This window comes from Lissotriton helveticus, chromosome 6 (assembly GCF_964261635.1).
Source record: "Lissotriton helveticus chromosome 6, aLisHel1.1, whole genome shotgun sequence".
Lineage (NCBI taxonomy): Eukaryota > Metazoa > Chordata > Amphibia > Caudata > Salamandridae > Lissotriton > Lissotriton helveticus.
The window spans coordinates 35,143,654-35,287,832 of record NC_136067.1 but is presented as its reverse complement, the minus strand read 5'-3'; the positions used below and the strand labels follow the sequence as shown (position 1 = coordinate 35,287,832).

General features: G+C 47.4%; 1 protein-coding gene across 1 annotated transcript; it reads left to right on the top strand.

Moving 5' to 3' along the window:
• The first annotated feature begins 24,144 nt into the window (after nucleotides 1–24,144).
• LOC144762161 (uncharacterized) lies at nucleotides 24,145–69,964 on the top strand. The gene is made up of 2 exons (XM_078647321.1): nucleotides 24,145–24,299; nucleotides 67,315–69,964. The coding sequence occupies exon 2, from the start codon at nucleotides 67,603–67,605 to the stop codon at nucleotides 69,829–69,831; it is 2,229 nt and encodes a 742-aa protein (XP_078503447.1). The 5' UTR covers nucleotides 24,145–24,299; nucleotides 67,315–67,602; the 3' UTR covers nucleotides 69,832–69,964.
• Nucleotides 69,965–144,179: the final 74,215 nt, after the last annotated feature.

Below are 144,179 nucleotides of genomic sequence, written 5' to 3'. Positions count from 1 at the left end.
GCCAGTCATCCTGCAGCTCCCGTTAAAGGGAACTGCAATTATTGTAAACAGCCAGGTCATTTCATAAATGAGTGTGCAGTTCTGAAACACAACATAGCTACTGGTAAGACTAAAGAAAGACCACGTCCGCCTAGACAAGGACAAGTTTCACAGATTCCTCAGCCACAGACTGCGCCACAGACAGTTACAGCTCCGCAGCCTATTGCTGCAACACAGCATGTTACATCGCAGATGTACCAGTATGCACAGTCTGAGTATCCAGAGTACCAGCAGTACTCATGAAACAGCCTAGAGAGGGAGGTAGGCTTGCCTCTCATCGAGATACCTGTAGATCAAGAAGGTCCCTATGTTCATAGTCAAGTATTAGGGAAAGACAGAAAGTTTTTGATTGATACAGGGGCAAGTAGGACCACAATTAGTCACGCCGAAGTTCCAGGGGCTCCGCTCTCAGGCTCAAGAAATGTTTCCCTTGGATTTTCAGGAAAACCTATCGTAAATGAGATTTCAAAGCCAGTTACTCTAGAAGTAGGTCCATTGTCCCGCACTACTGATCTGTTACTTACTAAGTCATGTCCAGAAAACCTATTAGGCATTAAAACACTGAAAGAGTTAGGTGCAGTTATATGCTGTTCCCCAGAGGGAATACGATTGTTCCTACGTGACTTCAAGGGTCACTATGTATTACGAGATTTTGATTCAAGACTGTCTAATGTTCCGCAGCACTTATGGGCGCAAGGTCCAACTGATGTAGGTTACATGCAAATCACACCCTATCGTGTGACTCTCAAGCCAGGTGTAGTGTTACCACGAATCAGACAGTACAGATTGCCACCTGAGGCTGTAGCAGCCTTATCCAAAATTATTGACGAGCTCATGGCTCAAGGAGTGGTTGTAGAAACTGACTCCAATGTATGTAATTCTCCGATCATTCCAGTCATGAAACGTACTGATCCAAATGCACCCCCAGTATATCGATTAGTGATTGACCTACGAGAGCTTAATAAATGTATTATTCCGCAGTACCCAGTTGTCCCAGACATCTCTTCCCTATTGACAGCCATTGATTCCGAAGCCACGTTCTTCACTGTCATAGACCTCAAGAACGCATTTTTCAGTGTTCCTATTCATCCAGACAGCCAGTTCCTTTTCGGATTTTGTTTAAATGGAAGGAGCTATATGTTTACACGAGCTCCTCAAGGTTTCACGGAAAGTCCTAGTATTTACAGTCAAGCACTCAAGAGACAACTAGACAACATTCATATGCCAACTGACACTGCCCTGCTCCAGTATGTCGATGATCTACTGATCACAGCCCGTTCTGAACGTGCTTGCGAGCGGGCATCCCTTACAGTTTTGTATTTCCTAGCCGGGATGGGGCACAAGGTGTCCCCTTCTAAGCTTCAATTCTGTGTCCAGCAAGTGGTCTACTTAGGACACTTACTGTCCAAGAGGGGTAGGCAGTTGACACCAGACCGTATCCAGTTAATAGCGAGTCTTCCTCAGCCCAAGACCCAGAAGGAGGTACGTGCTTTTATCGGCCTCACTTCTTACTGTAGACAATGGATTCCCCAGTATGCATTTCTAGCCAAACCACTGATACAGTTAACGACACAGGAGGCAGCCGTATCGACTGTCCTCCCTTGGACATCTGAACATACACTTAGTTTCAATGAGTTAAAGAAAGCCCTATGCCAAGCTCCAGTTCTAGCGACACCGAACTACAGTAAGCCTTTTACACTTTTCGTTACTGAACGTGAAGGTACAGCATTATCTGTTCTCACACAAGATCAAGCAGGACAATACAAGCCCTGTGCTTATTTTTCGAGCACATTAGATCCTGTAGCCCAGGCTCTGCCTGCGTGCCTCAAGTCAGTTGCAGCCACAGCCCTAGCTATCAGACAAAGTGATTCCATAGTCTTAGGACATACCTTGACAGTACAAGTTCCACACTCTGTGGAAGTTCTTTTAAACCGAACACAAACTCAGCACTTGACAATTGCACGTTTAACAGGTTATGAATTGACACTGTTCCAGCCTCACATAGAAATCAGACGCTGCAACATTTTAAATCCTGCTACACTGTTACCATCAGTTACTTCGAATCCTGACCCACATGACTGTGTGGAAGTAGTTAACATTACGACAAAGCCAAGACAAGATCTGACAGATATTCCGTTACCAGATCCCGACCTGACACTTTATGTGGATGGTTCATGTATGAGAACAAGTACAGGAGAACTAGTCGCCGCGTATGCAGTGACTACTGACACTAAAGTTATAGAGACACACCGTATTGATACCCTGTCCGCTCAAGCAGCAGAGCTAGTTGCTCTGACACAAGCCTGTATACATGCCAAGAACCAGAAAGTTAATGTTTACACAGATTCACGTTACGCATTCGGAGTTGTACACGACTTCGGAGTGCTCTGGCAGGAGAGAGGTTTCATGACTTCTCATGGAACCAAGATTCAGCATGGTCTCCTTATTCAAGCTCTGTTAGATGCCATACATTTGCCGACATCTATCGCTATCATGAAGTGCAAAGCACATACGAAAGTTACTGACATTATTTCCCAAGGTAATGATCTAGCAGATCGCACAGCCAAGCTTACAGCACAGACTCTAGACATTCCAGTTAATCAGACACATACTCCAGATCCGACCACATGTATGACAGTTAAGGACCCTACACAAGATGTCATAGATATCCAGTTACACGCTACTCCCGAAGAAATCAAGAAATGGTCCGAACAAGGAGGGGTCCAGACAGATCAAGGATGGTTAACGAAGGGTAGAGCCACATGGTTTCTCCCCGACTCTATGGTTCAAGTCATTATTAATACCGCACATAGTCCAGCACATTTAGGAGAAAAAGCTATGTTAGACAGTATCCAGAACATTTGGTTCAACAAGCATTTACGAGCTGCAGCCAAGCAGAAAGTCCGTACCTGTATGATATGTTGTCAGTTTAATCCAGGTAAAAGTGTCCCGGTGGAACAAGGTGGATTCCAGCCCCCTGACCACCCTTTTGAAGTCCTCCAGATGGATTATATTCAGATGGAGCGATGTCGAGGTTTCAAGTATGTTCTTGTAGTTGTATGCGCTTTGTCCAGGTGGACAGAAGCATATCCAGTCCCAGATTACACAGCCGCGACCACTGCCAAGCAGTTGGTTCGTGAGTTCTTCCCCCGTTATGGACTCCCTAGAGTCGTATATTCTGATAACGGCCAGCCATTCTCATCTGAACTCATGAAGCATGTTTCCCTGTTATTAGGGTACCAGTGGAAGTTTCATTGTGTACGCCATCCTGAAGCAGCCGGTCTCGTAGAGAGACATAACCAGACCCTGAAAATCCGTATTGCAAAAGTGTGTAAAGAAAAAGGTGTGGACTGGCTAGTAGCTCTGCCAGTCGCTTTGTTTTATATGCGCATGGTCGCACATTCCAGATCAGGTCTGTCCCCGTATGAGGTCGTATTCGGCCGCCCCCCTAATATGTGGGGTACTCCTAGACCCCGAAGTATTACCGATGTTTCAAGTAATATGCTGACAGATTACCTAGCTTCCTTGATGTCTGCCCTCAACTCATGTCGTTCACAGGTTGCTGCCGCATTTCCAGACAATACCGAGGTGGCACCGCATGAAATCGTTCCAGGATCCATGGTGATGGTCCGCAACTTTGACAGATCAAGTCCGCTGGAGCCTCGTTGGAAAGAGCCCCGACAGGTCCTCCTCACCACCCGTACAGCCGTGAAGTTGGAAGGACGCAAAGGCTGGGTGCACCTTTCTCATGTCAAACTTTTTAATGGACTGAAACCCGTCTTAAAGAACATTTCCCAGGATTTGAAGGATTGCCAAAATATTGTTCTCAAGGACTGTCCCGCAAAAGACATTGCTACAACCCCTCCCCTGTTAGAGAAAACTCCACAACAGGAGTACAAGCTAAAACTCCGGTCTAGTAAAATAAGTCAGTCAGTTTGATTGTCTAAGTCCTCCCCTAGGTGAAACGGTTAGACTGTTTCTGACATGTATAAAATAGACCCCCATAATGAGAGAGTTAGTCAAAACTCAATCCGATGTATCGTTTTTCTATGTTTCATATTGTTTTCCAGCCTTATGATTTCCTGCACCAGTTATGCATTTTACCTATGTTTCCCAGTTTCACATGTAAATAAGTCTGCTAATGTTACAGTAGAGCACACGTTTAGTGACCTGCCCCCTCATGAACTCTCTTACCGCCTCGCTATGCGAAATAACTCCTTTATCCGCATGTTACATTACTCACACCAGTCCAGCAATACCACTAATTGTTGGGTGTGTGGTCGACTCCCCCCTTTCCAGATACCGAAGGGAGTCCTGCCACTTTTTCCTTATCCATTTTCACATAATGGTTCGTGTGGAGCATGGTCCACGTTAACGTCATCCTCAACAGATATGTCTTTTCTTAACAGTACATGTTTTCCAGACAAGCAAGGTCTTCCCCACAGAACAGGTTTAGATCTAGAAAATGAAGTGTATAATTTAGGTAATTATTCGTCGAATTTTATGGTCCTGAATGTTCAGTCTGATAATACTCCAGACTTACCTGCTATTTCAGTACTACCAGTCAAAGGCGAATTATGTGTCCGAAATAATGGTTCCGTACATGTAGGACATAGTGATTGTACTACTATTGTCAAGTATAGTGACAGTGGGAAATCTATTTTCAAAGCTTCACGTCATTCTTATTTTATTTGTGGTCAAACCGCATATGTTCGTTTGCCCCTCGATTGGGAGGGAACCTGTTACATTGCCTTCCTACTGCCACCAGTTTTTCTAGCCCCACCTGATTATCATAGAAATACACATCTAGTACACATTAGACATAGAAGGGAGTCCCCAATTGTCGATTATACTGAAACTACTCTAGAACAATATACAGATTTCAATAAAGGTTTCTTCTTCTTTATAGGCCCTGTCCAGAATAGTAAGTTAATCCGTAGATTAACCAGAACCCTTGAAGCTGTAGTAAATGAGACTGCCTCTGCTCTAGGTAACTTAACCGAAGAGCAATCTGCTATGAGATTTGTCGTTTTACAGAATCGTCTCGTCCTTGACGTCATACTGGCCGATAGGGGCGGGGCCTGTAGAGTCATCGGATCTAGTTGCTGCATTTTCATTCCAAATAACGCGCCGTCTGTTTATTCAGCTATAACCAGACTCCATAAAATTGCCCATCTGATACACCAAGACCCAGGCACCTGGACATGGTCCGGTTGGTTCTGGAATATAATTTCCGCATGGGGATGGAAAGTCTTGTCCTTTCTAGGTATTGCAGTAGCGATCATATTCAGCTGCTGCCTCTGTATACAATGTGGCCCTGCGATTTGTGGCATTTGTGCTACCTCTTGTATTCCTAGTCCCAAGCCCCGTTCTAAATCCCGTTCGATTATAATTCGAGACGAGCAAATGATACTGTATGAAATGATAGACGGTATCATGAATATTGATGTTTCCTGATGGAAACGTAGTGACAAGGAGGGAATGTGGAAAAGTAAATTTTGCCATGTTCTGTGTCCCTACGTGTCATCCATCATATGTTATGTGTGCATGATTAAATATGCATATGTATTCCCCATGTTCGATTAATGACGCAATTACAGTTGTGTCCACCTCTAGTATGCCAGTTTCCAGTACTCGTGAATACTACGAATATCAGGCCTATGTAAAGCTACGTTGCCACGTTTCTCAGTGTGCACGTTATTCTATTATAAAGTCCCCGTTTCTAGGCCTCAAAAGGGCCTGGACACCAGATTCAGCTCCTGTCTCCTGACACTTCGCTGAGGAGCGATACAGCCCCCACCTGTATCCTCGACCCTTCACTTACTTCCTGCCTCGCAGTGCCCGGTCCAGCCTGGCTCAGTCTCTGAGTCTGCCAAGAATATGTTATGATTCCAGTTATCAGTTCAGTCCTCCTTCTCTGCATTCCTAAACTACTGAACTGCATCAATAGTTTCCGTCATTGTCTAGCCTTCACGCCTCCACGTTAGAGAAATACTGCATTTAATGGTCATTTAATATTCTTCATCACGCACTACATGTAGAATAATGCATGGTCCAGTCTTAGAATCAAGTTAGCCTTTCCCCTCCTAACTTCTAGTTTATATCAACATGTTCTCTAAACATCAGATACTAGATACTGTTTAGGTACATGTCGCCCTGACTCTCCAGACTTCAGTCTCTGCTCCTAGCACAGAGTTCATAGCCCCCAGTTTCTCCTAGTGATACGTCATTGCCAGTTTGCGCGCACCATCAGGTTAGAGGTCCCGGCTCCTTAGGTAGCCCCCTCCATGGTTTCCGCCCCATTCATGACATATTCTGTTACGTTTGCATCACATGTCTATGTATACGCCCAGTTACACCTACTTTCGCCCTTATCTTTCGCGACTGCTACGCGTCACGCCTTCTGCTCCACCCACTGCTACGCCTACTGCAATGTAATGCTATGTGTTTGCGTTATGTATATATGCTCATGTATTGTTATTAAAAGTCAGCGCGCTCATCCCAGACCCAGCCCCAGCAGCTGCTGGGCCCTGTCATCCTATTCCTATGCAGGTTGTCCTATTCCTGTCCTTATGCTGTAATAAACCTGCGAAACTCCTACTACCTCGAATCTTGACTCTTATTTATTGAGCTATCTGTTATGATATATGTCTAGTCAAAAAGAGAGGTATTATTTATTTATTTACCACACTTTAACCTCATCACTGCGGCGCGAATTCCGCCGCAGTGCTGAACATTCCGATCGCGGGCGTGGTCATGACTGCTCCCGGCCGTCATCAGCACACGCCCACCGTGACTCATGACGGCCGGGAGCCGTCATCAGCATCGAAGAGGTTGAACCAACCACAGGCTTGCACCCACCTCCATTCCTTAAAGATGAGAGGGGTTCTTCTGAGACACAAAGGGTGTCAAGCGGCTCCCAGTTCCTTCAGGCACTACAGAACATTCTAAAAAATGTAATGTAAATGCCAGCATTTGTAAAGCGCACATCTACCTCCGACGGAGGTGTCCCGGTGCTGGGGGCCGTCAGGAAGATTAAGCAAGCTATTGCCCAGAGTCACATGGTGCTGGGCTAATCTGCCACCAGAGCCGGGGATCAAACCGTGAACCCTGTGGTCCGGAGTCAGGCACCCTGGCCACTGCGCCATACCTCTTCCCGGACAGCACACTAGTGTACCTCTTCCTTTCACACCCACAAGCGTTAGAGAAGATTCGTCCGAGGGAAACGGTGGATGGTCCAATGATGTAACTTTGTGTAGTCACCTGGGTCACCAAAAACAAAGACAGCACCAGCCAGTGAATCAGTTAGTGGGGTAGGGGGCAGAGTACTTCCCGCCTTCAAGATCCTAGTAAATCTGTGCCCCTGATGCAACACCCAGATGTGTCACTGTCTTTCATCCCAGACCACAAGTCTGGAAAATCAACTGGTTACTCCCAAAATTCAAACCACTGGGGACGCAGACAAAATTGTTTTAGTGGCCATTACCTGACTTATGACCAGGCTGGAGCGACCCCTGACAATGACAAGTTTCAGGAAGATTTCTTCTCAACCGTCTGATGGGGATGAGCCTTAGATTTCAATGACTAACAAGCAGGGCACTGAAGCACCACAGTCAGTAGTTCCACTGCCAGAATAAACCATCATTGGCAGCGCTAATTTCCTCCGGAGGAACCTGGGGGCATATTACCAAAACTAGCGATATTTATCGCTAAATGGGCTTAGCGAGGTTTTTTTTATTGCCAAGCATCGCCGGATATTATCGCAGAGATAACGTGCTATTAGCAACGTTTATCTGTAAAGTGATAAAATATCCAGCGATAGCGGCGAAATGCCTGAATATCGCTGAGAATCCAGCGATATTCATGCATTAACGTCAATATTGTCTTAGCCATAATATCCACCTCCCATTGGATATAATGGCTAAGAACTGGTCTGAGCAGGAGTTAGCTTTTGGAGATATTCGCGCTTAGCGAATATTTCCATTGCTACGCCGGCGTTGATAATAGGCGATAGCGATGTTAGCGAGTGTTTTTAGTCACTAACAGGTTGGGTACGCCCACTTTGCATGTCATTAGCAATAAATAAATATCGCTGATATGCAAAGCGGGCCCCAAACCGCTCGCTATCACCTAAAAGCTGTCGCTAACTGATGTGACAGTTTGCTAATAGGACGATGAAATTATCGCCGCTTGGCATCCAAAAACGGACGCTAAAGTGGCGATAATTTCATTTTGCCCGCCTTGATAATATGCCCCTTGTGTCCAGAAAGAAAAAACCCAGACCAATTAAAGTAACCGTGAACTCTCTTGCAAGCCACACTGGAATTCTTATATTTGTCTAGAAGGACATGTGGCGATCACCTCTTATGCCAATAAGTGACCGCTTTGTTGAAGGGCTGGATAGAATCCCTGTGTTGGTCCATCCATTTAGTGCCCGTGGTGAGTATCTACATCTTGGGAGGATACCCTTAGATCAAACACTAACAAAGTTAATGAGCAAATTTCCTCTCAGCGGGAAACATCCTTTAAAACGCAATTTTTACCACACAGTGCCTTTACGACGCAACTTTTACAACGCAAACCATTACAACGCATTGCGCTGGGGGGCGCTCTAGGATAGGGAATAGATTTAATTTACTATCCAACACCTTCCCTACTATCCACGGGGACTGGAGTTGGAATAGTAAATTAAACTATTCACTATCCAGCGCCCCAAAGCACTATGCATTGTAAAGGCATGCGTTGTAATCCCTCTCAGCCAGTAGTGTTGTCACCTTTCCCAAAGGAAAATGCAAGCCATTTGCTCAAGTTTTAAGATCCAGTCATGGTGGACATATGATACTTAAATAGGATTTTTTTTTTTATTCAAATCTTTTTTATTAAGAAATGCAGGGGTTTACAAAAACAAAAACAAAGAAAGAAAGCAAGGAAATACAGTGAGAGACAATCATGAATAAAATGCAAACTGAATGACAAAGCCTGGGAAGAGTATAACAAAACCATATAAACGTAAGATTATCTATAGAAACATGGCTTTTGTGTCTTTTAATTTCTAATTACCAATTAGAGATCAAAGTTAAGTGTCCCTCCCTCCATTTGCTGTTTTAACTATGTACTGCGAAGGGGGAAAATACTGGTTTTAAGGTAATTTCCCTATTATATGTTACTAGTCTGAAAAGTAAAATAATGGCTACTATCAAAGGGGAGAACTGTGAATACATACTAGGGTACAATCCCTGCTGCAAATGAAATACACTAAATGTACTCCATGTACTAGAAGGCTGAGAACTGTTGGGCTATTATCCAACCTGATGCTATACAGGGGGAAATGATCCTCATAAGGGTGTTAGCCCTCACCCACAAATCTAGTGACATTCTTCTGTTCATATGTGTAAACATGTACCTAGGCATTCACGGTTGCTTGCTAACAATTATATGTGGCACAGAAGTAAATAATCTTGACGCGTGTTTCGGCGACCAGGGCCTTCTTCAGGACAAGCCACAGGTTAACCTAAATAATAAACAACATAATTTCTACATTAAAAACGAGCAAGATAACATATTCGTCAACAATGACAGTTCATGTTATATTAACATGAACTGTCATTGTTGACGAATATGTTATCATATAATTGTTATTTTGCACTGTGCCAGATATTTGTATTTTTTATTTGTTTACAATTGTTTTTTACATTGTGTCAGGTGCCTTCACCTTTGTTTGATGTATACTTATTTTCTCCCTTTATGTTGAGAATTTATGTATAGTCCCCGCTGGCTATTTTTATAATAACTTTTTGGATTAATTAAATCATTGTTTTTAACTAAATTCATTGATATGCTCTCAATAAAACTGTAATTTCATCTTTGAGAATGGTCTTTTGGTTTCATATTATTTCTTAGACAAGCAACCGTGAATGCCTGGGTACATGTTTACACATATGATTTTTCCCTGACCTAGGATTTGCATATAATTTTGTGCTCAGGGGGTCCTTGTTTTATTCACTATTCTTCTGCTCATCCCAGTTGGCATAGGCTACGACCCTGTGAAACAGGCGCTCAAGGATGTTTTTGCAGTTAGAGTCCTATGATAAATGGCTGATTGGAAACGGTTGTGAAGGGTAGGCTGCTCTGTAATGTTAACAAAGAGATTTGAAGCTGTTCAAAATACCAAACAGTGAACTCCAATTACTTTATTCCTGTCCCCAGGGAACATCAAAGAGCTTTGCAGAGTTGTAGCCCACACCGATTGGTGTGAAGGGGAGCCATGTGATGAAGCATGCTACCAGACTAGTGGGTCAGGACTACCGTCCTCAGAAGAAAAATGTCCTCCTGATTCACGTCAGATCGGTCGATAGCCCAACACCTCACAACATTCACATTCCATGGGTACCTTTGGTGGAATTCATATACAGTAAAATACTTGGTCAAGCCGGTAAAACAATAGCCACGTGGCACCCCCACTAGGCAGTGAAAATGCCCAGCAAGCTCATTATCGCGTGTCACGTTCTTATAATTCAAAGGGAATTGTGCTTTATTTGCTTTGCCAAGTACAAATGTACAAAATTAGACTGCTAACCATGCCAAACCTGAACTCCCACCTTTTTTAATTTAATTGAGGCCCTGAACCTGGGTTATGATACCTGGACGAGAATCACCACCTAGGGCCCTATTATGTAAAGGGCCCACTTTCCCTGTTTGCGTCTGACGCACCTTAAAACAGGTGCGCCTGGCGCACACGGGGAAAGTACACCCTATTACATACAATGCCCTACCTCCCCCCCAGCAGCTGCAAACTCGTGCCACCCTGGGGGCAGTGCAATCAAGTGAAATTTGCTCTGAAGCAGCCACTCTGTGTTTTACTGTGCAGGCGGCGACCCCCCTGCACTTTTAGAAGGGAATTAGAGATCCCCTTGATGGCAGGTGCAGTGAGTGACTGCATCCACCTGCAAGGGGATGTCTGGGGGAAGTTTGTAGGACCCCCTTTTCCCTCCCACAAGAGGGCTGCTATGAGGGAGCGCACTGTCAGTGCGCCTCTGAAGTGCTCCTTTGCCTCTGCACCTACGTCTATTACACACGTGGGCGCAGAGGCAAAGGGATTCCCTAATTTGCATGGAGCACGCCCCGAGCAAATGAGAAAACTCCCTATTGAGAAAGCACTGGCGCTGTATGTGTGCCAGCACTTTCAGTATTACAGAAGGGGCCACACAAGCATCTACGGTCCCTTCTGTAACACACAAACGCACGTTGCAACCCCGGAGCACTTAGCGTAATCCGGCCCTAGGTTTCCAAAGCAATATTGACCTGCTGAAATGTTGAGTAAGCCAGCTATCAATGGCAATGTTATTTCACTACTTCAATTGTGGTGTGGACAGAAACAAAGCGCCTTGGGACCCTCGCGGGTATGTATAAATTGTTTGATTGATTGATTGAAATCTGTACGACACAGATTAGACTTATGTCTCTTCCCAAATCTCTTTGCAAGCTAATGACACCAGGTCACCCGGAAAAAAAACATTAGGATGAACTGTACTGCAGATCTAGTTTGAAATTCTGAACGAAAGGGAGCAGGAGATTATTCTATCTATAGAATTTTAGAAACCCGTTGTAGGAAGGTGGCTACCTGACTATGGTTACCCCAGATTTTTTGCCTGTGTTTAGCTGGTTTTTTGACTTAGTTGACCTGGTTCCCTGCTAATCAGGGCCCCAGGCCATCTGCTCTCTCTGTAAAATGGATTCCATGTACCCTAGGTACATACCACAATTGGAAATGGACTCCTTGTCAGCCCCTGTATAATGCACTATAGGTGCACGGGGCATAGGGGCCACCAAGGCCTACCAGGGGCTGCAGCATATCTTTTGCCACCCCTGGCTGGTTCTTAAATTGACACAACTGGCTGTTCACTCAGCTGGGGTAAGGTGGTGTAAACACCCCTTGCTTAGGTATAGTATATCTATATCTAAACCTATATCTGGACACATGTAAACCTGTGAGCCACTCCTATAGTAGGCCTCATCAATCCTGGAGGCTGAGTGCGTGGTTTTATGTGAGATGGAGCTCTAGCATGAGCTGAGCCTGTCTGCAGCCGTCGGGAACAAGTCCCTAAGCTGTTTCAGGATAATGCCATACCATATACTATTAAGTGCCTTATAATCCTCGCGGTTATTTAGCAACTTTGGTTTGGCTTTATCAAAACATGTCGTGTAAGGTGTCATACGATTTGGAATACCATCCCCTCGCCAGTTCTGGCGACGGGGATGGCATTCCACCCCTCTAGAGGGGTAAGACATGTTACTTTGCTTTAATGCGGTTGATTTCTCCAAAGACCTTAAGATCCACAAAATGGATGCCTCTGCCACAGACAAATGTCTGGACCCCTGGAGCTGACCGAAACTCAGCCAAAGGGGTCCTGGACAAAGGGTTTCCTGTCACAGGAGGGTGTCACCGCCCTCCAGACAGGAGATAGTGTATTGTAGCAGGGAGGTTTGAAAGAAACCAGACAGTGCCTGGGGAGCACAAGGCTTCCCCTTGCATAATCCGGTCAAACCGGTTCTGGGGCAGCCCAGCCCCAGCTCCAGTGAGACCTGGACAAAGGAAAGGGGGTGTAACCACCCCCCTTCCTGGTCCCACCCATAGGGAGGGACCTAGCAGGAGATCCACCCCTCAGATTGGAATAAGAGTGGGAGCAGTGCCCTAGCACAGCAGATCATCCTGAAATCACCTTTAAACTAAGAAGACGACTGGACTTCGACATTCTGATGATAGAAGACTGAAGAGAATCTCCCTTGTGGCCTAGGAGGGGCCACCCTGTGAACACAGGCACCACCCAGCACCTCGACGTCTGCTTTGCCGCCGCCTCCCGCCGGAGCCCGAGTGCAGAGCCTGACAAGACCCAGCTTCCCAGACTTCTCCCAGCCCGATCCACAGTCCCTGCAAAGAAGGGACCCGTGGAGGCACCGAGAGACGTGGGAGCGGACATCTTGAAAGACCCCCGAGACGCTGACTGCGCAGCACCCGAGGCACCCTCGACTCTGTGCTTTGGGGTTTGAGAAGCCCCACAATCGAGCAGCATTTGCACCAAAGATCAGCCCTCCAGCATCTCCACGATCTGCGTGGGGCCCTTTTGCTTTGTGCCACTCGACTCGCCATCCCGGCCGCTTGTCACGTGGTCAGCGGCCATCTTGGCGACGAAACCTACGATTTACACTGTGGGTCTGGTTGCTCCAGACCTGCCCTCGCTCCTGTAGAAAGGAGTACCCGCTCTGACCTTGCTGGTCCGAGTAATAAGCCTTTTTCACTTTCCCCGTGGCTTGCATTAGCCAAGGCTTGTTTGCTTCAATCGAGTTGCCGACACCGCCATCAGCTAGAGCCTTCGAGGGACAGCTCGTGATCGACTCCTGGACGTCCTTGACCTCTTCGTGTCCACGTGGCTGCAGAGAGAAGCAACCTCTCATCACCTGTTTGCACCCGACTTTGCCTGGTTCCAATCTGGTTCCACGGTGGTCACTGGCCAGTGACTTTGAACACTGTCCCCTCTGCTTTCAGGTCTTCACCACTTCAGATCCACCCTTGGATCCACCGGACACTTCTCCTTCACATCGCCTGCAGCGTCTTCAGCTTCAAGCGCCAAGAACCTGCGTGTCAAAACCCGACGCCACTTCGACCCTGTGCACCCACTTCCTGTGGGTGAGGTAACTTTGCTCCGCCGGTGTTCCCACACTGGTGCACACCTCTAGGGTCTGTGTGTTAAGTTTTGTTCCTCTAGGTTCAGCGGAAGTGTCCTTAAACTTTAACTCTTTGACTTTTACGCACCATTGGTTAACATTGGTGCATGCGTGCGCTTTCCGCACATCTCCCGAATCCCGAGGGCCATTCCCGACTTCAGCATTGCTTGTCCTGACTGCTCCCAGCGATTCCCTAGGCCCTAGGCCTAACCACTGCTCGAGTGGCATCTCTTATACCACTTGTTTAGTATATGGTTTGAGTGGCCACCCGCCCTCATCCATAATTGTGCAACTTGTATGTTTAAACAGTGCTTTTGATTTAACGCTTGTGCCCCTTTATTCATAAAGAATACTGGGGATTGTTTTTAGTAATAAACACATATATTTTTATAATATATACTTGTGTGGTGTCCTTTCATTTGGTATTACAGGATTGTATGTGGTAAAACAGCTCGCTTAACACGACCTCTTAAGTTAAGCCTTTAGGCTGCTTAGTCCATGCTACCCCTAGGATAGCTTGTCTAATAAGGTTGACTTACAACCAGACACCATAAGGGATTGTTTGGTCAGGTAGTAGGTGGTTCCAGAATTGGAAACATCCCCTACCAGGCCAACTTCTCACATTGGTGAGCAGCGGTGCGGATTTGAGCTTGCTGTTGTTTTACCATTGCAATCTTTATATCAAATTGAAAGATCACATCAAGTACCTCTAGGTACATATAAAATCAAAAGCTTAGCATATTAAGTTCTACTGAACTTAGTAGTTGTAGGTTGAAGGGAGTAGCACACCCCTGACTACAACTCACTAGCAAGGTCCAGTAGGAAAACACTTAGTGTAGGTAAGTGCACCACTTACACCTCACTAGTAACCATGTCTGACACAGGAAAGGCCTCAGGGTCTAGTCCTGTGACAGTTGACCCTACCCAGGCAACTTTTGGATATGACAAACTAACCCGCAGAGACTTGATTGCCTTGTGCAAAGCAAGAGGGTTAAAAAGGGGCAGAAGCCCCACTTGCCTAATCCTGGTAGAAATCCTAGAACAGGATGACTTAGAGAAGGCAAAAGCAGCTTCCCTAGACACAGGGAACCCCTCTGTAGTTGATCCCCCTGAAGAGGAGGATGATGATGACTTGGATGAGGACTCAGATGTTGAGGACTTAGAAGTTCAGGATCAGGGTAGCCAGGTTCCAGTTGCCAGGCTTAGCCAGGCCAACTTGGACCTACTGGGGAATGGAGAGGGCCAGCACCTCCCCAGAACCCAACATGTTATTCTCCCAGGCAACAGAAGAGTGAGATCTCCCTCAGGGGACTCTCATGTTTCTAGTGCCTCCAGAGAATCACAGAGAGGCATGAGTGCTTCTCAAAAGCTAGAGCATAGGGCCAGAATGAGGGCTGTCAAACTCCAGATAGAGAGGGAGGAGGTAGCCTTGGCTCAAGCTAGACTTGCCTTGGCAAGAGAGCAAAAATTGTGTGGCTTAGATGCCACTGGTGGCAGCAATATTCCTAAAGAGAAACCCAGGTCCTATGATAGTAGAAACCTGACAAAGATTGTGCCCCCCTACAAGGAAGGGGATGATATCCACAAGTGGATAACTGCTCTTGAGAGAGCCTGCATGGTACAGCAGGTTCCTGAGGAACAGTGGGCAGCAATCTTATGGTACTCCTTTTCAGAGAAAGGGAGAGATAAGCTCCTCACTGTTAGACATGAGGATGCAAACAATTACAAAGTCCTGAAGAGTGTTCTGATAGATGGGTTTGGCTTAACCACTGAACAGTACAGGTTGAAGTTCAGAGACACCCAGAAGACACAGACACAGGACTGGACTGATTTTGTAGATTGTGCTACTAAGGCTCTGGAGGGTTGGCTACATGGCAGCAAAGTACATGACTTTACAGGATTGTATAATTTGATTATGAGGGAGCAGATCCTAAGTAATTGTCAGAACCAGCTCTTACACCAGCACCTGGTGGACTCTGATCTGACCTCTCCCCAAGAATTGGGAAAGAAGGCAGACAAGTGGGTCAGAACCAGGATTAGGCCTAAGAATCAGGACAGTAACCAGAAGAAGGAGTCTACCAAGCCTCAAGATAAGGGTGGGGATAAAAATAAAGAAAAGACTTCCCCAGGGCCCCAAAACTCCAAGAATGGGGGTGGGTCCCAAGACACTTCTTCAACTGAGAAAAAGCCTTATTGTTATGCCTGTAAACAGGTTGGGCATTACAAAACAGACAACTGTTGTCCCAAGAATAACAATAAAGAAAATATACCTCCAAAGCCAGCTTCCACACCTCCTGTTACTGTCAGCAGTAATCCCCCAGGAAGTGGAAGCACACCCAGGAATCTGGGTGGGTTTACTGTTGGAGCTCAGGTGGACCCTGGCCTATCCAGGTCCCCATCACCCAATGATCTTGTTTATGAGACTGGCATGGGGTTTGCCAACTTCTCTGCTTGCCCAAATACTTTGAGCAAGTATAGACAAGAACCCATCATCAATGGTTTAAGAGTTGAAGCTTTTAGAGACACAGGGGCTAGCATCACCATGGTGGCTGATGGCATAGTCCCCTCTAAGCAACTTTTACCTGGTGCCACATACCAGGTAATAAACATTGATGGCATCCAAACAAATCATCCCATGGCAGTAGTGAGTCTCAGCTGGGGAGGTGTCACTGGCCCAAAGAGAGTGGCAGTATCACCAAACTTGCCTGTGGACTGTCTACTGGGTAATGATTTAGAAATCTCAGCCTGGGCTGAGGTTGAACAGGAAACCCATTCTAGAATGGTGAATTCCCATGGAAAGGTTAGTGAGGCTGTGCTGGCTACAGCCCCAATCCAAGATGTCCTTCCTGAAAAGGTTGGTAGGGCTGGGAAACTCTCTGCCCCATCTTTAGTAAAAGCTCTTCCTGAACAGAATAGCAAAGCTGTTATGATAACAGCAGAAACCCAAACTGAGTCTCCTCCTGAAAAGGTTGGTGGGGCTGTGATGGCCACAGCCCAAACTCAAACTGACATGTGTGTTGTGAAACCTGAAATGATGGATAACTCCACACAAACTGAGAGCATGGAGGAGGAAGAGAAATCTCCCCCTCACCAGACTTTAGGACAGGATCAGCCTCCTCAGGGAACTGATCTTACCCCTGATGAAGGAGCTGCCCCAGAGGTGGTTGGGCCTAGCCTGACAGAACCTCTGATGTCAGTGGACCCTTCTCAGGTGGGACCCAGTCTGGTGCAGGTAACCTGCCCCTCTCTACCTTGCCTTAGCCAGCCCAGGGCTGCAGAGGACAAGAAGGACAGTGAGACCCAGAGGGCCCCCTGTCAAATAAAGCACCCCCATCAAAAGATTAGGTGCACCAAAACTAGTAGCCCTAGTAAGGTGAAAACTTTAAAAACTCCTGAGGGAGCCCCCTTAAAAACAGTTAGGGACCTCCCACAGATGGATTCTGTTGGGCACAGCCAAACCTGGGACCCAAGGGGCCCAAACCTGAACTGTCCCTCCAGCAAGCCAAACAGAGGGACCCAGCCTCCAGCTTTAGGTAGCCAGAGGTTGACCCTGAGAGCACAGTGCAACTCAGTTAAAGAGAGAAAGGCACACATGGTGGAAGATAATTGGAGGAAGCTAAGCCCTAAATTAGTAGAGCCTCGCTTCAATACTCCATATCCAAACCAGCCTTTAACTTTGCATAAACACACCCAAGGTAGTGATTCCCTATGGTGGAGACCCTCTAATACCCAAAGGGTGAGGGACTGCTTAGTGGACCATGAGACAGGGGGTACCCATGCTAGTGCAGGTACTTCCTTATATGGCCACTCAGGCAATATAGGCTTACCTGGCCAAGGATAGCCTTATCTCCTTTCGTTTGGGGGGGGGTTATGTAGGAAGGTGGCTACCTGACTATGGTTACCCCAGATTTTTTGCCTGTGTTTAGCTGGTTTTTTGACTTAGTTGACCTGGTTCCCTGCTAATCAGGGCCCCAGGCCATCTGCTCTCTCTGTAAAATGGATTCCATGTACCCTAGGTACATACCACAATTGGAAATGGACTCCTTGTCAGCCCCTGTATAATGCACTATAGGTGCACGGGGCATAGGGGCCACCAAGGCCTACCAGGGGCTGCAGCATATCTTTTGCCACCCCTGGCTGGTTCTTAAATTGACACAACTGGCTGTTCACTCAGCTGGGGTAAGGTGGTGTAAACACCCCTTGCTTAGGTATAGTATATCTATATCTAAACCTATATCTGGACACATGTAAACCTGTGAGCCACTCCTATAGTAGGCCTCATCAATCCTGGAGGCTGAGTGCGTGGTTTTATGTGAGATGGAGCTCTAGCATGAGCTGAGCCTGTCTGCAGCCGTCGGGAACAAGTCCCTAAGCTGTTTCAGGATAATGCCATACCATATACTATTAAGTGCCTTATAATCCTCGCGGTTATTTAGCAACTTTGGTTTGGCTTTATCAAAACATGTCGTGTAAGGTGTCATACGATTTGGAATACCATCCCCTCGCCAGTTCTGGCGACGGGGATGGCATTCCACCCCTCTAGAGGGGTAAGACATGTTACTTTGCTTTAATGCGGTTGATTTCTCCAAAGACCTTAAGATCCACAAAATGGATGCCTCTGCCACAGACAAATGTCTGGACCCCTGGAGCTGACCGAAACTCAGCCAAAGGGGTCCTGGACAAAGGGTTTCCTGTCACAGGAGGGTGTCACCGCCCTCCAGACAGGAGATAGTGTATTGTAGCAGGGAGGTTTGAAAGAAACCAGACAGTGCCTGGGGAGCACAAGGCTTCCCCTTGCATAATCCGGTCAAACCGGTTCTGGGGCAGCCCAGCCCCAGCTCCAGTGAGACCTGGACAAAGGAAAGGGGGTGTAACCACCCCCCTTCCTGGTCCCACCCATAGGGAGGGACCTAGCAGGAGATCCACCCCTCAGATTGGAATAAGAGTGGGAGCAGTGCCCTAGCACAGCAGATCATCCTGAAATCACCTTTAAACTAAGAAGACGACTGGACTTCGACATTCTGATGATAGAAGACTGAAGAGAATCTCCCTTGTGGCCTAGGAGGGGCCACCCTGTGAACACAGGCACCACCCAGCACCTCGACGTCTGCTTTGCCGCCGCCTCCCGCCGGAGCCCGAGTGCAGAGCCTGACAAGACCCAGCTTCCCAGACTTCTCCCAGCCCGATCCACAGTCCCTGCAAAGAAGGGACCCGTGGAGGCACCGAGAGACGTGGGAGCGGACATCTTGAAAGACCCCCGAGACGCTGACTGCGCAGCACCCGAGGCACCCTCGACTCTGTGCTTTGGGGTTTGAGAAGCCCCACAATCGAGCAGCATTTGCACCAAAGATCAGCCCTCCAGCATCTCCACGATCTGCGTGGGGCCCTTTTGCTTTGTGCCACTCGACTCGCCATCCCGGCCGCTTGTCACGTGGTCAGCGGCCATCTTGGCGACGAAACCTACGATTTACACTGTGGGTCTGGTTGCTCCAGACCTGCCCTCGCTCCTGTAGAAAGGAGTACCCGCTCTGACCTTGCTGGTCCGAGTAATAAGCCTTTTTCACTTTCCCCGTGGCTTGCATTAGCCAAGGCTTGTTTGCTTCAATCGAGTTGCCGACACCGCCATCAGCTAGAGCCTTCGAGGGACAGCTCGTGATCGACTCCTGGACGTCCTTGACCTCTTCGTGTCCACGTGGCTGCAGAGAGAAGCAACCTCTCATCACCTGTTTGCACCCGACTTTGCCTGGTTCCAATCTGGTTCCACGGTGGTCACTGGCCAGTGACTTTGAACACTGTCCCCTCTGCTTTCAGGTCTTCACCACTTCAGATCCACCCTTGGATCCACCGGACACTTCTCCTTCACATCGCCTGCAGCGTCTTCAGCTTCAAGCGCCAAGAACCTGCGTGTCAAAACCCGACGCCACTTCGACCCTGTGCACCCACTTCCTGTGGGTGAGGTAACTTTGCTCCGCCGGTGTTCCCACACTGGTGCACACCTCTAGGGTCTGTGTGTTAAGTTTTGTTCCTCTAGGTTCAGCGGAAGTGTCCTTAAACTTTAACTCTTTGACTTTTACGCACCATTGGTTAACATTGGTGCATGCGTGCGCTTTCCGCACATCTCCCGAATCCCGAGGGCCATTCCCGACTTCAGCATTGCTTGTCCTGACTGCTCCCAGCGATTCCCTAGGCCCTAGGCCTAACCACTGCTCGAGTGGCATCTCTTATACCACTTGTTTAGTATATGGTTTGAGTGGCCACCCGCCCTCATCCATAATTGTGCAACTTGTATGTTTAAACAGTGCTTTTGATTTAACGCTTGTGCCCCTTTATTCATAAAGAATACTGGGGATTGTTTTTAGTAATAAACACATATATTTTTATAATATATACTTGTGTGGTGTCCTTTCATTTGGTATTACAGGATTGTATGTGGTAAAACAGCTCGCTTAACACGACCTCTTAAGTTAAGCCTTTAGGCTGCTTAGTCCATGCTACCCCTAGGATAGCTTGTCTAATAAGGTTGACTTACAACCAGACACCATAAGGGATTGTTTGGTCAGGTAGTAGGTGGTTCCAGAATTGGAAACATCCCCTACCAGGCCAACTTCTCACACCCGTGAAGATTGTTAACATTGCATTCCTTTAGCAGTTAAGCTAATGGAAATGTAGATTTACAGGAAAAACTAAATGAAGAACCCAAAACCAGGATAGGACCCCAGGGAGTTTGGAGATGAAGAATCTGAAGAAAAATACTGGAATGACAAGCTACCAAAGAGAACTATCACCAGGTCTAAACAGGGAGAGCATGTCTAGCTTGTGGATTGAACAATGGAATGGAACCAAGCCAGTACACATGGTTGTATGTCATTACAACGCGGGCGTTTACCCCGCATGCCATTACAACGCGGGGATTAAAACAAAAGTCGTTTCAACGACTTTCGATGGAGGGCAATGGATAGTGGAATAGTTTTATTTTCTATTCCAACTCCAGCCCACGTTGACAGTAGGGAAGGTGTTGGATAGAAAATTAAACTATTCCCTATCCAACAGCGCCCTCCAGCGAAAGTCGTTGTAAAGCTTTCGTTGTAATCCCCGCATTGTAATGGCAGTGCGGGGTAATCCCCGTGTTGTTATGGCTGTTCTCCGTTGCGGAGTATTGAAATTATGGGGGCTGCAGTGCCCATGAATTCTGAAGTTGACATTTCGGCTTGTGGAACGAAGGTGGTCAAGATCTGAGTTGAACAATCTGTACATGAAAAAAACATGTAATAAATCACAACTTTTGTGGTGCTAAATTGTACTAGAAACGGGCCAGAACCATCAGAAACTGGAGTTGGATGCTCTGCATACCTGTCGACTCCCCAGGAGGGTGAAGTCAGGTGTTTAAGTCTCATTAAAGTTTACAGAGAATTAACCATTTTATTGCTGATGATGGTGGCGACGGGGGTTACACCATTGTGGGCATGTTGGTTATCAGAAGAATAAACTTGCCAAAAAAGAGGGTTACACTCACTAAATGAGTGTGAGTAAACAGGTAAGGCTCCATTACATTATTCTTTTGAAGTTAAAAACTCCCTGATACAAATGAGGCTTTTGTTTTAAGATTTAACATTGTTTTACTCTGAATCAGAGTGTTTATTAAATGAGAGCTCAAGTTGATAAATGTAGTCATTTTATAAGAGATTATTACTATTCTTGAGTCAAACAAGAAAAACAAGCGTATCTACTATGTGTGGGTATGGGATCTCACTGCCACCTCTCCAGCCTAACACCTTGAAGAGTGACATAAATGACTTGATTCACATGTAAGGTGTCTTCAGTTTGCTCAGTCCAACATGGGCAGCTACTGACCATTATCTTGGAACCAAAAGGGAGAAGAAGAAACTAAACGAGGGATGCCTGCAGGCATTATATATATTTTTTAATAAAGGTTTCAAGCTAAATGTCACTTCCAGCATCTCTAACTGCCTTTAATTAAATTACAGCTCATCCAGCATAAACCACAGGATGAGCGGCTCTGCGCATGCTCTGAGCTTTATATACCAGGAGATGCTCTGTACCAGCCCTGCCACGTACCACGCATCCTAACCACACATATTAGCGCATTCTTGTGCAGGTGTGCAATTCACCACACTAAAATGCATTAGTTATCTATTTATAGTGAAGTAAAGTAAAGTCCACATTTGTAAAGCGCACAATCACCCGTAAGGGTCTCTAGGCGCTGGGGGGCCGTCGGGAAGATTAAGCGAGCTATTGCCCAGAGTCACATGGTGCTGGGCTGACCTGCCGCCGGAGCCGGGGATCGAACCGTGGTCCCCAGATTCCAGCGTCAGTCGCCCTGGCCGCGGCGCCACACCTCTTCCACCCTTATTCCACCCTAATGCTTTGTGGAGAGTGTTGTGTGCACTGTCTGCCAAATGCGCATTGCAGTCATCACTACCCAAACTCATCAAGAGCCTTACTAAGTGTCTTCTGTGTCAGCACAGTGGTCATAATTTAAATATATTTATTCAGGACCGGCAGACCGTGCCTCCCACGTGGTTTAAGGGGGGGCCTCCTTGGCTTGCATCATGGTGCAGTGAACTGTCACTGGTGTGCTGGCGAGTCTAACCCACATGACCTAAAGCAGAGCTTGCTACCACTCATGTTTTGTCAGGCAATCAATGGATGCAGAAGGCACCGTGAGCTGGTGGAGGGTTGGGCCCCAGTTGGTTCCCTTACACTTTAACGCACTAAGCCGCTTAAGCAAGGTGACAGCCTTTATTATTTCTCACTTTGAATACAGTATTAGGTACCATGATAAAATAGAATGCCTGAATAATGGCACAGTGTTGGCAGCTTAACCAGCTTACCTACTACTGCAGCATCACAGTGAGGCCAGCAGGATTAAATTGAGCACAATTTAACAGAGCACTCAAACCAGCACTGCTAGAGACCCCTCCGGCAGCTCCCCCGGTACCTTGTGGTAAGGGGCCAAGGATTTAGGTGTGAAGGGGTGCAGTATTAGTAAAGGTTTTTTTCTTAAGAAGTCAAAGATGTGGCTGGTTGGAGTTCAGCCCTGGCATCAGCTTTTTATTATTTTGGTGGGAAGAGTGTGATATGTGTGAACAGACCACTATTGCTGTAGCATTTGGGCCAGGCAGGCCTGGTTACAGCTTCTTATTACTGTGGTGTGGAGGAAGGGTTGTTACAAAGCACGTGGCTAGCAAGTTGGTAGTGTAGTCAGTTAAGCCCTGGAGATTGTTACTCATAAGGAGACATTTGTGTGGAAGGGTGGCTTTGAATATCATATTGCACCAAGGACTGTAATAGTGTGATCTCCAGCTGCAGTCTGTTGTGCACTTTATATGATTAGTGTGTAAAAAGTCCTGACTTTTTAACAAAAACACTTTCCATGCTGGGATTTGTAGTTTTCTCTTTCCATTCATACAGTATGGACATACAAATCCCAGCATGCAAACTAAACCTGGTTAAAAAAAATACAGGACTTGTGATAATGTCCTGGCACATTTTTTTCTGAACCAGAAATTGGGCTGTTTTCTCACTGCACGTCTTGAGTTTTGGAAGCTGCAGGGCACGTTTCACCTTGATGACACCTCCGAAATCTCATAAGTGAATGCAATCACCAAAGAGGTCTGTGTCTGTGAAGAGAGAAATAATACAGGCTTAAGGGGGACAGTGACTTTGTAGTGCTATGTGGTCCCAGCCTCCTAACAGAAAGCACTGTCAATCTGCAAGTAGTATTCACAAGATAAGATAGGCTTCCAGAAAATGTGCAGATATAGTGTTTAGTATAAAACAAGTGCATTGAAAGTATATATTATCAGTAATATACGGCCAGACTGCAAATATTGCCAACCTCCAGGGTGTCTTTTAAAAGAAGGGACTCAAGAACTTGGCTGGAAACACACCCTCACATTAGCTTTCAAAAAATAAATATACATCACCAACATGAAGGTTCTAGTGTCTTAATCCGAAAATCACCAGAATGCAGTCTGATCAGCTAGCAAAGTGGCAGTATTTTATGACCTTGCATTTCCGCTCTAAATGTGCGGGTAAAGTCCGAACAGTCTGCGCATGCTCCAAGAGTGTTTTGGCTCTGTCTGACTATTCTGCGCATGCTCCAGGGGTTGTACGTTAAAGTCCGATCAGAGTGCGCATGCTCGGAATGTTCTTTGGTAACATCCGAACAGTCTGCGCATGCTCCGAGTGTTGTACGTAACAGTCGGATCAGTGTGCGCATGCTCGGAGTGGTCCTTTGGTAAAGTCAGAACAGTCTGCGCATGCTCCGAGTCTTGTACGTAACAGTCTGATAAGCGTGCGCATGCTCGGAGTGGTCTTTGGTACCGTCCGACCAGTCTGCGCATGCGCCGGGCGTCAGACACTGCTCGGATTTCATGATAGAGAAGAGGGGGCCTGCACCGCACGGCCCGATCCACCCTCAGCGATCTCCGGCAGACGCAGCGCTGTGACTCGGCCTGGAGGGACGGAGGCAGCGTTGAAGGGGCTGACCGTGCATCGTCCCGAGCTCACAGCAGGTCAGTGGTCGCTCGTAGTCCCGGGGGGGGGGGGGGGTTCTAGACTGGTCAAGACGAGTGGGGGTGCGGTATATGCTGTAGACGGTTGATATAAAAGGCAGTAAAGAAAAATAAATGGATAAAATGCTTTTGAGTGGTTGCGATGTTTGGTCTGCGTGTCATGTATGTGGCGTTGCCCATGGGTTGGGTGCAATCATGTTTTTTTTTTTTTACTGTGCTTTGCATGGAGAATTCACTGATGATGGTAAAGAGCTCAGTGGGGTGCAGATCAGCAGGTTATGCATGCAGGCCAGGGGGCACATAAAATTGTCCATTACTGGTAGTTGGTCACCTTATAAATGCTGGGTAGATGGCGGACTCTACAGCAGGTACCATGGCCTTCAGGGGGAAGTTGTACACACTGCCAGGTTCAGACCAAGTGGTTCAATAAAGCAGAATGGTTATCATTGGTGTAGGTTGCCAACATAACTTGCCAGGGTGGTTTGCTCCAACAAGTCCACACCCGGTTGACTGTAGTGAGGAGTATCCCATGGCTCTCTTCTGACTTGGGTGTGTGTGCAAGGCACCTCGCCGGGGGATGGGGGTGGAGGGATTTAGGGGATATTAAAATGTAAATTGATACTTGTATAACGCACTACTCACCCACAAGGGTCTCCAGGCGCTTGTACAAATACCGCTGTGGAACCCATCCTGGCTTTCCCTGTGAGGTGTCCACTCCTGGGCACCCCCAAGGTGAAGTTAGGCATCCTTAGCGTTGTGGGGGTAGGTGTGGAGATTAAGCAAGCTACTGCCCAGAGTTGCAGAGTGGGACTCCATGATTGGAATAGGTAAATGGGTGGGTGTGGTCGCTCTATTAGAAGTCACCCATTTAATACAGTACCCAGAGGAGCAGGGCCCCACACTAAACTGAGAAAAGGAAAATAACAAAGCTAAAAGCAAATTGTGAAGGTTAGCGGGCCCATCAATTAGTCAAGGTAACCGGAAAGAGTTGGCAGGAATGGGTTAGTACAGCATTCACGTTCCAAGACTCAGGTGGGTGTTGTTATGGGAGCCCAGTGAGGGGGTGGCGAATAACTGAACTCCCTTCATATGGCCAAACACACCATTGTCATTTGCCAATGATGAGGGTTGTAAAGGGCAATGTGCCAAATGTGATAGGAGTTTCTCTGAAGCTCTGACGGAATCCCTAACTGTCTTACGGTGCAGAAAGGGAATGGTATTCAAGGGCCTCTGGCTAAATTCCACTTGGGCACACACCTACTTTGGGGTAACAATAGCTTAATTCATTTGTGGCACTGTATAATTTACATTCGTGAAGAAGGACATCTTTGGATGGAGGTTAGAAGAATTGTGGCGCAGCTATGGTGGTGGTGGTGGGAATGGAGCTTTCTGGTGGTACTTTATGGTTTACATTTTTTTATTGAGTTTAGACAGAAAAGGAACAAGACCCTCAGCTCTCGTGTCCAGATGTAAAAAGGACCATGAGGTCGCAATGAACAGTGTTACCAAGGTAATAGGCATGGAGCGGGTCAGTGCGCGCAAGGTGGAGTAGTTAATGGAGAGTGGAGAAGTGTGGCTCAATGGTTAGAGCGGCAGACCCTGATGCAGAGGTCTAGCCCGGGACCAGGGTTCAATTCCCGCCTCGGCGGGTCTTGGGCTAAAAAATTCCACGGACCTGATAATTCTCGCCTCGGTGCCTATTCCAATCATTGAGTCCCACTCTGCAACTCTGGGCAATAGCTTGCTTAATCTCCACAACGGCCCCCACAACGCTAAGGATGCCTGGCCTCCACCTTGGGGGTGCCCAGGAGTGGACACCTCACAGGGAAAGCCAGGATGGGTTCCACAGCGGTATTCGTACAAGCGCCTTGAGACCTTTGCGGGTGAGTAGTGCGCTATACAAGTATCAATTTACAATTTACATTAATATCGGTGGTGGCCTGAATGGTGGGAGCAAGCTGGATGCCTAGGTACGGAATCGCTTCCGTGGACCAGCGCATTGGGTGCTCTTCCTGGAGAAAGTCTAGGGTAGGTGAGGAGAGGAAGAGACTAAGAGCCACCGATTTATCCAGATTAATTTTGAAACATGACCCATGGGAAAACCTGTGTAATTCTGCGAAGATGGTTCGCACAGACGTTATCGGGTCCGCGAGGGACAACAAGACATCATCAGCATAAAGGCTGATGGTGTGGGTATCCCCCCCCACCCCAAATTTGATCCCGGTTATAGTGGGTGGTGGCAAATTTTGAGCACAAGGGGCTCCATGTAAAGTGCAAAGAGGAGAGGGGACAGGGGGCAGCCCTGTCTAGTGCCTCTCTCAATCACAAATCGGGAGGATGTGTGGCTATTGACGCAAACTGTCTATAGCAATTTAGAATGCGGGTGCAGGTTTTCTCCCCAAGACCAGCCGCGATCAGTACCATCTCCAGGTAGGGCCAGTCCACCCTGTCAAAGGCCTTTTCGGCATCGATAGCCAGGAGCATGTATTCACCCTGTGTGCGGGTTCCTTTCTCTATGAGATGTAGTATGCGCTTAGTGTTATCACTAGTCTGTCGGGGGATGAATCCTGCATGGTCAGGTTTGATCAGTTGCGACATATAGGGTGCTAAACGAGTCGCCAAGATACTGGTGTACAATTTAATGTCTATATTAAGCAATGAGATGGGTCTATATGCACTACATGCCGTGGTGTCCTTTCCAGGCTTTGGCATCACGACCACCGCCGCTTCCAGCATCTCCCCCGGAACAGCTCCGATGAGCTCTAAGGAATTAAACAATCACGTCAGAGTGGGAGCCAATTGACTGCAAAAGGCTTTATAGAAGGCCGCCGTGTAGCCATCGGGGCCGGGGGATTTACCCACTTTAAGGCGGGGTATTGCTGATATGACCTCCTCCACCTGTATGTCTCTGTCTAGATAGTCTGCCTGCGCTGGGGAGAGGGCCGGCATGCCGGACCCGGCCAAATAGTCTGTGCTGCACTGGAGGGCAAGCCGTTCCCCAGTGTAGAGATCTGCATTGAAATCTCTGAAGACTTCGGCTAAGGACGCATCCTCTGTGACTGGCGTACCTTCAGGGGTGCGTATGGACCGACCCCCTTGTCTCTGCCGGGTCTCTTGGAGTTTATTGGCTAGTAGGCGGATGCACCTATCCCCACCCGTATAATACGTGTGTTACAACCTGAGGGCTGCGTATTCTGCCTTGTCTTGGTCTAAGGCCGCTAATTGTTTCCTTTCAGTACAAAGTTGGCGCCAAGCCCTGGAGGCCCCCGTCCTCTGATGTAGCTGCTCAAGCTCAAATGGCCACCCCTGTAGATTTCGTGGAGTTGGAGGAAAACAGTTGTAGCCTTCAACCTGTGGTGGTCCTTGGCGAGGAGGTGCGTTTCCTGGAGCAAACAGATGTCGGCCCCAGAAGTCTCAAGGTAGTGTAGTATGGCCCTGCGTTTAATCGGGTTGTTCAGGCCTCGCACTTTAGGGGGGGAATCGTGAGAGAGCTAAACGCCATCACAAGTCTGGGGTCAGTGCTGCATGCGGTATGTGGTGCCAAACTTGTCGTGCCATGCCTGAGCTAGCAGTTTGAGGGAGCGCGAACAAAAGCCAGAGGCCCGAGTGGGAGTAAAGCATCAGTGGTACCCAAGGTAGCTGGATGAGTGCACCCAAACCCAGCGAGGCTGCATCAAGCGGGGAGGAAGGGCGCAGCGGAGGTATAACAAAGGAAGGTGGATGAGGGAACCCTAACCCAAAAAGGAAAACCCAAAACCCCTTGAACAAGTCCAAAAACACAATCAGACGCAAGAAGTTCAGTCGAAACAGGAAACCAGTGATCTCATAATAATGTCCGCCTTGTGTTGGGCTTGTAAAGCGCACGGCTGCCCGTAAGCGTCCCGGCGCTGGAGACCGCTGGGGAACCCGTCCTGGCTTTCCCTGCGAGATGGTCCCTTCTGGGTATCTCCAAGGTGAAACCAGGCATCCCCGGCGTCTGTGGGGGGCCGTTGTAGAGATGAGGCAAGCTTAATGACCAGAGTTGCCGAGTGTGATCCCTGGTTAGAGTGGGCACCGAGGCGAGAATTGTCGAGTCCGCTGACCTTGGTCCACGCAGTTTCAAGGATGGGCACCCATGCGCTCTCTACACTTTCCAGGCCATATCTTTGATGTAGGGCGCTGTCCGTGCTCGGGACCCTGGCCCCCTGCTGCGCTCCACTTCCCGGGGCCGGATCTCTAGCAGGGAGCCAGCCAAGCCACCGCCCGTGCGCCCAGTGGAGTCTCGCCTGCGGGCCCCACCACCAAAGGGGTCACTCAGCTGTCGGCGACTCCTCAGCCCGACACCGCCACAGCAACCGGTGTCTGTAGGTACGTCCCGGGGGGAAGGCAGACGGCGGGTCCAGTCCCGCCGCAGACCGCACCCCCAGGCTCCACAAGATCCGGGTGCACACTGCCGATCGAGGCTACGGCCGGGGGGGGGGGGCGGACTGGGGCCTTCCTTATATGCCGCGGCACCAGGTCTTCTTCGCCACCACCCTCGTGTCTGGAAGAGGCTGGTGCAGGAGACGCTTGCCTCGGCAGGCCGCGACACAGGCCGCTCTGAGCTGAGGCCTCCTCCGACTCTCTGAGGTATTCGTCTTCCGACCCTTCTAGTGGGCATTCGTGGGCTCCAGCTGTCGGGGCAGATCAAGGGCACTCTCCGCCACCGGAGTCTGGGGCTGTCGCCTCTCGTGGGTGCTATTGGCCGCTGTAGATGGTGGGCGGCGGGCATGTGCTCCGCAAGTTGCTGCCTACCTCGCCGCCATCTTGGCCTCTGGTGGTACTTTAAAAGCAATCCTAGGAAAATGGATAGGCAGTCGGAGAGAAACATCCCATCAGCAGGTATCAGTCAGAGCCAGTGGTGTACAGGCAGTACACTGCAAGGGTTTACAGTGTTGAACCGGCCGAAAATTTAACTGTCGGACCCTGTAGCCCGGATGAATTTTGTACATAAAGGTCTTGGTCACCATGGGGTAATGAGCAGACGCTTACCCAGGAACAAAGGTTAAGTCGGAAGTGAAAGGTCACCCCATATGCTGGAAGCAGGCACTTGCCCGGAAGTAGAAGGTGAATGGTTACCCCACGGGCTGGAAGCAGAAGCTAGCCCGGAAGTAAAGTAGGTTAAAAGGTCATGCCGGTAGTAAAATGTTACCCGGCTGTGCTGAAGGCAGCTGCTACCCTGGCCCATGTTACAATAGAGGGCACTGAATGTGGGCCGCATTGCTTATAAGTATGGTTAGGGGCAATGAACGTAGGGCACAGTCTCCTGGGTATGAGGGGGGGTGGGGCACAGGCTCCGTGAGTAAGGAAAGGAATATTGTGTAAGGATTGCTTGTATGTTGGAAACTGCTGCCTCAATTCTTCCATTAAGATTAACATGTGTAGTCTGAGTTTCTGGGACCCAGGAGGGCAACCAAGTGGGGAGTGCCTCCTCAATGTGGGGAGTGCCTCCTCTATGTGGGGTGTGCCTCCTCTATGTAGCTGATGCCAGGATTGAGTCCCGGAATAAAAAGTCGTAACTGAACAAAGTGGCAATGAGAGGCTGACACCAAAGTCTTATGTGAATCGCCCATCGGACATTTCAAGGAACTGTAAGACTAGAATAACCAAAAGGCGCATTTGGGAGAGCGGGCCGGATAAATAGACAAGGAGGCTGTATATAGTGTGCCAGTCGGTGACTTTTATTGACAGTCTTAGGTATGGAGCTAGAGGGATTTAGTAGTTCTTCAGTGTCCTCAAATCTTTACTCTCTCTCAGGGCAAGCGTCATCTTCTGTAGTCCTCTCGTCGGTCTGATCTTCTCCTCGGTCAGGGCTTCTCCCACGGGGGCTCATGAGAGTGAAAGAAGGAGCCGTCAGTCCTCTCTACTATAACATCCCCATAGGCTGGGGCGTTCCAGTCACCTTACACCGTTGTGGATGAATCACACTGCTAGGGGAGGAAAGGGGTACTCGTGGGGAAGAGGTTTTAATGTGTCTGAGGGAAACACAGCTACTGTTTACGCCTGCGTACAAACCTCTCATTTGAATTTTTTCAGCTATATTTGACATTTGCAAGGGATTCTGGGTGGGAACACTTTGGGGATCCACGCAAGCAATAACTCGCAGGACTCCCCCGGGTATCTAGTTTTCAGACATGTCTGGGTTTGATAGGTTTTCCTAGATGGCCACTGAGCCCAGGGCCAAAAACCCAGGTGACCCCCCCCCCCCCCTTGTAAAATCCGGTTGCTTTGTGATAGGATATTCTGATGTCCCCACAATACATTTTGGGTCCTTACCTGTCGCAGGCACTTTGCCCACCCTCACAAGTGAGATACAATTTTGATCGGGAGACCTGGGGGAACGCTAGGTGTTAGGCAAATTGTGGGTTTTCTGTTACCAGAATATTATAACAGAGTAGTGCATGGAAAATGTGTGAACATAGACACATGTTGAGGTTTGCGTGTAATTGTCAGTACAACACCCATGTACTTATTGTAGTCTCAATGCACACTGGTTTGCACACTTTAGCAACCTGACCCCAAACAGTCAAAGGTGAAGTACTTTCATCATGGATGGTAGTCAGTGTGTAGACATCCCTCCTGTCCACAAATTTCACAGCTAGCAGTTTATCAATACGCAAGGCACTTCACTGTCCCCTCTGAAGCTTCTTAAAAACAAGCTATTTTGGGTAAGGGGATTGTGCCACAAGTATGAGTGTCCACTTTGAACAATTCATTAAACAATTGCACAGCAGTGTAGAAGTTTTTTAGGCACAAATGGTGACCTTTGTTAAAAAAAAGTTCTCTAGCAAGTTCCCACACAATGTTCTCAAACTCCTAAAGTGGAAGGACAACCAGGGGGGTCAATATCAAGCCCATCAAAAAAGTTAAACCCAAAAACATCAGATTTGTGGGCGTCCACTGGGTAGCGCTAGAGCAGGGCATGAGTCTGGCACTGTTGTCCCTCAAGTACTGTTCAGCATACAAATTAGTCTGGTCAATAATCTCGGCCAAAAATACATCATCCATAAACAGAAAAAACTGCCTAGGCAAAAATGTTTCACAATTTACTCTACACCCTGCATAACCACTAAAGGCAGGCAACACCAGCTGCACCATGTTTGGATCATCCCAGTGTCCAGCGCTTCCAATAGGAAGCCTTGCAGCCCCAGACCGCAATCCAGATGCCTCTTGCTGCATTATCGACACATCAGTGTCCTCCGCACTTCATCTGCACTGAGAGTAGCTTCATAGTCCGATGATTCCTCGTGGACAGAATACTCACTGCCAGAATCTTGCACTTACTCCTCTGCCTCAGACGCAGTGTCAGTCTCATAATCATGGTCAGAGGAAGATTAAAAAAGCATACCAACCACCTGCTGATCAGTAATTCTGTGGGTAGCCGTAATCCTTACTAATAGAGGTAACTTGTCAACAAAAAACACTTTGTAAAATAAGTAATAAACAAAATGTGGCTTTATCACAACGACCTATTCACTCCAAAAACAATACCAGTAACTTGCCAGAAACAGCTAGTCTCACCACCACCTACTCTGCATAAACACAACAAGGACCAACAATATCCCCCCCCCCCCAAAAAGAAAGAAAAATACACCCAAGACAACTCAATAAACATTATGCACAAATCCAAAAAGAATTTCATGCTCAATACATAAACCAAATATGCTGCTATTATGACACCACTTACAAAAAATTCATTCATGCATGACAAATAATACTTATTTCGGATAAACACAACACAAATGTTTATCTTATCAAATACATGCACCTACGCAAACTGCAGATCAACCACTGCCTAAACTGCAAACAAGAATCAAAAGCTTTGCACTAGAATAAAAACAAGAAATAAAACATGTTATCACAAATGCAAATAATGCACCAGTCCACACAATCCCCCACAACCCAAGCTGGGGGGTAGGTGGGCCTAAAAGCATAAGGCCATTCTGCCCCCAAAGGAGGCAGAAGCAGCCAAAATAATAACCCCTAAAAGGCGAGTGACCCTTGCCCAAGGGAGTGCTCCACCAATCATAGAAATAGATTTTGGCAAAATCCCTGGGGTCTAGTGGTTTCTGTTCCCCATGGGGGCAGATGGGCCAAAAAATGTAAGGACGATCTGCCCCCAAGTGGGGCATTAATAGCCAAAATATTCTCCCCATAAAAGGGGATCGACCCTTGCCCAAGGGGCACTCCACAACAACACTTAAAACTCCACCCTCCTCTGCTAGCTCCGATCAATGTCAAAATCTTTACCAATGGAAGCCAAACACTGCTACCTCTGAAAGGAAAAAGGACCTTAAAGGTGAAAGCCAAAGACCAAGAAATCGTGACCACATTTCACATAGTTGATCGAGAATCCTAAATCCTGGTGGGGAGCCACACCGCAGAAGACCTCGGCCTGGTCACCTTTGCCCAAGCAGTTAAATCCCTCCAAATGGAGGAGGTACTTGAACTATTCCCACATGTCTTTACTGGGCTAGGATGCATGAAGAGACCACCTGTCAAAACTCCAAATTGACGATCGGTCAAGCCCGTGGTACTCCGTCACAGACGCATACCATTTCACCTTCGACCCCCCTCATCAAACAAGAGCTGCACAACCTGGAGCAGCAAGGAGTAATCGAAAAGGTCATCGACCCGACACCATGGGTCTCAAATGAGATGCACAAATAACACCCACGAAAGACGACATTTTAGCCAACCTGAATGGCTCCTGATAGTTCTCTAAGCTATACCTTAAAGCGGACCACCATCAGCTAAAGCTAGCAAAGAAAAGCCGGTACCTAACTAGCTTCTCTCCACACATCGGGCTGCGCCGCCACAAATTACTCCATTTCAACATCTCATCTGCCGCCGAAATCTTGTAGGACACAGTCCGAGGGACTCTTTCTGGCCTACAATGGGTGCCGTACGTCAGTGACGACATCCTGGTTCACTCACTCCTCATCCATCGAAGAGCACCACAAACATCTCAGAGCAACTCTGCAACGACTGTTGAATCACAATGTGACACTTCATAAGGACAAATGCTCCTTTTTAGGTTTCGCCTAAGTGAAAGCTGCGCACTGCGCAGCTTTTCGCGCAGGCGAAAACCTAATGAGAATACTATGTGGCTTAGGAATCCGCCCTCTGTTCCATTGGCTAGCTCCATAAATGGAGGCTAGCCATTGGAACAGAGATCTGTCCGTAATGGCCGGACCAGATTCGTGGGCGTTCCCGCGATTTCTTCCCTCTCCACCCTTTTCTGATCCTCATTGCGGCGGTGGGTTTGTGCTATTTTTTTGGGGGGGAAGGTTTGTTTTGGTCATTGCAGGCCGACCGCCGCCGGAAGAAGTCCAGGTGAGTGCTTTTTCTTGCCTTTCCCGCCCCCCTCCCGCTGTCTGTGCCTTTCCCGCCCCCCCTCCCGCTGTCCGTGCCTTTCCCGCCCCCCCCCCCTCCCGCTGTCCGTGCCTTTCCTTGTTTTTCCTATAATGACTTCTTCCATCAGCCTGATTTACGGTGTAATGGGAGACTTTACTTCACACAGTTTATACATTTTTCTCCTCAAAAATTAAACACAATGCACTATGCTATGGTGTTTAATTGCTCCGAGTCCTAAAAAGGTAAAAGCAAAGGGTGGCGATGTGTCCAATATACCCGTGTTTGGTATAAGCTTTAAAACAAGCTGAATTCTAGTTGGGAAACTACAGAACAATTCTAGTGTGTGCGTGGATGAAGTCATTCACTAGTATAAAGAGTGAAATGCAGACAAAGTAACACTACTCCCTCTTGATGTTATGTGCGCTTCTAATATACTAACCAAATATTCTGCATCTCTTCACTTAAAGGAGGATAGATTGTGTTTATATAGTTCCTAGCGCCTTGCTATATAATGTCTCCAGGCGCTGCAATCGGTTTAAAATGGCAGTTTTTGTTACTATTAAACAGTACAGGAGGCTAGGATGCTCCGACAGGATTCAAATTGCAATCTATATCTCTCTGCCGATTTTAGAGGTGAGGGTTCAATTGTCACATCATCGCCGCCGGCCCCCGATCCTCGCTATCATCTTCTTCCAAACTCCGCGGCGCTGCCCGTGGACGCCCCGTCCAGGTAGCAGCCGCCTCAGCCTGTGTCAGCCCGCGCCTCCCGGAGCCGGGGGCTGAGAGCCTCGCTCCGGAGACGGCCCGGGGCTGCGAGGGCAGCTGCTGCGACTGCAGGACGCGCCGGGTGGGCGAGCCCGGGGCGCGCCGCTGACTGACTGCCTGCCAGAGCGGGGCGTGTGAGTCCAGGAGGGATTTGAACCCTGCGGTGCAGAGCGGAGACAGCATGGCTGGAGTCTGAGATGCCTTGTGTGGAAGAGGGTCCCCTACCCCAGCATCAGATAACGTCAGGAGGGCTTCTCGCCGCTGCAGGGCTGTCGTAGGGAGCCTAACCTGGTTGGGGAGTCCGGAGAGCAAGGGATAGTTCCGGCCGACAGGCGGCGTCCTGTCCAGCGCAGGAGGGTGCGCCACCATGGCACCCTGGCGCCCACCGCCGCAGCGAGCCCTGCTCTGGCTCACCTTTGGGATCCTGTGCTGCGCGCCCAGACCGGTAAGGGGGCAGCTGATGGCGGGTGGCGGCCCGGGGCACTACTGTCAGGAGGTGCTTGTTTGGCGACTCTGAACTGCCTCTCCAGTGGCATCCGGGATGTACAATGTGTTATGGGTGTCTTTGAGCAAGATGTAAGGGGGGCAGAGTGGCATGTCGTGATCGTGCCCTCAGAGGTTGTCATTAAGACAGGCTCGCATCATGTGCAGAATGTAACCCTGGGTTTGGCATCATGGCCCCCTGGCAGAGTTCAGAGGTGTTTAAAGGAGAGGATGGAATGTACCAAGTGCTTTCATGAGTTGTCATTAAGTTAAGATGGCATGCCCAAAGTAGGCATGGGTGTGAATGAGGGCACCATGGCATGTCCTGGAAATTCCTCTGAGGTAGGCATTACGTGCTGAATGTGTCTTTCCAGTTGCCATAAGGTAGGAAGCCACATGCAGAGTGTTACTCTGAGGTAGGTAGGTAGGAAGCCACATGCTGAGTGTTACTCTCAGCCACATGCTGAGTGTTACTCTGAGGTTGGCATTAACGAGGAATGGCATACGAAGAGTGTTTCTGGGTTTGACATGAGAGTAGGCTGTCATGGGCTGAATGTCTGCGTGGCTGGCATAAGGGGCATGTGCTGATGGCGTCTTTGCGGTTGGTGTTAAGATTGTGTCACTTGGAATAGCCACAGGACCGGCTGGTATGTGATGAAGGTGACTGGCATCATGACACCATGGCATTTGTTTAGCGTGACTTGGCATCAAAACGGGATGAAGTGAACTTTTGGAGTTGGCATAAGGGAAACCAGGCCTCTGCTGAGGATCCTTAAGGAGTTGGAATGGGCTGAGCATGTCATTGTGGTTGGCAGCTCCATGGAACAGTATGCATTAAAATGCGTACATGGTACCTAGCATGGCATTAGAACAAAATGTCACCAAATGTTATGGTTCTGATGCTGACATCGCTGTGTTTGGCATGGAACAGACTTGGGTGTGCAACATGTTGCCCTGAGTTTCACGTCATGACATCATGTGACGCATTATGGACTTTTAGGGAGCATTTTAACTAGGCAAGGAGGAAATGTGCCAGGTGTGTCACAGGTGTGAGCTACGTATTAAAGGTAATGTCGAGTGTTTCTCTGACGCTGGTACAAAGGTGGGATGACGAACTGAGTCAATCAATCAGTCAAATAACTTTATTCGCATTTAGTAAATGCATAAAAGTACAAGTAGGTATCACAGTACGAATTGATCAAGGAATAATTCAAAACAGTTAAAAATTAATTGTATACATTTTTCCTTTTAAAAGATATCAACATTATATGCATCCACATTACTGGAGCTAGCAGCTATACATTTATGAGAGGAATATTTGCAGTAATCAATTTATGATGGTAACACCCTCCCGTGTGGTTTGTTCAGAATAGCCAAGCACTGGAAACATGGCTGTGCTTGCTTCCCTGCCCCCTGGCTGTGCTTTCTTCCCTGCCCCCTGGCTGTGCTTTCTTCCCTGCCCCCTGGCTGTGCTTTCTTCCCTGCCCCCTGGCTGTGCTTTCTTCCCTGCCCCCTGGCTGTGCTTTCTTCCCTGCCCCCTGGCTGTGCTTGCTTCCCCGCCCCCTGGCTGTGCTTGCTTCCCCGCCCCCTGGCTGTGCTTGCTTCCCCGCCCCCTGGCTGTGCTTGCTTCCCCGCCCCCTGGCTGTGCTTGCTCTCCTGAGTGTGTGTGTGTGGCTCTGGGTGGGTGTGTGTGGCTCTGGGTGGGTTGCTCCCCCGCCCCCTGGTTCCCCTTCCCCTGGTTCCCCTTCCCCTGGTTGTGCTTGCTTCCCTGCCACCTGTTGTGCTTGCTTCCCTGCCACCTGGCTGTGCTTGCTTCCCTGCCACCTGGCTGTGCTTGCTTCCCTGCCACCTGGCTGTGTTTGCTTCCCTGCCCCCTCGCTGTGCTTGCTTCCCTGCCCCCTCGCTGTGCTTGCTTCCCTGCCCCCTCGCTGTGCTTGCTTCCCTGCCCCCTCGCTGTGCTTGCTTCCCTGCCCCCTCGCTGTGCTTGCTCTCCTGAGTGTGTGTGTGTGGCTCTGGGTGGGTGTGTGTGGCTCTGGGTGGGTGTGTGTGGCTCTGGGTGGGTGTGTGTGGCTTTGGGTGGGTGGGTGTGGCTCTGGGTGGGTGTGTGTGTGTGTGTGTGGCTCTGGGTGGGTGTGTGTGTGTGTGTGGCTCTGGGTGGGTGGGTGTGTGTGTGTGTGTGTGTGTGTGGCTCTGGGTGTGTGTGTGTGTGGCTGGCTCTGGGTGTGTGTGTGTGGCTGGCTCTGGGTGTGTGTGTGTGGCTCTGGGTGTGTGTGTCTGGCTGGCTCAGGGTGTGTGTGTGTGTGTGTGGCTCTGGGTGTGTGTGTGTGGTAGTAATTGCTGTCTGCTGAGCTCGTCCGTAGGGTACAATAGTCTCACATTTTAGAGATTAAGCTAATGGCAATGTAAATGACTGCCATTTATTTATCTGTTTTCAAAACCAACACATAAATACAAATTTTGTCATTTACAATGCCAAAAGCTCTAACTTTTCCAAAGGCGAAACCATTGCATTGTAAATGCTTGTTCCAAAACTCTATTGGATTCTCCTATTACGTTTTTAACCAGAAAGTACAAGTGGATCCATGAAAATCTCAAATGTGGTGCTCCTCACCTTTGCGAGCAAGGTCCTCACACCCACGGAAGCGTGGTGCTCCCAAATTGAAAGGGAAGCACTAGCAGTCAAGTGGGCGTGCAGCCATTTACATCTCTACATCAGTGGACACCCATTTCGAGTCATCAACTGCCACCAACCACTTGTCCCACTGTTCAGAGGAACGGCCCAACACCCACGAATTGAACAATGGGCAATCCAGCCCCAACACTACTAAATGGAGCTCCTATATCATCCAGGGGCGATGAATCTTCCAGATTTCCTCTCCCGACACCCGCCAGTTCCCAGAGGAAACTATATTGATAATGACGCACGGGCAGAAGAGTATGTAGACATGGTGACACAGGGGCCATGTCCCCGTGCCCTCACTATCGAAGAGATCAGTGCAGCGAACAAAACAACCCGGTCCTAGCAAAGGATACAGAGACACCAACAACTGGTGCGGCCCAGACAGAGAGCGCCTTGGGAAGCTGTGTAGATTGCGGGACGATCCAAGCACAACAGCGGAAGGTCTAGTATTAGGAGGATCTCTGGAAATGTGGTTCCTGAGACCCTCCAAGAGAGAGTGACAATCCTTGCACACGGAGGCCACCAAGGGGGACTGCCCAAATAAAGTTGCGCATGGGGAGAAGAACTGGTTCCCAGGACTAGAGGCCGATGTCAACGACCTGGTGCAGAACTGCCCCTTCTACCAGAACACCAGCAGCCAGGAAACGCCTGCGCCGAGCATCACTAAGGAACCTGCCTCAGCTCCCTGGACCGAAATCAGCCTCGACTTTGGGAGCTTCCGAGATGGAAGAGTGACAGCAGTACCACTTGACAACTATTCTAAATACCCGATGGTGGAAGTAGTGGATTCTACGGCACAGACCCAGATCGCCCCATTTTAGAAAAAACTTTTGCTTTGTTCAGTTTACCCCAAGAAGTAAAGACAGACAATGGTCCACCCTTCCAGGGAGGAGAATTCAAAGATCTGCTCGCGTCACTTGGAATCCGGAGCCGCCGCATCCCCCCCCAGTGACCACAAGCCAGTGGCAGAGCGATTCATGCACATGCTGATTAAAACCCTTCGCATCGCAGTGGCAGAAATGACCAACCTGGAAGCAGCACTACACCTATTCTTACGAGAATACCACAGCACCCCACACTGCACAACTCTGCTCGCAGGGCACAGACGAGACACCATCCTCGTATCTGACCGCTGGACTCTAACACCTTGTGAACCAGCTATCACTCAAACCTGTTGAGCCCAAACCCAATGACGGTTGTGCGAGTGAATGGAACAGCATGACTACCAGACAGGGGGACAAAGTAGTCACCTGGAACGTGTCATGGTTCCGGAGAGTAGACTGCCCGAACCAAGGAAGCGTTGATCATGAAGACACTGAAACAAGAGACGACTGGGTCGAAGGAAACTCACAGCCCAGCCCTGGAGGGTTAGCGTGACTTGCAGAGAGCGAAGAGTCGAATGTGAATGTGAATGTGAATGTGCTGGACTTGTAAAGCGCACAGCTGCCCGTAAGCGTCCCGGCGCTTGCTTAGGGAACCCGTCCTGGTATTCCCCTGTGAGATACCCCGGCAGGGTATCCACAAGGTGAAAGCCAGGCATCCCGCCGCGAGGGGCCGTAGTGGAGATTAAGCAAGCTATTGCCCAGAGTCGCAGAGTGTGACCCCGTGAGTTGAGTAGGCACCAGAGCGAGAATTGTCGAGTCCGTGGAATTTTGAGCCCGAGACCCGCCGAGGCGGGGAATCGAACCCTGGTCCACGGTCGATCTCAGCTTCCGGGTCTGCCGCCTCTAACCACTGAGCCACGCTTCTCCCCTGTCAGCTCCTGGCCAGATCCTAACTCCCAGAGTGCAGGCTGTCGGTCCAACTCCCAACTCTACAGCCTGAGACCGAATCCACTGCCCAGTCTGAGACTGAAAGACTTTGTGTGTTGAGTCCTGTTGAGACAGTTTAATACCAAGTTGGGAAGGGATGCAATGATCCAGATACCGCGACAGCTGAGTTACGTGTGTAACATGGAATGGCCCACATACATTGTATTGCCCTCTGGCCAAGCATGGGCAGAATAAATAAATAAATGAGCAAAGACCGCTCGGGGTGTTTTGCCTGTACCACCACACTAAGTGTACATGTATTTCCTTCAGTGGATTTGCAGGCCTTGCAGTTGTCCGTAACACTTTTGGCCCTCTTTACATTAAGCATTTAAATCCTACATCGTTCTTATACTGTGTATATTATATATTTTAAAACTTCAGCAGCATATCTTGCACTGGGTGCAATAGCTTTTTCAGTCCGGTGACTTACATATTCATAGGGCATTTGCAGGACTTTATATCACTCACTATAAGTACACATCAACCAACCAAGATTCTAATCAGTGACTCTCTGGTTGCACACACGGATCAACACATTTCCCCCAGATTAGTTTAACTTGCATATATTTTTCATTTTAGATGTGTGGATTATATTTTAAACACAGTTAAATGTAGGTGAAGGGGCAACAACATTGAGAATGTTATTTTCTGAGCCACGTGTCAGAGCTCACCTACACTTACTGACACCACATTTACTGACCCCACCCTTATTTTACTCTGGATCATATCTTCTCTAATTTTTTAATGCATTTTGACTGCTGCCTGCCCACACACCATTGCTCATACGCCTTTTGCCCTTGAATTCCCTACAGTCCTTGTCCCACCTCACCGATGGGCATGCTGAACAACCTGTGCACCATGCCTGACTGCACATGTACAGTGCTGCCTCTGATACGAGAGAAGGAGCCGGAGAGATTGCTTAAAGCTACATCCTAATTTAGCACAGAGGGAAAGTGAGAGGCTGCTCCAAGTTATGGTTTGGGGACTCACTCAGTAATCCCGTCTCATCCTAATGGTGAAGTAGTGTGGCTCACTGGTTAGAGGCGGCAGACCCGAGAGCAGAGGACGGCCCGGGACCAGGGTTCGATTCCCGGCGCGGCAGGTTTCTGGACCGGGGTCAGCGGACTCGATAATTCTCTCGCCTCGGTGCCCACTCTGATCAGCGTTCACACTCGGCAACTCTGGGCATTAGCTTGCCTCATCTTCACTAACGGCCCCACCAGACCGCCGGGGATGCCTGGTCTCACCCTGGAGATACCCATTAAGGGACCATCTCTCAGGGAAGCCAGGAAGGGTTTCGCAGCGGTCGAAGCGCCTTGGGACCCTACGGGTAAGTAGTGCGCTATATAAATGCCTATACATTTACATTTACATTTGAAGGTGACATTTGTGGCATGGGAATGGGGCTCAAGTATGCAGGTACTCAAACGCAACCCAAGTTGGGCTACCACATGTTTATTTGGTGGAGGAAAACTGGTCTACATACATATTGATACTGCTAAGGGGGCTAGATAATGTAGGCAAAAACGTTCAGGGAAAGCAAGATGATGGAGAATCGGATTCGGAGTGACAAACGTAAACGAGGAAACTACGAGTGGGGCTTGGGTCGAAACGCACTTATGCTACTGAGATGTGATTTAAAGGTGTTGATTGTGCTTTACTGTATTGAAATGTCAAATACTATTGCACGAATATATACATGTTTTTTGTACTGCATTGATGCATTGGAAAATAAAAATCTTATTTAAGAAAAAAACTTTCATGAGACACACAACAGTGTGTTTCTAAGAGTGGACAGTGAACAGGATAACTAGCGAGAGTACGATAATAATAGTGGTTAGTTATTAAGTTTCTTAGGGATTGCCTGGATTGTCTTGCTCCTGTGACTTTTGAGTGGAAGCAGTACATCACGTGAGGCTGACTCTTTCATCTACTGTGCCTCTCTCCTCCTGCAAACTCTCTGTTCCTCCCATACTGCCAAAGACACCACAAGGAAAGAGGGTGTGAGGTGCATGAGGAGGCAAAGGGGCTGCCAGGGTTAAAAGCACCAAGGACAACAGGGGCTAAAGTCTGGGGATTAAAATTGATGCCAAGCTATCCATGCATGAACAGATTAACCTGATTACCTCCTCTTGCATTTTCCATCTGAGCAAATCAGGAAATTATTCACCAGGGAAGCATGCAACGTTATCATGCTGGCCCTGATCCTGTCCAGGAACGCCATCTACTTAGGGCTCCCTGCTAATCAGACCCATAAGCTGCAGCTAGAGAAAGGGTGGCTCCTGTTTTTCTGTCTTTGGCCCTACTCTTTGGAGCTCCCTGCCAATGTACATTCAACTAACATCTAAGTACACCAAATTCAGGAAACAACTGAAAACATGGTTGTTCACTCTAGCCTATTGCTAATAGTCATTAGGAAGCTTCTCCCTCCCCTTATAGCGCCAAGAGACCTTTTGGTGTACGTGCGCTTAACAAATTCCCTAAACATAAACAGTTACACACATCCTTTGCAGAGAAAGGAAAATAAATACCATGTTAAACAAGCATTTGCAATGCAATAGGTCTCGCATTAGGAAAGTTTGAGCTATTGGTCTTGTGAATGACACATTTTTTATTTATGTGTTGTTTTTGAAAATAGCGAAATTTAATAGCTTTGTCATTTACAATGCCTCGGCAGGCTGATTCTCGGCTCCGCTGCGGGGGCGGGACTTCCGGTTTGCTTCTCCCGGGCCGCGCAGCGATTGGCCCGCCGACCCAGCACTTCCGGGTCGCGGTAGGCAGCGCGGCGGCCCGGCGGGGGCAGCACACACTCCTGGGCTGCGGCGGTGATCTCTGGACTTTCACGAGGGGTGGGCCCCCTCCGTGATTAGATCACTAAAACGGGCAGAGGAAAAGCGGCAAATGAGCGGGGTGGCACCCGCGCCGCTAAATCGCCACACGGGGCGATCGGATGCTGGGTGGGCACCGGCGAAGGGCACCTGTTAGACGGACCGGGAGGGTCGGCCGAGGATAAGGGGAGAGGTCTCCGGGGAGAGCCGTCTCCAGTGAATCGTACAGACAAGTAACTCCCCCCCCACAGACGGACACCACACAATGATAAAGTTCAACGATACTTTATAGGCAATTCTTCAAGTACGGTAGAATGGTACAAGGAGGTCTGGACTCAGGGGTCCCCTCTATTCTGGTCTCTGTTTGGGAAAAGGGTAGCGGGACAGTCTTGTTACCAAAGAGATGGAAATAGCTCTCAATCCTCGAGCTCGGTGGTGTAGATGAACGGGCCGCGGCGGAGCCAGCAGGTCCCGTGATGGATGAAGGAAGACGACGGTCCGCGGCAGAGCCAGCAGGTCCCGATGAAGGTGGTGGTTACAAACGGTCCGCGGCCACGCCAGCAGGTCCCGACGACGATGAAGGATAGGGTGGTTCCCAAAGCCGCGGCAGCGCCAGCAGGCAAGACGAGGGTGCACAAGACAGAGCTACGGCAGCGCCAGTAGTCCGTCAAGGATGAGTTCTTCTTTGCGTCTCTCGACTCCAAGATACAACTACGTCCTGCTCTGGAGCTGCCCCAGTTATAGGGCTGGTGTGCTTTGATGTCCGGACCCTCGCACTTGGAGGTCGGGAGGTCCGGGATGAGGGGGTTCAGACACCCAGCAGGGGGGTGGAGCCAGCGCCCGGGGAGGCGATGGGCGAGCGGTACTTGGCGGGGGAGAGCCATCGACACCTCTTGCTCCCATTGACTGACCAAGTAGCCCGCTCACCTCCTGGGTGGATGTTGGTGCCGGAATGTCTGAGGCCTGGCCAGGCCCAGGGTTGAGGTCGATCGGGGGCCCGGCGGCCTCGTGGTGGAGTGTCCAAGATGGCGCCCAGGATGGGCGCGCAGGCCGGTAGTGGGTCGGCCTACGCGGTCAACAGGTTCGAGTGTAGGGGTCCCTGCGGGGACGGTGGACGTGCAATGGTGGTGTGTGGTACTTGCGTGGCTGGTTCGGGCCTGGTTGGGCCGGGGGAGAGCGGCCCTTCATGTGGCCTGTCCAACATGCGTCCCCCCCAGCTGAAGGCGGGGAGAGTTACCCATTCTCTTGGGGACTCTTCTCGTCGAGGCGGAAGAACCGGGACAGGCCATCTGCGTTGGCGTGATCTGGCCCAGGCCGATGTTCAACTGTGAAGTCCATCCCTTGTAGGGAGATGGACCAGCGTAGTAACTTCGGGTTTTCCCCCCGCATCTGCATCAGCCACTGCAGGGGTCGGTGGTCGGTCTGTACCCGAAAGGGTGTGCCAAAAAGGTAGGGCCGGAGCTTCTTGAGGGCCCATACCACCGCGAAGGCCTCCCTCTCTATGGTGCTCCAGCGTTGTTCCCGTGGTAGGAGTCGCCGGCTGATGAAGGCCACCGGCTGATCACGGCCTTCGGTGTTCACTTGAGACAGGACTGCCCCAATGCCATGGTCGGAGGCATCCGTCTGGACGATGAACTCCCGGCTGTAGTCGGGGGCCTGGAGCACAGGGGCGGAGCACATGGCGGCTTTCAATTGTTCAAATGCAGCTTGACACTCTGGGGTCCAGTTGACTTTCTGGGGCTGATTTTTTGACGTGAGCTCTGTGAGGGGCCTCACGATAGTACCATAGTCTTTCACGAACCTTCGGTAATAGCCCGTGAGGCCCAGGAAGGCTCGTACCTCGGTCTGGGTAATGGGGGGCTGCCAGGACTGGATGGCGGCAATTTTTAGCTGCAGAGGGGCCACCAGGCCGCTTCCCACCTGGTGCCCGAGGTAGGTTACAGACCCTTGCCCAATTTGACATTTGCTGGCCTTGATCGTGAGGCCAGCTTGCTGAAGGGCGTGCAGCACTGCTCGGAGGTGGTGGAGGTGCTCGGACCACTGGTTGCTGTATACAGCGATGTCGTCTAGGTAGGCGGCGCTGAATCCTTCGAGCCCCGCCAGGACCTGATTGACGAGCCGTTGGAAGGTTGCTGGGGCATTCTTCATGCCGAAGGGCATGACTGTGAAATGGTAATGGCCATCGGGAGTGGAAAAGGCAGAACGTTCTTGTGCCCGGGGTGTGAGGCCGATTTGCCAGTAGCCCGCCGTCAGGTCGAAGATACTGAGGTAGCGGGCAGCTCCCATGCGGTCGATTAGTTCATCTGCCCGGGGGATGGGATGTGCGTCTGTCCTGGTGACCGCATTCAAGCCCCGGTAGTCGACGCAGAACCGGAGTTCTGGTGTGGTGCCGGGGGCGGCTGCTTTGGGGACCAGTACTACCGGGCTGGCCCAGGGGCTGTCTGAGGGCTCGATGACCCCGAGCGTGAGCATTTTGGCTACTTCCTCCTGGATGCAGGCCCGTACCCGATCTGGCACGCGGTAGGCCCGGTGGCGGATAGGGGGGCTGTCCCCCGTGTCCACATCGTGCGTACACCAGGAAGTGACACCTGGGGTGAGGGAGAACAGGCTGGCGAATTGTGACAGGAGAACTTGGCACTCCTGGTGTTGCTCTCGGGTGAGGGCCTCTGAGAGTCGGACCCCCTCTACGGAACCGTCTTTCTCCCGCGTTCGTAGGAGGTCCGGGAGGGGCTCGGAGTCCTCTTCAGCCCCATTGTCTGTGGCCATCAGGAGGCTGAGTTCTGTCCGTACAAAGTGCGGTTTCAGTCTGTTAGCGTGGAGGACCCGGAGGGGGTTCCGGGAAGATTCCAAGTCGATGAGATAGGTAGCCGGACCCTTGCGCTCGACCACTTTGAAGGGCCCTGTCCACTTGTCTTGTAGGGCGCAAGGTTCGGTGGGGGACATCACCCATACCTGTTGCCCAGGTTCAAATTCGATGGAGGAGGCATTCCGGTCATACCACCTTTTCATGTCCTCTTGACTGGCCTCTAGGTTGGCTTTTGCTAGTTCTCGGAATCGCCGGGTCTGGTTGCGGAGTGTTAGGAGGTAGCGGAAAACATCTGGTGGGTTCTTTAGCGGGGGCATCTCCCAGCCTTCCTTAACTAGGCTGAGCGGCCCGCGCACGGGGTGTCCATATAGCAGTTCAAATGGGCTGAAGCCCAGGGACTTCTGGGGAACCTCTCGATATGCGAAGAGGAGGCACGGCAGCAGCACATCCCACTGGCGACGGAGGGGCTCTTCCAACCCCCCGATCATCCCTTTGAGCGTGCGGTTGAACCGCTCAACGAGGCCGTTTCCTTGAGGGTGATAGGGGGTCGTGAACCGGTAGGTAACCCCGCACTGTTGCCAGAGAGATTTCATATATTTCGAAATAAAGTTCGTGCCTCTGTCACTGACGACCTCCCGGGGGAAGCCTACCCGGGAGAAGATCCCCATCAGAGCCCGGCCGACTACCGGGGCTGTCACAGTCCGCAGGGGAACAGCCTCCGGGTAGCGGGTGGCGTGGTCCACTAGCACCAGGATGAATCGATGGCCTTGTTTTGTGCGCGGGTCCAGGGGCCCTACGATATCGATTCCGACCCTCTCGAACGGGGTGGTGACCACGGGAAAAGGTTGCAGGGGGGCTTTCAGTTTGCGGCCGCTCTTCCCACTGGCTTGGCACGTGGGGCAAGATCGGCAATGCTGGTGTACATTGTCCCTCATTTTGGGCCAGAAGAAGTGGGTCACCAGGCGGCTATAGGTTTTGTCTTGACCCAAGTGTCCTGCCAGGGGGACATCGTGGGCCAGGTTTAGCAGAAAGTCTCTAAAACGGAGGGGTACCACTAGGACTCGGCTGGCCCCCAGCTCCGCGATTCTTTGCTCACTGTACAGCAGATCATTGTCCCAGTAGACCCAGTGAGTTCCGGAGGTATCCCCTGCGCTTTGGGCCAGTGCTTGCTGGCGGAGTCCCTCGAGGGAGGGACAGGTCTTTTGTTCTTGGCGAAATTGTTCTTGCGTGGGCCCCCCCTCTTGAGGCCACTGGTCGAGGTTAGCGAGGTCTGGAGGTTGAGCTGGTTCGGGGGGGACGTCACGGTCGGTGGTTTCGGCGGGGGCGACCGGAGGCGGTGGCGCCGGCCATTCGAGTTCCTCTGGGCGGGTGTTGGCACGGGCGGTCATGGACCGGGTGGTGACGCACGCCCAGTCCGGGACGCCCAGCATCCCCAGGTGTTCTTTTCGTTCGACTGCTGCCCAAGGAGAGCTTTCCAGGTCATTACCCAGGAGGCAGTCTACGGGGGCATCATCTCGGACCGTCACCTTCAACATGCCGGAGACCCCTCCCCATGCGAAGGGGACGCAGGCCATCCGACACAGACTTTCTGAGTTATCGGCTGAACGTACAGGGCAGAGAATGTTTGGTAAGTATTGTTCGGGGGTCACCAGGTGACAGCGGACGGCTGTTACACTGGCCCCAGTGTCACGAAGGGCTTCAGCCCGGCGTCCATTGATGCCCACCCATTGGCTGTACTTCTGGGTATTAGCGGGTAGGGGGACCCGCGGGACCATGTCTCTCCCCCCTAGGCAGGCGAGAGCCATGGCGGCTGGCTCCCATTCTTGGTGTTCCTGTTCATATTCTTCTTGTTCCTCTGAGATCTGTTCCTCCCCCAGAGCAGCAGCGGCTACTTGGCGGGGTCTTGGGCTCTGGTACTGGGGGCAGTTTGGGTCGTTTGCATAGTGCCCGACTCGTTGGCATCGATGGCAGGTAACATTGGCTCGATGTCCCGGTCGCGCTGGGGTGCTGCCCCGGTTGGCCGGGGGGGTGGGGCTGGTAGTGGGGGTGACCGGAGCGTTGCTTCTTCCGCGTCCTTGGCCTCCACCTCCTCGGGGACGGTGCTGACCATTGTTGTTCCGGTTCTGTTCGGAGGACCCATTTCGACTCACTCTGGTGATCTCCCACCGGTCTGCTTCGGCTGCGAGCTGCCGGGGATCCGTTAACTTGCTGTCGAGGAGGTGCTGGCGAAGTTCAATGAAGCAATTGTTCGACAGATGCTCCCATACCATAAGATTGAACAGTTGTTCGTAGGTTGTGACCTTGCTTCCTTTGATCCATCCCTCGAAGGCTCGGCTAAAGTAATTGACATAGTCCACCCAAGTTGTACCTGGGATGCGGGTGCAGTCTCGGAACCTCTGACGGTACATCTCGGGTGTGAGGCCATAGCGGGTGAGGAGTGCAGCTTTCATATGGTCATAGGAGGTCATCTGGTGGTCCGGGAGTTGCAGCAGGGCGTCGCGGCCCTCATTGAGGAATCTCCCCCACAGACCGGCCCCCCAATCGCTTCTATCGATCCGGTGTGCAGTCATAGCGATTTCATAGGCCTTAAACCATTGCTGGATGTCGTCCTCTCGGAAGTATTCTCGAACGACATCCTTGGGGATGTGTACCTTCTTCTCTGTTGCCCCTGGAGTGTGGGGTTGCTCGGGCACCCCTGCTTCTTTATTCTGTTTGCGTAGGTCGATTTCAGCTAATTTCCGCTCATGTTCATATGCCAGTTTCTTTTCCTCGAGCTCCCTTTGTCTCTGTTTCTCCTCTCTTTCTTCTCGGAGACGCAGGTGCTCTAAGTTGATTTTCTGTTCGGCCAACTTTAGTTCAACGTCCATTTTGAGCCGGGCCATTTCCAGCTCGTGTAGTCTGGTTCTTTCTCGTTCCTGGATCTCGTCTGGCGAGAGACCCGTTCTTCGTTCTTCAGGGGCCATGGGGGTTTGTGCTGCGATGTCTTGATCGGGGGTTCCGGCAGCCCCGGTTTCTGCCCAAGATTCCAGGGCCTGCTTAAAGTCATCTTTGGTATTTAGTCCGGTGGTAGCGATACCTAATTCGATACAGAACTGTTTAAGTTCACGATGGCTGTACTCGTCCAATTTCTCCATCTGGAATTTCTCCGTTGATCCGCTGTCTTTAGTTGACATCGTGATTCGCCGTGGGGTGAGCTACTCTCTGTACGGTTTATGCGGTGATTCGGATCCCGTCGCTGGCCACCAATGTTAGACGGACCGGGAGGGTCGGCCGAGGATAAGGGGAGAGGTCTCCGGGGAGAGCCGTCTCCAGTGAATCGTACAGACAAGTAACTCCCCCCCCACAGACGGACACCACACAATGATAAAGTTCAACGATACTTTATAGGCAATTCTTCAAGTACGGTAGAATGGTACAAGGAGGTCTGGACTCAGGGGTCCCCTCTATTCTGGTCTCTGTTTGGGAAAAGGGTAGCGGGACAGTCTTGTTACCAAAGAGATGGAAATAGCTCTCAATCCTCGAGCTCGGTGGTGTAGATGAACGGGCCGCGGCGGAGCCAGCAGGTCCCGTGATGGATGAAGGAAGACGACGGTCCGCGGCAGAGCCAGCAGGTCCCGATGAAGGTGGTGGTTACAAACGGTCCGCGGCCACGCCAGCAGGTCCCGACGACGATGAAGGATAGGGTGGTTCCCAAAGCCGCGGCAGCGCCAGCAGGCAAGACGAGGGTGCACAAGACAGAGCTACGGCAGCGCCAGTAGTCCGTCAAGGATGAGTTCTTCTTTGCGTCTCTCGACTCCAAGATACAACTACGTCCTGCTCTGGAGCTGCCCCAGTTATAGGGCTGGTGTGCTTTGATGTCCGGACCCTCGCACTTGGAGGTCGGGAGGTCCGGGATGAGGGGGTTCAGACACCCAGCAGGGGGGTGGAGCCAGCGCCCGGGGAGGCGATGGGCAAGCGGTACTTGGCGGGGGAGAGCCATCGACACCTCTTGCTCCCATTGACTGACCAAGTAGCCCGCTCACCTCCTGGGTGGATGTTGGTGCCGGAATGTCTGAGGCCTGGCCAGGCCCAGGGTTGAGGTCGATCGGGGGCCCGGCGGCCTCGTGGTGGAGTGTCCAAGATGGCGCCCAGGATGGGCGCGCAGGCCGGTAGTGGGTCGGCCTACGCGGTCAACAGGTTCGAGTGTAGGGGTCCCTGCGGGGACGGTGGACGTGCAATGGTGGTGTGTGGTACTTGCGTGGCTGGTTCGGGCCTGGTTGGGCCGGGGGAGAGCGGCCCTTCATGTGGCCTGTCCAACAGCACCCAAAGCGCCAGCAGCGCTAATTAACGAGGCAAGGTGCTCCCAAGCGCCACAGGACGAAACTGCAGCGCTCACAGCGCTAGGGGTAAAATAAAGCGCTTTCAAGCGCTAGGCAGGAGACTGCAGCGCTCCCCAGCGCTGAAGGGCAGAGAGCAGCGCTCTCAGGGCTGCAGGCAAAGAATCCTCAGTGCTCCCCAGCCCTGGAGGACAGGTCAAGGCTCCAGCAAGGGCTGGAGGCAGGCAGGGGGGCAAGGCTGGGCCAGAGCCAGCACACTGGGTCTCCAGGCAGGGAGACACCCCAAGTGGCGGTCCTCCTGGCCCCAGCAGCAGCAACAGCCCCCTCTGGCAGGATCCAAAAGCAGAACATTTTCTAAGGGGACACAGCCCCTTCTTATACTAACAAATCCTTTGTTTCAAGGTGCAGGGTGGGGGGAAAACCAGTTGCAGCTGGCTTGGGAGCACTCTTGATGGCCCAACCACCCATTTCTTTCACTGGGGAGGCTAGGGTCGTTAGACACACCACAGGGGGGCGGAGCCAGCATTGTGTGGGGAAAACCCAGCCCATCCAGGACACAGGTACACTCCTCCCACACATCACTCATGCTAATCTCCCACTCGCCACCGGGCAGACCCATCCAGACTTCCTGGAGCCTGGCATGCCAGCCAGCTCCAGCCAATCACGCTCCAGCACCCTCACTGCACACATACATCAATGTCCAGAAGTAGCACTTCCCAACTAGACACATACATGCCGCAGACACCATCTCGCAGCATTCACTCTCACGAGTTTACACATACTAAACTCGAGCCTGCACTCCCCACGCATCAGGAACTACCAGGGACACACACATTCCCCATGCATTCCTATGGGAGGGCAGGCCAGCCATGCTACACGCACGCACTTTCACTCTGGGACCCAGGGAAAAGTGCGCAGAGACCCAAAAAAATCACTGACACAGGGTCACACATAAAGCAAAAAGTTTAGGGGTGAACCTGCCCTGCGGGCCAAGTCCAACACAACCCCCTTCCAGCCAAAACGCAGGGGAAAACAATCACCACCGTGATGGACTTCCCTGCTTGGGGCGATAGAACACGGACGCAGGCCCGCCACTGCCGGGACACCCTCCTGTTCTATGCCACGGTGAACCCCTAGGGTTCCTTCTAAAGCTACTGTTAGGACCAACTGGGCTACCCCACTGGTACTCCTCAGCTGTCCGCGGCCAGGACCAGGCCCTAGGCCACCCAGGTGCCACTGGTTCCTGCCTACTCACGAAGTGGGGGGTAGTAACCCCAGGCCCATAGTAGCCACTCTCCACTCTTCCTGTCTGCAAGACAGGGCCAGACTGCCACTGGTTCTCCAGCCTAGGGTCTACAACCTCAGGCGGACCAGGAGTCTCAGGGAAGGCTCTCCTCCCCCTACCTCTTCTTCTAGGGTTCCTCCTCCCCGTGCGAGGGGGACACCTAGAACGCCATTCCAACCCAGGGTTTAACCCCTCAGGTTGCACCGGGGTCAGAGGTGGGCTCTCCCACTCTCTGCACCCCCTTCCAGAGGTCTGCCCTCTCCCAACTGGAGAAGTTCCTCTGGAAGAAGAACCGGTCAGGACACTGGTTACAGTCGTCCTACCCTTCAGGTCAGGCTGACCCTGAACCTGGCCTCCCAACCTCCGGTCTAAAACCTTTGGTGGAACAATTGCCTGGCACTCCAGGACTTCTGGGGATTCACACACAATCCCCCTGAGGCTAACAAATGACACATCTGTTGTGTGACTGTCTGTCTGGCGCAGATCTCCCGCCCTCTGTCCACCTGACAGGGCGTGACGATCCCCCAGACCAGAAGTGGCGCCACCCGGGTCCCTCCAAGAAGATCTAGCCCAACTGGCTAGTCTCTGGTCCACTGGTGCATCCACTGGGAAACTCATCCCCCCAATCACTCCTCACGCTGGACTCCTGTACCCTCCCTACCGGAGCGGTACTGCCAGCCTCTAGAACCACAGGAGCTCTGGTTACAGGCGCTCCAGGTCCTCTACTCACTAGGAGATCCTCCTCAAATGGACTTACAGGACAGCCTAGGTCCCCAACCCGATGTTCCCTCAAGAAACCACCCAGGGTCTGAGACAGGGCTTCGGGCCTCTGGGGGCTCTCAGCCACCCACTGACTCCTGCTCCACTGAGCCAGGTAGTCAGCCCCTCCACCCTTCTCACTATACTGGGACCTAGCTGGGCTACACTGAGCCTCTTCCACCACGCTGGGCTGGAAGATCCCTGAACCACTACTTTTGGAGTCACTCACCAATGACTCTAGAGAACCTCTAGCACTCTCCCAGCGGTCTGCTTCATCTGCAAGCTCACATGCCTCAGACAATCCACACCCCAACAGGTGTTGGCGCAACCCTGGTGAACAACAACTGAGCAGGTGCTCTTTGACAATCAGCTCAAACAAGACATCAAAATCATCTTATGTGTGAATTTGCACCCAAGCCCACAGTGTATCACAACATTCATCCTCAAAATCTACCCAAGACTGGTGAGACAGTTTCCTACTGCCCCTGAATTTCAACCTATACTCCTCTTCTGGGGAAACAGGTACCAGACTGGGGGAACTGGGACTGGAATTTCCTATACTGGAATCTAAATAGCTGCCACCACTGGACTCAACCCTCCCTGGGGGATCCAGAAAATTAAGACTGCGGTCAGGGGATAACCTACACTCTAGGGATATCTTTTCCCTGGCCAAGGCCCTCTCAGCCTCTGCAATCAGCTCATTCACACCCAGCTGCGCCATCTCTCTGGCATACCCTAACCTGAGCTTCTCCATGGCCAGCTGGTGCTCCCTCTCTTCTCTCCTATCCAACCACTCCTCTGGGGACAGGGAAAGGGATGGGGTGCTACATCTGACACTGGACCCAGCAAGGGACTCCCTATCTATGGGATACTCGCTCTCTGCTGGTGCCCTGTCACTGTCAAACTCACTCTCCACATCAGACTCTTCAGGGCTCCCCTCAGACCCACCACCCTCCTGGTGTGCGGCCCGGGCCCTCTCCCTCTCAACTCCCAGTCATTCTTCTGCCACAGGATCATGTTATCCCTAAGCTTGGACTGGGTGTCTGACTCACTCACTGGGATGTCTCTCTCCTTACAAAACCGTACCAACTCATGCACACTGTACTTAAACAGGCCACAGAGGTTAAAAGGAGATTCCATCTTGACAGGATGCTCACAGACACGTGCAACACAAGGGACCTAGCAATCTGAAGTAAGAGTACACAATTCCAAAACTTCAACACTCTCCTTATCAAAGAGAACTCACTCATGCGTCCAGAAAAACACACCATTCATCCACACACACCCTCCCCTCGGATCGGTAAGGCAGTTTCTACCACCCCTGACTTCTCAACCTGACCATAAGCGACACAGGTACCAAACTCTGGAAGCAGGGTGGGGGACAAATATACTGAACAAAATTATCAAATGACACTCTTCAGGAGAAGAAACTATGGAATTTTACCAAAAACAATAATCCCCAAAATGTGGTTATCTAAAAATTTAGAGCTTTGAAGTGCGGCCAGCCGCTACTGTGGTACAACGCAAACACAAATCCTTATCCTCACCGCTTGCCGCCAATGTTGGAAACGGGATCCCTGGCTGGCCAGGGCTTTCGCCAAAGTCAGTCAGAGACCACCACTCCCAAGTCAGGGCAAGGGAGTTACACGCCAAGATAACCCCTGCTCACCCTCTAGGTAACGTGGCGCGAGCAGCAAGGCTAAACTTGGAGGCGATGTAAGTTAAGTATTTGCGCACTCACCCCAGCAACAACACCCAAGGCCCACCACAAACGAAACTCCACACAAGGTTATATAAAAATAGCCTTTGTATTATAATAAATATACATCAGATAAAACACACATATTGTTACACTGTGCCAACAGGCACGGGCGGAATTTACAAGGGATATTGTACAGGACAGGGCCACCTGGACCACTGTCAGGGGTATGCACTTTTTGAACTTAGCACTTGTAGAAAGAAAAATCACTGTAGCACACAATATAAAAATAGAGCACACAACCAGTAATCACTGGTAACAGGACCTCACTAGCACCACCTGTACTAGGGAGAAAACAACCACCTACATATCACAATACCTGTAGGGGTGTAAGAACAAAACACATGATGCATTAACATTCAGCGGTGTAGGGAAATAAAACACATGATGTATCAACATTCAGAGGTGTAGCAATAAAACACAGTTGCGCAAAACTCAGATAAGTCACCACCTGTGACAGTCCCTGTGTCTCAATGTTAGGGCCTAAACGTGGCAGTTGCCCACAAAGTGCTGGGCAACTGGTGCAGGGAAAGTTAGGGCAACGTTGGAGCCTCTCTGGCTCAAGAACCACTACTGTGGGCGCAAGAGCCTCTCTGGGCTCGAAGAACAGGAATGCCCGCTCAAGAGCCTCGCTGGGCTCTGCACAAGAAATGCCCCCTCAAGAGCCTCTCTCAGGCTCTTCTCTCCAGAACCACTGTGCCCCAGAGCCTCTCGGGGCTCTCAAAACGACTGTGGGCACAAGAGCCTCCCTGGGCTCAAAAACAAATGACTGCCCCTTCGTTGGAGCTCCCCTCCTGGGGACTCGGAGCAAGGAAATGGCCCCAGAGCCCTCGTGGCTCTAAATAAATACTATGCCCCTGAGCCTCTCAAGGCTCATCAACACGATTGTGGCACGTTGGAGTCCCTCCTCGGGGGACTCGGCACAAAGGGGGGCTGGGAGCCTCGCAGGCTCACGACCAAAGAACTGGCCTCGGTGGAGTCCCTCACGGGGGACTCAGAGCAAAGGTGCGCCCTGGTGGAGCGGCCCGCTGTCAAGTGGGGGCCGCTCGAGTAGAGGCAGGGGGGGGAAGGTGACCTCGCACCTCTCCCCTAGCCGGCTTTCACTCACCGGCTGTTCCTGCTCTCCTCACGGGCTGCGGGGCTCCTCTCTCCTTCGGGAGCCTCGGCAGGCTGCTTCTCGGCTCCGCTGCGGGGGCGGGACTTCCGGTTTGCCTCTCCCGGGCCGCGCAGCGATTGGCCCGCCGACCCAGCACTTCCGGGTCGCGGTAGGCAGCGCGGCGGCCCGGCGGGGGCAGCACACACTCCTGGGCTGCGGCGGTGATCTCTTGACTTTCACGAGGGGTGGGCTCCCTCCGTGATTAGATCACTAAAACGGGCAGAGGAAAAGCCGCAAATGAGCGGGGTGGCACCCGCGCCGCCAAATCACCACACGGGGCGATCAGATGCCGGGTGGGCACCGGCGAAGGGCACCCAAAGCGCCAGCAGCGCTAATTAACGAGGCAAGGCGCTCCCAAGCACCACAGGACAAAACTGCAGCGCTCACAGCGCTAGGGGCAAAATAAAGCGCTTTCAAGCGCTAGGCAGGAGACTGCAGCGCTCCCCAGCGCTGAAGGGCAGAGAGCAGCGCTCTCAGGGCTGCAGGCAAAGAATCCTCAGTGCTCCCCAGCCCTGGAGGACAGGTCAAGGCTCCAGCAAGGGCTGGAGGCAGGCAGGGGGGCAAGGCTGGGCCAGAGCCAGCACACTGGGTCTCCAGGCAGGGAGACACCCCAAGTGGCGGTCCTCCTGGCCCCAGCAGCAGCAACAGCCCCCTCTGGCAGGATCCAAAAGCAGAACATTTTCTAAGGGGACACAGCCCCTTCTTATACTAACAAATCCTTTGTTTCAAGGTGCAGGGTGGGGGGAAACCAGTTGCAGCTGGCTTGGGAGCACTCTTGATGGCACAACCACCCATTTCTTTCACTGGGGAGGCTAGGTTCGTTAGACACACCACAGGGGGGCGGAACCAGCATTGTGTGGGGAAAACCCAGCCCATCCAGGACACAGGTACACTCCTCCCACACATCACTCATGCTAATCTCCCACTCACCACCGGGCAGACCCATCCAGACTTCCTGGAGCCTGGCATGCCAGCCAGCTCCAGCCAATCACGCTCCAGCACCCTCACTGCACACATACATCAATGTCCAGAAGTAGCACTTCCCAACTAGACACATACATGCCGCAGACACCATCTCGCAGCATTCACTCTCACGAGTTTACACATACTAAACTCGAGCCTGCACTCCCCACGCATCAGGAACTACCAGGGACACACACATTCCCCATGCATTCCTATGGGAGGGCAGGCCAGCCATGCTACACGCACGCACTTTCACTCAGGGACCCAGGGAAAAGTGCGCAGAGACCCAAAAAAATCACTGACACAGGGTCACACATAAAGCAAAAAGTTTAGGGGTGAACCTGCCCTGCGGGCCAAGTCCAACAATTATGCTATGCTTTGTTTTGCTATGCTATCTTTTGTTATGCTATGTTTTGTTGTGTTTGGTATGCTATGTTTTGCTATGCTATTATATGTTTTGTTTTGCTATACTATGTTTTGTTGTGTTTTGTTAAGCTATGCTATGCTATGTTTTGTTGTGTTTTGTTATGCTATCTGTTGTTATGATTTGTTATGCTATGTTTTGTTATGTTATGCTATGTTTTGTTATGTTATGCTATGTTTTGTTATGTTATGCTATGTTTTGTTATGTTATGCTATGTTTTGTTTTGCTATCCTATTCTTTGTTTTGTTATGCTATGCTATGTTTAGTTTTGCTATCCTATGCTTTGTTTTGTTATGCTATGCTATGTTTTGTTATGCTATGCTATCTTTTGTTATGCTATCTTTTGTTATGCTATGCTAAGCTTTGTTTTTCTATGCTATGCTAAGCTTTGTTTTGTTATGCTATGCTATGTTGTGTTTTGTTATGCTACGCCATTTTGCTATGCTTTGCAATGCCATGTTTTGATATGTATGCTATGTTTTGTTGTGTTTTGTTAGGCTATGCTATGTTTTGGTGTGTTTTGCTATGTTTTGTTATGCTATGTTTTGTTATGTTCTGCTATGTTTTGTTCTGCTATGTTTTGCTGTGTTTTGTTATGCTATGCTTTGATATGTTATGCTTTGTTTTGTTATGCTATGTTTTGTTATGCTATGTTTTGTTGTGTTTTGCTATGATATGCTTTGTTGTGCTTTGCTATGCTATGTTTTGGTATGCTATCTTTTGTTTTGCTATCATATGCTTTGTTTTGTTATGATATGCTATGTTTTGCTATCCTATGCTTTTTTGTTATGCTATGTTGTGTTTTGTTATGCTATGCTGGTGAGGGGGTGTGAGGGGGTTTGAGGGGGTGTGAGGGTGAGGGGTGTGAGGGTGTGTGAGGGTGTGAGGGTGAGGGGGTGTGAGGGTGAAGGGGTGTGAGGGTGAGGGGGTGTGAGGGTGAGTGAGGGTGGGTGAGGGGGTGTGATGGTGAGTGAGGGTGAGTGGTGTGTGAGGGTGAGTGAGGGTGTGTGAGGGTGAGAGGGTGTGAGGGTGTGAGGGGGAGGAGGTGTGTGAGGGTGAGGGGGTGTGAGGATGAGGGTGTGTGGGGGTGTGAGGGGGTGAGGGTGAGTGAGGGTGAGAGGGTGAGTGATGGTTGTGGGGGTGAGGGTGAGTGAGGTGTCAGAGGGTGTGTGAGGGTGAAAGGGTGTGTGGGGGGGAAACCTGCATGTGGTCACACTACGGAAGGAAAAACAATATTCTAAGAGGAAATGAAGCCACTGGGATCGATATGGAATCTGTGGCTAAAACGAAGTTAAAAGGCCTCGGGCAGTGAGTCTGGCTCCTAACACTGAGGAAAATCGAGGAACACCTGGGGTCTTGGTTTTTAGGGAAGCTACCCTGCTTAAAGAGAGGGGGTTTTGTTTGTAGGCATAATTGATGCCGTGTGTGTTCACAACGTTAAGGAACATATTGCTGATTCCTAACATGTTACAGTTGAAATTGATATTATGTCGTGCTGAGAAGTGAAAAAAATAAGAAATGTGAACCAAACAGCAATCGGAAACTCCAGATGCAAAGGTAGCTCTGCTAGTTAAGCGTCGCGCTTCAAGAGCCTGGTGGGGGGGCTGGATGCGAGCGAGTGGAACGTGTGAAGCTCTCGGCATTGTAGGGACAATTCCATTTAATTTAAACAAACACTTCAACTGCATAATCCTAAATGTACGTTATTTCTCTGCCTCACACACAACCATGCTTAAAGATATACTATTATGTTGCTCTTAATATAACGCATATTGATTGTAGGGAAGTACCGACAATAACCCCATTACTGCATCTGTGACGGCAGAAGAAAGTGAAAAACAAGAGAGGACAGCAATCAGTGGGAGAGAAATGTAAATGGGCAGAGTCCCGCGAGTGCTGTGAGGCCGCCGCTATTGAAACAAACATTGGGGGCCCCTTTAAAGTGAAGCTCACGGTCTCGCGGCCGTAAAAAGTGAAAACGGGATGTAATTTGGGGGGCGGAGAAGTGAGGCCGAGCGCGCACTGCGCACGATGGGGAAGCAACAGATGCCTGTGGGAGGGAAGCTGATGGCTTTGATGTGGACTCGCTTTCCGCACAAGTGCACCACACGAACTGTATGAAATCCGCAATGGTTTCAGACCTTGGTTTGCCCTCTATACTCTCGTCTATTATCCCTTGCGGGATTAAGAGGCAAGACCTAATAAGCAGCAATTTGTCAGACGATATAGTCTAACATTTGACTTCTGTAACTCATAGCAAATGTGATAAGATGAATACAAAATCTAAATGCTTCCTTATTTATAGCCCGTTTGCGACCAAACAGAAATCGTCTGGTGACCCTCCAGTGGGCTGTGACCCACATTTTGGGAAACTTTGGTTTAGTAGGTTATTTACTCAAGGCTGCTTTCTTTGAGATTGTTTAGTGAAGACCACCGATGACTGACTAGTTTACCGCAAGCCCCCTTCCATGTCAGTGTTAGGATCATTGATGTGAGTGAAAGATCCTAACAGTCTGTAGCCACTAGAGAGATCCAGGTGTTTCCAAAGACAATGTTAAATGGCAGCCCAGTTGATAGTTGGAGGAAATATCTTCTAGACTGTAAAACGGCTTTCATCCGGTTTAAAAAACATACAGGTATAACATAAATGAGCTGAGAACTAGGTTTAAAGAAGGTCAACCATCTATCAAATATGACATCCAATAGGTTGGATTCAATGAATGGAGAACTGTAGAATAGGGTGAAATGGGGAGCATTTTTAAGTTTAAATTTTAGTACGTATGCTGTGGAATCAAAGTACTATATAGACAATACAAGGGAACCCAGGGTGCAGTAAGCTAGGGACCTTGGCTAGATACTAGTTTAACAGAGACAATGGTCCCTAGACAGAAGTTGAATCAGAACACAATAAATATAGACTAGATAGTGCTATATTTTCTTTGTCCAGCCGGACAGTTTAATTGCTAGTAATCAGAAGTATAAAAATTACAATACAATGTGGTACAAGTGGGACACCAGCCGATGTCCGACTTCCACACTAGGAAAACAGGAACAAAACAAGGTGGTAGGCAAAATAAGGTCATCTGGTTATCATAAATCATAAGCAGATAATCCAACAGAAACACATATGCATGCACACAGTCATTAATACACTATGCATTTAGTGTTTTGGGTCGACGACGTTTCGAACCATGTCTAGTAAAGGTTCATCCTCAGGACAATAAATAGTTTGCCTAAAGAAAAACAATGCAACTGTAGCCCACGAGTCAGGCAAGCAAGCTGGCGTTCTTTACTGATAGTACATGAGAACGCAAGTCTGGCGATCAGGGTATAGATAATCCCTGTCGTCAAATCTAGTATGGAAAGGTGGATACGCGATAAAGGCTGGAAAGTCCTTGTCGGTGCCGTCAGAATTTGGCGGGGTACAAGTCCACAATGGGGGTCAAAGTACTGCGTGCTGTGCTACGCGCTGCTCTAATCAAATCAAAGCTCACTATTTTCCGAACTATTTGTTTCTGTTGTGTGTGATTAATTAAAACCTTTACACGCACTGAAAGAAACATTAGTTTGCCATAGCATTAAGATACAACGTACAATACATTTTTAAGTTCTCAAATTAAAATAGGAAAAATAAAGTTCTGAGATAAAAGTGCATAAAGCCTGAGAGGCTTTACTTACATCAGCAATATATGGTGGCTCCTGGTGGACCTACTACCTGAAAGTCTAAAGATGGGGGCGGGACCTTGTAGAGTCGCACGCGCAGATACTTGCCAGTTTCCTCTGCTTTGGGATAGTGTCAGGCTGTACTCAAATCCGTCCAAATGATTACAAAAGTGAGCCCACCACTGAGCTGATGCAATACTGCAGTTTTATTTACATTTTCTGGGCACCGCCTCACCCTTAAAAATGTGCACAAAGGGCAGATATAAGTCCACAAATCAAGAATCCGCCTATTGAGTTTTCTCCGGCACAAACGGGAAAAATATCCCCTTTTTGTAGGGGAAATAGCCCAATCTGGCTACACCTCTTTGCCCGTGTCCTCGTGCCAGGCGGAGCCTTAGTCAGATGCACGTGCACTGCTTGATGCATCACAGCCTCCTCATTTGTGTCTATTTCTTGGCAAAGTGGAATGTGCTCTCCACTTCCGGACCCCAGATAAGTCACAGATCAAAGAGTGTCTGTTCACATCCACGCTTACCTCCTGCTTGGAAGGGACTAGAGAACCATTTACTTTCACTCGAGATTCAATAATAACACCTCGTCCGGTTTTATGCCGGGGTCACACATAGCAGCGCCTGCTGTGCAAGAGGCGCGTCACCAGTGTTCACATTGATAATTGCTATCGTTGCAGTGTATTGTTTACTTTGGAATCAGGACAAGTGGGTCTAAGCCCGGCTTCACCGCGTTTACACGCTGTGTTGTCTTAGTCCAATCTTTATTATTGCTTGCGCTTTTATAACTGACAGAGCTTTGAAACAATTGGGAAGTATACCTGTTCCTCGCAGCATTTTCTAATGTTAGCCCTGTGTGAGAAGGGGCGGCGGAAGAGGTGTGCAGTACAGCATGTATGTATTTACTGCAGTATAAAGCGTATTGCCCCTGCGAGTCCAGCCAATGACTGTACCAGCAGAGCTACTAACATCACACTGCTACAAGTGCAACTAGTCAGGCCACTCCAGATACCCAAAGCTGCTAGAATGGCTTGAGCAGAGTTATTAGTCGTTTCTAATGTATATCATATTAATAATACACATTTCTTCTCATGTCTAAATTAGACTAACTGTGTGGCAGACAGTCATAAGTGTCGATGTTGACATTTCTGCCGAACGCCGAAAACCACAGTCTCAAATTAAGCACAGGCAGCCGCTGAACAAGCGTCCCTCAACAGATAAAACAGGCAAAGCACACTTTCCTTTCACAAGCAGAAATTTACAGTGAAGAGACACCAGAAAGTCACTCGAGTTGAGCACACAGAACAGCTACATAACCGGCGCTAGAACTGAAACAGTACACTCATTAGATGAGCAAGCTTCTGTCACCTAGGGTCGGTAAAGAACTGACAGCAGCAGTGCAAGAGTATCAAACACACAATAGGAACAGCACAGCCATTCACCTTCCGTTGCACACACAAAAGAGGCACAGCCTAAGTACAGCAGTGACGTATGCACATTTACAGAACGTGTACACCTCGCAGTCACAATAGACCTCATGCTCCATTCACTTCAGCAGCCACGGCAGTATTATATAGGGGAACTCGACCCAAAGGTATTGGAGCTATATGTGAGCTGGGGGAGGGAGAGGACGCCATATTTAGATATGGGCTCTTAAGGCAGAGGCCGCCATTGGTATCCACACGTAAACAACGCATCCAATTCAAAACATGTGCTGTGGGCCTTTCTTTTGAGAGACACCAAATGAAGTGCCAAACAGCGCTTAGCGCACAAAACATGTGTGAGGGCGTTATATCGATGATACAATGCATTGCAACACACTCTAAGCAGGAGAGGGGTAGCGACTCTGGAACACAGACTGTAACTTCCAACTTGCTGAGTGACCAATTCATGCTTTTATTTAAAACAAGCATTTGCAATGCAATAGGTCCCGAATTTATGCAAGTTTGAGCTATTGACCTTGCAAATAACAATGCCTTTTATTTTTGATTTCATTTTTAAAACATAAATAAAGGGCTTTGTCATTTACAATGCCAATAGTTTAAATTTGCATAAATGCGAGACCTATTGCATTGCAAATGCTGGTTAAATCTGAGCTGCAGAATCAAAGGACAATGGAAAGTATTTCATGACTGTACTAAGCTTCTGAAATGTAGAGCAGTGTTCAATTTCAGAAGAAAAATGGAAACTCTTTTTTAAGGTTAGTCCCTAGAGGTATTTATGTATATCGTTGTTTAACAAAATATAAAAATGTAGGGAAAAAAAACATAAAATAGAAAATTCTCCTGGGCTGGTTGCTCTGTGGAAAAATACATCCAATGTAGGGACCCGTGTTTGACTTAATGGAACCTTGTTCAAATCCTGGCCGATCCACCCACTCAGCCTTTTATCTTCTGAGGTGTAAAAGACAAGTGACATAGAGTCGGGAAACAATAAATATCAGTTATTCAGCAGTGTGGTGCTTTGGGGCGAAAATACACTTTCTAAATACACGTTCTGTTTGGCTCATCCAACGTGTGTGTCACTTTGTATTATGCTTGTAGAGCGTCTTTCTGGTGGCACATATGAACACTTGTAAATCATGTCGTCCAAAGCTCCCAGTGATATTGTAGGGTAAATTATGAAAAATTATCTGTACTGTGAGAAGGTGCTGGCTGCCACAAACAATTCTCTGTAATTTATACCTATATACACTGCTTGGTCTGGACCGATTGTGACATTCTGGTATTCATCTCTTCTGCACACATCATGATCGCCCTCTTATCCCTAGATGACGTACTTCTCAAGAGGCACACCCATCAAAAATGTAGGGCAAAGCTTTCCCCATGGTACTCTCCGAAGTTACGGGAACTCAAACAACACTGCAAAAGGTTAGAGAGGAAATGGAGACCTAACTATGCAGATTCTAGCAAATCTGAATATAGGGAGGCCATAAGAACCTATAAAAGGCGAAATCAAAGCCGCCTTTTACGAGGAAAAAACTAATGCAGCCTCTTATTCTTCTAAGGAAATCTTTCGGAGTGCCAAAACCCTTTCAAAACTACCCCAGAAACAACTAATCCTGGACGATGCCCTGTCCTGCTGTAACAACTTAGCGGAATTCTTCCACCAGAAAATACAAAATATATACTTAACCTTTTCTCCCACTCAGTCCCAACTAACTCTTGCCCCTAACACTGTCTCAGGATATGGAACTCGAGCTACATTGGAGCTCCTCCCCCTTTGGACTTTGTAACTTTAGACCCTATCATGCATCGGTTGAAAACGTGCTTCCCCTCAGACCCTGCGCCCCCGTGCCTTGTTCCCAGTCATAGCAAACATCCTAGCAACATTCCTTGACCTGCTTAACACCTCCATTTCCTCTGGAGTGGTGCCTCCGGCATGGAATTGCGCTATGGTAAAGGCTCTCTTAAAGAAACCAAGACTTGACCAGATAACTTGGGCAACTATCACCCTATCTCCCTCCTTCCTTGGTTGAGTAAGATTTTGGAAAAGCACATCAACCCAGTTCTGGTAGAGTTTTTAGAAACCAACAATCTAAACTTCATCCTTCACAGAACGGCTTCCGTCCCCAACATGGGACCGAAACCGCCCTCCTTGCAGTAAAGGAGGAGGCTAGGAGGATCTTGGATCAAGGGGGTTCTGCAGCAGTCATTCTTTATGACCTCAGTCCCTCATTTGAAACTAAACGACGACACACTGATTCTTAGACTTGGGAACATGGGAGTATCGGGCAGTGCCATCGCCTGGATACAATCCTTCCTAGGTGAACGGTCTTTCCGTAAATAAAATCGTAAATCCGGTATTTGTAAAGCGCAAACTCCTCACCCTTACGGGTTTCAAGGCCCTGGGGGCCGTCGTGGAAATTAAGTGAGCTGTTGCTCAGAGCCACATGGTGCTGAGCTGCTCCGGAGCCGGGGATCAAACCGCAAGACCTGTGATCTGAAGTCAGCTGCCCTGGCCGCTGCACCACACCTCTCCATTGGCAGTGAAGGAGATGTTGTTTCCAAATGTATGCTCCTCAGCTGTGGTGTGCCTCAGGGCTCCTCCCTGAGCCCCACACTGTTTAATATCTACGTGTCCTCTGGCAGAGATTGTCCGTCCATTTGGCATAAAAATCATTACCTACGATGATGACACTGAGCTCGTGGTGGCATTAAACGACCCAGAGAAGTCACCAAGCGACCTAGGAAGTTGCCTAGAGGAGGTAGCCAAATGGAAGGAACTCCTGCCTAAAGCTTAATGGGGACAAAACCGAGCTTATGCTTCTCGGGAACTCTCCTTCTTTTAACTTGGAGCTACTCTCGCCGAAATGCCTTGGCCTTGCTCCAATCCACAAAGACCAGATTAAAATCTTCGGCATCTGGGTGGACCGCTCCCTTAGTTTTAGCTACCGAGCGGCAAAACGTTCAGCCCCCATTCTAGGGCCTGCTGAGAATGTGACGCAAAATACTCCCCCCTTCTCCCATTTCAGGCAAAAAAAAATCATGGTCCAGGATCTTATTCTATCCCGCCTGGATATGGGAACGCCCTGTATCTAGGAGCCTTTCAATCCACCACACGCAAGCTCCAGATTGTTCAAAACTGTGCAGCTCACATGCTCCTCCAGACCCCTCATCGACCATCTGCAATTCCAGCACTGAGCAGCCATCACTGGCTGCCGGTCAGGGAAAGAATCCAATTCAAAGCCATGTGTACTGCGCGTAGGGCCCTCTGGTGCAATGGCCCAGCAGTCAGCCAATCCCTGATAACTTCCCTACCAACCAACTAGAATCCTCCGCTCAGCGTCCTCTTCCTTCGCCCTACTCCCTGGAATAAAGAGAGCTAAATGTGGCGGATGCTCCTTTTCCTATAACTCTGCCAAGCTATGGAATGCTCCCCCCCCACACACATACGAACGGAGCCCAATCTCCTACCCTTTCTCAAACACTTAAAACACTGCTTTTCAGCAAATGCTTCTAAACTGCTGAGTTTCTCCCTTTTTGTCCGCATTCGTCTGAAGCGCTGGGATGCTTCAGGGTAGCTATCGCGTTATATGTTTTTTCATTTCATTAATTTCAGATGCTGATGGTGACATTTAAAGGATTGTGAGTGTGTGAGAAATGTATGAATTTGGACATGGCCACGGTTACATTTATCCCATCCTTGCATCCTGCGGAGCTTCCTTGCATGCCATGGGAGAGGATGGATGGATATTGTTGGATGGGATTTGTATGGGAGCTATAAACCCATTTTGGTAGCCATTGACCACTTCTCAAAATGACCTGAGATCAAAATAGTAAGGAAAGCAGATGCAGAGGAGGAGGTAAAGTTTTTAGAAGAAATTATTTGTAGAGAAGGGTTGCCCAAAGTCTGTGTAAATGATAATGGAGTATACTTTTTCTGATATTTCCAAAAACCTATTGACCACTGAAGCACAAAACCACTGCCCTTTATCATCCCAAATGAAATTGTAGAGTGGAATGTTTCAATAGGGTGATTAAAGGCATCATTGAATTGGCAAACAGCAATCACTTAAATTGTGAGGAGGAATTGTTTAAAACAGTAGGAGCCCATTGGAATACTCAAAATAACTCTACAGCACATATACTTTTTGAATTAATGCAGGAGAAAACCCTTTGCACCAAAGACAACATGGGTTGGTTACGTAGGACTGGAAAGGAGGATTGGTCATCCATGGTGGTAGGAGAATGGATGAAAATGAACCAAGTGAAGTATAAACATAAATATGATTCTTTACATGGTGTGACTAAAGTCGACTTCAAGGTTGGAGATTTTTTGAAAGTGATAAAAGGAAGACTGGTCAGGAAAGGTGAGAGCAGGTTTTCTGATCCCTTACGAGTTAAAAAAAATGTATGCCCCTCAGCATTGTTGAGTGAAGGTAAGCACCGGCATGCTACAAGATTGTCATTTTAGAAGCATGACGGTATTAACAGTGGCTACGTAAGGAAGAAGGATCTCAATTTAAGGCAAGATGATATGATTGGGTCTGATATTAGTAGGAGAGAGGAAATTCAGGATCCAGGAGAATCATGTAATGATACCCAGCGAAACCCAGGATGAGGAAATTTGTGCAACAGATTCTAGGGAAACTCGGAGAGAGGACATTCATACTACAGAGCGTCTGATACCCAGTTTAGGAAGACCAATTGTGAAGCCTGGACGCTTTGACTTTGTAGCTATTGTGTACTGACGGGCATTTAGAGTTTTGTACCTAGTCTTTTCAATGTACTCATTTTCCGGTACTATTGAGGGGATATTCTGTCCGCGGTTCTTTTTAGTCTTTCAGATGTCCCATCCTATTTAAACTTGCATATATTACATTTATTGTTTTGCATAGTTTATTTAAACAAATTCTTCTGGTATTAAAAAGCTGTTTCTTGTTTTATTTAAGCTTGCATAATTCATTTGCTATATTTCCAAAGGTTAGCATTTTTGTTTTAAATAAAAGGAAGATTTTTTGTGTTTATGGCATGAGGATTGAAGGTTGTTATGGAAACATGTTATTCCTAGAATGCTCATTAGCAGGAATGTAGGGTGAAGGGTAGATAGGGTTGAAGAAGGACGATGTGTAGCTGATGCCAGGGTTTGAGGGTTGGGATAAAGAATATAAATGTACCACTGTGTGTGGGTTCTTAACTTAACAGCTTCTACTTGCACCCCTTTGCTGCTTGTTGTGTTGCACCAGAGCCCATGTGTTTGAGAGGTACCACACAGGGGCCCAATGTGTTTCCTAAAATGTACTCAGCCAATCCATGAAAGGCAAAATTTCAAGGTGCATGATTACAGTTTTGATAACATGAACTGAAGAGAGGAGCCTGTAATGAATGTAGGGTGGCTAACTATTCTGCATGTTACAATCATGATCTGCAATGGTAGCTTCTGTCCTGCTGCCTGCACAGAGTTGTGCAGGATGCGCAAAGATCTGCATTTTGGTTCCCCACTTCTTATTAACTCTGATTCCTCCTAAATCAAATGGTTTGTTAAGTAGGCTCAAGAATGCAGCACACAACTGCTTGCTGCAAAGTAGATGCATATATCATCATGTTGCATTTTGGTGAATAGACCATGTGATTGGAAACTTCACACCTCAATTGGGAATATTAATTTAATTTTGTAAATGTGTTCATTTTGTTAATCACCAAATGCTGCTTTGGGGACATTCTAGGCTTTAATTGATGCCTATTTTGTACTGTGTAGAATACAACCTTGAGTGATGATTTTCATATTCATAGTTATTTTTGTTGTAAGGTGGGAACTTGCAGCTTTAAAATACACATTTCAATATTCGAAAATCCTCAATGCGCAGAAAGGACTGCATACTAGCACTGTGAGGCAAAATATCAAACTCCGTTCCTCCATACTGAGCGGATCAAGTGCTTATGGGTCTCAATTCAAGATGATTGCAGCATTACAGGGAATTCTTTCCCTGCTCTGGTAGACCATAGCTTGAAGTGGGTGCTCCACCAGATCCAGACGTGTTGACTCTGCACTCTGATCCATCGGCTTATTACAGTGCAGATGACCATTGAAATAATTTCTGTACACCCCAATTGGCCCATCTCCAAGCAGGACAAAGGAATCCCAAGGCAAAAAAGTCCAGATGTTGGCTGGGCCATAAGGGAATGAGGCTTCATTTTTGCTGCAGCAAAGATTTCCTTTTGCTTCATGTGAAGAGGAATGTCATTCTAGAAGTTAGTTGAAATGGGGCTAATTAATCACATGTAACGTAGTGTCTGTTCATCTATCTTGAGGCATATTGAATGTCTAATAGCCTCTTTGTCCTTCAAATCTTTATAGTGTTTTCAAGGTTTTAGTACGATTGACTTGTGCATGCAGTCAGTTCCTGTTTGTGTTTTCATGTAAATTAATACAACTTAGCTATGTTTATTGTATTCCCACAAAATTGAGCTTTTTTCCTCTCTATCTAACAGGTGCCTGACAGACAGCAAGAGAGAAGTTGACTTTAGTTTTAAACGCTAGATGGACTTGCCATAAAGAAAGTGGTGATGGTGTAGTCCGGAGGAACATCTTCCCATGCCAGAAATATTCCCAAGAAAATTCCTTCTTCACTTTCACATTATAAAGATGCATTGCCTTTATCCAGTTATGTATATCTGTTGGAACAGGTAAAAGTGGGCGTTTTATGCAGACTTTAAGGAATTAAATTAGCAAATTTTTCCTTCTATCTTATATGCAACAAATGTGAGGACTCGCTGAAAATGGAGCAACATCTAGTAGTGCGTTTGAGAACTAGCGCTGATGAGCAACCATATAAATGTACTGAATGTGATAAGGCCTTTAAGACAAAACGGAGTTTAAAACAGCATCAGGTAACCCACACTGATGAAAGACCATACCGATGTACCGAATGTCAAAAAGCATTCAAATTAAAATGTGTACTTATGGTACATCAGCAAATCCATTCTGGGGTGAAACCATATACATGTACTGAATGTGGCAAGGAATTTAGAACAAAGGACAATCTAACGGTGCATCAGAGAACCCACACAGATGAACGACCACACATTTGTACCGAGTGTGACCAGTCCTTTAAAACAGAAATGAATCTAATACAGCATCAAAGAACCCACTCTGCGGAGAGACCATTTAAATGTATTGAATGTGGCAAGGCCTTTAGAACAAAACGAAGTTTGAAACTGCATCAGATATCTCACACTGATGAAAAACCATACAAATGTACTGAATGTCTAAAGGCTTTCAAATTAAAAAGTGTGCTTACAGTACATCAGAAAACCCACTCTGATGTGAAACCATATCCATGTACTGAATGTGCAAAGGCATTTAGAACAAAGGACCATCTAATGGTGCATCAGAGAACCCACACCAATGAAAGACCATACCAATGTACCGAATGTCAAAAAGCATTCAAATTAAAATGTGTGCTTATGTTACATCAGCAAATCCACTCTGGGGTGAAACCATATCCATGTACTGAATGTACCAAGGCATTTAGAACAAGGGCTCGTCTAATGCTGCATCAGAAAACCCACACGGATAAAAAAATGTATGTTTGTACCAAGTGTGACCAGTTCTTTAAAACAGAAATGATTCTAATGCAGCATCTATGTACCGCCTCTGCAGAGAGACCATTTAAATGTACTAAATGTGGCAAGGCCTTTAGGACAAAACTAAGTTTAAAGCTGCATCAAATAACCCATTCTGATGAAAGACCATACCAGTGTACCGAATGTCAAAAAGCGTTCAAATTAAAACGTGCACTTACGGTACATCAAGAAATCCACTCTGGGGTGAAACCGTATACATGTACTGAATGTGCCAAGACATTTAGACTAAAGTCTCATCTAATGGCGCATCAGGTAACCCACACAGATGAAAAACCCCATGGTTGTACCAAGTGTGAAAAGTTCTTTAAAACAGAAATAGCTCTAATGCTGCATCAACGTATCCACTCTGTGGAGAGACCATTTAAATGTACTGAATGTGACAAGGCTTTTGCGCTAAAATCAGCCCTAACAGCACATCGGCGAATCCACAGTGGTGAAAAACCATATAAATGTACACAATGTGACAAAACCTTTGGAACAACAAGAGAGCTAATGCTACATGAGAGTATCCACTTTGAGGACAGACCATATGAATGTGGTGAATGTGAAAAGGCTTTCAAGACAAAGCAAGCACTACTAAAACACCAGAGAAGCCATACTGGTGAAAAACCTCATCAATGTACAGAATGTGATATGGCTTTTAAGACAAAAAAATGCCTAAGTGTACACCAGAGAATCCACAGCGGGGAAAAACCATATAATTGTTCTGAATGTGGCATGGCTTTCAGGACAAATGGGGCAGTAATGGTACATCGAAAATGCCACTTTGAAGAAAGGCCATTTAAATGTACAGAATGTAACAAGTCGTTCAAAATAAAACAATGTCTAATGCTACACCAAAGAACCCACACTGAGGAAAAACCTTATAAATGTACTGAATGTGACAAGGCTTTTCGGTCAAACCAGCACCTAATAAGACATCGTGCAACCCACTCCATGGAAAGACCATATGAATGTACTGAATGTAACAAGACTTTTAAGATGAAACCATTGCTGATGCTACATCAGAGAATTCACACTGGTGAAAAACCACATAAATGTGGCAAGTGTGATCAGGGTTTTATATCGAAGGTGCAGTTAAAGCTACATCACAGAGATCACACTGGTGAAAAACCATTTAAGTGTATGGTGTGTAATAGGGATTTCAAGACAAAAGGAAGCCTAGTGAGTCATCAGAGAATACACACAGGTGAAAAACCATACAATTGTACTACATGTGATAAGGCTTTTAGAACTGGAAGTGCATTGAGACAGCATGAAAGAATCCACTCCGATAAAAGACCCTATAAATGTATTGAGTGTGGGAAAGCTTTTAAAAAAAATGCAGTACTAACATTGCACATGAAAATTCACACTGGGTAAAGATCCTATACATGCATGGAATGTGACATAGTTTTCAAGAAAAAAAATTACTAGAGAAACATCTTGTAACACAGTGCGTTAAAAACATTATAAATGTATTAAATATGGCCGGGCAATCATATCTAAAGGAGAATTAATGCTACTTCAGTTAACCCCTTCCATGCAGCCGCGATTCTTCTCCTGTGCTGGACATTCCAAGCGCGGGTGTGGTCATGACGGCCCCCAGCCGTCATCAGCACACGAGCACTGTAGTGCATGACGGCTGGGGGCCGTCATCAGCATGCAAGGGGTTAATGCATTCTGGTACATCATGAATGAGTAACCATTTTCTATAAGGTGGTCTTATGGACCACAGTGATTTGTCTGCTACTTGGTATTGGTAAACCTAAACAGGTGCCAGACACAATAAGACACATTACGGAAAGGCCTTTAATCCAAGGAAAAACTGTCAATAGAAGCATTAAGCACCCACTAACCGGTTAAAAAACTGAGCTCCAGAAAATAAATGTTTACTCTAAGAGCACATGATATTTACACACTTTTCAGCAATCACGTGTTGATCAGAAATGCTCATATTCGTGTCATGCCGTATAAACTACATTCAGTTTCAAAGACATTTTATTCCTGCCCAAGCCAGGGGTTTCACACACACACGCAGAAAGAAATATGTAGATCAACTAAAATCCAGGTTCTCTATAGAAAGGAGTAGATTCTCACACTCGATAATGTCCTTATGACAAAATGCTATTCTACAGTTAGACACAATAGTGTATTTGTTTCTCAACCATTGGAAAATATGTAAGCATTATAACTCTTACGTAACAGACAGGCATTTAAGATCATGACCTAGTCATAATAACAACAAGAAGTGACAGTCATAACGGGCACCCATTCCTAGGCAATAAAAATACGTTTTCCACAAAACTAGACGCAGCTGTAAACGAGAATCACACAGATACTAGGGGCCCGATTCACAGAACTAACTTAAGACAAAATCATAAACTTACTACTTTTGGTATTCACAGAAGTTAGGATTTTGTCTTAAGTTTGTCTTAAGACAGACTTAAGACAGACTTAAGTTAGGATTTTGTCCTAAGTCTGTCTTAAGTCTGTCTTAAGACAAACTTAAGACAAAATCCTAACTTCTGTGAATACCAAAAGTAGTAAGTTTAGGATTTTGTCTTAAGTTAGTTCTGTGAATCGGGCCCGGAGATTCTAACACAAATAGCTGATGGGTGGTGTGTTTGAACAAATCCCAGCCACTTGTAATTAATTGGGTCGCATTAGAGTTCATCAATTTTTTTTGTTCCACTATGCCACTCTAGAAAGGGGAGCAAGGAACACTAGAGCGAGACCGTGGGTTAAAAAAAACAATGGTTTGGAAGGTTAACCTGCATGATCACCAGTATCTGAGATCAATTGAAACATTTCTTTCTTCACTTTTTTACAGTATGATCAGGGCCAATGGAATTATGAGATTGTGCGGCTGCAGCACTTTTCACATTTTTGTAGAGTCGCATCCCATAGTTTAAAAAATACAATACTGATTTATTATAGAACCTGCCTTCTTAGATTAGACTAGTTATTTCAAGTGACGTCTTGCTGCGTTCCTACCTAGAAATTTCAGCTAAATAAATGCCATCTTTGATAGAGTAGTACACATGGAAAGTAATCAATCAATCAATCAATCAAGCATTTGTAGAGCGTGCTACTCACCTGTGAGGGTCTCAAGGCGCTAGAGGGGGTGGGGAATGAAGCAGCTACTGGTCGAACAGCCAGGCCTTGAGGAGTCTCCTGAAGGTCGTCAGGTCTTGGGTCTTGGGTCTGTCACAGGTGGATGGGGAGGGTGTTCCATGTCTTGGCGGTGAGGTGGGAGAATGATATGCCGCCTGTGGTCGTTCTGTGTTTGACCAGGCTTTCAGTAGAAAGTAATTGCTTACACTGTACTATAGAATACGAATAGACAAGCAATTTTTCAATTCACAGATTTTAGAAAGCGAAAGAGTTCTGGAGATCAGACCAAGACATTTGGTGCTTAGAGTGTGACAACAAATCTCTTGGAGATTGGACCAATCAATCAGCGGCATACAATCCTTCAGAAACATTCAGTAAAACTGCATTGTAGGCAGAAAATTGCAGCGGTTGACAGGGGCTCAAATCTGTGAATGCTTCAGACACTTTTTATTTCCTTTCTGATTTTTGTTAGTTTGCAGGAGAAATGAGCAGGGCACACTTTTTTTTTGGACATGCACAAATGTTCACTTTTGTATTCACTTCTCTTTTAAGTAGTTCATATATATAATATATGTATGTATATATATTATCAAGGTTGAAGTTTATTACACCTTTTAGGTTTGTTTATCACCAGTTCATCACCAATGTGTTTGTAGGTTTTTCACTTATTTTGAAATTGTTAACATACGTTTTCTCTTATTTCATTAAATTACTATATTACTATATTACTTTTTCAGGTCTTTTCTCCCAAAAATGTCAGTGTGAGAAATTGGGTTGTTGGTTGAAGGTGGTGTGAGTATTGTTTTTTCAAACATCAGCCACAATCCTCGTCCGGGTGAAAAAAGTCACTAAATTAACGTGTGCTTAACCCTCTGGTAGCTTGGCACAAAAGCTGTCAGGCTTCATTTAGAGGCATGTGTTAAGTATTTATGCAAAACTCAAACAGTAATAAAGTGAAAATACAACACAAGAAAAATCCCACTCCAGCGGAACAACAGTTCTCCCATGGTTTTCGGACCTCCAAACATGGGGTCTCCCCTAGATGGCACTTCAATTGATGCTGAAAGCCTCACATATGAGTTACCCTTGCCTCACCTCAGGCGGAATATTCCTAGGTGAGGTGAGGGGAACCCATGTGTGCAGCTTTCAGCACCTATATGAGTGTCATCTTGTGGTAAATTACCCCAAATCTTCAATGCAGTAAATTTCAAATTGTGGTCTACAGATGCTGAGTGATCGACCCTGTGTTTAGAGGATTAAAGAATGCAATAGAATTGGGTACTAAATACGGGGAGCATTGGCCTGAATCGTTGGCATACCAATCTTAACTGTTGGTAGTGGGAACTGAAGGCTATACCGTTACTGGATGGTTGTGACTATTCAAATGAATGTGCCCTGAAGAAGTCCATAGATATAGACTAAACGCGTTGGCTGACTCCGCTGTAACGTGTGATACGTTTGAAACAGAAAATTAAATGTAGAATTGCAATATTTAGAACTTGAAGTTGGGATTGTTTTCTTCAGGGTAATATTTATTGTGTTGCACCTCTACCTCGGATTGGATTATGTCTTTGACCAAAAGGTTGCATCCTGGCAGCAGGTGCTTGTAGTGAGTGCACGCAGACAGAGGTTAAATTACCGACACAAACACAGGATAGGTGCGGTTGCTCATGGTCCGATGCCTTGCTTCTTTGGTATATGTGACTAAATTGGATCCTCACTTGCTGAGTTACATTGGCTCCCAGTGAAGCAGAGGATCTCGTTTAAGGCATCACGGTACCGTTATAAAGCTTTGACAAACAGTGGCCTTCAGTGCATACAGCCTTTCATTCAACCCTATACTCCTGAGGAATCTCAGATCCATAGAGGCGAGTAGGGTCTGTATTCCGAAAGTGAGAGGAGTGCACCTTGGTGCAGCTCTTTAAGTTCGAAACTTTGGAAATTGCTGCCTGTGTCTCTTCGACGGGCCCCTTTTCACAGAGAGATTGAAAACTTGGCTGTTAAGAAAGAACTGATCCGTTACTTTGACGAGGGTGTAGCACATGCAAGCCTGGATTGCAGCGCTGGGACATTTCACCCCGAAGTAGCTATCTGTCCAGGACTGCAGATAAAGTATTTCTGTTGATTATTAGGTGCTGCTGTTGAGAACCCGAAACGACCAGCTCATATTTAGCTCTGCAGTCTACCTATGTTTAAAACACCACTATCTATACTACTATTATAAAGAAAGAACTTTGAGGCTTTGAGGCGGGTAAACTCGGGAACCACAGCGCCAATCCACACACCTGATACATCGTTGTAATCCTCAGGGTGTGCAGATGGACATAGGCTATATAAATAAAAAATAAATACGTTATTTAAAAAATATAAGTAAAAAAAAAGTAGTCCCTTCAAAGTAGCGCCGGCCGCGACGTGCGTGCTTACATCAGGAGCGGCGTACACGAGCGCGACAACCGGCGGAGATCAGCGCGGGGAGGAGCGGTGGAGAACAGCGCGGGGAGGAGCAGTGACGAGGAGAGTCGGGGATCAGCGCGGGGAGGAGCAGTGACAAGCGGAGGAGCAGCGGACATGAGCGGGGACAGGTGGTGAGGATCGGCGGATAGGCAGTGAGGAGCGGCGGCGGATGAGGTAGGGCGCCAAGTAAGCTGCACAACGTCAGGGCGGGCGGGGGCCCTAAGCCGGGATTGCTCCCGGACAACGTCGGGACGGGCTGCTAGTATAATATAAAGCACAGTAACCTACAATCACGATTGGTTTCACTATTAAAACACGGGAACCTAGATTATATCTTTGTTCCACTAATTTATAATCTATGCAGTTCCTGTTTTTCGTATTTCATTTATATGCTAAATATGGCTTGAAAGTGCCCGCAAATGTTTTTTCTAAATCTGTGCCTTTTAACTGTATTGTAGTGCATTTTATTCTGTGCTTTTCGTTTTTATATATACACACAGATAACTTTCTCTTTTACTTCTGTTTTTATTACATTCTGCGCAATCGCCTTCTGAAGCACTTTTAGTTAACCCCTTCGCTGCTAGGCCTTTTCCCCTCCTGTGCTAAGCCTTTTTTTGGCGATTTGGGCTAGTGCGTGCTTAGGCCCCTGTAACTTTTTGACCACATAAGGTATCCACGCCAAATTTGCGTCCTTTTCTTCCAACATCATGTGGATTCTAAAGGTACCCAAGGTTTGTGGAATCCCTTGGAGGGGTCCCAGAAATTAACCAAAATATAGTGACATTTTTGTTTTTTTCAGAAAAATGGGAAAAACGGGCTGCAAATGAAAGCCTCTGGGTTTTTCCCTGCAAATGGTATCAAAAAAGGGGTTGTGGGGCTGAAATCTCCATTTTCTCAGCTTTTAGGGAATGACAGTCTTTTGTCAGAGAACCAACATTTTTCACACAGTTTTGGCATTTTTCTGGGACATAGCCTATTTTTGCTATTTTTGGGTTTCGCCTGCCGAAGGCTGCGCTCTGCGCAGCTTTTCGGCGCAGGTGAAATCCTTTGTTGACAATAAGGACTTCAGGAACGTCCCCCGGCTCTCATTGGCTAGCTCCATAAATGGAGGCTAGCCATTGGGTGCCGGATCTGTCCGTCAAGGCCGGACCAGATTCGGGGGCGTTCCCGAGATTTTTTCCCTGGGCGGAGTTACGTTTTTTCCCGTTCCCTCCCCTTTCACTGAAAGTGATTTCAGATGCGCTGTCCATTCCCGCCCCCTCCGTGTGCCTCCCCGCCCCCCCCTCGCTGTCCTGTGCACGTTTCCCGCCGTCCGTGTCCTCTTCCGCCGTCCGTGTTCTCTCCCGCACCCCTCCCGCCGTCCGTGTTCTCTCCCGCACCCCTCCCGCCGTCCGTGTTCTCTCCCGCCCCCCTCCCGCCGTCCGTGTTCTCTCCCGCACCCCTCCCGCCGTCCGTGTTCTCTCCCGCCCCCCTCTCGCCGTCCGTCTCTCCCGCACCCCTCCCGCCGTCCGTGTTCTCTCCCGCCCCCCTCCCGCCGTCCGTGTTCTCTCCCGCCCCCGTGTGTGTTTTTTTCCCTATGCCCAGCGTTTCTGATTCCAAAATGGCGACGCCCCTGGGTCGTGTGTTGTGCAGGGTTGGACCAAGGCTGCGGACAGTGCTGTACGGAGGTCAGCTCATGGCGAGCCAGAGAAGGGGTAAGCAGCAGACGGGATTGTAGAGAGCCTATCGTTTAAATGGCACCGACATGGGCACTGCAGGGCACTGGTTAAGGCAGCTGAAAACAAGACTGTCACAGAAAAAAACATTGAAAACAGACTAACAGCAAAGGTGCTTTAAGTAGAAAAAAGACGTGTACAGTGAAGGGTCAGAGGAAGAAAAGGTGATGTATATCAAAATGCATTAGCTTTTGAAAACAGCAATAGCATGAAGTATTGACAGGAATAAAGAGCAAACGAAGTGGTGTTTACACAACAGTGGCATAGGAGAACATAGCCCAACAGTATCGGTGGCAAAGATCTAGACGCGACTAGAAGGAACCGGGCAGAGCCTGAAGAGCACACGCCACTTTACAAAAGCTGAAAGTAAATATACATAAGATCGCCATCAATTAGGAGCATACACGGGGAAATTGCGAAGGGGATAGAGAAGACATCACGATTGCACTATACAGGGAAGTCGCCTTTTACAGCCACAGCGAGGCACACTGAAAATAATAAATGCCTGTCAAATAATATGAAACGAAAATTCCTAGCACAGCAAAAAAAAAGGAATATGTATGACCCTACAAACCAGTATCCAAAGTGATGCTGACTGAAAAAGCATGGGTTGGACTGTGGTGTGGGTTTTTGGCAACTATTGTGTTCGTGCATGTAAATGGAAAGAAGAATAGATTCTTAAAGTCAAAATTTAACGATTCGACTTTAAAAACAACGGCTTGGCAATTGTATATCTCTGCTGTAGCCCACATCGGGCTTTGCTTTTTCCTATATAAATATTGTATAAAGCGGGTAGGACTCTTCGCACCTAACATGGGACAGCGAGAGAACACTACTAATTTGTACTGGCACTGTTGTTTTTTTTATTATAGAATTTGTTTTGCGTTCCCAGCTCTACCGACGCAACAAAATATGACAAACCTTTCGCTGCATTTGGCATAATGAGTTTCCTCACCACATGTACTGCTGATTCCTTGCTAGGTAATATGCACAGTAACTATATGTATTTTGGCTCTTCTGTCCTAGGTATTTTAGGATCTCCAAATAGGGTAGCTGCTTCACGGTCTGAGAACAGGTACCTTTGACTTGTTATTGCTAAGGTCGGTTATACGAGTTTAGGGCCACTCAGTCTGACTACAGAGAAGAAGGGTGCTGCAAAATCTCTTACCCTACCTGCCTTTTCCTGCTCCATACCCAACACCCCGTCCTCCCCCTTCCTGCTTTTCTAGCCCCCCACGTTGACCTCTGCTTTCACCTCAAGTGGCGCTGCTGTCACCCCTCTATGGCGCCCCTTTACCTCTGTATGCCGTGCCTCCTCTCTTTATACCCTCCTGCTCGCAGTGCGATCACTGTGCCCCAATTGTTCAAGAGCCTGTGCTTCTCCTCTTCGACCCACTCCCCCCTTTCTCTGCCCCCCCCCGCGCCAGTCTCTGCCCCTCTCCAGACCCCCCTCTCCAGGGCGCTCCCGTCGGCGGGTCCACTGCATTGCTGATTCCCAGGCAGCGCTGAGGAGTTGGGATGGCCGGAGGGGGGAGGGAGGGGGCACGGTCTGAGCCCCTGATCCCACCCTCACTTCAGGATGGAAGCCGGCACCAGCTCCAGTCCTGCTGCGGGAGAGCCGATGGGCAGGATACAGCTCCGGGGCGCCGCCGCCGGGCAGTGCTGCTGCGCCCGGCCCGAGGCAGGTAAGAGCCAGGCAGAGTCAAGGGCAGGGAGAGGCGCTGCGGGGAGCACGGAGGCATGCGCACAGGACGGAGACTGGGGTAAAGGGACAGCGTGACATTACAGAATCTCTATAGGGGGTCGTCGATTCCAACAACGCGACTTGGAGTCAATGTGGAACATGCTCATCTTTTATATATTCGTACAGATTGGGGTCTACGGGGCAACTAATTATTAGGGAGAGTCGAGCCAAGGCTCGGCTCTGTCTCGAAGAGCCCTGGAACGAGCCGAGGTTTGAAAATAGGTGGCATGCAAATCATTCCACAAACATCATGTTAGAATATGATAAGATGTCTTTAGAATTCAAAACGTGTATTTGTTTAACCATCAGAAGAGTTTCGCCTTAGTACACCAGATTATGTCTGTGCGTCTAAAAGCATTTATTAAAAGTCAGAGTTTGTAAACATTAATCAATATTCCAGCCCCCAACCTGATGGCAATGTTATCAGTGAGCTCAGAAGCAAGTCAGTTGTCATGTAGCCTGGATTCAGCCTCTATATAGGGATATCTATCTCACATGAAAGATTAATGCTTTGCCTTTAATTCTTTAAGGATGAGATTAGAGCGTGGGAGACAGGCAGAATCCACATTTTATTTTGGGTGACAGGCAGAATCCCCATTTCATTTTTGGCCGGTTTACACAGCTCAAACCTTGCCAAAGTACATAAGAATACTTCACACCAGACACACTACGCTATACAAATGCCTATAACCTAACCCAACGTCTAGATATGTGATCATATGATGGTCATTTGCATAAAGTCAACTTTATTTCAGAGTTAAATGCAAAGATGGTGGTAGAATTAGATATGCTCTGTAGCACTGCTACGAAAGAGCGCTGTATTCCAAGAGATGGGCAAACAATGCCCTCGCTGCTAGAAGAAAGGAAGCACACAAACACCAATATATAATATGCCTGGAGCTCCGAAAATCGACGCAATAGCTAATAGTATTTAAAACACTGTGCTAAAAAGTCTGGATACTTATTTTATATTAAAGTTAGTCAGTAGATCGACTTGGTACTAACGAAGATTTTTTTTCAACTGTGTAACTCTCTCTACTTGAAACAGTTAATCCGAGGTGGATTTCAGGAGGTGTCCTTGGACTGCCCCGAGTCCTTGCCAGTGACCCACCTGTGGCACGAATTTCAGGAAGAAGTACTGGCTGTTTCGCCGGACATGACTCGAGCAATGTACACGCAGTACAGCATTTTTCATCAACTTTGGCACTGCATGTCTATCGCAACACAGCACATTAATACTGTGCACTCTGTGCAGTGTGGCGCACTGGCAGCGGCTCTGCGTCTAGACCAGCATAGGCTGTCCGTGTGCCCGTCCCCCCTCCCGCTGTCCGTGAGCCCGTCCCGCCTGGAGCAAGGAAGAGCCATGGAGCATACAGGCAGAAGAGCGCTGTGTCCGCAAGAAGCTCCCGGTGAGTGCGGGCGTCTTAGCAGCTTCAGGGGCATTTTGTTTTCAGAGCCCACGAGGCTCTTACAAAGCGGGGGCATTTCTTTTGAGTCCCCCACGAGGGACTCCCACGACAGGAGGCATTCGTCTTCAGAGCCACGGAACTCGTGGGGGCATATTTGTGCTAGAGCCCATCTCTCTCTCGATCTATCTCCCCTATCCTTCTCTCTTTCCATAGATCCTCTCTCTCACGCTATACTAAACTGTCTCTTTTTCTCTCTCCCTGTCTCCTTATCTCTCCTCTCTCTACCCATCTCGTCTTTCTTATTTCTTCTCTTTGTGTAGCTTAGTCTGCATTTTTTTTAAATAGCTCTCTTCTGTCTTTCACTGTTTCTCCTCGGTTTCTCTCTCGCATGCAGCTGCAACCTTCCGTTAGGCCTCGTGATCTTACTGGTCACCCCCACAGTCCTATATAGGGTGACCACCTCAGTCCAGGTCATCACGGAAACTACATCCCGTTTTCCGTGTGCCTCTGTTGCCTGCTGCTTGTGCTCCGGTTTTGCGTCTGCCTCTGTTGCCTGCTGCTTGTGCTCCGGTTTTGCGTCTGCCTCTGTTGCCTGCTGCTTGTTTATTAAGCATTTAAATTCGTTCACATTTTACTAAAAAATGGACTGGGTCTCATAATGCACCAATTCGACAATATTTTGTTATTTTCTCAAACTCAAACCGATTACATCACCAGCACTATACCAAGGTTAAAAATTCTTAATTACCAATGTTACTCATAATCCCAGCATTTCATATATTTCCTTAGTTCAGGGACGTTTCTTATCACATTTAGTATATCTCCTGGGTAGAAAGTTTATTTAAGAAGCTCAAGTCCTCTTTATGCATTCTTGAATTAGAATTCTTTGAAACAGAAATTAAATAATCTTGCCTCTAATCAGTCTATAAGGGGCAAAACAGTATAAAGTGACTTGTGCTTTGTGTGGAAACTTCATCACAGTGACACAGGGGCAAGTCATGTTTCTAGATAATGTGTTGAGGAAAAGCTACCCTATAGTGTATCTTACATAGCCTAAAACCCCTCGCTGTGCTTTTTTCCCTGCCCCCTCGTCGTGCTTTTTTCCCTGCCCCCGGAGTGTGTGTGTGGCTCTGGGTGTGTGTGTGTGGCTCTGGGTGTGTGTGTGTGGCTCTGGGTGTGTGTGTGTGTGTGTGTGTGTGTGGCTCTGGGTGTGTGTGTGTGTGTGTGTGGCTCTGGGTGTGTGTGTGTGTGTGGCTCTGGGGGTGTGTGTGTGTGTGGCTGGCTCTGGGTGTGTGTGTGTGTGGCTGGCTCTGGGTGTGTGTGTGTGTGGCTGGCTCTGGGTGTGTGTGTGTGTGTGGGGCTGGCTCTGGGTGTGTGTGTGTGTGTGTGTGGCTGGCTCTGGGTGTGTGTGGTAGTAATTGCTGTCTGCTGAGCTCGTCCATAGGGTACAATAGGTCTCACATTTGCGAGAGATTAAGCTAATGGCAATGTAAATGACAATGCCATTTATTTATCTGTTTCAAAACCAACACATAAATACAAATGTTGTCATTTACAATGCCAATAGCTCAAACTTTTCCAAAGGCGAAACCATTGCATTGTAAATGCTTGTTAGAGCTTTTCACCACCTTCCAGTTAATGGTAGAAATGAGTATGAAAGCAATAAGGGATCCTGGTCAGCTATACATTTTCGAAAAGTAGACAAAATTCTGAATTAAAAAAGGGGTCATATGTCTAAATCCATGAAGGTTTCTTTATATAAACTAACAGTTAAATATTGGAATAATTGGGGCGTGGCTAAGCGGGCGAAGATGGTGGACGCAGCTTACTAAAGCTCCCACCGGCCCGTTCTTTATCCGTGGATTTATCCTACCTTCCTGACCCAGACTCATCACCCACACCACCGGCAAGCAGAGCGGAAGGCAGGCGGAGCCACCCGCAGTGTCCTTGGGTGCTCCCGGACCGCTGGTGGAGCCGTGCTTGGCGGCGCCAGTCTGCGGCCTAGTCCCCGCAGGAGAAGCCGGGGCCTCGTGTTTGGCGCTCCCCGGCTGGGGGTTCTCCGCGCCGGCCCGTCACTTTCAGCTTCCCCGGGGCTGGCGGACCTCACCTTCCTAGCGGACCACTGTGCAGCTGAGGGGACCCTCCGGTGGCAAGGGGGATCTGCTCCGACGTCTGGGGAGGGCTGCAGGAAGACGCGGCCTACTTCGGGGCCGGGAGACCGGGACCTCGATTTTCGGAGGCCTCCGGAAGTACCAGTGGTGGAGTGATTGCCGGGGCTGGCCTGGGCCGGCGGACTGCTCGACTGGCGACCTGACCCTGGGTGGCGGTGGCCCAGCGGAGCTGTAGGTGGGTGCCTGCCGATCTAGCTGACCTTGTGGACACAGGCTTGGAGGCCTGGGGAGGAGCGGTGGCCCATATCCTGGCCGGTAAGCCATGACCTGGACTTTCGGGTGCACGTGGGTTTGAGGCTGGCATAGGAGGCATCTCGGTGCCCTCGTACACGTGGCGATTGCGGCCGGCAGAGGGGTACCCTGCTGCACTACTCTCTAGTGTGACCCCCCCCCCTGGCCATTTCACGACCTGAGGAACTGCACTTGCTTGGGGCAGCCGACGGGCTCCTTTGGTCCCCCCCGGGGCCGTCCTTGCAGAAGGCGGAGTTGGTGCTGGCGGGATGCCCGAGGCCTTAGGGGCCCTGTGGATTCGGAGCGGACCGCTGGGGGGCCTGCGGTTGGCCCGGCCGGGGGGGTGCTGACGAAGCTACCTGGCGTTTGATTCATACTGCCCGCCGGCGCTGCCCAGACCTGGTGGGGAGCTGCTGTGTCTTCGGGGGCTGCGGGACCGTGGACGGAGCCGCGTATTGGTGCGAAGGGGCCCCCCGCCCCCTCTGTGGACCCTCTTGATCCTGTGCTTCACAGTACCACGCGACCATGACCAGGGGGGGTGGTGGCCCAGCAAAGCAGGGGCCCATTGACAAGTTTACCGGGCCCAGTGGGGGCCCTGGAGCGCCCGGCGGTGGCGGAGGAACTGGGCCAGATAATGCGGCACTTATGGCGGCGATCACCCAGTCCAGGGATATGCTGGACGCGAAGATTGGTGCAGTGGGTGCTGACGTGACCCTGCTGCGACAAGACCTACGAAACGCTGTGGAGCGGATTACGGAAACGGAGTTGAGGATCTCGGTGGTGGAGGACGATGTGGGGACCCTTAAACGCAAAATGGCGGCGATGGAACATATCCAAAAGAACCTCGCGTCCAGAGTGGAGGATGCTGAAGGTCGCGCACGTAGGAACAACCTGCGCTTCGTTGGCTTTCCGGAGCGATGCGAGAAGGACAATATGGAGCTGTTTCTGACCCAATGGCTGGAGAGCTGGCTCCCCACAGGGGCCCTTTCCACTTGCTTTGTGATTGAGCGTGCACATCGCGCCTTAACTCAGCGGCCGCCGGAGGGGGAACGACCCCGGGCGGTCATCGCCAGATTGCTGAATTATCATGATCGGGATGTGGTTCTCCGTGAGGCAAGGGCCAGAGGCACCATCATGTTCGAAAACCGGAAGATCATGATTTTTCCTGACTATACCAGGTTGGTGCAGCAGCAGCGTCTCTCCTTCCTGGACGCTAAAGCCAAATTGCGAGGATTGAAGATTCAATATTCCTTGCTGTACCCGGCCCGCCTGCGGGTTGTCTATCAGTCCCGAACCCACTTTTTTGATTCCCCGGAGGAGGTCTTCCAGTGGACTGACGAGTCGGTGCCGATCAGGCCACATGCTCAGCCGGGTCTGAATCCTGGTGCCCCTGGAGGTTCGACGCAGGATCGACGGGGCCAGCCGGCCCGACATGGCCGTCAGAGGAGGTCCCGGTCGAGGAAGAGGTCTGCCTCTGCCGGCGCGACTCAAGATAAAGGGACTGTTGCATCCGACCAATCTGATGATAACTCTTGAGTCCATGGGTGAATTTCCACTGCTGTGGCAGCCTCGTGGGACGGGGAGACCCGTGGTTGGGCTTCCTCCCTAGAAATGTGGGCACTGATATTTGTTGCTAGCTCTTGGAAAGGTTTCGTTGCACTTTGGGTGGTGGGGAAGGGGTTTGGGAAGGGACTTGCTAGGGCCTTCGACTACCACGCGTAGTGGTTGTTGGCTGAGGGAGGGGTGGGTGTGGCTGTTCTTCAGGGGTGTTGGGATCCATTGGTATGGTTAGTCTTGGGCCCTCTGTTTTGGACCCGGGGCGGCCCATGCCGCGACAGGTACTTCACTGTTTTATGGAGTATGGGGATGGGGGGTGTTGGCAGCAGGGGTTGGGGATGGGGCATGTGGGAACAGTGATGTCTGGAAATGATAGATCTGTTGGAGTGGTTTTTGTTGCTGTTGGGAGGGTCTGGGTAGGGCGGGGGGGGTACTGCACGTGCTGATTGATATTGACCGGAAGACAATGCGAGGTGGGTGGAGGTGGCACAGGAGGCATGCTTATTGGACCTCGATTGACTATGGCTGATTTGACTCATGGACTCCCCGACGAGTCCCTACGGATAATCACTTGGAATGTCAGGGGGATGCTGGATGCCGTTAAAAGGGGGGCTGTTTTACGTTGGGGGAAGAGGGAGGCGGCAGATGTTCTCTTGCTCCAGGAGACTCACATGTTGGGCACGAAAGTACTTAGCTTACAGCGATTTGGATATCATCAAGTCTTTCATGCTGGATTCGCCAGGGGCTCTAGAGGTGTGGCTATTCTGGTGCATCGCAGGGTGGCCTACGTTCATGAGAAGCAGTGGGTGGATCCTCAGGGCCGCTATGTGTTTATTAAAGGGAAGGTGGGCACGGAACCAATGGTTTTTGGAAGTGTTTATGCTCCCCCCCCCACTGCAGTGGGCCCTGTCCGAGAAGTTGTTTAAGGTGTGGGAGGATATCCCGGAGTCCCTGGCGGTGATTGGAGGGGACTGGAATGAGGTGATGGATGTTTGTGTGGACCGTCAGAGGCGGCAGGGAGTACTGGTGGGCCCTTCCCCTAATTCCCCTACCCGGTTACGGGCCACGGCTGATGGTCTGGGATGGGTGGATGTGTGGCGACATATGCATCCAACAGTGCGTGAATACACATATGTCTCTGCGGTGTACGGCTCGTTCTCGAGATTAGACTATATGTTTGTTCCTGGAATGTATCTGAGTAGGGTGCGTGCGGCTGCGATACATCCGAGGGGGCTCTCGGACCACTCTCCAGTGTCAGTCACGATAGAACTACGTACGAAAAGACAACCCTTCAGATGGAGGATGTCGTCGTGGCATCTACAGCAGCCCACTTATGTCCAGCATCTACGAGAAGCTGTCGCACACTACTGGCAGGAAAATCTGGTGGGTGATATGGATGTTGAGGTGGTATGGGAGGCCATGAAACCTACTATACGGGGGGTGGATATTGCGTGGTGTGCCGAGGCCCGCCGTAGACGACGAGAATCGGCCACAGTAGCTGCCAAACTCGTAGAAGACCTAGAACGCCGTGGTCGGGGTGGGGGTGATGAGGTGGCGATACGGTTGCTCCTCCAGGCACAACAGTCATACGCCTCTATCTTGATGGACGAGGCTAAACTGGCGTGGCTAGCCACGCGGAGCAGAATATATCAATGGGGGGACAAGTCCAGTACCATGCTCCATAGGCTGTGTGAGCGCCGTCTCCAACCGATTACGTTACCGGGCCTTACTGCCGACGATGGAGTGACGATTACGGACCCAGCTGTGCTTGCAGCGAGTTTTGCGGGTTATTTCCAGTCCCAATATGCCCCACATGGTAGTCTCCACGCGGACGATGTAGCTAAATTTATTGACGACTTGCCGCCCCGGGCGGTGTCTGATGAGGCCAGGAAGAAACTTGATGCTCCCCTTACGGCCGAGGAACTTGGGGAGGCGCTGGGCCAACTTAATGTAGGGAAGGCACCGGGTCCCAATGGCTACCCTTGTGAGTTTTTTAAGAAATTTCAGCTCCTCCTGGGATCCCATTATCGGAACACTCTGGAGGTCGCACGGGAGCGGGGCAGACTGCCTCCGGACTGGCGGCACGCCGAGATCGTGGTCTTCCAGAAACCTGGCAAACCCCCCGACAGGCACGACTCGTATCGCCCCATCTCACTGCTTAATGTGGAAGCCAAAATACTAGCAAAGGCACTAGCGAACCGCTTACTCCCATATATGGTGGAACTGGTTCACCCAGACCAGGCAGGTTTCATGCCACATCGTGCGACACGTCACAACATCCGACGGGCACAGGCGGCGGTTGATGCGATGGGGTCGCTTGGGGACAGAGCGGCTTTGCTCTTAGCAGACATCCATAAGGCGTTTGACTCTGTTAGCTGGACGTACCTTTTTGCTCTTCTGTCCCGCCTCAACCTGGGCCCAGTGTATCTGTCCTATATTTCGCTGCTTTATACTGATATCACGGCGTCTGTCAGAGTTGCCGGGGCCATCTCGGAGGTCTTTTCCATTGGACGGGGGACCCGTCGAGGATGCCCCCTGTCCCCGTACCTGTTTGCGTTGGCCATGGAACCGCTAGCTTCCTGGGTGCGCATAGATGCCCAACTCCGGGGCTTCGTCTGGTCTGAGACCCTTTTCGACAGGATTGCCTTGTATGCGGACGACGTCCTCTTTTTTCTCACGGACTTGCGACGTTCGGGGCCCCGAGTGTTGGAAATCATGCACATATTTGGAGAGGTTTCGGGTCTCTACTTGAATTTGGGCAAATCCACCCTCTGGATGCTGGGAGGCGAGGCGGAGGTAGATCCCTGGGCGATGGACTTGCAGCATGCGACGGATGGTCTGAAATATCTAGGGGTGTTCCTTTCCGAATCCACCCATGTCACATGGGAGCGCAATATTGTGCCCGTGTGGGATAAAGTTCAAGAAGATGTCAAGACTTGGTCCCGAATGCCCCTCACCATCTTTGGTAGGTCAGCGATATTTAAGATGGTAGCTCTTCCGCGTCTTTTGTACCAGCTACAGAATTAACCCCATCCTATTCCTCCCCAGTGGTTTCGGCAGGCTAATTCCGCCTTGAGTCGCTTTCTGTGGGATGGAGGCGCGGCTCGTGTGGCACTAAGGACATGTTTCCTTTCCACATTTTGTGGTGGCTTGGCCACCCCCGATCTGTTATCTTATTATCAGGCCTCGCAGCTACTCGTCCTTAATGAGTGGTGGTATGGCGACAGGGGGGATCCGACATATGCCCTGGAGCGCTACTTGATGGGGGATCGTACATTACACACGATTCTCTACTCGGCCCGACTGCGGCGTGGGTTGCCGTGCGTTACGAAAGTGGTCTTCGCGGTGTGGCGACAGGCCCTGCGACGTATGGGTTGGTGGGGTAAACTGACAGCGGAGACTCCACTATGGCACAATGGACGCCTTCCCAAACTGATGACACTCTCCGGGTTTGAAGGCTGGGAAGCCATAGGTATATCACAGTTGGGGCATGTTATGTCCGGTACTACCCTTAAGTCCTTTCAGGAGCTCAGCACTGAGTTCAGTATGCCCCAAACCCAGTTCTTTCGTTACCTACAACTCCGGCATGCACTTACACCAAGCATTGCGGATCTGGACTCCCTCCCGGAGTTTAGCCCCCTTGAGGCGAAGGTGTTCATGGGAGACCTTGGTACTAAGAAGATCTCTCGCATCTACCAGTCGATGGTGACCCACTGCTCTTCCACCCTGCTCCCTTTGAAAGTGGCCTGGGAGGCTGACGTTGGTCCTCTAGATGAGGATGACTGGAGGGAGGCACTAGAGTCCCCGCGCGGAACTGCGATAGCGATGCGGCTTCGCCTAATTCAATTCAAATATCTCCATCGATCTTATTATACCCGGGAGCGACTCTGGAGAGCAGGACTGATTAGCTCCTCGGAATGTCTGCGGTGCGGAGCGGCTGTGGGTACGCTGATACATACTGTGTGGTCGTGCCCCCGACTGATTGGATTCTGGAGGGGCGTGTGGAATTGCTTGTCTGAGGTTTTGGGTTGGGATCTCCCACGCACTCACCGTTTGGGTTTACTCCACGTCCTCGAAGGGGTTGGTGGAAATGTATATAAGCGCCACCTATTGCTGCTGGGACTGGTGGTGGCCAAGAGAGACCTGGCCAGAGCATGGAAGGGAGTCCGAGCCCCCCCCCTGAGTGCATGGAAGGCTGCCTTGGATTATTATATGGGACTGGAGCGGCCTGTTTTTGAAGCGAGAGGCTGCCCCCGTAAACATTTTAAGATCTGGAAGAGGTGGGCGGAATATAGGGGGTTGCCCCTTGATGCCCCTGCAGCAAATGAGGAGGAGTTATAGACAGAGGTTCTGGAGGGCCTCATTACTGTGTCACACCTCACGAATGTTAACAACGGTATTTTCTTTTGACACGTGCATGGGGTTAGGGAGGGATAAGGGGTGGGTAGTGGGGTAGTGGGTATTTGGGGATGTTGGGTGGGGTGGGGGTGCAGGGAAGGGTAGCCTATTTTGCTTTATTCTCAGTTTCCTTGGCGTCACAATGGCGAACGTACAATATGTTATACTGTTTGGTGGCACTCTCCTGATTGTGGGGAACCACAGCTATTGCTTTGCCTCCCTTCTTTACATAATAAAAATTTTGTTGTGAAAAAAAAATATTGGAATAATTGAAAATTTGTTGAAAAAAAACGCCTTTTGTCTCAACGTTGTCACCTATAACTTCTTGTAATTTTGACAGCTCTTGGAAAGCAATGTACCATTACATTCGTTAGACCTTCCTGGTTGTGGGGCTATATAGGACTTGTTTCTCCAAGAACCCGACAAACCCAGATCCAAAAACTGAGCAGCAACTTGCAATGATTTTTTTTTATTTACTGGGTATAGAGCACTTATTCTTGGAAAATGTATATGTGGAAAAATCGGTATGAAAGACACCTATGTATTTCTGAATTGGGTACAAATCATAGAGTCTAGAAACAGTATATAATTACACATTTTCAAAATTGGGAATACTCATACTAGCATGAGAATTATTGGTCATTTTTGAAAAAGATTTTTTTTTTACACAATGTCTTTCATTGGGAAGGGAGAAATGCATGAAAACTCAATTGGTAATAACAGTTGATTTACAAATCTGAATTACCCTAAGTCTCCCGATAAAAACTGTACCTCACTTGTGTGAGTCGGCCTTGTGCCTGCGACAGGAAACGGCGCAAAATGCAACGTGGTCACACCTCAATTTTGCAGTTAAAAATTGACCCTTTTATGGCAAAGTGCCTACCTGTAGTTTTTGCACCCTAGCTCTGCCGGCACCTAGGGAAACCTAGCAAACCCATACATTTTTGAAAAGTAGACACCCAGGGAAATTCATAATGGGGTGACTCGACTGTCTACCACCAGGTTTTGTTACCCAGAATCCCTTGCAAAGCTAAGAATTTGACCAAAAAAAACCACATTTTCCTCACATTTCTGTGGTGGAAAATTCTGGAATCTGCGTGGATCAACAAATTTCCACCCACCCAGCGTTCCCCCAGGTCTCCTGAAAAAAATGGTACCTCGCGTGCGTGGGTAGGCATAGTGGCTGCTACATGAAACAGCGCAAAATGCAACGTGGTCGCACCTCAATTTCCCAGTGAAATCTTGCCATTTTTGGACAAAGAGACTACCTTTTGTTTTTGAGCCCTAGCTCTGCCAGCACCTAGGGAAACCTAGCAAACCTATACATTTTTGAAAAGTAGACACCCAGGGGAATTCAGGATGGGGTGACTCGACTGCCTACCACCAGGTTTTGTTACCCAGAATCCCTTGCAAAGCTAAGAATTTGACAAAAAAAACACATTTTCCTCACATTTCTGTGGTGGAAAGTTCTGGAATCTGCGTGGATCAACAAATTTCCACCCACCCAGCGTTCCCCCAGGTCTCCCGAAAATAATGGTACCTCACTTGCGTGGGTAGGCATAGTGGCTGCGAAATGAAACAGCGCAAAACGCAACGTGGTCGCACCTCAATTTCCCAGTGAAATCTTGCCCTTTTTGGACAAAGAGACTACCTTTTGTTTTTGAGCCCTAGCTCTGCCAGCACCTAGGGAAACCTAGCAAACCTATACATTTTTGAAAAGTAGACACCCAGGGGAATTCAGGATGGGGTGACTCGACTGCCTACCACCAGGTTTTGTTACCCAGAATCCCTTGCAAAGCTAAGAATTTGACAATAAAAACACAGTTTCCTCACATTTCTGTGGTGGAAAGTTCTGGAATCTGTGTGGATCAACAAATTTCCACCCACCCACCGTTCCCCCAGGTCTCCCGAAAAAAATGGTACCTCACTTGCGTGGGTAGGCATACTGGCTGCGACATGAAACAGCGCAAAACGCAACGTGGTCGCACCTCAATTTCCCAGTGAAATCTTGCCCTTTTTAGACAAAGAGACTACCTTTTGTTTTTGAGCCCTAGCTCTGCCAGCACCTAGGGAAACCTAGCAAACCTATAAATGTTTGAAAAGTAGACACCCAGGGGAATTCAGGATGGGGTGCTTCGACTGCCTACCACCAGGATTTGTTACCCAGAATCCCTTGCAAAGCTAAGAATTTGACCAAAAAAAACACATTTTCCTCACATTTCTGTGGTGGAAAGTTCTGGAATCTGCGTGGATCAACAAATTTCCACCCACCCACCGTTCCCCCAGGTCTCCCGAAAAAAATGGTACCTCACTTGCGTGGGTAGGCATAGTGGCTGCGACATGAAACAGCGCAAAACGCAACGTGGTCGCACCTCAATTTCCCAGTGAAATCTTGCCCTTTTTGGACAAAGAGACTACCTTTTGTTTTTGAGCCCTAGCTCTGCCAGCACCTAGGGAAACCTAGCAAACCTATACATTTTTGAAAAGTAGACACCCAGGGGAATTCAGGATGGGGTGACTCGACTGCCTACCACCAGGATTTGTTACCCAGAATCCCTTGCAAAGCTAAGAATTTGACAAAAAAAACACATTTTCCTCACATTTCTGTGGTGGAAAGTTCTGGAATCTGCGTGGATCAACAAATTTCCACCCACCTAGCGTTCCCCCAGGTCTCCCGAAAAAAATGGTACCTCACTTGCGTGGGTAGGCATAGTGGCTGCGACATGAAACAGCGCAAAACGCAACGTGGTCGCACCTCAATTTCCCAGTGAAATCTTGCCCTTTTTGGACAAAGAGACTACCTTTAGTTTTTGAGCCCTAGCTCTGCCAACACCTAGGGAAACCTAGCAAACCTATACATTTTTGAAAACTAGACACCCAGGGGAATTCAGGATGGGGTGACTCGACTGCCCACCACCAGGTTTTGTTACCGAGAATCCCTTGCAAAGCTAAGAATTTGACAAAAAAACACATTTTCCTCACATTTCTGTGGTGGAAAGTTCTGGAATCTGCGTGGATCAACAAATTTCCACCCACCCAGCGTTCCCCCAGGTCTCCCGAAAAAAATGGTACCTCACTTGCGTGGGTAGGCATAGTGGCTGCGACATGAAACAGCGCAAAACGCAATGTGGTCGCACCTCAATTTCCCAGTGAAATCTTGCCCGTTTTGGACAAAGAGACTACCTTTTGTTTTTGAGCCCTAGGTCTGCCAACACCTAGGGAAACCTAGCAAACCTATACATTTTTGAAAACTAGACACCCAGGGGAATTCAGGATGGGGTGACTCGACTGCCTACCACCAGGTTTTGTTACCCAGAATCCCTTGCAAAGCTAAGAATTTGACCAAAAAAAACACATTTTCCTCACATTTCTGTGGTGGAAAGTTCTGGAATCTGCGTGGATCAACGAATTTCCACCCACCCACCGTTCCCCCAGGTCTCCCGAAAAAAATGGTACCTCACTTGCGTGGGTAGGCATAGTGGCTGCGACATGAAACAGCGCAAAACGCAACGTGGTCGCACCTCAATTTCCCAGTGAAATCTTGCCCTTTTTGGACAAAGAGACTACCTTTTGTTTTTGAGCCCTAGCTCTGCCAGCACCTAGGGAAACCTAGCAAACCTATACATTTTTGAAAAGTAGACACCCAGGGGAATTCAGGATGGGGTGACTCGACTGCCTACCACCAGGATTTGTTACCCAGAATCCCTTGCAAAGCTAAGAATTTGACAAAAAAAACACATTTTCCTCACATTTCTGTGGTGGAAAGTTCTGGAATCTGCGTGGATCAACAAATTTCCACCCACCTAGCGTTCCCCCAGGTCTCCCGAAAAAAATGGTACCTCACTTGCGTGGGTAGGCATAGTGGCTGCGACATGAAACAGCGCAAAACGCAACGTGGTCGCACCTCAATTTCCCAGTGAAATCTTGCCCTTTTTGGACAAAGAGACTACCTTTTGTTTTTGAGCCCTAGCTCTGCCAACACCTAGGGAAACCTAGCAAACCTATACATTTTTGAAAACTAGACACCCAGGGGAATTCAGGATGGGGTGACTCGACTGCCCACCACCAGGTTTTGTTACCGAGAATCCCTTGCAAAGCTAAGAATTTGACAAAAAAACACATTTTCCTCACATTTCTGTGGTGGAAAGTTCTGGAATCTGCGTGGATCAACAAATTTCCACCCACCCAGCGTTCCCCCAGGTCTCCCGAAAAAAATGTTACCTCACTTGCGTGGGTAGGCATAGTGGCTGCGACATGAAACAGTGCAAAACGCAACGTGGTCGCACCTCAATTTCCCAGTGAAATCTTGCCCTTTTTGAACAAAGAGACTACCTTTTGTTTTTGAGCCCTAGCTCTGCCAGCACCTATGGAAACCTAGCAAACCTATACATTTTTGAAAACTAGACACCCAGGGGAATTCAGGATGGGGTGACTCGACTGCCTACCACCAGGTTTTGTTACCCAGAATCCCTTGCAAAGCTAAGAATTTGACAAAAAAACACATTTTCCTCACATTTCTGTGGTGGAAAGTTCTGGAATCTGTGTGGATCAACAAATTTCCACCCACCCAGCGTTCCCCCAGGTCTCCCGAAAAAATGGTAACTCACTTGCGTGGGTAGGCATAGTGGCTGCAACAGGAAAAGGTTCAAATCGTACGGTGGTGAATTTACAATACCCTATAGCAAAACTACCTTGATTTTTTGGGGGGGCACCTGAGTTTGTGGCCCGGGGCTCAGTGGCCATCTTTTGAAACTACCAAACCCAAACAGTTCTGAAAACTAGACACCCGGGGGAGTCCAGGGAGGTATGGCATGCGTGGGTCCCCCAATGATTTCCTAAACAGAAATCCCTTCAAACCTTAAATTAAGGTTAAAAAAACCACTTTTTCATACATTTTTGGGTGGGATCTCCCTGCCGGCACAAATGTCCTACCACCCAGCGTTCCCCTTGATCTCCCGAGTAAAATGATACCTCACTTGTGTGGGTGGGCCAAAGCCCTGTGACTAAGGTTGGGGTGCTTAATTTGTCAAACCTATATACTAGATTTTTTTTTAATTCATTTTTAGCCTGTTCGGCTTTGGGGCACCCACACAAGTGAGGTATCATTTTACTCTGGAGAACAAGGGGAACGCTGGGTGGTAGGACATTTTTGCCGGCACGGAGATCCCACGCAAAAAAGCTTGGAAAAGTGGTTTTTTTAACCTAAATTTAAGGTTTGAAGGGATTTCTGTTTAGGAAAACATTGGGGGACCCACGCATGCCATACCTCCCTGGACTCCTCCGGGTGTCTAGTTTTCAGAACTGTTTGGGTTTGGTAGTTTCCAAAGATGGCCGCCGAGCTCCGGGTCAAAAACTCAGGCCCCCCCCCCCAAAATCAAGGTAGTTTTGCTATAGGGTACGATTTGGACCTTTTCCTGTTGCAGCCACTATGCCTAACCACGCAAATGAGGTACCATTTTTATCGGGAGACCTGGGGGAACGCTGGGTGGGAGGAAATTTGTGTGAGCCCACTGATGCCACGCTTTCCCACACAAAAAAGTGTGAAAAAACTGATTTTTTTCAGCTAGAATTGAGGTTTGCAAGGGATTGTGGGTAAAGGAACGTTGGAGGATCCACGCAAGCCATACCTCCTTGGAAGCCCCCGGGTGTCTACTTTTCAGAAATGTGTGGGTTTGGTAGGTTTCCCTAGTTGGCCGTCTAGCACGGGGCCAAAAACTCAGGTAACCCCTCTTGCAAAAGCTGGTGGACTTGACAATGGTGACAATGTCAAAACCAACAGCTTTTGCAAACAGCTTTTGCATTCCTCAAAGACACACACATACAGGTTGGATTTGGCACGAGGGCGAGTGATGGTTCATTACATAATATTTTATTAACAAGATATTTCAAAAAATAAAATGCTCTGTCAATAAATAAATGCATAAAAACCGAACCAGTGACTCGCAACTCGTGAGCTGTAAAGCCACGACAAGGCACCAACCGTTTTACAGGCCATTCACGCACCTTTCATACCTGATACAAACCAGACCATTGACACCATCCGGAAGGAACAGCAACACATTACAAAAATCACAATAAGGGACAAGGTACACCCTACTTCAGAAAGAGATAAAAGACAAATATTTCTGCACAGCCATCTATTCCGCAAGCACACACACATACTGGTTGGATTTGGCACGAGGGTGAGTGATGATTCAGTACATACAATTGTATTCGCAAGTAATTTCACACAAATGAAATACACTGCGTATAATTGAAAGTATGATAAACTGAACCACTGACTCACAGCTCGTAAGCTGTAAAGCCGCGTCAAGGCACCAACCTCTTTACAGGCCATTCATACACCTTTTGTACGTGTGACACATACAAAACATTCACACCGCCAGCCGCGGACCCGTCACATTTCAACACTCACACCAGCAGACAGCGCCATTCAAGGGCCCATCACTTTCACACGCCCACATTTCTGACATTGCAACAACACAAAATGATGGACTGCGTGGAGTGTCACTCAACTAGCAGTGTGTGTAGTGAACAACAGAAAGTAGCTACTCACACACCGCCAGCCGAGCGCCAGTCCACTCACACCACCATCCAAGCACCAGACCATGCACACCGCCAGCCAAACACCACTCAGCGCACACCGACAGCCAAGTACCACTCCACACACACCACCAGCCAAGCACCACTCCGTGCACAGACAGCCAAGTACCTCTCCACACACACCGCCAGCCAAGCGCCACTCCACGCACACCACCATCCAAGCACCAGACCATGCACACCGCAAGCCAAGCGCCACTCCGTGCACAGACAGCCAAGTACCACTCCACGCACACCACCAGCCAAGCGCCACTCCACGCACACCGCAAGCCAAGCGCCACTCCGTGCACAGACAGCCAAGTACCACTCCACGCACACCACCAGCCAAGCGCCACTCCACACACACCAAAAGCCAAGCGCCACTCAACACACACCACCAGCCAAGCGCAACTACTCACACACACCGCCAGCCAAGCACCATTCCGTGCACAGACAGCCAAGTATCACTCCACGCACACCACCAGCCAAGCGCCACTCCACACACACCACCAGCCAAGCACCACTCAATGCACACCACCAGCCAAGGACAAATCCAAACACAACACCAGGCAAGCGCAAGAGCACGCACACCGCCAACCAAACACCAGACCACGCACACCGCCAGCCAAGCACCAGTCCACAGACACCGCCAGACAAGCACCAGTCCACAGACACCGGCAGCCAAGCGCCAAACCATGCACACCGTCAGACAATGGACACTACACGCAAACCAACATCATACTTTAGTTTTTTTTTTTAAATAAAATAAAAACAAAACAAATTGCAAATTGATACAAATCTACTAACTCAACAACTAAATCTAAAAAGACTACACAAATGCAAACTTTGAAACTGAACAATAAGACCAACCAGTTCACTTTACCACTCATTGATACTCCCAAAAATTATTTTGCGTGTGGTACAATCTAAAACAAGCAGGTACACACAGCCCGGGGTTTGAAGGGCAGTCGGGGCAGTACATACGAACCTCCTTCCGCAAACCTCTTCGCCAACAGACTCTACATCTCCGACTGGGAAAGTCTTTTGAGATTGTAGGAGGAATTGTATCAGGAAAGTGGCGATCTTTCACTCTGGCAACATCCTCCACCACTCCAACTCTAGGAACACTTGCCTGTTCCACTAAAACAAGGCTGCCTATTACAGACTCCTGAAACTTTACAAAAGTCATCTTTGACTGGGGACAAGATTTCTGGAACACAACAAAAGCATTAAAGGTTGCCAAGTGGAAAAGATGGATAGCCAACTTCTTGTACCAAATATAAGCCTTACGAAGAGCAGCATACGGTTCCAACCTCTGATCTACTCTGTCAACACCACCCATGTCCTTATTGTAGTGCATTATGCACACAGGTTTGCGCACTTCTGCAACCTGACCCCAAACAGGCACCGGTTCAGTGCTTTCATCATGTATTGTAGTCAACATGTAGACATCTCTCTTGTCTGAAACCTTCACAGCTAGAAGCTCCTCACAACGCAATGCACTGCACTGTCCCCGAGCAAGCTTTCGACAAACAAGTTCTTTTGGGAAACCTTTACAGTTTGAGCGGCTTGTGCCACATGCAACAGTGTCCACTTTGGCCTAATTCCCTGAACAACCGCACACCAGTGTCGAAGTTATCGACATACAAATGATGGCCTTTGTTAAAAAACCCACGACCAAGTTCCCACACAATTTTCTCAGTCACTCCAAAAGTCGACGGACAACCAGGGGGGTTAATCCTGGATTCCTTACCAGTGTACACCCTGAAATTAGAGACATATCCAGTCTCACTGTCACACAGCATATACAGTTTGATTCCATAGCGTGCCCTCTTACTAGGAATGTATTGCCGAAATACCAAGCGGCCCTTGAACAACAGCAAAGACTCATCCACTGCAATTTTTTTCCCAGGATAAAAGATCTCAGAAAATCGATCAACAAAATGATCAATGACAGGCCGAATCTTGAAAAGATGGTCACAATCAGGGTGATCTCGTGGCAAAGCAAGACTATTGTCAACAAAATGCATCATCCGAAGCAGAAGCAAATACCTATCACGACTCATGACTGCCGGAAATATAGCTGTTGCCATCAAGGGACTAGTAGACCAATATGAAGCCATTGATGGTTTTCTAAGCAAGCCCATCAAAAAAGTTAAACCCAAAAACTTTTTCATCTCCTCCAAATTTGTGGGAGTCCACCGGGTAGCTCTAGCGTGGGGCTTAAGGCTGGCACTGTTCACCCTCAAAAAAATTTCAGCATACAAATTAGTCTGCTCTACAATCTCTGCCAAAAACACATCATCCATAAACAACTTGAAAAAATTAATAGGCAAAAAGTTTTCAGTGTTCACCCTACACCCTGGAACACCAGTAAATTCAGGCAATGCCGGCTGCACCATGCCTGGTGCAACCCAGAGGTCAGAACTTTCATTGTCAAGTCTTGCAGCCGCAGGCTGCCGCCCAGCTGCCTCTTGTCTCACTACACCAACTGGAAGTCTAGCAGCCCCAGGCTGCAGCCCAGATGTCTCTTGCCGCACTATTGGCACAGCAATGTCCTCCGCAACCACAGGCACATCATCCACACCAAAAGTAGCTTCATCAGCACTCAGAGTGTCTTCATCATCAGATGAAGCCATGTGTAGAGAAAACTCACTACCTGAATCTTCACCTCCCACCTCTGGCTCAGAATCAGAGTCAGTCTCTGGACCATGGTTAGAGGAAGAATCAAAAAGCATTCCAACAACTTGCTGAGCAGTAATCCGGCGGCTAGCCATTATCCTTACAAATAAAGGAGTCTGCACAAACAACTCAACAACCCCAACACTGCGCAAAGTAAGATAAAAAATGTAAGCCTGTTTCACAAAAAACTATATTTAGAAAAAATATACAATTCACTTACAATAGACACAACTACACTCACCAGCACGTACTCTGCAAAGACACAGCAAATAGGCAACGATATCCCACTAGAAAGAAGAAAAAAAAACTTACATCTACAGAAGGACACATCAAAAACAAATGCAAAACATGTTTTACAATCACAACAAACAGAAACCAAACATACTCGTATTACTACACACTTTGCAAAATAAACAATTACATTACAATTGAACAAAAAAAAGGTCTCTTACCAAACACATGCAACTACAGAAACAGCACAACAACAGAACCACCAGTAACGGAACCGCACACTGCAACAATCTAAAGAGAAAAAAAAACAATACACATAAGAAGAAACAAAAACAACACACATTACAACAGGCTATGTCACAAATGGGGTGTCTGTCCCCATGGGGGGCAGAATATAAATCATTATAAACGTGGGCCCCCTGAAAGCAACCCTACGGAGGGCAGAGAGGCCAAATAAAGACACGGCAGAACATACTTTTGAAAACAAATGGGCCCAAGGACGCAACCCTTGGCCAAGGGGTCGCTCCCTAAAAAACAGCCGATGTTCAAGTTCAAGTTCAGGCATTTATAAAGCGCACTACTCACCCAGAGGGTCTCAAGAGGGGGCAGAACAGTCTACAATATTTATAATGCCCCCTGGAAGCGACCCTTGCCCAAGGGGTTGCTTCCTTTATAAATATAATAAAATCCCTGGTTTCTAGTGGGCTTTTCTACCCCCCCCCCCCTGGGTCCAGATGCAGCCCAAAAAATGGCTGATCTGGCAGAAAAGTCTAAAAAAAAATAAGGGCCACTAGGAAGCGACCCTTCCCCAAGGGGCCGCTTCCTTTTCAATTGTAAACAAATCCCTGGTGACTAGTGGGCTTTTCTGCCCCTCCTGGGTGCAGATCGGCCAAAAAAACGGCCGATCTGCCCCAGGGGGGGCAGAAAAGCCTGAAAAATAATATGGCCCAAACAGGAAGCGACCCTTGCCCAAGGGGTCGCTTCCTCGACAAACAATTATGCCCAAACAGAATCCCTGGTGTCTAGTGGGGCATTCCTGGTGCACGATCGCGACACTGTGCGCGATCGTGCACCAGGAATGCCGTGCATTGGGACATCAGGGGAGAGGAAACACAGTTTCCTCCCCCCGATGCCTCAAGGCACCGAAAAACGCCCCCCCCCCGCCCCACCGGAGCAGCAAAAACTAACCTCTCTGCTGGACGCTCTGGAAACAAATGGCTTCCAGCGTGTCCAGCGCTTCCTGATAACGTTGGCGCGCGCTGTGCGCGCTGACGTCACCAGGAAGCGTGGGGGCACCAGGGGGTGGCAGCGGAAAGTCTTCCGCTGCCACCCCAGGTACAAGCACCAAGATCAATGCCCCGGGGGGGAGCGCCAGCGCTCCCCCCCAGGGCTGTACTGATGACGGAGCGGTTCCGTCATCAGCACAGCCCAACCGATGCTGATGACAGAACCGCTCCGTCATGAGCATCGAAGGGGTTAAAATGGGAGTCCAGCTCCAAATGTATTCTACCTGTATGGCTTTTGTTTTTATAAAACATACATTGCTGTAAGTACACTGAACATATTTTAATTTTATTGGGCAGAAATAGAATAGTGGCTTGCCTCTAGCTGCACTCCTAATGGTTAATTTGTAACCAAGCAACTGCAGGGGCTGTCATTAGGCAGCAGTTTTAAACAACATATATATATATATATATATATATATATATATATATATATATATATATATATATATATATATATATATATATATATATATATATATATATATATATATATATATATATATATATATATATATATATATATATATATATATATATATATATATATATATAATTGTTTTGCCTGCCTAACAGGCAGCACACAATTCGTGTTAATATGAAGGGAATGTGGTTTAAAGGACAAATCTTCTGGCTCCAGTCACACTCCCAATGCTTAATTTGTAACCTTACAACTGGCGGGGCTTTTATTAGGCAGCAGCTTCAGACAACACACTTCTTTTTTTTAGCCTGCCTAACAGGCAGCACACGACTTGTGTTAATCAGAAGTGAATGTGCTTTCAAGGGCAAAACATCTAACTGAAGAGCTCCGAAACCAGGTTCAATTCTCAAATAATTGCTCAATAGGGTGTGATTTTGGAAAAAGCATTTAATTCCCCTACACGCAGTAAAAATACAGGTGTCCTGTACTGCAGATAAAGTATTTCTGTCGAAGTCCGTAAATGTGAGACCTATTGGCTATGCCAATGCTTGTTCTACCCTGCCTTTGGTGGTCGTGTCCCCATGTGGCCTCCCGCCATTCAGGATTCATCATTATAACTCTTACGTGACAGACAGGCATTTAGTGCCTTACAGAGCCTACACATGGCCCACTGGAGCAGGGTTACGATTGATTTGCATATAGCTGGGTCCAAACTGAGGTGGCATGATGTGCAATATTCTCATCGACCCAGTGGCTGGGACTAATTCAAGCATTCCATCCATCACGTTTGGCATATGAGCCCTAACTGGGGTGAAACCTGTACTGGGATGCTTATGTCCAGTTCAGGGAGGTACTTCCACCCCCATAGTGACTCCCGGGGATGGAGGTGGGAGGGGTGTTGAGAAACAAACAGGTGGAGGAGGTGTGCAGGGTGCTAAGAAACCAGCTATAAACAGAAGAGTTCTTGTCTTTCACAAAGACTCTGCCTTGAATGAATGTACAGAAGAACACTCACTCGAAGTCCTCGAAATCCAAGTCCGTGGCCTTCTCAGATGAGCCCTGGTTCTCTGTGCCTCACCCAACCATGTGAAGACAAGAGACCGAGAACAATGGCTGCTGTAAACAAACTGTTACACCACAACCCTTTGGTCTTGTGGGAACTTTTACATTGGCAGGACTTTACTTGGCTTAATAAGTGCTTTCATATTTTAAAGCTCAGTGAACATCTACTTTGCGATAATGTAAGGAGAGAATTGCCGGCTCTGCTGTCGATTGAGCTGCCTGAGTCCAGTTGAGCTTTTGTTTGGTATCAACCCGAAGGTAAACAGAATTGTTATTGTTATCTGACAGTGATTCTCTAATCCTTTGTTCATCCCAATACTATGATTATTGAGTATAGTGCTTTGTGTCCGAGTGAAATATAAGCGCTGACTGTGAAGCTGTTTGAGAGTAGCAGCGTAAATTAAAACAAGTGAAGCGTTTAAAACACCTCTTTTGTTCAGAATGCTGACAAAACAGTATAACATCATACAATTGTGAAGATGGACCTATAATGTGTGATGTGTGTTGCAGGTTAAAGGGCCAGTGTTGTACTCAAGGTGTGTGGGGGGGGAAGGGAAGCCTATGGACCGACTACAGGAAACTGAACTATGTGAGCGGGTTTCTAATTTTACATAAATAAAGATTGCATTTTTATGTTTTAGGTTTAAATCTTTTTGTTCATTTAAAGAACATAACAAGATGTAAAGAGTTAAACATAGTCCCATTTAGGGGCCATAGGCATTTGCAGTGTTTCAAGTTCAAGTTTCAAGTTTAATGTTTATTGCTTGATTAATTAAAATCATCACAACCCCCCCCCCCCTTACATAAAATAAATGTATTGCATCTACACGGGCAGCTAGGATTGTCATTATGCGAGCGATCGTATTATGTCCGTGCTCTGTCTGCCATACATTTCGAGTGTATAAAATTCTATTATTATAAAATCGTACTAAAACTGTATTAAGATCAAGTTACAGCAAAGAAATAGAATTTCATGGACCTCCAAGTAGGAGTGTGGGGAGGTGTTACATACATTTAAGTTTAGACATCGTCCGCTTGCGATAGGCAGCTGTTTACCAATTTCATATACTTGACTCCTCGGCAAGCCAGAATGCATGACGCACCCTCCAGCCAGCTTATCACTGCTTGTCTGCTAGAGCGAATGTTCAGGTTGATACAAATCGCCTTTAGATACTGTCTCCTTTGGCTTAACATGGCTGGACAGGCGCACAACAAATGGGTCAGGGTTTCCTTTTGGAATCCGCATAAGCGACAACCTTCTGACTTAAAACCTATCGCCCAAGAGGGGGATAAATCCTTGGAGACGTGCACCCCCATCCTGAACTTTAAGAAGCACATCTTTAAGTGGGAATTAAAGTGGGCGGATAAGTAGGCTTGTGGCTTTGTAGTCCTATATGATTTCATAACTGTCCATCCGTGCCGCCTCTTTGTGAGCACCGATTTATCTTCCAGTAAAGATTTCTTTTTGCTCGCGACATTCACAGTTTTATTAAAAGACACTCGATCCATCTTGTTCTCCCATGCTGGTTGAAGTTCCAAAGTGGCCATAGATGTACTCAGGAAACTCCCCCAAGAGTTTGGAATTGCTTTCTCGTTCTGTGACCTAACTTCGTCCCAGCAAAGTCTGTTTAGAGTGTCTACTTCGGATAGCCGGAGAGTGTGGCAGAATTTAATGAAGTTGCTCATTGCCCTGTATTTAAGATCCTGGAGCCCAAATTCCAGTCTTACCTGGGCAGGCGAGGCGCATTTTGGCAAATCAAAAAACGATTTGTAGATTTTTGACTGCAATTCGTTCTGAAATGCAAATCTTTTCCACACCAGGGGACGAGGCCGTAGGACACACTTGGTTGAATTTGGGCAGCCATAACTTTTAACAGATGCGAATAGTTTGGGCATTCGCAAGGATCTGTAAGCATAGTTTAAGGACTGGGTCTTTGCTTTAAGGGCCAGTTTGTGCTCTTTGTGAATTGTGCCCTGCCCGATTATTACGCCCAGATATTTGTATGAGTTTTTTTCTTCCATGTGGGCCCCGTTAACCCTCCATTTAAACTTTAATTTCCTACTGTCAACCAAGCGGACGACTTTTGTTTTGTCTTTGTTTATCTCTAGCTGTTCCGAGTCCAAGTAGGATGCCAGGTTATTTATTGATCTTTGTAGCCCCCCTGGGGTTTGGCTTAGCAAGACTATATCATCTGCGTATTGGAGGATTGGGACTGGCTCGTTTGTCAGTTTCGGGGGGTGGCAGTCTGGGTTTTCAAAGTGTCGGGCAATATCCGATAAGTACAGATTAAAAAGGTTTGGGGCCAAGACACAGCCTTGCTTCAGACCACTTTGTGTAAGAATACTTCCGGTGGTGCTCAACCCATTTCCCAACTTGACTCTTGTCCAGGTGTCAGTGTACAAGTTTATGATGGCAGTGAGGAGTACATTTGGTAGGCCCCATCTTTTGAGTTTGCTACATAAATGATTTCGTCTGACTCTGTCAAATGCTGATTTGATATCCACGAAACAGGCAAAGAGGCAAACTTTCCTTCTTTGCGCCTGTTCTGTCAGGAGGGCTAGGGTTGCAAGATTCGATTGAGTACCTATGCCTTGCCTGAATCCTGTTTGAAATTTGGGGATGATGTTTTTTTCCTCCATCCAGCCTTGCAGCTGGTTCAATAGACACGAGGCATATAATTTTGCTTCCACGTCAATCAACGAGATTAGTCTGTAGTTCCCTGGCTTGCCGTGGTCTCACTTTTTGTGTATGGAGTGGATGACAGTCCCCCTCCAGGAAACTGGGATGTTAGAATATACATAAATCTCATTGAAGACTGGGGTTAAGATTTCAGACCACAACTCTGGGTTGCTCCTGAAAATTGCATTTGGTATGCCATTTGGCCCAGCCGCTCCCTCAGACTTTAGTTTCTTTATGAGGCTTTTCAATTCTTTCGCATTTGTCAGAGGAGTTTGCTCTTTAAATGTGGAGTTTGAATGGGCTGAATTGTCTGTTGATGTTACATGACTCGATACGGCTTGAGCCTCTTTTTGGTCATGGTGTTGCACCTGGGCTTGTTGTTCTAGGTCCATCGTGGGTTGGTTGAACAAGGTGTTTACGTGGTCTGTCCAGATTTCTGCACCGATTCCTGCCTGTTGCTGAAGTGTTGGACCAGCTGTTAAAGTATTAATGATCCCTCAGAAATCGCTGCTGTTGGATTTTTTGCTAGCTGGTAATAGTTGCTGCCAGATTGAATCTTTATATACTGATTTTGCTTTCCCCAACTTCTTTCTATAAGCGCTCCTTAGTGCCTGCAACTTTATTTTCTCTTGTGTTAAGCCCTTTTCTCCCTCTCGGGATAGGCGTCGCACTTCTCCCGCGATCTCTCTTTTGCACATTTTGAGATCTTGAGTGAACCATGGCTCCCTTCTGGCTGTTTTTGAAGACCTATGTTGCTTGGAAACCGGCAAGGTATGGAGCAAGAACTCCGCTATTTGCTCCCAATGGTTTACGTGTGCCCGTTCTTGAACTGGGCCTTGGGTTTCAATAAAGGCCTTTACTTTTTTTAATTTTTGTTCTATTCTTCAGATTCAGTGTTAGCGGGAGGTGGTCACTTTCTCCTCGTGGAATTATTCTAAAACAGTTTATTTCTGAAAACAGTTTTGTGCTAGTAATGATAAAATCTATTGTTGAGGTGACTTTTCCACTCGGGTATGTTGCCGCTGGGGGTGAGTCCCACGGGGATTTACCATTCATGATTATTAGGTCAAGTGCTGCTAGTTTGCAGATGAAATCGGACGTACCGTTCGGAACTTTACAGTTTCTTCCCCGTTTAGTCGCTAAAAGATTGGTGTTAAAGTCGCCGGCGATCAACGTATGAGCATTTGTGTGGCTTTTCTGCAATGGTTTTAGTAGTTTTATAAGAGTTATGTATTTACCATTTTGATTCTTTCTCTCCGGATGGATGTAAACAATTATTAGGAGGAGTTGTATGGTTTGTTCCTTGCTGGTTACCTTGGTCACTTGGATCCAGTTTGCCCCTGTGTCTATTTCTTCCGTTACCCAGCATTTGCAGTGCTATATAGCGCATCATACGAGAAACAACTACCCGACTTCCCCCCTCCCTATAATCCGTCGGTCCCGAAAGAAGAAGACCATGAATGGTGCAAGGCATTTCAATGTGTTGGAGGTTGGCTTGGGTCTTGCCACAGCGAAGTGCGACGTAGCAGTCGCAGGTATTTGGGGCAAGTTAGCTAGCTGACTTCAGGGCATAGCAGGGCTACAAAGGGATGCCACAGTTGCGCAAAGGTGGCCCCATCTCCCTCTAGTGAGAAGGAGATGCGTTCCATGCCATAGCCTGTGCAACCACCCCTGTAGCGTGGGGACTCTGTCTGTTCCCCTGTAGTGTAGTTCCTATCTTCCCAATAGGCTCTGCGCATTGGAATAATACCTACAGCAGTAAAGGCCTAGGCCAGGCGTTAACTAGGTCTACTACTGTCGATACTAGACTTAAAGTTTTGGGTTTGCCAGCTTAGCTCAGAGTTCGCTAGAAACTTTCTCGAATGTTCAAGGAGGACTTAACTTCCCTGATTAGACAAGAAGGGATTTAGTTTCTGACAACCATAGAACATGACAACTTTGCTCTCCCCTAATCAAGAGTCAATCTTGAGAGTCGTGTGAACAAAAGGCAATTTATTTTACTCAGTCAGTACGTGCATTCTTAGTCTCATCAGATTGTAGAGAAAAGGAAGAGACGGGCGTATTCAATAAAAAGGTGTTATTTATTGATCAGTCTCTTTTCTCATACAAGAGAAATGGATCGATATTATTGCAATACTTATAGTTAAGTAAAGTGCATACATTAAAAGCAATAGTATAAAGTAATACTGTAAAAACATTGATATGGTTTCTAAGCCATATGATGTTTTAAAATGAATAAAATATATTACATACACATATACATTTGACTAAACGTACTCAACTGGTGTTTCTAGATACGCCTACCCCGTGTACCTGACCTAAGTCTAATACGTGGGCGGGAATAGAAAGTTACAGTTTAAGTTAAGTTTGTTTTTGCCAAGTGAATAACTAAAGAATTCTCTGTGAGGGGTTATTCAGTTCTGTACCTGGAAGTTAGGATGAATGAGGGATGGTATCTCTCTCTCTGGTCTCGATATTCCAGGCGGCCTGCGAGGGCTGCCCAGAAACGCCGGTGCTGGATTCTCGGCAGGAGAAAGCAGCGCGTCTCTCAGCGCGTCAGGAAGGCGGGGCTGCTGCCAGCGGGGTCTGCTCTGCTCTTGGCTTCGGCAAGTATGGCTGCTCCGTCTCGTCACCACGCGTGTGTTTGCATATGGCAAGATCGGTAATATTTATACCTTTAAGGTGCCGAGATTGACGTAAGGATGGACATAGATACGTCAATAAAGATGTCATACGACTTGCTCGTTAGCACATTCTTTTACTAAAGTTCTCGGTGAAATCAAAACAATGGCCGCAGGGTTTTGCCCAGGTTGTCATAGGTTTGATTTGTTATGAGAACTCCGTATGCCTTATCAGGGGCTGGAGGAATATCGCTTGTCTAATTAGATCGCAAGCGTTATGACCTAATCAGATAACACGTTCCTGTGCCGTAGTGTGACTGCGTCAGATAACGGTATCTGCATCATGGGGGTTTTCTGCCTCATGGGCTGACTGCTAGTTAACTTGTAGGTTTGTTTAACTAGAATAGGGTCAGGAATAGGGGGATCGATTCAGAACCTATAGGAATACATGACACCCACTCCACGCTAACTATGGACATATTTACTAATCTAGGCATAGTATAACATAGTACAACATACTATAGAGTAGTGTGTATACCTTACCTCCCCAAAATACATAAATGCATTTTGAAATTTTCAAATATACTGAAAAAAATTGCAGACATTTATATATGGTATGCACTCAAGCTGTAGAAAAATGCCAAAGTAATCGCATTTGTATACATTATTGCTTATTTGGTATATGAGAATTACACATGAAATTATGTCTTACAGAAAAAAGTTTCGAGACCATTCCATCACAGAATAAAATATCTTTATGAACATGCCAGCGGGCAGCTAATGTCTATAAGCTATCAAAATTTTTTTTAGAAACCTTAGTTCTCTAAGAATAGTTCTTACTTTAAGCAGAAGATAGTGTCCCGAAAAATATTCAAAAATATTTGGGGCTGCTGGAAAAACTGCTGTCCGTGAACTGGAGCGAAAATGTTCATGTGACTTTATTTTTAACGTTGAAGGCCGAATTCAGGGAACGCCGTGTGCGAGCTTGCTCAAAAGTCTCTATTTCTGCTCTGGTGAGAACATCATATCATTTAGGCTTTCGAAAAAACTGTCAACAGCTTCCTGGGAAAGTTCCACTAATTCGGAAATAGGTGTAATCATGCATTCTTGCGCATGATTGTCTCCATTGACATTCTGATTTGCATTACTGACAGAAGGTCGTACCTGTTCGATGCTGCTTTCATCTTGAACTTCACTACCCATCAATCGTAGTGGTGAAGCTTCCACGAATGCCGTCATCAGGATTGGTAGCCTTTGAGGGCAGCACAAAGCGTGAACCTTGATCGGGCTCAACAATGTTTCTGCATCCATCGGCGCATCCGATTGTAGCGTCAGACAGGTGTCTAACACGCATTCTTCTCCGCATAGCAGACACCTTAATACAGGTAAAACACATCTTTGCCACATTGGTCGAAATGATAGAAACTAAGTCATGTTCAGGTCTCTAAGCCGGGAGAGTCCCAGGATTTTTGATATCCGGTCCCGGTATCCAATGGCTAGGATTGTTTCTTCCCTTGTCGCAAGAGTTTTGTCTGTGACATGGGTTGCCATAACGAAAAATCAGGACCAAGAATAGGATTCCTGCAATTAGTCCCAGGATCAGGGGAAGTCCGCCAAAAATCGAATGGACGAAATCTGGAAAAATACCCAGTATGGCTTTGAATGGTGTTAATGCCATCGAAAATACTGTCTTAAATACCTTTGAGACCCCATTGGTATCAGAAATATTTAAGATTTCACTCAGGATTTCCGCGAAATGTACGGGGGAATTAGTTGATAATAATGTATGTATCTCTGCAGTCGTCCTTGCGACTTGTAGATCATACGTTTCTTTTGATGACGAGAGCCTGGTAGGCGTCTGAAGAAGGACTGTTTTCATTCTGCTTAAAGTATCTATTCGAATAGAAGTAATTTTCAAATCGGGCCATGCCCTTGCCTCCCTGTCTGGGAAGGAGCTGGGGAATAATGAGCGTCCACAGCACTTGACCTTCGCAGTCGTAGTAACTAGATAAGGAGTCCCGGGCATAAGACTACAACATCTGCGGTCTACAATAAGAATGTAACTCCCATTGTAGAGTCTTTGAAAGAATGGTTCTATTTCAGTTGCAGGTGCGCCTTGCTGGTGACATGAAAGGTTGTATGAATTCCCTTCACAGGCTCCATGCAAACTAATTCCGTTACACAGAAGCGTGCCGCTTAGTGACATCGCACAATTGTTGCCACTAAGAAACACTTTCTGTCCTTTATTACTGACACATGCATGTGAATAGGGCAGGTTCCATGTTGTTTTTAGGTACCCCTTTCCCAATTTCTCGTACATGCCAGCCTGTATATATTTTTGGCAGTATTGAAACCTGAAGGTTGAGATAGGAATATTTATGATTCCGTGTATTATCCATTCACTGAAAGGTCGTTCTGACATTGTCATTGGTAATCGTTCTAGTTTTTCAATGCTCAAGATTGTATAATCAGCACCCTTTTGTGCCATACTGATTTGTCTATCAGTAAGGTTAAAGATTTGGAATAGTGACGTTGTGTTGATTAAACGCCAAGGCACATAGCCTGAACGCAGATTTTGTAACGTCCAGCCAAGCTGTACAATAGAACGCAATTGTGACTGACCATGTTGTAATAACAGTAAGTCTTGCGATAATATATCGATTGCTGAAGACACAATGCTGTCCAGTGAAAAAATTCTGGAGGACAGAGTCATTAACCCATTGTCCACTACAGAAAGTGATTTTTCCAAATTAATACGGTCAATTTCCCGTATTCTCTCTGCTGTTTCAATTTGATTAACCTTCCAGGCCTCATTGTATGCTGCATATACAGAGGCTGCTATGAAACGCTTTTGACGCTGTTTGCGTGGTCCCAAAGTGAAATCACGCAAGTCAGCACCATCAGTAAGTAAAGTTAGGTGTTGCTTAATTTCTGCCAGTGTGGAAGTTTGTAGCCATTGAAGGCATAATTTGCCCACACTGTAGGTGGTTATTATCCCTGGGTGATGTCTTTGAGGATATCTAGGGTCTGGCCTGTTCATTTTGAAACCCTGTGTTTTGTTCAGGAATCTGTCTTGACAGTTATTAGTATCTGTGGGCCAGATCAACCACTGTTTCCAATCAGGATGTGTTCTGTTTTGGTTTAATATATGGTTTACGTCTATCTCTTCATCTGTATCAGAGTTATTGCTAAACATTGTTGGCTTTGGAATAGACGGTTTAATTAAATCTTTGATTTTGGCTAGGCCAAGACAGGTGGTTTGTTGAACAGTGTCATTTAAAAATATCATTTGTTCTGGGATCATGCAGGCTCTAAACAAAGCTTCTATACCCTGTACTTGCCATTCTTTTGTACCCCAAACACTTTTCAATTCAACATTATTGTCCCAATAATCAAATCCAAAAGTATTCATTTGTTCAAAAAATGAGTCTGAATATAACAATTTTGTGTTGGTTATCATGGTTTTGGTTCCTGTCTTGTTTGACAATTTAAAATAAAACGTTTCAGCGTTACTTGTGTTAAAACCTGAAAAATATGAATATTTGTCGTAAACGGTTCTTGAGCTCCCTTTTGGAGGTGTTGCACAATGTTCCCATTGATTATAATTTAAAACATTTCTAGGTTGTGCAGATCTATGTAAAAAGTGGTTACCATAGTGGTTGTAGCAATACATACTATCATAATTTGTAGAACCCTGCAAATAATCATGTTTGGTAAATTTAGCAGACATTACTAAGTCAGACATCATATTATTAATGCTTTCGAAGTCCCAATCATCAGCAAATGAGTTTGATTTTACAAAGTCACTCAATGAGATCTTAATTTGGTGTGGATATTTCAGGATCTCGACCGGACCATAAATTTCATAGTCAGTGTTGTCCCAGGCTACCCCACCAGGTATCGGATTGGCTGTGAAGTTGACTGAAGAAAGTTCTCTTTTCTCGATGTGTGAAGATGTGTGTGGTTTGAGGATCAAGTTGATTTTCTGACTTGCTGTGTCCATTTTAGCATATTTTACCTCAATGAAGCGTCCCAAAGTAAGTACCATGATGAGCCAAAGTATGAGGATAAATGCACCAAAACCCACCCAGAATTCAATCCCTGGAGGAATCAGATATGTTTCTTTCAGTTGTTTCAAAAGTTCCTTAGCTTTGTCTTTAAAGGATTTTGATGATGGCTGTGTCTTTGATTCACTGAAGCCTTCAGAGGAATCATCGAAGTTTATGAAGTAGCCGGATGCAGTTCTGTCAATTGTTCCAATTGGTTCAGGATTTTTGTTTCTTGCATTTTCACTTGGTACTTCATTATAGATTGGTGTGTCTCTGCTAAATGTTTTTATTTGGGTTTTCAGAGGTCTGAGTTCTATTGCATTGTTGCATAGTGCTTGTTGTTCTTCTGTAGGCGTTTCGAATGTGATGAGCCTCTTCGTTAGGACCTCTGTACTGGTAGCAAACCTTGGTGTTCTGCTACTTATTGGGAGTCCACTTGGCCTACTGTTTGTTATCGGCCACATGTTGTGGTTTTACCAGGTCGATTGATACAACTCGGTTCTCCTTTTTACCAGCAAGTGGCGGTAGTACAACTGATCTTGTCCCGTTGACAGACAAGACTGGAACTGCTTTTCTGTAAGAAGGCCCAAATTCCTTCTTTACCGCGATCTTTTCCCTGACTAGATCCCCGACTTTTGGAATCCAGACAGGTCTTGCTGGGACAGGTGGTGGTTCTTCAGTGGTTGTTGGCTGTTGTTTCAACTTTATGTTGCTCAGGTCTTTTCTTGTTTTGTTTAAGTCCTGTAAAATAGCCAAACGGTCTTTGATATCAAAGCTTTTTTCTTTCACCACTGAAGTCTGACTATCAATGTCAGAGATCATCATCCTAGTTCCAAATAATAATTCGTACGCACTGAATCCCTTCAGAGAATTTCTTGGCAAGTTATTGAGACTACGTTGGACACTTATTAGATGTTTGGCCCACCCAGCTCTTGAACCTAATATCCTTTCCGTTATAGATTGCTTTATGCCTTGGTTTTTTCTTTACACCATCCAGTACCCTCAGGAAGGAAGTGAGAAGATTCCCGCTGGGCTGTGCTCATTTGGCCATGTTTCCCCCCCGGCCGGAGTGCTTGAGTGAAAACAATGGTCAAACGTAGCATGCTCTTTGCGTATATGCCATTTAGACTCGCAAATCTTGTATAACAGTCCGGACGTCAGCCGAGTGCTGGTGATCTACATTATAAGTGGAACTAGCCTGTATATGTTAATCGCAAGCCCTGCTTTTTACTGCTGATATTATCTGCCGTAATACGACGAGGTATCAAACTCTTTCTCTCCCCACTGCGATCTCTATTGCAGTTTGGGCAGCGTTTTACAAACATGGTGTGACGCAGGCTCATGCCTGGCCACCAGTACCGTGATTGTAATTCTTCCAGAGAATCTTTTAATTTAAGGTGTCTGAGACCCTCGCCCATGTGTGCGTCTGCGATTAACAAGTTTCTCCTGTCCATGTTTGGAATCACTCTATCCCCCACTCCAGGGATTCGAGCAAAAGGGACAGAGTTTGCATCGATTATGTATGTATAATTGAGTGGATAGTTGATCGGTAACGCTGAGCAGTCGCCTTTTGATGACGTTTTCACCGCCAGCACTGTTTCACCGTCAATGTATTTTAATGTACGCTTTTTTCGAACTACGGGAGCCGAGTTAGTGGCTGCCGCTGCGGCTGTTTCAGCCAATGAATTCCCTACAACGTGAACGCCATCACGCTGATGACTCAGTGAGTGAGTCACGTGAGTCTTTGGTAGTTCTTTTTGTAAAAGAGCTATTTGTTCCCAGAGCAGTTTCTGCTTTATTGGTGCATCTGTGTCATCTTTGTAACCGTTTTGAATCCATGCCTGCAAATCGCTGTTATATGATTTGACGCAGTAATATGAATCTGACACTATAAGTGTCGGGAATTCGCGATCCGCATTATCTAGCGCCATTTTCAATGCCATTATTTCAGTTTGTTGTTCTGAATTTGTTTCTACTGAGTGTGATTTTGTTAATAGAGGTTTTAGTTTACCTCCGCGCCACACTTCTTTTGTAATCTCACATGTGGGGTTGTATGCCTGTTGTCCCCAAACGGGGGGTTGAGCATGTCCGTCTGTATAGATTACACAGGCGTAATGTCGTAGCGGCAGAATGTCGATTGGCAGAGGGTATGTTTCTTCATATTCTAGATTTTCCATTTCTTCTAGTTCTGGATCAAAGTAGTAGTATACTTTGTCCGTTGCGATTGAATTCACCCATTGTAACCATTCTGGATCCAATGTTGTTGTTGGTAAATTACATGGTGTTGTTAATGCCTCAAAGGCTGATTCAGCTGTTCTGACTGTGATATGTCTACCGTCGGCTATGTCTTTTTCTCTAGCTATTGCGGTTTGAACTGCATGAACAATTTTTTCTTTGTTGCTGAATTTCTGTTCAGCTTCTGTGTACAAGTGTGATTTGAATGCAATTGGTACCTTTTCTCCCTCATTAGAGGTTAGGTATGTGAATCCGCATCTCCCTGGGATGACTCGAATCACAAGATTGCGTGTGTTATCACGTGTTTCTAATTTTGTTTTAATTAGCATGTCTGTTTGTAAGGATCTCAAAATTTCTGTGTGTATTCGAGTCCAACTGGATCTTTTAAAGTCTGGTTTAATTAGATCATAAAGGGGTTTGACCCTTTCTGCGTAATTTGCAATGTATGTTCTTCCGAAATTTAGGAAGCCTAGAATTGACTGTAGGTTTTTTAGTGTTCTAGGTGCTTGGAGTACGGCACATTTCTCTAGGAAATTGTCAGCCAGGCTTTTGCCTTCACTTGATAACTCATATCCTAAGAATAGGACCGTCAGATGGGCAATTCTGGACTTTTTAAAGTTGAATTTGTAACCCTCTGCTGCGAACCCAAGTATTATGGTGTTCACTCTTTTCAAGTGAGTCTCCAAGTCATCATCTGTTAAGTAAATGTCATCGACATAAGATAATGCTTCATCATCATATAGTTGTAGTAATTCTGTTACTCTCGCTGAGAATACCCCCGGGCTGTTCTTGTACCCCTGGGCTAACCGACAGAATTGTTTTTGAGTGCCATTTACTGAGAATGCAGTTAAATATCTGCTCTCTGGTGCTATGTTTTGACAAAAGAATCCATTGGAGATGTCCAAGGTTGTTTTGTATTTTTTGCGCACTATGTTATTCATTAGTGCAGCACTGTGTGAGTTTTGCACTGCAAAAGTTTTGCAACATGTGTTAAGGTGTCGGTAATCCAAAACTAGACGATATGAATTGTCTGGTTTGGAGACCGGAAACAAAGGATTGTTCATTTGTGAGGTGCAAGTTTCAATCACCCCTTGGTATTCTAGCTGATCTAGTATTTCATTTACCTGTTTTTTAGCTTCTTGCTTAATTGGGTACTGCCTTTGTGCAGTAGGCTGTGATTTTAACTGGATTTTGTGAGGAGGAGAATCCTCATCCCATCCTACGTGATTTTTATATAAAGCAGAAGCTAGAGCCACTGCCCACTTTCTAGCAAGTGTGTATTTTTTATGAATTGGAATTTGATTTGAGAAGGCAGGCATAATTACTTCTTCGCCATGAGGGCACTCCCTGAAAAACTCTGGTGGCCAGTCTTTTTCAGCTAGAAGGATATCATAGCCCTTGGAGAGATTATCCCAAAATAGTCCCCTTATTTTCCTAGTCTTATCTCCCTCTATACGTAATGTTATCTCGTATATCTTGTGAGGTTTGCTAACCCTGGTGTCTGCAGTTTCCACTTGAAGATATTCATTCGTGTCCACTGTCTCCAGATGATTCATAAGGACTTTGCGAGCTATGCTCACTTCTGCTGCACTGTCTAGCATTGTCTGTGCCCACTCTCCGTTTTTCAGTTGTGTCCTCAGTATTCTCGGCATTGTTAACTACCTTGATACTGGCTACCTTCTTTTTTGGAAATTGTAATTTCTTTTTTAGCTGAGCAGGTTCCTTGTCTTTGGACTTGGCGTGCTCTTCTCTTTGTTCTGATCGTCCTCTTCTTTCCGATTTCTGCGAGGAATTCTGAAAAGATTGAGAGGGACGTGTATCAATGTCTTGATATCTATCAGGTTTTTTAATATTATCCCTATTTCTAAGGTTATATCTATTCCCAGAGGGGTCACTCTGCGGTGACCTCTGTCTTCGGTTTGGAGATTTTTCTCTTCGCCTAGGAGACCTTCCTCTGCACTGGAATTTCTTTTCTTTAGGATTGGATTGTTTATTTCCATCCCAGTTCTTTTTTGGTGAATTATTAAAAAATATTTTTTCTGGACTTTCAGTCAGTTGCGGTTTTACTGGTATTCCACCTAAACTATCTCTACCTAGTTCCTCATAGGATTTTTCTATGATTCTGGCAATTTCAGCTGGTTGGTCTGCTATATCTGTCTCTTTTAACCTCTGGCGGATCGCCACGTTTGCTGCTTCACCTTTTATGTTGGCTAATAATATAGCCGAGACCTGCTTGAAGTCTTCCAGTAATTTCATACCAAGAGTTAAAGCAGGTTCTGGACCGTATTCGTCTTGAATTTGTTTTAGCACATCTGGTATCACCGAAATGGATGGAACACCGTGCGTTTTTGTGTAGATGGAAGCAAAGACTGTACCCCAAGTGTCACAGTCCTCAATGTGTGGTGCGATTCCCATAGGAAGACAGATAGTCAGAATCCTGTGGTTTTCTAACGGGGTGGTGTCAGGAAACACCGCCTCTATTTGGGTAATTTTCTGTGCCAACCAGAATGGTATTTGTTCCCGTTTAGCCGGTACTTTACCTAGGCAGGATTGGATGTTCTGTGGTGTAATTTTATTTGTGTTCCCCTGGTGAGGGGTCAGCTGTGGAAGTTTAATCGCTGGCTGAATTGTTGAGGTCCGCATTACATATTGGACTAATTGTCTATGAATTTTTATTAATTGTTTTAGCTGTATTAACAGCTCTGCTGCAGCCATCCTATCGATGTCTGGATGTGGTGTGTATCCGGCTAGGACCGGCCACGTTGCTCCTGGTCTACCTAAAGGACCGAGCCTTGTAATGTGATTGTTATGTATTAGGGCGCCATCAAATAAGAGCAAATGCTCTTGAAATTTGAGTGGTACTTCCACCTCCTCGAAAGGAGTATAAATGTCAGGTGGTACCTCTATTTTGTAATAGTGGAAGTACTTTGTTACAGCATTTGCTGCTGGAAAATGTATCCATGAATAGTATACCTCTGTCTGCCGATATTCGTGTGCCTCAATTACGAATATGACTGTGCCACCTCTAGGTGTCAGTCCATTTTCTATAAGTTTTAAGGTTATAGATTTTGGTGACCGGGATTAGTATTATATCCCCGTCTGCGTCTTGTAGTGCAGTATCAGCTGCTGCTATTTCAGCTGCTAATCTAACTGCCTCTCTTTCTTCATCACTGTCTCCCATTTTACCGACAGGATGGTATTATGTTTGTTTGCAGATCAGGTTTCTTATGGAAACAAAGATTAGATGCACAATATTTTGGAACAGTGTATCCTTCAACGTTGACTATACCAAGAACCATACATAGGAGTTCCCTCCTGCGAGGTTTTGGAGGATATAACCTTTCACCCACTCCAGACGTCTTTGGAGTATTTGGGAAAAGGGGTCTGAGTGAGAAAGCACGACTGAGTTACTCTAAATGTCTTACGTTAGTTTTATCGCCCTTTCCAAACGCGTTGGGCGCCATGTAGTGTAGTTCCTATCTTCCCAATAGGCTCTGTGCATTGGAATAATACCTACAGCAGTAAAGGCCTAGGCCAGACGTTAACTAGGTCTACTACTGTCGATACTAGACTTAAAGTTTTGGGTTTGCCAGCTTAGCTCAGAGTTCGCTAGAAACTTTCTCGAATGTTCAAGGAGGACTTAACTTCCCTGATTAGACAAGAAGGGATTTAGTTTCTGACAACCATAGAACATGACAACTTTGCTCTCCCCTAATCAAGAGTCAATCTCGAGAGTCGTGTGAACAAAAGGCAATTTATTTTACTCAGTCAGTACGTGCATTCTTAGTCTCATCAGATTGTAGAGAAAAGGAAGAGACGGGCGTATTCAATAAAAAGGTGTTATTTATTGATCAGTCTCTTTTCTCATACAAGAGAAATGGATCGATATTATTGCAATACTTATAGTTAAGTAAAGTGCATACATTAAAAGCAATAGTATAAAGTAATACTGTAAAAACATTGATATGGTTTCTAAGCCATATGATGTTTTAAAATGAATAAAATATATTACATACACATATACATTTGACTAAACGTACTCAACTGGTGTTTCTAGATACGCCTACCCCGTGTACCTGACCTAAGTCTAATACGTGGGCGGGAATAGAAAGTTACAGTTTAAGTTAAGTTTGTTTTTGCCAAGTGAATAACTAAAGAATTCTCTGTGAGGGGTTATTCAGTTCTGTACCTGGAAGTTAGGATGAATGAGGGATGGTATCTCTCTCTCTGGTCTCGATATTCCAGGCGGCCTGCGAGGGCTGCCCAGAAACGCCGGTGCTGGATTCTCGGCAGGAGAAAGCAGCGCGTCTCTCAGCGCGTCAGGAAGGCGGGGCTGCTGCCAGCGGGGTCTGCTCTGCTCTTGGCTTCGGCAAGTATGGCTGCTCCGTCTCGTCACCACGCGTGTGTTTGCATATGGCAAGATCGGTAATATTTATACCTTTAAGGTGCCGAGATTGACGTAAGGATGGACATAGATACGTCAATAAAGATGTCATACGACTTGCTCGTTAGCACATTCTTTTACTAAAGTTCTCGGTGAAATCAAAACAATGGCCGCAGGGTTTTGCCCAGGTTGTCATAGGTTTGATTTGTTATGAGAACTCCGTATGCCTTATCAGGGGCTGGAGGAATATCGCTTGTCTAATTAGATCGCAAGCGTTATGACCTAATCAGATAACACGTTCCTGTGCCGTAGTGTGACTGCGTCAGATAACGGTATCTGCATCATGGGGGTTTTCTGCCTCATGGGCTGACTGCTAGTTAACTTGTAGGTTTGTATAACTAGAATAGGGTCAGGAATAGGGGGATCGATTCAGAACCTATAGGAATACATGACACCCCAGTGGGACCATGTGTTCTGTAGTGCTGCTCTCAGAGCCATTCCAATCTGCCAGCCCATGCAGGACTTGAACGGAAGCGTGAGTCTATCAGGCAAACTCAGTATGACGTATTCCGGGAAGCGTAATATGGTAGTGTCGAAGTGTTTGTCGAGCTAATTAAAAAAAAAAAATCCCAGTACTGCGCAGGAGTAGGACATTCCCATAGCAGGTGCATCAGTGTACCCTCCGCCCCACATCTCCAGCATCCCGAGGAGCGACTAGGATCACTCTTGTGCAGTCGGGGGGGGGGAGGGGCGGGGGGGAGATACCAGTACGTCATTATCTTAGTGGCAGACTTGAAATATTGCGGCGTGAGTGTCTGGCCCTGTAAAAGATATCCCCCATTCCTATGGAGATGGTGTCCTCACCAGCTCTATCTCTTCTGACCTGCTGATTTGGTTGGCAACAACCGAGCTCTGGTTAACTGAGGCTTTTTTGAGGATAGTAAATGGTCAGAACAACTCTTTCTGACTGGTGTACGCCTCTGTGGGGATCTGCTTCGGCTTCGTCTCCGTGGGCGGTCCTTCTCCTTGCGAAACCCCTCCGGACTTCTGCGGGATGGTTCTTCCTCTTCGGAGTCCGTCGCTGCTGGGCTCGGGCTCCCCAATGAGGGAAACAGAAAACAAAAGGGCTGGGTGAGACTTCCGTTCGGTCACGTTGCACAGGGGAAGGGAGTGAGGGAATGTCACCGGTGCTAGACTTCTAACAGTGCACTAGGGGTGAGTGAAGGGGAAAGTGCACAGGGAAATGGGTACCGGGATTCAGGTGTCCCGTGGCTTAGTACCTAGAGTACTCCTACCTCCGACCCAACCCCGCAACCGGTCACGCACCTGTACAAGCCACGCACCTCCCCTGGGTGAGTGGCTGGGCGGCTCGTGGGAACGGTGGCCTCCTGGCTTTCCTCCGTCCTCGGCAGACGCCGACGCTGCCTCGGTCTGACGACTCTTCTCCGTGTCACCCCCGGCCTTGGACGTTTCTCGCCGCTCTCCGTCTCCCTCTGCACACAATGATCCTCCCTCCGATGTTCCTCTCCTTCCGACTTCCTCTCCTCCGTATTCGCCTCCTGTCTCTCCGCACTCCAACCGCTCCTCTCCACTAACCTCCGGGTGAACAAGCACACCTGCGTCTCCGGGGATCCTCCCTTTGACGGGAATGCGTCGTTGTCCGGCTCCTCCCACTCATTCACTGTCCACGAATTAAAGGGCCATTCCCTTTCCGTTGTATCAGCAATACTCGACTCCACGTCCTGTGGTGTGGGAAGAGAGAGAGGGGGGGTGGTAAAAGTTCAATGTCATTCTCCTCCCCTTCTTTCGACCCGTCCCGAGGGCTTCTGGGACTGGTAGGCGGCTGGTATGAGTCACGTCCCTGAGTTCTCCGGTACACCCCCTTACAAGGTATAAGTTAGAAGTGGAAGTAGAAAACAAGACAAGCTTCTGCTTCTTGTGTTCGGCGCTCAGCTCTGCTGATCTGAGCCTCTAAATCTAAAGTGAAAGCACTTGTTCTGTTGCTGGCGGCAGGCAGAAGCCATTTTAACCCGTTGCATGCGTCGAATGGACCCCGGCTGTCTGACGTCACAGTGGGCATGTGCGTCAGACGGCCGGGGACCGTCCGATTTGTGCACGCGTGGAATTCGCCTGCACCGCGGGGGAATTCCTGCCTTGCCGAAAGGGTTTGGCAGCCTCCTCTGTTTGTGCATAAAAAGCAATGTAAACAAAACACAAGCACTGATGCAAATAGCGTGCAGCGTGTATGAAGCAGGCGCTGCGCTGTAGCTGTAAGATAAAGCACAGTAGGCGCTGCGCAGACGATGAAAAGCTATGAATGAAAAACTCAAGGGCATTGATGGGAACTGCTCATCCCAGCGGATTGGATGAACAAATGGTGCGGAACCAATTCAAAGATAGAAAGATTTCGCTGACCACACCATAAATAAAAAGAGAAGGGGGACATGTAACAGGTGCGGTAGCCATGAAAGTGAAAATCACACCCAAAGGTGGGACAAATAGCAATGTTTCACCAATGAAATAAAAAAAAATTAGAAAGTTACACAAAGGAGCCAATGAAAAGTGATGGGTATGATAAAAGCCCATAGAGTAGATACAGCATGTCTAGACGAGAACGCGCATGCAATGTCTAGGCGAGACTTAAAAAATGAAACTTCAGAGTTTCTTTTTTGTTTTTAAACATATCTTGTTCTTCTTTAAGGAAAACAGGCTGCTTTAAAAATAAAAGATTGTGGGTCAGATGTAGGTAGGCAAATACCGGTCGGTAACGTCCGAAATTCGGTAATTTCGTCTGTTACCGACCGGTATTTGGAAAATGAGATGTAGGTGGGCATTTTACTGATTCGGTAATTTACCGAATCGGTATTTTAAGGAATCGGTAAATTACCGATTCCTTAAAATACCGAATCAGTAAATTACCGATGCTATGTAGGGAGCACTCAAATGAGCGCTTTTCCCCTTTTAGGATTCGTTTTTTATAATGAAAACCTTGGAAAAAGCATTTTTTTTGCTTTTCCAACAGTGCCATGTTGCAGACATACAAGCCCTTATGCCCTTAGGGCATGTATGTCTGCAACATGTGCACCCATACACAATTGAGGGGTGCAACAGGGTGTCAAAGTGACGCCCTGCGACCCTTCAATGTTTCCCCCTTTTACCGAATCGGTAAATACCGATTTGGTAATTGGCATTCATTCCTATGCGCCTCCAGGCCCATAGGAATGAATGGCAGTTACCGAATCGGTATTTACCGATTTGGTAATTACCGAAACTTACCGATTCGGTAATTTTTTCGGTAAAATTACCTACATCCCATTTGCCTGTTCTTAAATACCGAATCGGTATGATTCGGTATTTAAGAATCGGTAATCTGGGATTACCTACATCGGGCCCTGAATCATTAAAAAGCAATACCATACATAATGGCTTACTGACCTCACACACAGAGGCTGTCGGGCTGTATTACGCTTCCTTTTACTTTTCCACGCTGCTACTGCCTTTGTGGCATTTCCACTCCACCACCTTACCATACCCCCACTACCTTACAACAATGTCTACCAAACCAACTATTACAGAATTATTTACCCAACCACCCTTTCCAAAGCCTTTAAAACTATTTTTTTTAAACTCTCTAACAATTTCCTGACTCCCGTTTCGTCGTTAATTACCACATCAGCTGGTATTGGAGGCCCAAATCCGATCTCAATTTCTTCCCCTACATCTAATCCAGGATTACCATCTTCCACAACTTAATTAACATGACATTCTCCTCCAGAATGCCACATGGATGCCAGCTAAAAGTTTCCCCTTCCGCCTGATCAATGGATCAATCTCTAACTCCTTCAACAACAGTAAAGTCGTGAGTCAAGCTCAGACATCTGCCTCTCTCTATTCGACCACCTATTTCCATCCCTGCTCACTCCCACTGACACTCTGACCCCTCTTGACTCACCAACGGACTCCACCCGCACTACATAGTCCCCATTCCACCTGGGTTCCAGAGACTGTTTCCTCAGGAGGTACAGGATTACCCTCTGGCCCACCCATTCCCTTCTACCCCCCGCACCCCCCCAGCCTCATGTCGTTCCAGTCTCTAGCTGGGACTTCACCATCAACACTCTGTCCCAACCATCAGCTAGTATTCTCTCACACCCCACACCATCCAGGGGCTTCGGAGAAACTGCCTCCCCTCGGGATAATAACTTTTATGTGATTGTGTACTTTTATGATTTTAATTAATCGAATAAAGTGGTTTTGATGATGATGATGATGATAATAACTGTTTTAACCAGACCAAACTGCAGTCAGACTACCCAGCTCACATATTGCCTTCTCCTCCATATGATCTTCCTCCTTATCCACCCTACGTACATTCCCCTGCTTCCCCTTCCTCATCCTTAGTCTATCCCATTCCTTATACACCACTCACTCATCATCATTCCTCCAAAGCCACTCAACTCAACGTTCCCCCATGCTAACCACCACCTCTCCCCTCTTCTCTAATCAAGGAGAACTATCCACATTTTCTATCTATCATCCACGTCTCCGGCTTCTATACACCCGTGCAACTAAGCTCATGTGCTGCCATCCTACTCCCCTCTCTTCACTTCCAACAACTAAGACCTTAAGCCCATCTTCACCCTATTGAGCATCATAACATTCCCTGCATTGCTCTGCACACCCTGAAACAAACTAGGCCACCTCAACTCCACAATCTCCCAGCTTGAAGTCACTGTCCCCCATTTAAGTTCTAAATGTTCCACTGTAATTGACTCCTTGGAGGGAACACAGTAGCCGAAACACTGAATCCTCAAAGAGTACTCTTCTCTCACGCCCCATAAGAGCTGTGCACAATCTCTCAAACAAAAATTTCTAATTTACTTGCTAGCGATAATAGCTTTACCTCCTCCACCATCTCCTCGCGAGACAAAACAATTCACTATACACATCTCCATGGTCTGAACTAAATGTTAGTCTCATACAACCCAGGCACCGACCTATAGGAGCATCATTCCTATCATCATCAAAAGCCCTGACACCCCTTCACCAAAACAATCACTTCAGAGCTCCATTGCATGTGTCGCAACTTCAGACCTGGAACAAAACACCAGCTGGAAATCTCAGATACCAATACCAACTGACCCATCAACGCCATGCAGACAAGTAACATTTGCGGGTATTCGAAGACCAAGATTGGGGGACAAAGGATTCCACTTGTTGCGAAAGCCCAGGCAACCGCCAGTGACTCGGGGGGAGCATGCCTGATCCATAGCTGAGGTATATGGATAGATGCACCCCACAAATGTGGAGGGTAAGTTGTACCAAGTACAATCGGAGGGAGAGCAAGGTCCCCAATAAAATACTTGTGGATTGGCTAAAGCTGAGCACGTCATCTACCACAAGAACCTTGTGGTGTCCAAAATTATAGTATATGAGTATTACTACTATATGCTCAGTCAGTGGGCCAAGTGTTATGGGGTTGGGGGAAAAACTGAAATCTGGTTGAGATTCCTGTGGTTGTGACCTATAAACATGCAAAATCCGGCAATAGCAGGTGAGATTAAACAAGAATCTAGACTGGTACAGGGGTGTGGAATTTAATAAAACATCTACTTGTCCATGGGGCAGGTTGCTTCATAAATCTATTTGTCCTGTGACAAATCCACTTTTCCCTTTGGTGCCACGTAGTGTTTGTATTTATATATAGCGCACTTCTACCCAGAGGTCTCGTAGCGCTGTATTCTTACCGCTGTGGAACCCATCCTGGCTTTCCTGTGAAATGTCCACTCCTGGACACCCCCAAGGTGAAGCCAGGCATCCAAGCTCTGTTGGGGCCGTTGTGGAGATTAAGCAAGCTATCGCCCAGAGTTGTAGAGTGGGACACATGATTAGACTAGGCACCGAGGCGAGAATTATCAGGTCCGGGGAAATTGAGTCCAAGAACCGCCGAGGCGGGAATTGAACCCTGGTCCCGGGCCAGACCTCTGCATCAGGGTCTGCCGCTCTAACCAATCAGGGTCTGCCGCTCTAACCAGTAGTGTTTGAATACTTGCAATCCCCTAATTTTGTCAGGTTTCTGCAGATCTACATACTGGGGCTGAAGGTAGTGGTAAGCAATAGTTCCAGGGTTGGAATGCCCTTTTGAGTCTGTACAAACCTACGAACTTGCATGTTTTATGGGCTTTCAACAACTCTTCTCTAATCTTTTCCCATGCTGAGAAATGTTGACAATTTACTCCTGACAATGGCAGGCGTGAACCTTCTTCCTGAGTTAGGGAAAAAGTGGTTGAAGGGAAAGTGAACTTTCAGACGTTCAGATTTTCGCTTGAGCAAATCTACACATGCATATCTGTTCATGCTTAAATGCAGTTCACACATATTTTTTTACTATTTCTTGTCGTACTTATGTAAATTGTTGGGAATTCACAAAAGCTGTGTTGCTGCACTTAATGCAAGGACATATACCATGAGTGCACTTTTGAGACTTCCCTATAATAAGTGGGCCCTAATTTGGTCTGGCGTTGACCATGACCTTATGTGTTTATTACAATGTTGTCTCTCTCTCTGTATCGGCTAGCTTCACTGTGAGTGACAGCATTCTGCTCTTTCACAAGGAGCATATCGGCACAGAAAGTAGTTTTGTTCAGTGCCAGTAATTACTGTGGTAGTGTGTGACTTTTGAGACCAAAAACTATTTTTGCCTTTGCCAATGTTTGTTATAATGGTGCAGGCCCGGCAGCTCCCACACCAATAAGGTCTTACAAAAACCATGCCAAAACAAGTCACACATTGACAAAACAAAAAAGCTGACTACCAATTTCAGACCTACTGGCTTTGCCAATGCTTATTTATTTTTGTTTCCCATAATCTTATTGAAACTGGTTACACAGATTTTCCATTATGAATATTTTTGGGAAATACTAGCATGCATCAACACGTTACTAAATTATGCTGTAAAGAAATGCTACCTGAAATTTTAAAGTAGTTTTGCAAAATGTTTTTTTTCCTGCTTTCATTTTTTATGAACATTTTAGTTTGAAAGCAAAGAATCATCAATCTTACTTTCAAGCTTCTGCAAATATTTGCATCAAATCTGAGAGCATTCTGGGAGCATTCTACATAGCCTCATATAGCTATGCTTTGAAAACGTGTGTACACATTTTTATACTGAAACCACTGTCAGTAGTGCAGTCGGAGTTTACAACATTTGAGAAACACAATAGGGTCCCTAATAATGCAGATATTCGGAAGGAAGCAGGGAAACCACAATAAATCATAACAGGTACTTCGCCCAAGTAAAAACTTTGAAATTAGGTAATCATCTAAAGATACACACGTCCTATAGACAAATAACTTTCAAAATTTTGTGATAAAAAAATATAAATCATTTTTATAAATTAATTTCTGATATCACATATACACATAAAAGAGCAATGGTAATGTACATCAATTTTTAAGGAGCCCCTTAAACATGATGAAGAACAGTGATTGTAACGTACACATTGAAAAGCAAACTCACAAAGGACAACAACAATGTCATCAATACACATACACGAATATTACCCAAAATATGAAGACATACAATTTTTAAATACAAACACATTAAATAAAATACAAAAACCACAAAAATACACAAGAAATACGCCGATGAGCGTTTCACAAACACGATGTACATAAAGAATCCTTCATCCGGGCGCTGATGAAACAAATTATTCAGTGGCCAAAAGCCATCTGTATATTGTGCACTGTTGTTGTGAACGTATCTAGGACCCTATTTAGATATTCCCGATTTATGCCCTTATGTGGTTATAACAAATCATATCCTTATAAAGGCATAAGAATCATATCCATATTTAGTCATAGCCAATGCAGTCCAAATACGGCAAGGCTACTCCCATAGACTCCTAGAAAGTACAACGCGTTCTTTAAACAAACCAAACCTCCAGCAGCCCGGGAATTCCCCCTGCTTCTGTTTTGATTTGTCCTAGAACTCCTGGAGTCCTGAAAGAACTGCAAGTTCTTAGTGACGTCTTATGTCCAACCTTACATCAAACTCGGCACCTTCCAGGTATAAATATACCAGCATCTGCCTTAGCAAACACACAGTGGTTTGGAGCAGATAGGCTATCTACTTGCCCGACGCCCTGCTGATGCGAGTGCCGAAGGAAGCCGACCCTGCCGAGAAATCCAGCTCCAGTGTTTCCCGGTCACCCTCGTGGGTTGCTGGGAGATCGAGTCCTGAGAGAGAGATACAAGACCTCCTTCATTCTATAACCAAGGTACGGAGCTGATTAGACCCTTGGAGAATTCTTGATTCAGATTCTTGGCAGAAACTATCTTAACTCAAACTATAACTCATCTACTCCTTCCCACGTACTAGGCTTATGTTAGGTACACCGGGGTAGGCGTATTTTAGAAGCACCAGTTGAGTACGTTTAGTCAACTTTTATCATTGAATGTATTTTATCAGTTTTAAGTATCTTATGGCTTAGAAACCATATAAATGCTTTGACAGTATTATTTCATAATACTCCTTTTACTGTACGCACTTTACTTTATGACAAGTATTGCAATTGTAGCAATTTACTTCTCTTGCATGAGAAAGAAGACTGCTCAATAAATAACCACTTTTATTGAAAACGCCCGTCTCTCTATTTCTCTGCACTCCTGGTGAAACTAAGCATGCACGATTGACTGAGTGAAATAGCGGTCTATTGTTTTCACACGACTCTGGAGATATACTCCTTGTTCTAGGGGAGCAAAGTTGTCATGTTTATCTGGTTGTCAGAAACTAATCCCTTCTTGTCTATTTAAGAAAGTTAACTCCTTCCTGTTCACTTGAGAAAGTTTCTAGTGACCTCTGAGCTAGCTGGCATTTCATAATTAAGTCTAACATATTCAATAGAGACCTAGTCGACCTCAGTCCTACGTCTAAACTATCGTTTATGTTATTCCAATGCGCAGAGCCTATTGAGAATATAGGAACTACACTACACTGTAACTGGATATATAGTGCACAGGGCTCTGTACAGTAAATATTAGGCACAGGTTTGTTCAATAGTAACAAAAGTGAAGTATCACGATCATGTAAAATCATGTAAAAGGTGCCTGTGGTCCAAAGTATGCGGCACAGTATACTTTGCTTTGGCTGCGAAAGCAAAGTAAGGGGAGGAGTTGTTCTGTGTTGGTTCTGATATAAGGAGTGGTGTGCCTTGATTGGTTGATGGGCTTTTGTGTTTTTACTGTTTTAAGTGGCTGAAAAATTTGAGAAGCATAATCTGAGCCTCCAGTCCTGGCATAGAATCGTATTTTCTGCATGTTAATGGTGGTAATGCTACCCCAGTACTGAGCAACTGGATAAGGCCTAAACCTTTGGTTTCGATCCATCACTATATTATAAAATTCATTGGAACATTGGTAGTTCTGTGAACTGATGAATTTGAGCCATTCATACATCCAAGCAGATAATAATGTAAAGCACTCCTTGGTTGATTCAAAAATTGATTAAACTTGAAAAGCAATAGTACAAATATTTGTATGTTAAGTATTCATTTTAGAACTACTAACATAATATTCAATGTAATATTTCATTAATTACAAATATAGGAAACTATATACAAATAATCTTTCTTGAGTTCAAAGTAAAATGTCAACTAATATAAAAAATAAATGATTAAATATGTGTTTATTAAATAAAAAGTAATTTAATAATATTTTAAACTTGTTATATATATTTAAACTAAAGAGTTTAAGTATTAAATATTTCTTTCATTATTACTTAAATGTTAACATTCAGTTTACTTTCTATTATTTTTTTAATTAAAAACACTCAATATAATTTATGTATGTTTTAGTTGAAAATTATTTCTCTTGGGTTTCTATTTTGAGTCCCTGCCTCTGTGTTTTTGTTTTTTTATGGGAACGTGTTGCATTATCAGTGGTTGGACATCTGTGGTGTTTGATGTACTGTTGCTCCTCTTTGGCTGTAGTAATTTAGACTCGCAAATTTAGCTTCACTCTCTGTTTCAGGGGGTAGAGCTATGCAAGTCTATAATTTTCAATAAGTTTACACTCCTAAATTGTGAATAGGAAAAATGTATAAAGTTACTCAAAAGTGTAAGCGTGTAAATTACTCACAAGTGTAAATTACCTTCAAGAATATGCCCCATAACCAGGGCCACTGGAATTATGCGTCGGGAGAGGGACAAATTTTGAAGGCACGGTTCAGTAAATTGTGGTAAGGAAAGGCAAATTATGCAGCACTTTTCGGAATAGTATTATCTCATTATTTTGTCATTTTTAAAGTTGATAACACTGTCTGGGCATGGTTGTACCTCATTAATGCAATTGTAATGCCCAAATATAGCAATAAACAACAAAAAGGTGACCAGTCCAGGTTTGCAACAGGCCTTTCAGTGTGCCGCAGCACTTGTCACTGCATTTTTAGTAGCTTTTGGAACCGTATCAACTAAAAACAAAAACAAAAAAAATCTTAAAATATGCAGGTTATGCAGCACATGATGGATGATGTGGCAAATACAACAAATCTATAATCATGCAAAAATCGTTGTGGGCACACAACCACATATGTCCAGGGGCCCTGCACATACGTGCAGTTCTCTCCTAGTTTGGTCTGAGGAAAAGAATGAAGAAGCAGACCGATATCCAAAAAGTTCAACATAGCAAAGCAAACCCACATCAGACAGTGTCCCTCACACCATTTGATCCAAGATAAGAGCCACAAAATAAAGCTTCCACAGACCTCGCCAAAAAAGCGTAGGAAAGATGGCCGCCACATCCTGCTTTCCTGGCTGTGTCTTTAGAATTTTAGTTTAAACTGAAAATGGAAAGTTTAATCAAGTGCCATAAGCATTCAAGGTTAGAGCGGGAATGAATGCTGAGCATTTGTATCAATATGTGAGTTTGCACTGTCTGCTTATCGCAGTCCTAGATTTATGCGTAAAGGCCCCACAAAAACACAGCAGCTGTAGTGAGACAGTCATGTGTACATAGTGCCAGTTTGTAACATTCTCTTCTTTTACTCTCAGTTACTTACCAGAAAGCCACTGACACAGGTCCTGTCCACCATATATGCAGGTCCAGAGCTGCACAGGGTTCACGCCGGCAGCCCGCCAGTTGCGTAACTTGACTACGCTCGCATTTTCATTAATTTGACTTTGCTCGCATTTTCTTTGAGTGTGCTTATTTATCATTTTCTGTTGTCAGCTCCCTGTTCATTCTAAAGTTGTGTGTTTTCCGCCCCTTGGTAACTGTATTTTCTCAGCCCGGTTTTCCCACTGCTGCTGCCCCTGCGTTCCCGCCCACTCCGTCACAGCCTCCGCTTCCGCCTCCCACCTCGTATCCCGTCCCCCTCCCCTACTTATGGTGAACGCTGCCCGGTCGCATCGGTGGCGTGTCTAATGCAAGCCCGACCGCGACCAGCACCAGGAACTCTGGTTCTCCGAGGCCTCACCACTATGACTCAACCACCCTCCATGCACTCAATCCCGGAACACACACCGACTACGCTAGAGTCTCGCCGAGCACCACCCACAGGCAGTTCTCGTGCAGACCCTGCCGCAAATCCTTCACCTTCGCCGAGCCCCTGCGACCGCCGAAAAAAACGCCCAATACCCACACCACCGAAACCCTGACTTGCATCCTGCTCAACGTATGCTCCCTGCGCCAACACGCCATCGAGATCTGGGACCTGCTCGACACCCTCTTGCCAGACGTCGCCTTCCTCACGGAATCAACCTGTAAGCAATTAGAAAGGCGATGGAGAAAGCAGTTTTCAGTTGATCTGGAAGCTGAATACAAAGTCAGCCTTAAACACTACCATTTGCTCATTAGGAAGGCAAAGGCAGCTTACTTGAATATTAGGATCCAAACAGCGGAGAACTCTACAAAAGAGCTGTTTAAGATATTTAAAGAGATATCCTCCTTGGCATCTGCTGCAGTGCCTATTGTGGGCTCTGAAGAGTCTTGCAATCGAGTTGCTGAATATTTTGCAGAGAAGGTTGAGAGGGTTTATTCCTCTTTTCCGGAATCGGCTCCTGAGGGTAAAAGAGTTGATGAGGAATGTATGGCTGTGTCTGGAATACAAGGTCTCCATAATTTCACTGTACCCTCCCTGGATATTCTTAAAAGGGTGGCGACCTGTATTAAGTCGGGTTCGCCTAGGGACCTTGCTACGCCGAGAGCGCTTAGAGGCAGCATAGACGTACTGGAACCTTTTCTGCAACATCTTTTAGAATTGTCCTTTAACTCTGGAGTGGTTCCGGAAGTGTGGAAGGAGGCCGTGGTACTTCCTTTACAGAAAAAACCTCATATTAGCGCTGATCAGCTCGATAATCTGCGGCCCATCTCCCTACTTCCTTATTGTGCTAAGGTCGTGGAAAAGATTGTAAATACTCAGCTCACTGCACATATCTGTACCAACAACCTTCTCCATCCTTCGCAGTCGGGCTTCCGGGCTTTGCATTCCACCGAATCGGCTCTACTTTACTCCACAGAGATCATCAGGAAGCATGTGGACGAAGGACAGACAGCAGCCTTAATTCTTCTAGACTTGAGTGCCGCGTTTGACACTGTTGCCCACCATACCGTACTTAAGGATCTAGTGAGTAGGGGTGTAGCGGACGGAGCACTAAAATGGCTGGAGGATTCTTTTTATCGCAGCGTAGCTTCACTGTTATGCAGGGTAACTTCCATTCTAGAAACATCAAGCTGGCCCAGGGGGTGCCTCGGCTCTATTTTGAGCCCCACTTTATTCAATCTTTATGTCGCCCCTTGGCTAAAATCTCAGATAATTTTGGGATTAATGCCCTGTCTTAGGCTGACGATACCCAGCTGGTGGTCTCCCTGACCCAGGCCCAGCCCGGTGCAGCCAACAATTTTGCATCCTGCCTTCAAGAACTGGTGGGTTGGATGGCAAACAACTGCCTGGGGTTGAATGGCAGTAAAACCGAGGTACTGGTGATAGGCAAGGCCCCTTCAGTATGGACCTCAGCGTGGTGGCCCCAGTCGTTGGGCCCCACTCCCATACCCTGCGAACATGCCAAGAACCTTGGGATTTGGGTGGACAATAAGCTGTCCTTTGACTACCACATCGGGCGGGTGGCAGGCGCTTGCTTTGATATTCTGAGGAGACTTCGGAAAACCCTTGACGCCCTTCCAACGGAATTGAGGAAACCTCTTGTTCACACGCTGGTAACCTCCCACCTGGACTATGGCAATCTTTTGTACCTGGGTGCTCCGGTCAGAGGCCTGTGGCGCTTACAATGCATTCGAAATGCAGCGGCAAGATTAATTCTCATGCTCCTGAAGAACACCTCGGCGACAAGGGCGCTGGCGTCCTTGCACTGGCTCCCTATCAGGTAAAGAGTGAAATTCAAGGCTCTGTGTGTGAGCCATCGTATTTTACAAAGAAAAGGACCCGCATATTTTTATAGTCTTTTAACTCCCTATGCACCTACTAGATCGCTAAGGTCCAGTGGAACAGATAGGGTGCTTGTCCCCAAAATTAAAAGAGCCAGGATGGGTGGACACTCGTTCTGTTATTTAGCAGCTCAGTTGTGGAATTCGCTTCCTCAGGCACTCCCGCTAGAGAGTTCTGAGCTCATTGTTCGGAAAGGTCTGAAGACGCACTCATTCCCAGCTTCTTAAATTATTGCCCTGGTCTTTTTTGGTTCTTTCTGCTGTTTTTCTGTTGATACTGTAGCGCGGGGACCCACTGGTCTCAGTGTAACCAGGCGCTTTACAAATGTAACTATAATTATTAAGAAGTTCCTACGCATAACGATTCAAATGGAAAACCAGGAAACTCCATTCATCATAGATAGCGGAGCATCACTAAACTACATTGAAGCCATGGAATAGAAAGAACTGAAGCCAAGACACACACTGCAAAAGACAGACGGAAGGATACACACATGGATGGTCGAAAACCCCTAAAGGGCTTAGGAATGTTTGAAACAATGCTAACATACAAAGAACGATCAGTAGAAGCTGTCATCCACGTGGTTGGGAGGGGAACTCCGGTTGGATGTCTGATGAACCTTCCCACACCTGAACAACTCAAGCTTGTCACCAATCTATACAAAATTGACTATGAAACACCTGTAGTGAAACAATACCTGGAATTGTTCACTGGCCTAGGAAAAATGAAACTTTGAAGTACACCTACATATAAATAAAACTATGAAGCAAATTTCCCAACATCCCAGGAAGACACCATTTCAACTGCAGAAGCCATCAATTAAGGGAAATGACCTTTTCATCACAATGATTACACAGCGATGCCATTACAACGCGGTTGTTACAACCACCGCGTTGTTTGCAAGCAATACCATTACTACGCAAGTCATTACATCGACTTGCAGTAGATGGCCTGATAACATAACACCTTCCCTACTGTTTCGTAGACTGGAGTTGGAATAGTAAATCATATATTTCTAATGTCAGTGCGCCATCTGCGGCAAGTCGATGTAATGACTTGCGTAGTAAGGGAATTGCGTGGTAACAATGCAGTTGTTGAAACGACCGCGTTGTAATGCCATGCGATGTAATGAATGGCGTTCTCGAATTACTAGCTGCCAACATTATTGAAGAATCCTGTGGCCCTATGCCATGGGTCTCACCACTGGTAATAGTCCCAAGCACAAATACTGAAGGATATGCCCGCCTATGCATCGACATGCGGATGGTCAACATAGACATAGAGAGGTAGAGACACCCAGGTCTGCACATGAGCGAAACGATTGCCATGCTAAATAATCTTCTCTACACTTGACCGCAACAAAGAATACCATCAGCTAGAATGACACAAGGACTAAAGACACATTACCACCCATTTTAAACTTTTCAGATGTAAAAAACTAAACTTTGGAATATTGACAGCTGCTGAAGTTTTCCAGGAGGCAATCTGAAGGATAATAAGAATCACCACCAATGCCCTCAATGAGAGTGACGAAATCCTAGTGTTTGGGAAGTTTTGAGAATAACATGACGGGGAACTACACACAGTCTGCCAAGCTCTGTGTTGCGCCAACCTGACAATAAATGTGAATTACAGAAACACCAACTCAAATTCTTAGGCTACATCTTCTCAGACAGGGGAATGCACCCAGATCCAGAGAAAGTCAAGGCCCTCAATGACACCACAGCTGCAATGGACATTGACGGCATATGGTCATTCCTATTCATGGCAGGTTACTGCTCTACATACATCAAAGACTATGCAACCATCAGCAGCCCTCTTAGATAACTCACGAAACAAGAATGTCCATTTCAGTGGACACAAAATTGTCAACAGGCATTCCAAACAATCAAAAAGAGAGTCAGGGGACGTGGCCAAAATGCAACTGTAGTGAGACGCGCAACTTTGGGTCTCCACTCCACCGCGTCTTGATACTGCCGCCGGGTCTGCTAACTGGCGCAGGGAGCTTTGCCTGGAAGCAGTGGCACTGTGGGGAGCTGCTGGCTGATCGAGGGCGACTTGCAGCTTGAGAACTTTGGAGGCTTCCCCGGAGATCGATCCTGCCGCCACCTTGGAAGACGGGCCCTGCAGTGCCGGTGCTGCTGTTGTTCATTGCTGCCGTGGCTGCTGGCCGGGGCAGGGCGCTTTACCTGGAGGCAGTGGCACTGAGGAGAGCTTCTGGCAGTTTGAGGGTGACCCTGCCGTGCCTGGGTGCCTGCGTGCTTCGGCGGCTCCCCCAGAGATCGTTTCTGCTACCATCTTGGGGGCGAGCCTTACAGCGTGAAAGTCCGCTGGGCCGTGATCCCAGGCCTGGGACCCGCAAATGAGGGGATAGCTCAAAGAAGTGACCCCAGAGTCGGCGTTGCCCCCTGAAGCCTTTTGGATGCTGGGGACAGTACGTCGGTGCCTTGTACCCCCATGAGATCCCTGATGACGGCATAGCTAGGCCGGGCCTACTGGATCCGGATGGTGCAGCGGTAGCATACAGACCAGGTAAACACCGTGAGTTTTATGGTGTGATAGGACTGGGTAGACCCCATTGAGTAGTGGGTGAGCCTCGCGACGCCCCAGGCCTGGCTGTACGGGAGGTTCTTGGAAGCATGTCCTCCCGCCGCTATTTTGTGGCTTGAGTGAAGTGGGGAGTCCCGCTAGGATACAACTGGGTCCTGAGGCCCCCCACTCGAGGCGAGAGTCCCACTTTTTTTGTCTTTGAGACCTGCCCCGCGATCTGTTGAACAGAGAGGAACCCCGAGCTACCTCCCGCTTCTCGGGCCTTGCTGTGGATCAAGAGGACCTCCCCTCGCATATACCTGCAATGGAATAGTCGGCTAGGGGCGAGTAAAGAGCTGATGGACAACTATTATCTTCTTGACCGAACCCAAGAATAACCTGACCATATAGGGAAGGGATTACCACTCTTGCGCTATTCGCCACCCTTTCACTTTGCCTTGGGGGCTGGGTCTTATCTATGGTTGGAGCTGTGGTCTCCATCAACCATTCCGCTATGCCTCCTAAAAATAAAGCAAATAAGGGTGCTGAATCCGTCGCGTCAAGGGACAATCCAGTGACGTCCCTTTGGTCTAAAAAGAACTTACAGGTTCAGGAAGTTTCTAACTCCTCCATCCCGGCGTCAGGGAAACCCAACAAAGAGGTGCCAATCACCCACGTATTTATGGCGTCCTTTCTGCAGGAAATCAAGGAAGAAATTGGATCCCTTAAATGGGACTGCAAGGCTGAGATGCAGGATATCCACCGGTAGGTCACGGAGATTGGCGGTAGAGTGGAGAACCTCGAACGTACCATGGACAGTAGGGCGGAGGATCACAAAAACTTGTGGAAAATACTGACAGAAATAGAAGAGCAAAATATCACCCTATAACTGAAGCAAGAAAACCTTGAAAGTTGCAGTAGGCGAAATAACCTGCGCATTTGGCAGGTGCTACTGGGGACGGAAGTAAACGACATTATGGCGTATACAGCGGAGCTCCTACAGGCTATCAGAGAGAACAAAGACGCTTTTCCGCCTCTGCTTGATAGGGCTCATCAAGTCTTTGGCCCTCCCTCGCAATCGGCCTGACTTTGTCCCAGACATCCTTACCAGAGTTCATTACTTTGCTGACAAGGAGACCATCTTCAAAAAAATTCAAGGGAACAAATCTGTCTTGTACAATGGACTCTCAATTCAAATCTTCCGGGACCTGGCCCCAGCCACGCTCCGGCAGAGAAAGGACTTCAAAACCATCATAAATAGGCTCAGAGACCTCAATATTAAAAAATACCAGTAGGGCCACCCCTTTGCTCTGACGTTTGTCTGGGAAGGCAAACAACGTGTCCTACGCTCCCTGAGGGAAGCTTAACAGCTTTTGCACCTTCCTTTGGAGCCTGAGGGAGAGGACCTTCTTGTCACTGCAGGAATGCCAAAATGGGGCCCTCCGCCTGATATGGTCCACAGTCATGCCGCCTAGGTCCAAGCGCCACATGCAAGATGTTGAATCTTTCCAAATGAAACAAAATTTCATAAGCCACATTCGTTCACTGAGCAGTTCCTCTTCCCCAGCTCGATCGCCAGACCATAAGGAGTGACATTCTCTGGATATGCCTGTTCTCAGATCTTGCGAAAAGAACACTTGATGGACAGATCTTCCCTGGCGATTCTTACGGCTAGTTTCCGAAGACGCCTAAACTTCAACCTGTGACATAAAGTCTTGATTCCACCTGCCCCTAGATGAGATGCACACATCTGAGGGTAGCACCCAGATCTTCAATATGGCACAGAGGTGGCTTGTGGTAGCTCCGCCATCAACATTGATGTAGATTTCCTTTGAGATGGCCCGGTGGTCGGAGCAACCACAACCTTTTCCTGTACTGTCACGGGCCGGTGGTAGTGGAGACCCACAAACCTCTTTCGACTGCTGCCCCCATCTTCTCAGAGTTTCTTAGGAGAGTGACTTTTTCTGATTGGCCCGTCGGATTTAGAATGGGCTGTTCTCGACAGACTTTGATATCGTATGGCCCAGTTAGCCATTTCTTATTGTATTTCTTATGTTTCCTTTCTCTCCTCCCCACTTGTTTATTTTTTCTTTCTGGATGTGCTGTGTTTGGGGGATTGCAGGGTGGGAGTGCGTCATTGTGGCATTTTTGGTCTGGCTCGAGAGTGTTCTGTTGTTGTGTGGCTTCGTGAAGAACACCCACGAGTCTGTGGTGGGATATTGAGGGGGAATCTACATGCTTATGGTCTTAATGTGAAGGCTACAGAGGGTTCTTTTCTTCTCTGCTAGTGTTATGACTAGTCCTATCAAGTTTCTCTTTCTCAATGTAAAAGGGCTGCACTCCCCTAATAAGAGGCGTCAGGTTTGGCGATATTTACTGCATCAAGGTCCCGATGTTATCTTTATACAAGAGACTCATTTGCTTTCATCAGATACTCGCCTCATGGCCCACCCTAAATACCCTACTCTATATTGGGCCTGTTCCTCTTCTAAAACCAGGGGGGTAGCAATATTTTTTAAACCCGGCTGGCAGGCAATGAATACTAGGGCTATGACGGATGATGGTGGGAGGTTTATTAAGACTCAAATGACATGGGGTAGATCCCAACTGGAAAAAGCATGCTATAGAAACATCCCTGCCTGCCTGGCGTCCCTCGATGCGGAGAAAGCCTTCGATTGAGTGGATTGGGGTTTCCTCAGAGTGGTTTTATGAAGTATGGGACTGGGCACGGAGATGATGTCCAAACTAATGGTGCCCTATGCGCGACCTACCACTCGTATTTGCTTCAATGCGCGTCTCACTGCCCCTATCTCCATCTATTGCGGCACCAGGCAGGGGTGCCCCCTATCCCCGTTATTGTTTGCTCTAGTGGTAGAACCCCTGGCCATCGCCATCCACCGCAACCAGACTATACGGGTGTCCCTATGGGAGTTACGAACAAAAAGCCTCCCTCTTTGCTGATGACCTCCTCCTCTCGCTTTCTTCCCCCTCTACCTCCCTCCCAGCGGTAGCTATTCTCTTGCGGTCTTTCGATAAGGCTACTGGATTAACCTAACCATGTCCCATGCCCTTAATCTTACTCTTCAGACCCATGAGGTCCAGGGCCTGAGGGAACTGATCCTGGTACAGTGGACTAATGAATCGTTTCGGTACCTGGGCCTAGATCTAACTCCCATGCTCGCGACATGGACTTCGTCCAACTGTCCTAGATATAGATGCGCTATATTCCCGACTACGCTTCTCTAATAGGATCTTGATGCTGCTGCGTGATGGGGGGGGGACTAGCATGTCCTAATCTTCTGGAATACTGCTGGGCTTGTCATCTCCGGTACGTATCGGAATGGGTGGTTTGCGATAGCGAAAAACACTGGTTTTACTTAGACCGTACGGTGTCCTGTAGACCTTTATGGGACTTGGCTAGCATCTCGCGTGTGGCTCGACCCCGCAGTGCATACATAGCTACCCCCACAAAGACAGTCCTGGAGGTCTGGGATAAGATAGGGATACCCCATGGGCTGACTACATTCCCTTCCCCCAATACACCAATAGCTCATAACCCTTTGTTTCCTCCTGCCATGCAACCACAGGCATTTCTTGAATGGATGGACGGTGAATGTCGAGTTATTCAGGGCCTTTTTCAGGGCGACAAGTTCCTTACATTTGATCAATGCAGGCAGGCTTTTCACCTCACAGAAGGGGCACAAATGCAATATTACCAGATACCCCATGGATATCAAACACGGTGGGCTTCAGATTTGGAAGAGTATATACCGCCAGATATCCATGGCCTATGGCGGGATATCCTAAAAGTATGCAGCACGAATCAGCGTACAAAGTAATGACAAGATAGTACTATACCCCAACCCGCTTGCAACAAATGTTCCTAAACTTCCCCCGACGTGCTGGAGGTGCCCGGGAGATAGAGACTTCATTCATATATGGTGGTCATGCCCGAACCTCACAATTTGCTGGAAGGAGGTCCTCAGTCACATCAAGGAGATAGTGGGGTTTCCTATTCCTTCTGCACCGATAGTTTCCCTCGGGGCATTAAACCTTTAATACTAATTGCGATGACACACAAGGACTGGCGCTTGATTTTACATTTGTTTGGGGCGGCTAGGCAGTCCAACGCCTTATTTTGGAAGAAACCACACTCCCCTCTCCCCTCCCCCCAGCCGCTTGGTTCCACTTTCCGTTTGTGGAACTTCTTAGCCCTTTTATTACTTACTGCTCGCATTAACCACATAGATGCCAGATTTACTTGGACCTGGCAGCCACTCATACACTATTTCACCATGACCAGACACTCCCGACTGGTTCCATCCCGACTACGTGGTCTACAACTGTTTGATGACTCGCTTGAACCATACTCCAGGTGCCGGAAACTGGAGTCCCCTGGAAAGGTACAATTAGTTCAGAGGACTTACTCTCTTCCCTCCCGACAATTCCTACATTCTCTACATGGAAATTAGACCCCCCTCAGCGCATCCTCTCCTTTCTCCATTCTTTCTTAAGAGAGTTTTATTTCTTTTTTCCCTTCCCATGTTTTATTTGCATGAAACCGATGACAGTTCCTTGCTGCCTCCGTAGTTTAAAGGGTCCCACAAACAGAGGACAGAATGTATATATTGAAACGTCCCACATGGCTCGACACTAAAGTTTCCATCGACTTACCAAAAGTAGAACCCTATATATCGCTTGAGATATTGTGAGTTTCCTCTCAGTCTTTTTAGTCTATCTCTGGAATGAGAATCTTCTCAAGATAATTTTTGATAGGGGTGATACTACAATCTGTCCCTTTCTACCTTAGCATAGCTCTAAGAGACTGATACGGGGATCTATTAGATGGGATTGGTTCTACAATGTATGTTCTTACAGGGACTTGGATCTTCAGTTTATTTGATTTATGTTGTCTTATATATTCACTAAACAGAACTTGCAAATAAAAAGAGCGTCAGCAGGCCATGGGCATATCATACTTTGCCCTAACTTTGCTCGGAGCTCACTGTTGATGCTGTATCAGTGGGACTAGGGGCTATACTGGCCCAAAACAAGAAATACTTCAAACAACATGTCATGTCACATGCCAGCAGAAACCTCACAGACTATGAAAGAGCATACTCACAACCCAAGAAAGAGAGCCTTGCCCTAGTCTGGGCCTGTGAAAACTATCATGTCTTCATGTACGGGAAACACTTCACCATAATAACAGATCGCCAAGCACTCATAACCAGCTTCAGAAACCCCAAAGTCAAAATATCCCCATGCATTGAAAGACTGGTGTAGAGGCTGGCTTACTGTATGGCTCACACTTGCACCTTGCACTAATCCAGTCGATCCTTATCGTGATTTTAGTGGTCTTCGATAACCTCAGAAACCTCTCAAAGTGACAGCTTTCATGCTCGTCTTGACAGAGTGTTAAACTTCTTGTTTTACCAGTTTAATCAAATATTGTAGATTAAACGAGAAAGTACCACATACTGTTTATATGAAAATACTTTTATTTACAATACAACACTAAGTAACACATTTGTATATTTCCTACCCAGAGACATCAGCACAATACACAAAAATACTTCAAATGCAAATAGGTAAGTAGCACAAAATACAGTGGCCTCCAGGGGGGAGACCGGACCATATACTAAGAAAGTGGAATGTGAACTGCAAGGCAGAATGGGACCTGGACCAGAAGACACAGAGGACACAAGGAACCACCCAAGGTAAGTACACAGGAACCCCACGGAGGCTGTGTGCAGAGTGGGAACACAGCCCTGTGCCCAATGGAAGTCAATGGAGAAGTCGCGGTTGCAGTTTTGCAGAAGAAGGACCCTTCTCAGAGGATGTCCGTAGACGACAATGGAAGACTCGGAAGAAAATGCTTCTGCAGAAGAAGGTGAAGAAGTCCTATGGAATCCACTGGTGAATTCTGGAAGTGAAGAACCTGCAAGCAGAGGGGACAGAGTTTATGCCACTTGGAAGTGACCAGGAGGCATGAAAACACAACGCCCCCTCAATGTAAGGAGATTCAGGAGAGTCGACGGTGACCTTGTCGCTGCAGCTGTTAGGACCAGGTGACGCTGAGGAAGACCGGGAGCCATGCACAAGCTGTCCCACATCGGATGTCAGTGACTAGGTGATCAGTGTCTGGCGGGGGCACCAACAAGCCTTGGTAGCTGCAACTGGAGTAGAGAGAATGAAGAAAGAGCAGCGTTGGGACCAGCAAGGTCCAATGGACTCACCAACAGCAGGAGAGTCAGAGCAGGCCCCAGTCAAGTAGGGGACCCCACTGAAGCAGTAGAAGACTCTCAGGAGGACCCACAGGCTGAAGACATAGGAGTCACAAGAGGACCTCGAGCGGCTTACCAAGACTGAAGGCAACAAGCCTTGGCAACAGCAAGTCGACGAAGTGCACACTTGTTTGGTCCAACTGTTCCGACAAGAAATACCGGCCTCAAGCCTGCAGAGAGGACAAGTCAGGCCACGAGGGAGTTGCAGAACCATCACCTGTGTTGCTGACCTTTGGGGCCCGGAATCCGATAAAGTTAACCCCGCGTGGGGGAGACTGTTGGTTACAACCTGCCCCGGAGCAGGTTCTAAAGGAGTACTGCTATTGCTCTGCTCTACCGGTCCTTCGGCACCGCTGTTTATATGCTTAATGTGGTTAATAGAATGGTTACTCTTGGGTAATGGGGATAGTTTAATGGTTGTTCCTGAGTAAGGAAAGGTTTATGCTGATCTGAAGAGAGGTTTACTCTGGGTCAATGAAATGTTGATTCTTGATGCCTAGTGTAGCCATGCTCATTTTACCTTAGGCACTGCCTAGTCTTGTCATACGGAAATTCGCCACATATGGTAACCCAAATGCCTAAAGTGTTATACTGCAGGGGTTATTTATTATGAAATATTTTACCCATGCTGGAGGCAAGGTGTAAACCTACCTGATGACGTGTTGGTTTATCCATCTTCTCCCATCGCACCCTCCCACCCGCCTGCTCACTTTCAAAAACTACCTCCTTTGTTCAAAATGGCTGGGGCCATAAAACTGTAGGAATAAATCTCCCCCCCCCCCTTACCTCTGATATCCACGAGGCTCCTCAGCCTAACTCCCCCACACAGAGATAAGAATTCCTCCCAGCTAGACTGAGCATGGCTTGCTCAAATAGAAAGAGAAATTCCTCCCCTAAGCTCAAAGTAATAGCAGCAGACAGAGGACTAACATCTCTAGGCCCCCTGCCTGCATGACTGTGAGGGGAAACTGCTCCTCCCTGCTATCTATGTAACAGCAACAAACAGAGGACTACTGTCTACATCTCAACTATTTGGCGGCCATTTTAGACCAGTCTCCCTTGTGGGCGGCCATGCTGGACTAGTCATTTTCATCACTATCGGAACACAGACTAAGTACTTTGTCATTTTAGACTAATCCCAACTACAGAGTACATTGCGCAGTGATGTATCTACACCCTCTTGGGAAAGAACGCCTGCCGATTATTGCAATATTATATTTCTACCTATACTTTGAACATCTGTAGTGCGCAGATTACTACCTCATTTATGAATGACTGTCTGCCTATTATTGGATTATTACACCTCTACCTGTATTTTGAACAATTGTAATGCACAGATTGCTAACTCATATACCTTTTTAGTGCAGTATTATATTTCTACCTGTATTTTGAACACTGGCAATGCACAGACTACTACCTCAGATACCTTGGTCTCTAACTAATGCCATTTTTGATTTTTGATTCTTGACTCATGTACTCTACTGTCTTCATCTGTGTTCTGCTCTTAGTCGTTCCTATTCTGTACATTTCCGCAACTGCACCCATCCTCGCTTTCCTCTCCTGTATTGCACCGATTGCTATCTCATATACCGCATACCTCCTCTGTATTCCGCACTACTCTACACAGCTCTGCAACCTGCATCCATTCTCACTCTCCTCTCCTGTAATGCACCGATTGCTACCTCATATACGTCTGGCTGCTCTCTAGGGTCACGTCTACCTATATTTTGAACATTTGTAACGCACAGATTGCTACCTCATACATTTTGATTTCTCTCTAGTGTCACTCCTACCTGTATTTTGAACACTGGTACTGCGCAGACTGCTACCTCATATTTCTTGGTTGCTAATTAATGTCACTTTGATGTATGATTTTTGACTCATGTAAATTGCTGTTTGCATTTGTACCCTGCCCTTATATACTATCAGTACTATACCTACACTTACACCTTGTACTTTGGTTGCTAATTAATGACACATTGATTTGTGATTTTTGATTCATGTAAATTGCTGTTTGCAGGTATATCCTCAATTAAACAACAGAGGAGTGACTCAAACAGAATAGGATGAAACATAAAAAAGAGCACGTGGATGTGTGAAGAAAGAAAAAAGAAGAAAAATCACAGTGATTTTTTATAAAACCCTCACTCACCCAACTATTGGGTGACATGCTTCATCATCGGGTTGTTCACCGGGTATGCCAAGTGCATGCCCGGTGTGCTACTACACCTGCGACTGCAGTGGAGCTGGTGACTAGAATAAAAGCAGTGCAAAAAGTGATAGTGAAATTCAAGTGTCGGAATAAAAGGTGCGTGTTCCAACCTATACCCAATTTTAATAGAGGTTGAAGCATGCACACTGTTAAAAGGTTTGGCGGACAGGTTTGACAATAAATTTGAGTCAGAAAGTCCTGTTTAATAGATCATGTGGTCGACATGTTTCTGCTCGTAGTGGCCTTTTTAGCCGAGCATTCTTCAGGACCAAGCTGTAACACTGGGCGGTATACGCACGCTAAGGCGTACCCTAACCTCAGTGTACTGAGAAAAGAAAAAACTCACGGTTGTTTACCGGATTACCCTGGAATTTCCAGGATGTTGTGATCTGTGGGGTAGAGAGACAAAGAAACAGAACCAAACAAATAATCATGGACATGAAAAAATGCATGGGTTCCTTTATCCACCACAAATTATCTTATCATACATCACCAAGTTATGTGCTCGTCAAGAGTTTCTTTCTCTTTTTTATGAACTTATTTCGAGTGGGGTTAATTTGTATATTTTGGTCGGGTTACAAAGGGGAGTTCCCTCTTCACTCTCACAAACAAACCACTTTATAGGGCGTCAACAAAAACGCTTTCTACAACTGTGTTTGTAACATTATTTCAACACAGTGTAATTAAATAAAGTATCACAATCACCACACTCGGTTTACAAGGAATTTGTGCAAGACTAAAAACTATCTACAAATTAAAACCACACTACTCGCACCGAAGACCTGGGAGAAATATGCGGAGGAAGGAAACAAAAAAACTGTTTGTAATTACGTGAAAGTGCAATTGACTTCACTTCATAGGTCGGTGGGGCGGGTTTTCTTCACTCCGGAAAAAGCCGGTGAAAAGCAAAGAACGGCGTTGTTATATCCTGCCCTTATATACTATCAGTACTATACCTACACTCCTATCCTGCCCTTATATACTTTCAGTATTATACTTACACCGTGTACTTTGTAATTTACCGTATGTATTTGCTCTATTGCACACTCTTATATCCTGGTATGCTGGTTGATCACTAGTGCCACTTTGTAATCTATAACTTACTACTGTGTAACCTACTGTAGGCATTTGTTTTTCTGCACATGTGTACCACTATAGTGCATTAGCGCATTCCCCCCATACCCATCTAATCCATCACCGCAACATGGATCCTATCGGCAAACACACATACAAAATCAACTACCCACCATCACTCACCAAAAAAGCCGCCAAACGCTTTAAATACAACTTCATTAGGTCACACCCTGAAACTCCCTTTGTTGACAACTACTTCCCACCGGTCAATGGATCCCTGAACACTGATATCATCTTCCACACCACACGCAGAGCTCAATGGAGAAAGGCGTTCCTCATCCTTCTCTCCGTCTCCTCCACCAGAAAATCAGCTCATAGCCTAACTCTCTCCATCACACCATCCCTAGTCTTTCCAGGCAGAGCCACCATCACTATTTACAATAACGGGATTGTCCTATCACAAGCTACAGACAGGAACCTGGAACTGCTAGACAACTTGTTCCCCACTTTCAAAGAACACCTCTCCAATCAACGGACCAACACTCATATCTCCTCCAGTCCCACCAACCATGACCTCACAGCTACATACTCCTCAATCAGGGGCACACCTACCACCCCAGACCTCCCATCCCCCACCCACATTCCCACTATCCCAACTCAGCTCTCAAGCATAGACACAGATCGCTCCCCCTCATACACCACTCACACCCCCGCCCCTTCTACCAACTCGCGGACCCCCACACATACCTTCAACACTCCTATCACACCTACAGCGAGCATTAACACCCCGCTCATTGCTGACAGCACAGCTCCCACCCTTAACACACCTAACTTAGTCCAGTACCAGAATAACACGCACTCCGACAAATCCCCCCCTTTATCCCCCCCCATTCTCAGTCCCCATTACCCTCTAACCAACTACGCAGAACATACCTCCTCTCTGAATTTAACCCCCACCCCCCTCAACAGGATCATCTCCAATGACGCTTCCCCTCCCACTCTCAGCCCCCACTATCCTCCCTGCACCCCCACCACGGCTATCAGTCTCCCAGACTACACCTTGACCCCCCCCGCCTACCACCAACGCCCTCACTCTCACCACCAACGTCCTCCCTACCTCATCCACACCCCTCCCACCCAAAAGCTTTCCCCTCCCTAACTCCATCCCGCTCACCAACACAACGCAGACCTGCTCGAACACCAGCCCTCTCCCCCAGCTGCACACAAATTCCCTTGTCAGCCAATCACCGCTGACTGCCACCACCACCCCCACCACCCCCCCCACGATGGACTACATCATGGCCACCCTCACACAGATAAAAGAAGACATACACACCATCAAAGAACTACTCTCTACACACCCTATACACCCCTCACCCACCCCAACATTCCCTCCCAACTTGTCCCCTACTCCGCCGGCTGACTCCCTCACTCAACACGCCCCACACCGGGCGTCAATCCCTGCTCATAGGCGCAGCAACTGCCCTCGGCCCCCGCATCACCCTTGCAACGCCCCACGCAACTACACCGCCCCGCCCAACTAGTCCCCCACCCTTCCGACTAACTCTCTCACTCAGCTATCCCCCAATCTGACCTCAATCCCAGGTCGTAATCGCTACAACCGCCCTCGTCGCACGCACAACTCTTCTTCTGACCTCGACACACTCACCCTTCTCCGCTCCTATGACCCAGCCCCCCAAAATAACACAACCACCCCACACCTCAACATTCCCACGATACACTCAAATCCCCTTAGGCCGCCCACACTAAACAGCAGATTCTCCATCCCCAATAACCTGAGAAAAGTCCCTCTCTCTCTAGAACCATCTACCGCCCTCAACACACCCCGTCTCAAATGCACTCTTCTCAACTGCAGATCAGCCAAGAAACATTCCGCCGCCATTGCTGACCTCCTCTTATCGCGGGACCTTGACCTAATCATCTTGACAGAAACCTGGCTAACTGAATCTTCGACACCTATAATGGACATATTGGTTCCTCCCGACTACCACATTATCAGGCTCGACAGAACAGGCAAAATAGGTGGTGGAATCGCATGCATCTACAGGAACAACCTCTCTGTTCAGAAAGTCAACTCCACCTCCCTACCATCCCCAACATCCTGGGAATACATCTGCCTTGACATTATGAGTGAGGGCAAACCGATATGCGCGCTTCACAGCATTTACCACCCACCCAGGGACAACTTCACTTTTCCCCAAGAAATAATGGAGTTGATCTCAACCAATTCCGGACGGCAACTCACCCAAATATACCTTGGTGACTTCAACCTCCACTGGAACGATCGCAACGACGCAGTGGTAAATAGTCTTAAAAATTTCCTTGATGCCCTTAACCTCACCCAAATATGCAACGGCCCAACCCATATGCAACGGCCCAACCCACGAGAAAGGTTCTACCCTCGACCTGATCATCTCCAAAGAGGACTCTATCCAACTCGAGTCCATCCAACCCTGTGACTGGTCAGATCATCATATTGTCACATTTTTTATCAATGAAAAAGTCAAAGTTAACCCGGCTCAACTCTCCAAGCCCAAAGTCTGGAAAAGAGACTCGAAAAAGCTCAACCCAGGCTCTTTGCCCCCTAACAGTTGCAACCTCCTACTGCCACCGACAAGCGCTACAGACGTCCAAACTCTGACTGACCACTATCTCAACGCTACGACATCTATAATTAATGAGGCTGCACCTATGGAGCTGAAAAGAGTCTCTACTAAAATCTCCAAACCATGGTACGACGGGAGTCTCAATGAGGATAGACGAGACATGCGAATGGCAGAGCGTACCTGGAGATCAGCCCCCTCTGCAATGTACCTAAAAGAGCTGAAGAAAAAGAGAAACGCCTACTTCAGGAAAATAAAACGCTCAAAATCAGACTTCTTCAGCCTCCAACTCGACCAAGCAAAAAACCGCCCGAGAAAACTGTTTGAGCTAATCAAAACACAATCCAAGGAACAACCCCAACCGCTCAACACTAGGTGTGAGGCACCGTCCTGTGAAGACTTCTTCATCCAAAAAACTGACAAAATAAAAAGCGATCTCCTCATTGACGCAAGCCTCTACTCCAAACCCCAACGCCTAGCACCCACTGAACCAAAAAACAATGCTACATGGTCAACCTTCGGCACATACTCGGAAGAAGAA

Excerpts from the sequence above, each read along its gene's own strand:
- LOC144762161 (XM_078647321.1), top strand. The coding sequence starts at position 67,603 with ATGGAGCAACATCTAGTAGTGCGTTTGAGAACTAGCGCTGATGAGCAA.